The sequence below is a fragment of the Ascaphus truei genome (genome assembly GCF_040206685.1).
Source record: "Ascaphus truei isolate aAscTru1 chromosome 12 unlocalized genomic scaffold, aAscTru1.hap1 SUPER_12_unloc_4, whole genome shotgun sequence".
Taxonomy (NCBI): domain Eukaryota; kingdom Metazoa; phylum Chordata; class Amphibia; order Anura; family Ascaphidae; genus Ascaphus; species Ascaphus truei.
The window spans coordinates 193,876-338,054 of NW_027453840.1; the positions used below are offsets into that span (position 1 = coordinate 193,876).

Here is a 144,179-nt window from a genome sequence, read left to right on the forward strand (position 1 = left end):
TGTTATCCCCCACTAGAAGGATTATCAGGATTAGACATTGACTCTTTCCCTCAAGCTCCCATTCCTTTATCGTTAGCGTTATAGATGTTCCCCCATTTTGATTTTGATTCAGGGCCCCATGAAAAAGTTCTGTTGTTGCTGCTGCGATCGTTACTGTTATTGCTCCGAATGGAGCTCATGTTATTATGCTCGCTTCACCTACAGGCTGAGACAAATTGTTGCTTATGCGGATATATGTATCCCCCCCCGTTCCCCTACCCCCCCCCTGTTCCCCTACCCCCCCCCCCTTTCCTACCCCCCTCCTTCGCCCCCCCCACTCTCCCCTTCCCCCCCCCTCTCCCCTTCCCCCCTCCCCACCCCCCTCCTCCCTCCACCACCCCCACCCCCCTCTCCCCCCTCCCTCTCCCACACCCCCCCTCCCCACCCCCCCCTTCCCCTCTCCCTCCCCCCACCCTACCCCTACCACCAACCCCCTCCCGCCTTCACCAACTAACTACCCTCTCACTCTGCTAAAACTGTTCCCAACAACACACAGGTGAGAGAGACACTGCCCGGACTAAAAGCAGGAGGCAACGACCCCCCCGACACACTGATAACTTCTAACACCTGGTCACTTGAATGCTTTGTTAGTACTGGTTGAATGTGATCTGATGTTATATCTATGTCTCTAATCTACACCATCTCAACAGGTACCAGGCGACTATAGCAGTCTTTATGAAAGATGTCAAGGCCTAACTTTCCTGCCATGGCCCATGTAATGCATATTCTCAATGTTACCCGATGTTCAGTCTGGTTGTTAAAGAAATAATCCATAATTACGTCAGCCAAACATGTCACAGGAGCCTATTGCCCTTTCTCAAGGGCTAACCGGCCCCACCTGGGGATGCATGCTACATACTCCTTGATGCTCAAAATGACGTTATCCAATAACGGGCTCCTCCCGAGCCCCTTTTTGATCCCCCCGCTCCCCCCCATCCTGTCGCGGTCCTCTCCCACTCCTCTCCCCTCTCCCCTCCTCTCCCCTCTCCCCCCCCCACACTCCCCTCGTCTCTTGCCCCCCCCCCATACCTGGTACTCCCCTACCCTTGCCCCCTTCTCCCCTCTCCCTCCCTCCCCCCCCTCCATCACACCCCCCCCCCCTTCTCCCTCAACCCCACTCCCTCTGCCTATCCCCCCTCCCTCTCTCCCCCTCCTCCCCCCACCCCCCAAGCATCCTACCTTCCTGGAAAGGACGCCTCATAACAGTATCCCACCAGACATCGGGAGTGTGTAGCCTATCCCAAAAGGTTGGCACTACTTACCCTGGTGGTAAAGGATTGTGTAATGCAATATGTACTTTGAGTGTTTCATGCTATCTAAAATGAAAAACAACAGAGAACATGTGATTGAACTGCCCTTTCACCCTCCCACCTCTACCCCCCTACCTACACCCCCCCTCTCTCTCCCCCCCCTACCCTCTCCCCCCTCCTTATTTTATCTTTCCTTCTCCCTTTTGGCTCTCCCTTCCTCCCCCCCCCTCCTCTCGCCCCCCTCTATCTCTAGGCACCCATCCTCATGCGCGCAGCTCATTCCCCCACTCCCACCAGCCCTAAACCACTCCCCCCCCAATCTCACCCGCACCTCAATACATGGGAAATCAAAAGATGTTATCCCCCTTTAGCCCCCCCCGCACGAAGGAAAATAGGGCGATGGTAGTATAGACCCGATCTGCCCTGTTGGCAGTAAGTTCCCTAGAAGCCTCTCCAATTCGGACACTCTAGAGAAAATATGCTCGGGTGTAACCGAAGATTGTTAAGGGTCTCTGCCCAGCCCGCCTCTGCTGGAGGCCATTACCGGCCCGGCCCCCAAGGGTCTTATACCACTCCAGCCGGTCCTTAGATTAGACCGGTTTTCAACCTTTAAGACCCCATTAGGGTCGACTTTCTTCTCCTCTTCTCTTACCCGCTGTTACTGTCCCAGCGGTTCCTCACCCAATCCTCCCTCTCTTCCCCCCCCAACCCACCCTCTCTCTCCCCCCCGCTTCCCCCCCATTTTGGCTGCTTGTCTCTCAGCTCTACGCAAATGAAAACACACACGCCGATTCCCCGTCAGAGCAGGCAACCCCAGTCACTAAGACCCCCTCTCAAGCCTCCCCCCCCCAAACCGGAAGGGACCCCACCCTTGGCCCAGCGAAAACTTAAGACAAAATGTCTCAACAAAAAGCACTAAAAATTGTTTCCCTAAATGTTAAGGGCCTGCACAACAATAGGAAGAGACGCCTGGCACTCCAGGAATTAAGAAGTCGGGGGGTGATATGGTTTTCCTCCAGGAGACCAACTTCACATCTCAGGAGCCGCCTAAAACATTTCAGCAAGCGTATCCGTTGAGCTACTTCTCTTCGTTTAGTAGCAAACGCAGAGGGGTTGCCATTCTGATTCGTCAGGGCACCTGGCTGGTCAAGAGAGAGGACTGAAATGCTGAAGTAGATTACTGCTATAAAGTCTTTCTTTTTGTATGCTGTCTGAAGCAGAGAGATACCCTGAAACTCTGGAGAGAGAACAGCTTGATTTAAGTATTCTAGGTGTGTCAAAGGGAACATTTGCATGTGATTAAATGAAGACCTTTGTGTCATCAAATGTATGAGCCCATCATTTGCGTCTTGGTTAACATTGTTCTTGTTATTAAAGTTTGTTCCAAGTTTTTTTGCATATGTTAACCTTAGTTAGTGACGTATGTCTTTCAGGACTCTAATCCCGCCCCCGTTGGTTCCCTATTGGACAATAGGATTAAGGGATTAACCAATGAGACACGATTGCGGGATATATAGCTTTTACCCGAAATCCACTTAATATTAGTCCCTGAAGAAGAAACGTTCCGTTTCGAAACGCGTAGGACAAGCTTGTACTAGTGCTCTAGCCCCATACTGGCACCCTACTGCGCGATTTTGACTGTTGCTGAGCGGCGCCGAATCCCTGCGGTGACGTCACGATCCAGGAAGTGATCCACACGGAGGAGAGTGTTGGCGCACAGCTGATGTCTAAAACTGCCCTGCTGAAACACTGCAGGAATCAGCAGCTCCCAGCCTGCCTGTGCTCAGGGGAGCAAGATCAAGCAGAGGTTGTGCATACATTTCAAACGGACCCTGCACCATCGAGGACAGCAGTATCACCCCTGCAAAGACATATATCCTGGTCTCCGAAGGCATTGGGTAAAATATCCCGAAACTGCTTGTTATTAATTTATTTGATGTACGCACATTACTCACCATTTATTATTCATGTCAATAATATTTTGTAATGCACTATGAGTGTTGTGCGCTGTGTCTCTTTTTTGTATCCATTTGACAGAATTGACTGGCTATTTCTAGAACACGCACTGACAAAATTTGGGTTCAAAGATTCGTTCATGAAGGGGGTTCAGGGACTATACCGAAACCCGTCAGCCTCAAAAAGACTTTCAGGTGGAGGCCCCGAACGATTCCAAATCCGCAATGGAACCCGGCAAGGATGCCCCCTCTCCCCTCTTCTTTTCGCCCTCACGATCGAATCACTGGCGACTAGAATAAGACAAAACCCAAATATTCAGGGTCTCTCCCTCGATCAGGAACAATACAAAATTTCCCTTTTCGCTGATGATATCATCCTAACTCTGACTAACCCCCTAACTTCCCTCCCTAACCTTCAGATGGAACTGACGGAGTTTGGGAAGGTATCAGGATATAAAATAAACAGCGACAAATCTGAGGCCCTAAATCGTAGCCTCCCAGATCCCGTGGTCAAACTCCTTAAACTAAATTTTAGCTATAGATGGTGCCCTTCGCACATTAAGTATCTGGGAATTAATGTGTCAAGGCACTACCGGGATCTATACCGGGTTAACTACCCGAAGTTATGGGTCAAGATCAAAAAGGATCTAGATCATTGGGAAGGTTACCAGATCTCGTGGTTCGGGAGGATGATCTCCGCAAAAATAAATATACTCCCAAGAATGTTATACTTTTTTCAGACACTCCCGATCCACGTTCCGGCCACTGATCTAAAATACATACAGAACAGATTGCTCCACTTCATTTGGCAGGGCAAGAGGCCCAAAGTAGCCAGATCGGTCCTGATGGCCGCGAGATCCAGGGGGGGACTGGGGGTACCAGATTTATATAAATACTACCTAGCTGCCCAGCTCAAGCAGGTAGTAATGTGGAACTCAGACCCGACCCGTTGTTGCTGGGTAAAAATAGAGAATCAATATGCCAAGATGCCTTCCTTGCAAGCCTACCTCTGGAGCCTGGACAGAGGAGAGGGGCAAAAATATAATCTTGCACTGCAGGCCTCACGACTCACGTGGGATGTCTGGAATAGATGCAAAATCAAATATGATCTCTCCTCAACTAGTTCTCAACTGACCCCTATCTTTAATAACCCGAGATTCCCTCCGGGATGCGGATCTAAACTGTTCGTCCAATTCAACACAAGGGGTATAGAGGCGATTGCTGATCTTTTGAGCCTAGGGAAGCTCCTGACCTATCAAGAACTGAGGACTAAATATAAAATTCGAGAATTGGACATATTCAAATATCTACAAATCAGAAATTTTGTACGGACCACCTGTCCTCTTCCAGAATACCCCACTCTCACTAAGTTCGAGCACCTCTGTGAGGTTAAGACTCACCAGAAGGGTCTAATATCAGATATATACAATGTACTAGAGCACTCAACGACTCCCAAACAGCATGATTACATGCTTAGATGGTCAGCAGATCTGAGTATGAATATAGAAAGAGAGACTTGGGAAGAAATCTGGCAGGCAGCCTCAGAAACTTCCCTATGTACTACAATCAAGGAAAATATTTACAAGATTATGTTTGGCTGGTATCTTACCCCAGCACGATTAAACCAGATCTACCCTCTGGCATCAGACCAATGTTGGAGAGGCTGTGGTAATAGAGGGGACATGGTCCACATCTGGTGGTCCTGTCCAGAAATTGTGAAATACTGGACCAAGGTCCACATTTTGATAAAAGAGGTCACCGACCTAGAAATTCCTATTGAACCACTGACCTACCTGTTGGCTGCGCCAATGCCGGACATTGTCCGGCCCACCAGGAAATTAATCTCCTTCATCCTTACCGCGGCTAGATGCTGCATTGCGGCCTCCTGGAGGAAAACGACCACGCCAGCACTGAGCACAATCAAAAACAGAATCGGTGATGTGATGTCCATGGAACGGCTGACCGCCATCGTTAGGCAAAAAGTCCCCGCCTATGAGGAAATTTGGGAACCCTGGATCCTTCTCACTAGAGTTGCCCAACCAACCTTAACGAGTCGGAGGCCCTCCTCCTCCCCGTAAGGACTAAAAAACAGTTCGAAACAGAGAACCTACAACAGCCAAATGGGTTTCCCACCCCTCCCACCTAACTCTCCACCCTCCCCCTCTCTCTCCCCTTCATTCCCCACACCCCTCCCTCTCTTCGCCTTCCTTCCCCGAAGGCATCCCCCCCTTCCTCTTTTTTTCTTCTTCTCTGGCAGCTCCGGTTGCCACTTTACTTCTCCCCCAAAAAAGTTGTTCAAAAAATTATTTTTAGGCTATGTTATTTGTAATGACTGATGTACTGTATAAGTGCCTAATAAAAACATTGGAAAAAAAAAAAAGGAACAAGGCATACTTGTGGAGTGCACGAGCACTCATCACCCTATACTTCTCCCTGAGTGCCGGTGGCAGACCGCGCAGGATGATGTCGGGCACCGTATCGATACAAGCAAATGTAGGTTGGGTTCTGGAATCGGGTGCTCTTCCGTGAGCAGGTGTGCTTGTGGCGGCGGGCGAGGGTAGGTGGTCTGGGAGGAAGCTTTCCTCCTGTCTTGGTCGCCGTGTTGTCTCCTGGTGTGGTCTTGACGGGGTTATCATGTTATCCTCCTCCTCAACGGCATACATGTACACTCCTGCTCTGACATCGGGGATACAGGGGCATGAACACCGAGCAAATTATGTATCCCTGCTATGTCAGCCTCTATCTTCTCCATCCGTCGATCCATCCATTGATCCATATTTAGCATCCGTTGTTCCATATTTAGCATGGTCTCCAGAAGCAGATCTATCTTTGCCAGCACAATAGAGTTCTCGGGAATATCCACACTTATCCCATTCAGCATCCGGTCTAACGAGCTGCTTCTTGTGCATGGTGTTCTGTGGACATCTGTGTGGATGGGTGCTACGGAGAATGAGATGGGGGTTCCATGGAGAGAAGCGCAGCGTCATCAAAGAAGGGTGGAGGAGGTGACCTGTGGATATCCTGGAGAGGAGAAGTGGCAGCGTCGTCAAAGAGGAATGGAGAAAGTGACATCTGGATTTTCGGGCGAGAAGCGGCAGAGTCGTCTAAGCGCAAAGGAGAAAGTGACCCGTGGATTTCAGAGGCACCAGCGGCAGCGTCGTCAAAGAGCACTGGCGAAGATGGCCTGTGGGTTTCCGGGAGGGCGGTGGCAGCGTCAAGGACGAGTAGTGGAGAAGACGGGCTGAAGATTTTCAGGAGAGCGGCGGCAGAGTCGTCGAAGTGAATGGGAGGAAGTGGTCTGCGGGTTCGATGGGTTGGCTGCCATTTGTTTTGCGTTGAGTGTACATTGCCGTATTTCTTCTTGACATAATAAGGCTGACGTCTATTAAAACAATTAGCCTTTGGAGTCAGCAGAAGGTTTTCTTTATTGGCCTTAGCCTGTCGCTTTGGCCTTGGCGTGGAAACGGCTGCCACCTTTCGCTTTTTCTGCATAACAGGCACGGCAGAGGCGAGTGGGTTCCTGCTTCCGTAGAATCGGGGTTGATCCATGGAAGCAGATGGCACAATGCAGTATCTGCACAAGGGCAAGTTCAGATAAAGATCATTGAGTGGTTGGCTATGCAAAGTTTGTAACCTTTTATGCATGGTGACGAGGTACAGGTGTTAAAATATAATGAAGAAATAAGTGCGGAACCCAAAAAACACCTTAATAATGTGAATCACTATATAAATATAATAGTGTACCATATAAATCACCTTGTATAATTAAATAAAACACAATACAGGTGTTACTCTACTCTGAAAGTATAATTCAAACCATACAGTCCGTTGGTTGTGGCGTGTGCTGCTAAATCAGAGAGTGGCTCAGCACTCACACAAACTAGAAGAAAAAAACACAGGAAAAGCGCAAAACGCAAATGGTGAAGTATGTCATATACAAATGTATTCGTGATAAGGAGGTAAGTATTAAGCGTACATCAATATAGAACAAAATGAGCATTCATGTGCAAAATTGCACGATGTTACCACATTGCAGTCATCTGGGTAGAAGGTAAGGTCCAATGGTACAGCAGCTGGCGTTAGTGCAACGTCATCAGAGTCTCTCACCACCCGGATGTCCTCGCGATCAACAGCCTCAGTCCTTGAGCTGCTGGAATCACCCCACCGACTGGAGCATCTGTGTAGATCAAGGCACTGCGTGTAGACCGCACATGCGGAAGTCTTTATAACCAGCAGTGCACGTCCATGTTGAAGCACTTTCTCTGTTACCAGATCCCCCGGTGTGCAGCAGTAGTATACAGTCCCGGCGCTCGCGCACCTCAGTGACGTCACGGGTAGCATGCAGAGTGAGAACGGAACGAACTAGGCCAATAGTTCATACCACAAAGGCATAAAAATGCTAATATAGCAATGAGTAGTGGCAAAATTAAAAGGTACCAAGCTATAAAATAATTCAACGCGTTTCGAAGCTAAAAATGCTTCTTCTCCAGGGATAAAATTCACCGTCACATTCTCCAGTATTAAATACACACGTCACTGCCATCATTGGTCAGCCTATTAGGGCAATAAGCCAATCACATGTATATACTCAAAACTGGGGGCGTGACAATGGATCGGATCAGAAATATACAAAAGCAGTTAACACACTTTATTACATATATAACTCTGCAAAAAAACGGCTCTGCAAAAAAAGGGGGAAATAAAACACAATCATTAAACAAATACACATCGTTATTACATATTTATTTATCTAAAAGTTGATAAAAATGATTATAAAAAATATAAGAAATTTCCCACATAGAGAAGATTATACTGTTCAATGGAGTCAATGGACCTGATGCTATCCTAAGAGATAACAAATATAAACGTGATGAAGTATATTAGATACATACGGTGGCATCCATATAGTGCTAATAAAATGCCCATACATCTAACTCTTCGTTCAACCCCTTAGGTACCATACAATCTAATTTATGTATCCAAAAGGATTCCTGAGCAGAAAGGGCCTTAAGTCTATCACCCCCTCTCCTGTCTATTGCAACATGTTTGATGCCCAGAAATGTCAAACTTGAAGGGTCTTTCTGATGGTGGGTCAGGAAATGTCTGGAAACACTGTGTTTTTCAAATCCATTCCTGATATTCCGGATGTGTTCCTGTATTCTTATCTTTAAATTACATTTCGTTCTCCCTACGTAATGTAATCCACAGGAACATTCTAGTAAATACACTACGTACATTGAATCACAGGTTATGAAATCCTCTATAGTGAACACTTCTTTTGTTTTTTTAGACAAAAAGGTCTTCCTATTTACATGCATGTATTTACATACAGAACACTTTGTGCAGTTGAAGTTACCCATGGGTTTATTACCCAGCCAAATCTTTTTAGAGACTGGACATGTGATTAGTCCAATGTCACTAGGAGTTAAGACATTCTTTAGATTTGAAGCTTTTCTATAAATGAATCTAGGTTTTTTAGCCAGATGGCCACCCAACACTGGATCATTACTTAAAATAGACCAGTGTTTCGAAACCACCTTCTCGATTTGTTTGTGTACAGAACTATAGTTAGTCACAAATGCCACATCTACTGTTTGCGTGGTTGTAACCCTTGGTTTCTTTTCCTTTTGAGTCAACAGATTTTCACGGTCCATACACTGTACTCTTTGAGTTCTTTTGCTAAGTACTCAGAATTGTATCCTCTTTCAATAAACCGTCAAAACATTAAATCTGCTTGTTTCAAATAGGTGTTGTTGTCACTGCAATTTCTTTTCAACCTCATGAACTGGCCCCAAGGGATATTTCTAATCCAAGTGTCTTTATGATTACTGGATGCCATCAGTAGGTTATTTGTGTCAACCTCCTTAAGGAAGGTCTCAGTTTGCACCCTTCCTTCTTGATTAGATGTTAGTTTGAGGTCCACATAATTAATGGTATTCATATCTGTTTGGTGTGTGAACTCCAAATTGAAGTCATTGTTATTAATAAATGACACAAAGTTGTCTACTGATGCATTATCCCTGTCCCAAAAACCAGGACATCATCTATATAACGCCGCCAAACAATGATCTATTGGCAAAGGGATTGTTGGCCCATATACATTGATCCTCCCAGTGTCCCACATACAGGTTTGCGAAACTACAGAACCCATATAAGATCATATTGAACCCCCCAAAAAAATAAATCCGATTTTAATATAAAATGTTCTGTCTCTGAATTTAATATCATAGTACAAAGTACATTTGTTCTTAATGCGAATCATTCTGTTTCACAAAAGATTCCATAAAGTTTACATTTGATTAATTTCTTAATTTTCTGTAAACTTCAGGAAGTTACAGTACAATTATTACAGTACATTAATGACCATTTTTCAGTAAAATTCAAGCTAAGTTGTTTATTTCTTCAACAGGTTTAGAAAGCCCTGCTTATCTTTTGTGAATGATAACAATAAAACATTACAAATGCTTTTTCATAACAAATAGATATTTGTGCTGAAGTGTGATAAGCAGTTGAACTATAACATTGATTATTCCCATTATATGTAAACAATATAGTTTTAGCAGACTGTAAAGAATGTACACATCTCAATACATGCAGTACTTAGCACAGTCCTTAAGAAGAATTCAAATATTATCTGTAATTATAAAGTGGAAGAATTCCCTCACTCTCACACTAAAGTGCTCATTATCCGTTGTCACCTTAAGTTATTTCTGTAGGGGTAAGCCGTTTCTCCTCTATTTTATGTTGTGCAAAGTATTGCACACAAATGACCTCTTAGCACTATGTTGCAGCATAGAGATACTTATCAATAGAAGACAATGCATTTATTGAAATGGAGTTCTATATTAAATGTTTTACAGCTAGCAGCACCCTAAAATGTATAACTTGGAAAATGTTTGAAGAATTCAGAGTGTTTTCTTCTTTAGTGTGCCACATATTCCAGTAAGTAAAGATTGCTTTGCCAAGCAGATACAAACAAAATGCAAAGTGCAGTGAAGTTTTTAATAACACGTTACCACTGAAAAAGTCAACGTAGTCAGCAGGATTTCAACCTGCGTGGGGAAACCCCAATGGATTTCTAGTCCTTCGCCTTAACCACTCGGCCATGACTACATAGCTGGTATTACTGAATACAGTCACACAGATGGCTCTTGAGCGGATATGGGTAACACTCACTAATGAATGATGACCAATATGAACTAAATAACCATGAGAACATTTTCATAAAGAGAAATACATGACTTGTTTGTACACATTGTTTAAACAACATTATCTTTGTAAAATGTTGCTTCTATTGGGTTTTTGAAAAATGACGAGAAATACTTTGTGTTAACCACATTCAATGTACAGTATGAAACAGATCTGAGGCAGAAAAAAAGAAAAGGGGTTAAAAGGAGTAATGGGAAAATGATCTAACTTGGATGTCAGAGATTAAAAGAGCAGAGTTGGAGGGCAATTGGGGCAAGAAGAAGATGGATCATTACAGGGACATGCTCCAGTGGCGTAATCGGTTAGCGCACGGTACTTATATGTCAGTATATGCTAAGCTATGCCGAGGTTGTGAGTTCAAGCCTCACCTGAAGCAAACCCTTTTTTTGTTTCATCAACCAATAGCATTGTTTGAATGTATACAATGTTAAATAAAAGGCCTATGGGTGTAAATTGTAAAATGTAATCTTTTACATTAAAAACAACATTTCCGCATTTTGCTATTTGGCTTACATTGGAGCGCATGTAAATCAGTCAAATTCAATAGGTGTCTCAATGTGGGCAAGAAGATATTGGTAATTGATGATGTATGATTTAAAAAAATAAAAAATGAGAGCTGTCCAAGCAAATTGTTCCTTTTTTCAAACCAAAATACACCAGTGGAGCCAATGCTACCTATTATTTGGATCTAGAGGATACATATATTTCCAGATGTATATATCCTAAAAAGGCAATCTTTAATGAGCATCCTGTCTATCTGTACTAAGTAGGGATCAGCCTATCCCCCCTTCTTAACCCAACTATTCACCTCTCACATTCGTATCTTGCTCACCATATGTAAACCACTTCTCACCTCTCTCATAATCTGTTGTTATTACATTTCCTCCACCTACCCCCTGAGAATGATTAATAAACAAATCTAAACTCAATACAAAACCTCATTAAGAGTTAAAATTCACCCTAGCAAAGTCACATTCTGCCTTTCAATCAAGCCTGAAATATTTTTTCAAACACAATTTGCACCTGAATGGCGGTGGTGGAACAAAAGCTTTCTACGTTTTGTTTTTAAATCCAAACAAGTATAAATACCTCTTAAGAGTTAATCCTCACTGTAGCACAACCCCATGCTATTTCACCAGAGTCTTCAATTGAATAAATTCTCTTATTGCTATAGGCGAGTGGATTTTGTATGTGGTAGAAACCAAGAGTGCTGAAAGAAGTTTTGCATGTACGACCACCTTTTCTTTCAGTTTTACTTGCTTTATGCTTTATGCTTTATCAGAGTGGGCAATCATAAATGACAACATAGAAGAGGATTAAAGAATCTTCTTTTTTTTGCCATTTACATAGCAAGCTAAAGGAAAACATGCTAAAACCACAATGAAGATTTGAGTAACACAGTTAAAGTAAATATGAAGGAACAAGGCTTGATGTTAATATTAAAGATATTTTAAATGCCTTAAGCATAGAATAAAATATTCCAACACATTTGAACTTTGCAACTCACTCAAAAAATCATGTCTTTTGATCAATTTTAAACAGAGGGTTCAGGGCTCTACGGATTTAAAGAATTTATTATATCAAATACACAACATTTCAACCATCAAAAAGTGGTCTTTCTCAAGTGAGAAAGACCACTTTTTGATGGTTGAAACGTTGTGTATTTGATTTAATAAATTCTTTAAATCCGTAGAGCCCTGAACCCTCTGGTTTTTTTTTGCTGACTTTGGAGTCTGTCATTCACAGGGACTCCCCTGGATCAAGAGCACCAGTAACAACAAGTATCAGTTAGAGTTTTCAGTTTTTGGTGTGCAGCATTTATCTTGTTTTTTTCTGCTTTTGATCAATTTTGACATACAAAGGGTGGAGGGATACCAACATTGATCTCTTGGGTATCTAGAGGGAACTATCAATATGCAGACTATGGCAAAAGTATCAACAAAATAAACATGTCCAAGAATTAGGTATTCAATATTGTTAATCTGCAAGACAAAAACATACAGAACCCCTATAAGATCATATTGAACCCCCCAAAAAATTAAATCTTATTTTAATATAAAATGTTCTGTCTCTGAATTTAATATCAAAGTACAAAGTACATTTGTTCTTAATGCGAATCATTCTGTTTCACAAAAGATTCCATAAAGTTTACATTTGATTAATTTCTTAATTTTCTGTAAACTTCAGGAAGTTACAGTACAATTATTACAGTATATTAATGACCATTTTTCAGTAAAATTCAAGCTAAGTTGTTTATTTCTTCAACAGGTTTATAAAGCCCTGCTTATCTTTGTGAATGATAACAATAAAACATTACAAATGCTTTTTCATAACAAAAAGCTATTTGTGCTGAAGTGTGATAAGCAGTTGAACTATAACATTGATTATTCCCATTATATTTAAACAATATAGTTTTGGCATACTGTAAATAATGTACACATCTTAATACATGCAGTACTTAGCACAGTCCTTAAGAAGAATTCAAATATTATCTGTAATTATAAAGTGGAAGAATTCCCTCACTCTCACACTAAAGTGCTCATTATCCTTTGTCACCTTAAGTTATTTCTGTAGGGGTAAGCCGTTTCTCCTCTATTTTATGTTGTGCAAAGTATTGCACACAAATGACCTCTTAGCACTATGTTGCAGCATAGAGATACTTATCAATAGAAGACAATGCATTTATTGAAATGGAGTTCTTTATTAAATGTTTTACAGCCAGCAGCACCCTAAAATGTATAACTTGGATAATGTTTGAAGAATTCAGAGTGTTTTCTTCTTTAGTGTGCCACATATTCCAGTAAGTAAAGATTGCTTTGCCAAGCAGATACAAACAAAATGCAAAGTGCAGTGAAGTCTTTAATAACACGTTACCACTGAAAAAGTCAACGTAGTCAGCAGGATTTGAACCTGCGCGGGGAAACCCCAATGGATTTCTAGTCCATCGCCTTAACCACTCGGCCATGACTACATAGCTGGTAGTACTGAATACAGTCACACAGATGGCTCTTGAGCGGATCTGGGTAACACTCACTAATGAATGATGACCAATATGAACTAAATAACCATGAGAACATTTTCATAAAGAGAAATACATGACTTGTTTGTACACATTGTTTAAACAACATTATCTTTGTAAAATGTTGCTTCTATTGGGTTTTTGAAAAATGACGAGAAATACTTTGTGTTAACCACATTCAATGTACAGTATGAAACAGATCTGAGGCAGAAAAAAAGAAAAGGGGTTAAAATGAGTAATGGGAAAATGATCTAACTTGGATGTCAGAGATTAAAAGAGCAGAGTTGGAGGGCAATTGGGGCAAGAAGAAGATGGATCATTACAGGAACATGCTCCAGTGGCGTAATCGGTTAGCGCACGGTACTTATATGTCAGTATATGCTAAGCTATACCGAGGTTGTGAGTTCAAGCCTCACCTGAAGCAAACCCTTTTTTTGTTTCATCAACCAATAGCATTGTTTGAATGTATACAATGTTAAATAAAAGGCCTATGGATGTAAATTGTAAAATGTAATCTTTTACATTAAAAACAACATTTCCGCATTTTGCTATTTGGCTTACATTGGAGCGCATGTAAAGCAGTCAAATTCAATAGGTGTCTCAATGTGGGCAAGAAGATATTGGTAATTGATGATGTATGATTTAAAAAAATAAAAAAATGAGAGCTGTCCAAGCAAATTGTTCCTTTTTTCAAACCAAAATACACCAGTGGAGCCAATGCTACCCATTATTTGGATCTAGAGGATACATATATTTCCAGATGTACAGTATATATCCTAAAAAGGCAATCTTTAATGAGCATCCTGTCTATCTGTACTAAGTAGGGATCAGCCTATCCCCCCTTCTTAACCCAACTATTCACCTCTCACATTCGTATCTTGCTCACCATATGTAAACCACTTCTCACCTCTCTCATAATCTGTTGTTATTACATTTCCTCCACCTACCCCCTGAGAATGATTAATAAACAAATCTAAACTCAATACAAAACCTCATTAAGAGTTAAAATTCACCCTAGCAAAGTCACATTCTGCCTTTCAATCAAGCCTGAAATATTTTTTCAAACACAATTTGCACCTGAATGGCGGTGGTGGAACAAAAGCTTTCTACGTTTTGTTTTTAAATCCAAACAAGTATAAATCCCTCTTAAGAGTTAATCCTCACTGTAGCACAACCCCATGCTATTTCACCAGAGTCTTCAATTGAATAAATTCTCTTATTGCTATAGGCGAGTGGATCTTGTATGTGGTAGAAACCAAGAGTGCTGAAAGAAGTTTTGCATGTACGACCACCTTTTCTTTCAGTTTTACTTGCTTTATGCTTTATGCTTTATCAGAGTGGGCAATCATAAATGACAACATAGAAGAGGAATAAAGAATCTTCTTTTTTTGCCAATTACATAGCAAGCTAAAGGAAAACATGCTAAAACCACATTGAAGATTTGAGTAACACAGTTAAAGTTAATATGAAGGAACAAGGCTTGATGTTAATATTAAAGATATTTTAAATGCCTTAAGCATAGAATAAAATATTCCAACACATTTGAACTTTGCAACTCACTCAAAAAATCATGTCTTTTGATCAATTTTAAACAGAGGGTTCAGGGCTCTACGGATTTAAAGAATTTATTATATCAAATACACAACGTTTCAACCATCAAAAAGTGGTCTTTCTCAAGTGAGAAAGACCACTTTTTGATGGTTGAAACGTTGTGTATTTGATTTAATAAATTCTTTAAATCCATAGAGCTCTGAACCCTCTGGGTTTTTTTTGCTGACTTTGGAGTCTGTCATTCACAGGGACTCCCCTGGATCAAGAGCACCAGTAACAACAAGTATCAGTTAGAGTTTTCAGTTTTTGGTGTGCAGCATTTATCTTGTTTTTTTCTGCTTTTGATCAATTTTGACATACAAAGGTTGGAGGGATACCAACATTGATCTCTTGGGTATCTAGAGGGAACTATCAATATGCAGACTATGGCAAAAGTATCAACAAAATAAACATGTCCAAGAATTAGGTATTCAATATTGTTAATCTGCAAGACAAAAACATACAGAACCCCTATAAGATCATATTGAACCCCCCAAAAAATTAAATCTGATTTTAATATAAAATGTTCTGTCTCTGAATTTAATATCAAAGTACAAAGTACATTTGTTCTTAATGCGAATCATTCTGTTTCACAAAAGATTCCATAAAGTTTACATTTGATTAATTTCTTAATTTTCTGTAAACTTCAGGAAGTTACAGTACAATTATTACAGTATATTAATGACCATTTTTCAGTAAAATTCAAGCTAAGTTGTTTATTTCTTCAACAGGTTTATAAAGCCCTGCTTATCTTTGTGAGTGATAACAATAAAACATTACAAATGCTTTTTCATAACAAAAAGCTATTTGTGCTGAAGTGTGATAAGCAGTTGAACTATAACATTGATTATTCCCATTATATTTAAACAATATAGTTTTGGCATACTGTAAATAATGTACACATCTTAATACATGCAGTACTTAGCACAGTCCTTGAGAAGAATTCAAATATTATCTGTAATTATAAAGTGGAAGAATTCCCTCACTCTCACACTAAAGTGCTCATTATCCTTTGTCACCTTAAATTATTTCTGTAGGGGTAAGCCGTTTCTCCTCTATTTTATGTTGTGCAAAGTATTGCACACAAATGACCTCTTAGCACTATGTTGCAGCATAGAGATACTTATCAATAGAAGACAATGCATTTATTGAAATGGAGTTCTTTATTAAATGTTTTACAGCCAGCAGCACCCTAAAATGTATAACTTGGATAATGTTTGAAGAATTCAGAGTGTTTTCTTCTTTAGTGTGCCACATATTCCAGTAAGTAAAGATTGCTTTGCCAAGCAGATACAAACAAAATGCAAAGTGCAGTGAAGTCTTTAATAACACGTTACCACTGAAAAAGTCAACGTAGTCAGCAGGATTTGAACCTGCGCGGGGAAACCCCAATGGATTTCTAGTCCATCGCCTTAACCACTCGGCCATGACTACATAGCTGGTAGTACTGAATACAGTCACACAGATGGCTCTTGAGCGGATCTGGGTAACACTCACTAATGAATGATGACCAATATGAACTAAATAACCATGAGAACATTTTCATAAAGAGAAATACATGACTTGTTTGTACACATTGTTTAAACAACATTATCTTTGTAAAATGTTGCTTCTATTGGGTATTTGAAAAATGACGAGAAATACTTTGTGTTAACCACATTCAATGTACAGTATGAAACAGATCTGAGGCAGAAAAAAAGAAAAGGGGTTAAAAGGAGTAATGGGAAAATGATCTAACTTGGATGTCAGAGATTAAAAGAGCAGAGTTGGAGGGCAATTGGAGCAAGAAGAAGATGGATCATTACAGGAACATGCTCCAGTGGCGTAATCGGTTAGCGCACGGTACTTATATGTCAGTATATGCTAAGCTATACCGAGGTTGTGAGTTCAAGCCTCACCTGAAGCAAACCCTTTTTTTGTTTCATCAACCAATAGCATTGTTTGAATGTATACAATGTTAAATAAAAGGCCTATGGATGTAAATTGTAAAATGTAATCTTTTACATTAAAAACAACATTTCCGCATTTTGCTATTTGGCTTACATTGGAGCGCATGTAAAGCAGTCAAATTCAATAGGTGTCTCAATGTGGGCAAGAAGATATTGGTAATTGATGATGTATGATTTAAAAAAATAAAAAAATGAGAGCTGTCCAAGCAAATTGTTCCTTTTTTCAAACCAAAATACACCAGTGGAGCCAATGCTACCCATTATTTGGATCTAGAGGATACATATATTTCCAGATGTACAGTATATATCCTAAAAAGGCAATCTTTAATGAGCATCCTGTCTATCTGTACTAAGTAGGGATCAGCCTATCCCCCCTTCTTAACCCAACTATTCACCTCTCACATTCGTATCTTGCTCACCATATGTAAACCACTTCTCACCTCTCTCATAATCTGTTGTTATTACATTTCCTCCACCTACCCCCTGAGAATGATTAATAAACAAATCTAAACTCAATACAAAACCTCATTAAGAGTTAAAATTCACCCTAGCAAAGTCACATTCTGCCTTTCAATCAAGCCTGAAATATTTTTTCAAACACAATTTGCACCTGAATGGCGGTGGTGGAACAAAAGCTTTCTACGTTTTGTTTTTAAATCCAAACAAGTATAAATCCCTCTTAAGAGTTAATCCTCACTGTAGCACAACCCCATGCTATTTCACCAGAGTCTTCAATTGAATAAATTCTCTTATTGCTATAGGCGAGTGGATCTTGTATGTGGTAGAAACCAAGAGTGCTGAAAGAAGTTTTGCATGTACGACCACCTTTTCTTTCAGTTTTACTTGCTTTATGCTTTATGCTTTATCAGAGTGGGCAATCATAAATGACAACATAGAAGAGGAATAAAGAATCTTCTTTTTTTGCCAATTACATAGCAAGCTAAAGGAAAACATGCTAAAACCACATTGAAGATTTGAGTAACACAGTTAAAGTAAATATGAAGGAACAAGGCTTGATGTTAATATTAAAGATATTTTAAATGCCTTAAGCATAGAATAAAATATTCCAACACATTTGAACTTTGCAACTCACTCAAAAAATCATGTCTTTTGATCAATTTTAAACAGAGGGTTCAGGGCTCTACGGATTTAAAGAATTTATTATATCAAATACACAACGTTTCAACCATCAAAAAGTGGTCTTTCTCAAGTGAGAAAGACCACTTTTTGATGGTTGAAACGTTGTGTATTTGATTTAATAAATTCTTTAAATCCATAGAGCTCTGAACCCTCTGGGTTTTTTTTGCTGACTTTGGAGTCTGTCATTCACAGGGACTCCCCTGGATCAAGAGCACCAGTAACAACAAGTATCAGTTAGAGTTTTCAGTTTTTGGTGTGCAGCATTTATCTTGTTTTTTTCTGCTTTTGATCAATTTTGACATACAAAGGTTGGAGGGATACCAACATTGATCTCTTGGGTATCTAGAGGGAACTATCAATATGCAGACTATGGCAAAAGTATCAACAAAATAAACATGTCCAAGAATTAGGTATTCAATATTGTTAATCTGCAAGACAAAAACATACAGAACCCCTATAAGATCATATTGAACCCCCCAAAAAATTAAATCTGATTTTAATATAAAATGTTCTGTCTCTGAATTTAATATCAAAGTACAAAGTACATTTGTTCTTAATGCGAATCATTCTGTTTCACAAAAGATTCCATAAAGTTTACATTTGATTAATTTCTTAATTTTCTGTAAACTTCAGGAAGTTACAGTACAATTATTACAGTATATTAATGACCATTTTTCAGTAAAATTCAAGCTAAGTTGTTTATTTCTTCAACAGGTTTATAAAGCCCTGCTTATCTTTGTGAGTGATAACAATAAAACATTACAAATGCTTTTTCATAACAAAAAGCTATTTGTGCTGAAGTGTGATAAGCAGTTGAACTATAACATTGATTATTCCCATTATATTTAAACAATATAGTTTTGGCATACTGTAAATAATGTACACATCTTAATACATGCAGTACTTAGCACAGTCCTTGAGAAGAATTCAAATATTATCTGTAATTATAAAGTGGAAGAATTCCCTCACTCTCACACTAAAGTGCTCATTATCCTTTGTCACCTTAAATTATTTCTGTAGGGGTAAGCCGTTTCTCCTCTATTTTATGTTGTGCAAAGTATTGCACACAAATGACCTCTTAGCACTATGTTGCAGCATAGAGATACTTATCAATAGAAGACAATGCATTTATTGAAATGGAGTTCTTTATTAAATGTTTTACAGCCAGCAGCACCCTAAAATGTATAACTTGGATAATGTTTGAAGAATTCAGAGTGTTTTCTTCTTTAGTGTGCCACATATTCCAGTAAGTAAAGATTGCTTTGCCAAGCAGATACAAACAAAATGCAAAGTGCAGTGAAGTCTTTAATAACACGTTACCACTGAAAAAGTCAACGTAGTCAGCAGGATTTGAACCTGCGTGGGGAAACCCCAATGGATTTCTAGTCCATCGCCTTAACCACTCGGCCATGACTACATAGCTGGTAGTACTGAATACAGTCACACAGATGGCTCTTGAGCGGATCTGGGTAACACTCACTAATGAATGATGACCAATATGAACTAAATAACCATGAGAACATTTTCATAAAGAGAAATACATGACTTGTTTGTACACATTGTTTAAACAACATTATCTTTGTAAAATGTTGCTTCTATTGGGTATTTGAAAAATGACGAGAAATACTTTGTGTTAACCACATTCAATGTACAGTATGAAACAGATCTGAGGCAGAAAAAAAGAAAAGGGGTTAAAAGGAGTAATGGGAAAATGATCTAACTTGGATGTCAGAGATTAAAAGAGCAGAGTTGGAGGGCAATTGGAGCAAGAAGAAGATGGATCATTACAGGAACATGCTCCAGTGGCGTAATCGGTTAGCGCACGGTACTTATATGTCAGTATATGCTAAGCTATACCGAGGTTGTGAGTTCAAGCCTCACCTGAAGCAAACCCTTTTTTTGTTTCATCAACCAATAGCATTGTTTGAATGTATACAATGTTAAATAAAAGGCCTATGGATGTAAATTGTAAAATGTAATCTTTTACATTAAAAACAACATTTCCGCATTTTGCTATTTGGCTTACATTGGAGCGCATGTAAAGCAGTCAAATTCAATAGGTGTCTCAATGTGGGCAAGAAGATATTGGTAATTGATGATGTATGATTTAAAAAAATAAAAAAATGAGAGCTGTCCAAGCAAATTGTTCCTTTTTTCAAACCAAAATACACCAGTGGAGCCAATGCTACCCATTATTTGGATCTAGAGGATACATATATTTCCAGATGTACAGTATATATCCTAAAAAGGCAATCTTTAATGAGCATCCTGTCTATCTGTACTAAGTAGGGATCAGCCTATCCCCCCTTCTTAACCCAACTATTCACCTCTCACATTCGTATCTTGCTCACCATATGTAAACCACTTCTCACCTCTCTCATAATCTGTTGTTATTACATTTCCTCCACCTACCCCCTGAGAATGATTAATAAACAAATCTAAACTCAATACAAAACCTCATTAAGAGTTAAAATTCACCCTAGCAAAGTCACATTCTGCCTTTCAATCAAGCCTGAAATATTTTTTCAAACACAATTTGCACCTGAATGGCGGTGGTGGAACAAAAGCTTTCTACGTTTTGTTTTTAAATCCAAACAAGTATAAATCCCTCTTAAGAGTTAATCCTCACTGTAGCACAACCCCATGCTATTTCACCAGAGTCTTCAATTGAATAAATTCTCTTATTGCTATAGGCGAGTGGATCTTGTATGTGGTAGAAACCAAGAGTGCTGAAAGAAGTTTTGCATGTACGACCACCTTTTCTTTCAGTTTTACTTGCTTTATGCTTTATGCTTTATCAGAGTGGGCAATCATAAATGACAACATAGAAGAGGAATAAAGAATCTTCTTTTTTTGCCAATTACATAGCAAGCTAAAGGAAAACATGCTAAAACCACATTGAAGATTTGAGTAACACAGTTAAAGTAAATATGAAGGAACAAGGCTTGATGTTAATATTAAAGATATTTTAAATGCCTTAAGCATAGAATAAAATATTCCAACACATTTGAACTTTGCAACTCACTCAAAAAATCATGTCTTTTGATCAATTTTAAACAGAGGGTTCAGGGCTCTACGGATTTAAAGAATTTATTATATCAAATACACAACGTTTCAACCATCAAAAAGTGGTCTTTCTCAAGTGAGAAAGACCACTTTTTGATGGTTGAAACGTTGTGTATTTGATTTAATAAATTCTTTAAATCCATAGAGCTCTGAACCCTCTGGGTTTTTTTTGCTGACTTTGGAGTCTGTCATTCACAGGGACTCCCCTGGATCAAGAGCACCAGTAACAACAAGTATCAGTTAGAGTTTTCAGTTTTTGGTGTGCAGCATTTATCTTGTTTTTTTCTGCTTTTGATCAATTTTGACATACAAAGGGTGGAGGGATACCAACATTGATCTCTTGGGTATCTAGAGGGAACTATCAATATGCAGACTATGGCAAAAGTATCAACAAAATAAACATGTCCAAGAATTAGGTATTCAATATTGTTAATCTGCAAGACAAAAACATACAGAACCCCTATAAGATCATATTGAACCCCCCAAAAAATTAAATCTTATTTTAATATAAAATGTTCTGTCTCTGAATTTAATATCAAAGTACAAAGTACATTTGTTCTTAATGCGAATCATTCTGTTTCACAAAAGATTCCATAAAGTTTACATTTGATTAATTTCTTAATTTTCTGTAAACTTCAGGAAGTTACAGTACAATTATTACAGTATATTAATGACCATTTTTCAGTAAAATTCAAGCTAAGTTGTTTATTTCTTCAACAGGTTTAGAAAGCCCTGCTTATCTTTGTGAGTGATAACAATAAAACATTACAAATGCTTTTTCATAACAAAAAGCTATTTGTGCTGAAGTGTGATAAGCAGTTGAACTATAACATTGATTATTCCCATTATATTTAAACAATATAGTTTTGGCATACTGTAAATAATGTACACATCTTAATACATGCAGTACTTAGCACAGTCCTTAAGAAGAATTCAAATATTATCTGTAATTATAAAGTGGAAGAATTCCCTCACTCTCACACTAAAGTGCTCATTATCCTTTGTCACCTTAAATTATTTCTGTAGGGGTAAGCCGTTTCTCCTCTATTTTATGTTGTGCAAAGTATTGCACACAAATGACCTCTTAGCACTATGTTGCAGCATAGAGATACTTATCAATAGAAGACAATGCATTTATTGAAATGGAGTTCTTTATTAAATGTTTTACAGCCAGCAGCACCCTAAAATGTATAACTTGGAAAATGTTTGAAGAATTCAGAGTGTTTTCTTCTTTAGTGTGCCACATATTCCAGTAAGTAAAGATTGCTTTGCCAAGCAGATACAAACAAAATGCAAAGTGCAGTGAAGTCTTTAATAACACGTTACCACTGAAAAAGTCAACGTAGTCAGCAGGATTTGAACCTGCGCGGGGAAACCCCAATGGATTTCTAGTCCATCGCCTTAACCACTCGGCCATGACTACATAGCTGGTAGTACTGAATACAGTCACACAGATGGCTCTTGAGCGGATCTGGGTAACACTCACTAATGAATGATGACCAATATGAACTAAATAACCATGAGAACATTTTCATAAAGAGAAATACATGACTTGTTTGTACACATTGTTTAAACAACATTATCTTTGTAAAATGTTGCTTCTATTGGGTTTTTGAAAAATGACGAGAAATACTTTGTGTTAACCACATTCAATGTACAGTATGAAACAGATCTGAGGCAGAAAAAAAGAAAAGGGGTTAAAAGGAGTAATGGGAAAATGATCTAACTTGGATGTCAGAGATTAAAAGAGCAGAGTTGGAGGGCAATTGGGGCAAGAAGAAGATGGATCATTACAGGAACATGCTCCAGTGGCGTAATCGGTTAGCGCACGGTACTTATATGTCAGTATATGCTAAGCTGTACCGAGGTTGTGAGTTCAAGCCTCACCTGAAGCAAACCCTTTTTTTGTTTCATCAACCAATAGCATTGTTTGAATGTATACAATGTTAAATAAAAGGCCTATGGATGTAAAGTGTAAAATGTAATCTTTTACATTAAAAACAACATTTCCGCATTTTGCTATTTGGCTTACATTGGAGCGCATGTAAAGCAGTCAAATTCAATAGGTGTCTCAATGTGGGCAAGAAGATATTGGTAATTGATGATGTATGATTTAAAAAAATAAAAAAATGAGAGCTGTCCAAGCAAATTGTTCCTTTTTTCAAACCAAAATACACCAGTGGAGCCAATGCTACCCATTATTTGGATCTAGAGGATACATATATTTCCAGATGAACAGTATATATCCTTAAAAGGCAATCTTTAATGAGCATCCTGTCTATCTGTACTAAGTAGGGATCAGCCTATCCCCCCTTCTTAACCCAACTATTCACCTCTCACATTCGTATCTTGCTCACCATATGTAAACCACTTCTCACCTCTCTCATAATCTGTTGTTATTACATTTCCTCCACCTACCCCCTGAGAATGATTAATAAACAAATCTAAACTCAATACAAAACCTCATTAAGAGTTAAAATTCACCCTAGCAAAGTCACATTCTGCCTTTCAATCAAGCCTGAAATATTTTTTCAAACACAATTTGCACCTGAATGGCGGTGGTGGAACAAAAGCTTTCTACGTTTTGTTTTTAAATCCAAACAAGTATAAATCCCTCTTAAGAGTTAATCCTCACTGTAGCACAACCCCATGCTATTTCACCAGAGTCTTCAATTGAATAAATTCTCTTATTGCTATAGGCGAGTGGATCTTGTATGTGGTAGAAACCAAGAGTGCTGAAAGAAGTTTTGCATGTACGACCACCTTTTCTTTCAGTTTTACTTGCTTTATGCTTTATCAGAGTGGGCAATCATAAATGACAACATAGAAGAGGAATAAAGAATCTTCTTTTTTTGCCAATTACATAGCAAGCTAAAGGAAAACATGCTAAAACCACATTGAAGATTTGAGTAACACAGTTAAAGTAAATATGAAGGAACAAGGCTTGATGTTAATATTAAAGATATTTTAAATGCCTTAAGCATAGAATAAAATATTCCAACACATTTGAACTTTGCAACTCACTCAAAAAATCATGTCTTTTGATCAATTTTAAACAGAGGGTTCAGGGCTCTACGGATTTAAAGAATTTATTATATCAAATACACAACGTTTCAACCATCAAAAAGTGGTCTTTCTCAAGTGAGAAAGACCACTTTTTGATGGTTGAAACGTTGTGTATTTGATTTAATAAATTCTTTAAATCCATAGAGCCCTGAACCCTCTGGTTTTTTTTTGCTGACTTTGGAGTCTGTCATTCACAGGGACTCCCCTGGATCAAGAGCACCAGTAACAACAAGTATCAGTTAGAGTTTTCAGTTTTTGGTGTGCAGCATTTATCTTGTTTTTTTCTGCTTTTGATCAATTTTGACATACAAAGGGTGGAGGGATACCAACATTGATCTCTTGGGTATCTAGAGGGAACTATCAATATGCAGACTATGGCAAAAGTATCAACAAAATAAACATGTCCAAGAATTAGGTATTCAATATTGTTAATCTGCAAGACAAAAACATACAGAACCCCTATAAGATCATATTGAACCCCCCAAAAAATTAAATCTGATTTTAATATAAAATGTTCTGTCTCTGAATTTAATATCAAAGTACAAAGTACATTTGTTCTTAATGCGAATCATTCTGTTTCACAAAAGATTCCATAAAGTTTACATTTGATTAATTTCTTAATTTTCTGTAAACTTCAGGAAGTTACAGTACAATTATTACAGTATATTAATGACCATTTTTCAGTAAAATTCAAGCTAAGTTGTTTATTTCTTCAACAGGTTTATAAAGCCCTGCTTATCTTTGTGAGTGATAACAATAAAACATTACAAATGCTTTTTCATAACAAAAAGCTATTTGTGCTGAAGTGTGATAAGCAGTTGAACTATAACATTGATTATTCCCATTATATTTAAACAATATAGTTTTGGCATACTGTAAATAATGTACACATCTTAATACATGCAGTACTTAGCACAGTCCTTAAGAAGAATTCAAATATTATCTGTAATTATAAAGTGGAAGAATTCCCTCACTCTCACACTAAAGTGCTCATTATCCTTTGTCACCTTAAATTATTTCTGTAGGGGTAAGCCGTTTCTCCTCTATTTTATGTTGTGCAAAGTATTGCACACAAATGACCTCTTAGCACTATGTTGCAGCATAGAGATACTTATCAATAGAAGACAATGCATTTATTGAAATGGAGTTCTTTATTAAATGTTTTACAGCCAGCAGCACCCTAAAATGTATAACTTGGATAATGTTTGAAGAATTCAGAGTGTTTTCTTCTTTAGTGTGCCACATATTCCAGTAAGTAAAGATTGCTTTGCCAAGCAGATACAAACAAAATGCAAAGTGCAGTGAAGTCTTTAATAACACGTTACCACTGAAAAAGTCAACGTAGTCAGCAGGATTTGAACCTGCGCGGGGAAACCCCAATGGATTTCTAGTCCATCGCCTTAACCACTCGGCCATGACTACATAGCTGGTAGTACTGAATACAGTCACACAGATGGCTCTTGAGCGGATCTGGGTAACACTCACTAATGAATGATGACCAATATGAACTAAATAACCATGAGAACATTTTCATAAAGAGAAATACATGACTTGTTTGTACACATTGTTTAAACAACATTATCTTTGTAAAATGTTGCTTCTATTGGGTATTTGAAAAATGACGAGAAATACTTTGTGTTAACCACATTCAATGTACAGTATGAAACAGATCTGAGGCAGAAAAAAAGAAAAGGGGTTAAAAGGAGTAATGGGAAAATGATCTAACTTGGATGTCAGAGATTAAAAGAGCAGAGTTGGAGGGCAATTGGGGCAAGAAGAAGATGGATCATTACAGGAACATGCTCCAGTGGCGTAATCGGTTAGCGCACGGTACTTATATGTCAGTATATGCTAAGCTATACCGAGGTTGTGAGTTCAAGCCTCACCTGAAGCAAACCCTTTTTTTGTTTCATCAACCAATAGCATTGTTTGAATGTATACAATGTTAAATAAAAGGCCTATGGATGTAAAGTGTAAAATGTAATCTTTTACATTAAAAACAACATTTCCGCATTTTGCTATTTGGCTTACATTGGAGCGCATGTAAAGCAGTCAAATTCAATAGGTGTCTCAATGTGGGCAAGAAGATATTGGTAATTGATGATGTATGATTTAAAAAAATAAAAAAATGAGAGCTGTCCAAGCAAATTGTTCCTTTTTTCAAACCAAAATACACCAGTGGAGCCAATGCTACCCATTATTTGGATCTAGAGGATACATATATTTCCAGATGTACAGTATATATCCTAAAAAGGCAATCTTTAATGAGCATCCTGTCTATCTGTACTAAGTAGGGATCAGCCTATCCCCCCTTCTTAACCCAACTATTCACCTCTCACATTCGTATCTTGCTCACCATATGTAAACCACTTCTCACCTCTCTCATAATCTGTTGTTATTACATTTCCTCCACCTACCCCCTGAGAATGATTAATAAACAAATCTAAACTCAATACAAAACCTCATTAAGAGTTAAAATTCACCCTAGCAAAGTCACATTCTGCCTTTCAATCAAGCCTGAAATATTTTTTCAAACACAATTTGCACCTGAATGGCGGTGGTGGAACAAAAGCTTTCTACGTTTTGTTTTTAAATCCAAACAAGTATAAATCCATCTTAAGAGTTAATCCTCACTGTAGCACAACCCCATGCTATTTCACCAGAGTCTTCAATTGAATAAATTCTCTTATTGCTATAGGCGAGTGGATCTTGTATGTGGTAGAAACCAAGAGTGCTGAAAGAAGTTTTGCATGTACGACCACCTTTTCTTTCAGTTTTACTTGCTTTATGCTTTATCAGAGTGGGCAATCATAAATGACAACATAGAAGAGGAATAAAGAATCTTCTTTTTTTGCCAATTACATAGCAAGCTAAAGGAAAACATGCTAAAACCACATTGAAGATTTGAGTAACACAGTTAAAGTAAATATGAAGGAACAAGGCTTGATGTTAATATTAAAGATATTTTAAATGCCTTAAGCATAGAATAAAATATTCCAACACATTTGAACTTTGCAACTCACTCAAAAAATCATGTCTTTTGATCAATTTTAAACAGAGGGTTCAGGGCTCTACGGATTTAAAGAATTTATTATATCAAATACACAACGTTTCAACCATCAAAAAGTGGTCTTTCTCAAGTGAGAAAGACCACTTTTTGATGGTTGAAACGTTGTGTATTTGATTTAATAAATTCTTTAAATCCATAGAGCCCTGAACCCTCTGGGTTTTTTTTGCTGACTTTGGAGTCTGTCATTCACAGGGACTCCCCTGGATCAAGAGCACCAGTAACAACAAGTATCAGTTAGAGTTTTCAGTTTTTGGTGTGCAGCATTTATCTTGTTTTTTTCTGCTTTTGATCAATTTTGACATACAAAGGGTGGAGGGATACCAACATTGATCTCTTGGGTATCTAGAGGGAACTATCAATATGCAGACTATGGCAAAAGTATCAACAAAATAAACATGTCCAAGAATTAGGTATTCAATATTGTTAATCTGCAAGACAAAAACATACAGAACCCCTATAAGATCATATTGAACCCCCCAAAAAATTAAATCTGATTTTAATATAAAATGTTCTGTCTCTGAATTTAATATCAAAGTACAAAGTACATTTGTTCTTAATGCGAATCATTCTGTTTCACAAAAGATTCCATAAAGTTTACATTTGATTAATTTCTTAATTTTCTGTAAACTTCAGGAAGTTACAGTACAATTATTACAGTATATTAATGACCATTTTTCAGTAAAATTCAAGCTAAGTTGTTTATTTCTTCAACAGGTTTATAAAGCCCTGCTTATCTTTGTGAGTGATAACAATAAAACATTACAAATGCTTTTTCATAACAAAAAGCTATTTGTGCTGAAGTGTGATAAGCAGTTGAACTATAACATTGATTATTCCCATTATATTTAAACAATATAGTTTTGGCATACTGTAAATAATGTACACATCTTAATACATGCAGTACTTAGCACAGTCCTTAAGAAGAATTCAAATATTATCTGTAATTATAAAGTGGAAGAATTCCCTCACTCTCACACTAAAGTGCTCATTATCCTTTGTCACCTTAAATTATTTCTGTAGGGGTAAGCCGTTTCTCCTCTATTTTATGTTGTGCAAAGTATTGCACACAAATGACCTCTTAGCACTATGTTGCAGCATAGAGATACTTATCAATAGAAGACAATGCATTTATTGAAATGGAGTTCTTTATTAAATGTTTTACAGCCAGCAGCACCCTAAAATGTATAACTTGGATAATGTTTGAAGAATTCAGAGTGTTTTCTTCTTTAGTGTGCCACATATTCCAGTAAGTAAAGATTGCTTTGCCAAGCAGATACAAACAAAATGCAAAGTGCAGTGAAGTCTTTAATAACACGTTACCACTGAAAAAGTCAACGTAGTCTGCAGGACTTCTAGTCCATCGCCTTAACCACTCGGCCATGACTACATAGCTGGTAGTACTGAATACAGTCACACAGATGGCTCTTGAGCGGATCTGGGTAACACTCACTAATGAATGATGACCAATATGAACTAAATAACCATGAGAACATTTTCATAAAGAGAAATACATGACTTGTTTGTACACATTGTTTAAACAACATTATCTTTGTAAAATGTTGCTTCTATTGGGTATTTGAAAAATGACGAGAAATACTTTGTGTTAACCACATTCAATGTACAGTATGAAACAGATCTGAGGCAGAAAAAAAGAAAAGGGGTTAAAAGGAGTAATGGGAAAATGATCTAACTTGGATGTCAGAGATTAAAAGAGCAGAGTTGGAGGGCAATTGGGGCAAGAAGAAGATGGATCATTACAGGAACATGCTCCAGTGGCGTAATCGGTTAGCGCACGGTACTTATATGTCAGTATATGCTAAGCTATACCGAGGTTGTGAGTTCAAGCCTCACCTGAAGCAAACCCTTTTTTTGTTTCATCAACCAATAGCATTGTTTGAATGTATACAATGTTAAATAAAAGGCCTATGGATGTAAATTGTAAAATGTAATCTTTTACATTAAAAACAACATTTCCGCATTTTGCTATTTGGCTTACATTGGAGCGCATGTAAAGCAGTCAAATTCAATAGGTGTCTCAATGTGGGCAAGAAGATATTGGTAATTGATGATGTATGATTTAAAAAAATAAAAAAATGAGAGCTGTCCAAGCAAATTGTTCCTTTTTTCAAACCAAAATACACCAGTGGAGCCAATGCTACCCATTATTTGGATCTAGAGGATACATATATTTCCAGATGTACAGTATATATCCTAAAAAGGCAATCTTTAATGAGCATCCTGTCTATCTGTACTAAGTAGGGATCAGCCTATCCCCCCTTCTTAACCCAACTATTCACCTCTCACATTCGTATCTTGCTCACCATATGTAAACCACTTCTCACCTCTCTCATAATCTGTTGTTATTACATTTCCTCCACCTACCCCCTGAGAATGATTAATAAACAAATCTAAACTCAATACAAAACCTCATTAAGAGTTAAAATTCACCCTAGCAAAGTCACATTCTGCCTTTCAATCAAGCCTGAAATATTTTTTCAAACACAATTTGCACCTGAATGGCGGTGGTGGAACAAAAGCTTTCTACGTTTTGTTTTTAAATCCAAACAAGTATAAATCCCTCTTAAGAGTTAATCCTCACTGTAGCACAACCCCATGCTATTTCACCAGAGTCTTCAATTGAATAAATTCTCTTATTGCTATAGGCGAGTGGATCTTGTATGTGGTAGAAACCAAGAGTGCTGAAAGAAGTTTTGCATGTACGACCACCTTTTCTTTCAGTTTTACTTGCTTTATGCTTTATGCTTTATCAGAGTGGGCAATCATAAATGACAACATAGAAGAGGAATAAAGAATCTTCTTTTTTTGCCAATTACATAGCAAGCTAAAGGAAAACATGCTAAAACCACATTGAAGATTTGAGTAACACAGTTAAAGTAAATATGAAGGAACAAGGCTTGATGTTAATATTAAAGATATTTTAAATGCCTTAAGCATAGAATAAAATATTCCAACACATTTGAACTTTGCAACTCACTCAAAAAATCATGTCTTTTGATCAATTTTAAACAGAGGGTTCAGGGCTCTACGGATTTAAAGAATTTATTATATCAAATACACAACGTTTCAACCATCAAAAAGTGGTCTTTCTCAAGTGAGAAAGACCACTTTTTGATGGTTGAAACGTTGTGTATTTGATTTAATAAATTCTTTAAATCCATAGAGCTCTGAACCCTCTGGGTTTTTTTTGCTGACTTTGGAGTCTGTCATTCACAGGGACTCCCCTGGATCAAGAGCACCAGTAACAACAAGTATCAGTTAGAGTTTTCAGTTTTTGGTGTGCAGCATTTATCTTGTTTTTTTCTGCTTTTGATCAATTTTGACATACAAAGGTTGGAGGGATACCAACATTGATCTCTTGGGTATCTAGAGGGAACTATCAATATGCAGACTATGGCAAAAGTATCAACAAAATAAACATGTCCAAGAATTAGGTATTCAATATTGTTAATCTGCAAGACAAAAACATACAGAACCCCTATAAGATCATATTGAACCCCCCAAAAAATTAAATCTGATTTTAATATAAAATGTTCTGTCTCTGAATTTAATATCAAAGTACAAAGTACATTTGTTCTTAATGCGAATCATTCTGTTTCACAAAAGATTCCATAAAGTTTACATTTGATTAATTTCTTAATTTTCTGTAAACTTCAGGAAGTTACAGTACAATTATTACAGTATATTAATGACCATTTTTCAGTAAAATTCAAGCTAAGTTGTTTATTTCTTCAACAGGTTTATAAAGCCCTGCTTATCTTTGTGAGTGATAACAATAAAACATTACAAATGCTTTTTCATAACAAAAAGCTATTTGTGCTGAAGTGTGATAAGCAGTTGAACTATAACATTGATTATTCCCATTATATTTAAACAATATAGTTTTGGCATACTGTAAATAATGTACACATCTTAATACATGCAGTACTTAGCACAGTCCTTAAGAAGAATTCAAATATTATCTGTAATTATAAAGTGGAAGAATTCCCTCACTCTCACACTAAAGTGCTCATTATCCTTTGTCACCTTAAATTATTTCTGTAGGGGTAAGCCGTTTCTCCTCTATTTTATGTTGTGCAAAGTATTGCACACAAATGACCTCTTAGCACTATGTTGCAGCATAGAGATACTTATCAATAGAAGACAATGCATTTATTGAAATGGAGTTCTTTATTAAATGTTTTACAGCCAGCAGCACCCTAAAATGTATAACTTGGATAATGTTTGAAGAATTCAGAGTGTTTTCTTCTTTAGTGTGCCACATATTCCAGTAAGTAAAGATTGCTTTGCCAAGCAGATACAAACAAAATGCAAAGTGCAGTGAAGTCTTTAATAACACGTTACCACTGAAAAAGTCAACGTAGTCAGCAGGATTTGAACCTGCGGGGGGAAACCCCAATGGATTTCAAGTCCATCGCCTTAACCACTCGGCCATGACTACATAGCTGGTAGTACTGAATACAGTCACACAGATGGCTCTTGAGCGGATCTGGGTAACACTCACAAATGAATGATGACCAATATGAACTAAATAACCATGAGAACATTTTCATAAAGAGAAATACATGACTTGTTTGTACACATTGTTTAAACAACATTATCTTTGTAAAATGTTGCTTCTATTGGGTATTTGAAAAATGACGAGAAATACTTTGTGTTAACCACATTCAATGTACAGTATGAAACAGATCTGAGGCAGAAAAAAAGAAAAGGGGTTAAAAGGAGTAATGGGAAAATGATCTAACTTGGATGTCAGAGATTAAAAAAGCAGAGTTGGAGGGCAATTGGGGCAAGAAGAAGATGGATCATTACAGGAACATGCTCCAGTGGCGTAATCGGTTAGCGCACGGTACTTATATGTCAGTATATGCTAAGCTACACCGAGGTTGTGAGTTCAAGCCTCACCTGAAGCAAACCCTTTTTTTGTTTCATCAACCAATAGCATTGTTTGAATGTATACAATGTTAAATAAAAGGCCTATGGATGTAAATTGTAAAATGTAATCTTTTACATTAAAAACAACATTTCCGCATTTTGCTATTTGGCTTACATTGGAGCGCATGTAAAGCAGTCAAATTCAATAGGTGTCTCAATGTGGGCAAGAAGATATTGGTAATTGATGATGTATGATTTAAAAAAATAAAAAAATGAGAGCTGTCCAAGCAAATTGTTCCTTTTTTCAAACCAAAATACACCAGTGGAGCCAATGCTACCCATTATTTGGATCTAGAGGATACATATATTTCCAGATGAACAGTATATATCCTAAAAAGGCAATCTTTAATGAGCATCCTGTCTATCTGTACTAAGTAGGGATCAGCCTATCCCCCCTTCTTAACCCAACTATTCACCTCTCACATTCGTATCTTGCTCACCATATGTAAACCACTTCTCACCTCTCTCATAATCTGTTGTTATTACATTTCCTCCACCTACCCCCTGAGAATGATTAATAAACAAATCTAAACTCAATACAAAACCTCATTAAGAGTTAAAATTCACCCTAGCAAAGTCACATTCTGCCTTTCAATCAAGCCTGAAATATTTTTTCAAACACAATTTGCACCTGAATGGCGGTGGTGGAACAAAAGCTTTCTACGTTTTGTTTTTAAATCCAAACAAGTATAAATCCATCTTAAGAGTTAATCCTCACTGTAGCACAACCCCATGCTATTTCACCAGAGTCTTCAATTGAATAAATTCTCTTATTGCTATAGGCGAGTGGATCTTGTATGTGGTAGAAACCAAGAGTGCTGAAAGAAGTTTTGCATGTACGACCACCTTTTCTTTCAGTTTTACTTGCTTTATGCTTTATCAGAGTGGGCAATCATAAATGACAACATAGAAGAGGAATAAAGAATCTTCTTTTTTTGCCAATTACATAGCAAGCTAAAGGAAAACATGCTAAAACCACATTGAAGATTTGAGTAACACAGTTAAAGTAAATATGAAGGAACAAGGCTTGATGTTAATATTAAAGATATTTTAAATGCCTTAAGCATAGAATAAAATATTCCAACACATTTGAACTTTGCAACTCACTCAAAAAATCATGTCTTTTGATCAATTTTAAACAGAGGGTTCAGGGCTCTACGGATTTAAAGAATTTATTATATCAAATACACAACGTTTCAACCATCAAAAAGTGGTCTTTCTCAAGTGAGAAAGACCACTTTTTGATGGTTGAAACGTTGTGTATTTGATTTAATAAATTCTTTAAATCCATAGAGCTCTGAACCCTCTGGGTTTTTTTTTGCTGACTTTGGAGTCTGTCATTCACAGGGACTCCCCTGGATCAAGAGCACCAGTAACAACAAGTATCAGTTAGAGTTTTCAGTTTTTGGTGTGCAGCATTTATCTTGGTTTTTTCTGCTTTTGATCAATTTTGACATACAAAGGTTGGAGGGATACCAACATTGATCTCTTGGGTATCTAGAGGGAACTATCAATATGCAGACTATGGCAAAAGTATCAACAAAATAAACATGTCCAAGAATTAGGTATTCAATATTGTTAATCTGCAAGACAAAAACATACAGAACCCCTATAAGATCATATTGAACCCCCCAAAAAATTAAATCTGATTTTAATATAAAATGTTCTGTCTCTGAATTTAATATCAAAGTACAAAGTACATTTGTTCTTAATGCGAATCATTCTGTTTCACAAAAGATTCCATAAAGTTTACATTTGATTAATTTCTTAATTTTCTGTAAACTTCAGGAAGTTACAGTACAATTATTACAGTATATTAATGACCATTTTTCAGTAAAATTCAAGCTAAGTTGTTTATTTCTTCAACAGGTTTATAAAGCCCTGCTTATCTTTGTGAGTGATAACAATAAAACATTACAAATGCTTTTTCATAACAAAAAGCTATTTGTGCTGAAGTGTGATAAGCAGTTGAACTATAACATTGATTATTCCCATTATATTTAAACAATATAGTTTTGGCATACTGTAAATAATGTACACATCTTAATACATGCAGTACTTAGCACAGTCCTTAAGAAGAATTCAAATATTATCTGTAATTATAAAGTGGAAGAATTCCCTCACTCTCACACTAAAGTGCTCATTATCCTTTGTCACCTTAAATTATTTCTGTAGGGGTAAGCCGTTTCTCCTCTATTTTATGTTGTGCAAAGTATTGCACACAAATGACCTCTTAGCACTATGTTGCAGCATAGAGATACTTATCAATAGAAGACAATGCATTTATTGAAATGGAGTTCTTTATTAAATGTTTTACAGCCAGCAGCACCCTAAAATGTATAACTTGGATAATGTTTGAAGAATTCAGAGTGTTTTCTTCTTTAGTGTGCCACATATTCCAGTAAGTAAAGATTGCTTTGCCAAGCAGATACAAACAAAATGCAAAGTGCAGTGAAGTCTTTAATAACACGTTACCACTGAAAAAGTCAACGTAGTCAGCAGGATTTGAACCTGCGCGGGGAAACCCCAATGGATTTCTAGTCCATCGCCTTAACCACTCGGCCATGACTACATAGCTGGTAGTACTGAATACAGTCACACAGATGGCTCTTGAGCGGATCTGGGTAACACTCACTAATGAATGATGACCAATATGAACTAAATAACCATGAGAACATTTTCATAAAGAGAAATACATGACTTGTTTGTACACATTGTTTAAACAACATTATCTTTGTAAAATGTTGCTTCTATTGGGTTTTTGAAAAATGACGAGAAATACTTTTTGTTAACCACATTCAATGTACAGTATGAAACAGATCTGAGGCAGAAAAAAAGAAAAGGGGTTAAAAGGAGTAATGGGAAAATGATCTAACTTGGATGTCAGAGATTAAAAGAGCAGAGTTGGAGGGCAATTGGGGCAAGAAGAAGATGGATCATTACAGGAACATGCTCCAGTGGCGTAATCGGTTAGCGCACGGTACTTATATGTCAGTATATGCTAAGCTATACCGAGGTTGTGAGTTCAAGCCTCACCTGAAGCAAACCCTTTTTTTGTTTCATCAACCAATAGCATTGTTTGAATGTATACAATGTTAAATAAAAGGCCTATGGATGTAAATTGTAAAATGTAATCTTTTACATTAAAAACAACATTTCCGCATTTTGCTATTTGGCTTACATTGGAGCGCATGTAAAGCAGTCAAATTCAATAGGTGTCTCAATGTGGGCAAGAAGATATTGGTAATTGATGATGTATGATTTAAAAAAATAAAAAAATGAGAGCTGTCCAAGCAAATTGTTCCTTTTTTCAAACCAAAATACACCAGTGGAGCCAATGCTACCCATTATTTGGATCTAGAGGATACATATATTTCCAGATGTATATATCCTAAAAAGGCAATCTTTAATGAGCATCCTGTCTATCTGTACTAAGTAGGGGTCAGCCTATCCCCCCTTCTTAACCCAACTATTCACCTCTCACATTCGTATCTTGCTCACCATATGTAAACCACTTCTCACCTATCTCATAATCTGTTGTTATTACATTTCCTCCACCTACCCCCTGAGAATGATTAATAAACAAATCTAAACTCAATACAAAACCTCATTAAGAGTTAAAATTCACCCTAGCAAAGTCACATTCTACCTTTCAATCAAGCCTGAAATATTTTTTCAAACACAATTTGCACCTGAATGGCGGTGGTGGAACAAAAGCTTTCTACATTTTGTTTTTAAATCCAAACAAGTATAAATCCCTCTTAAGAGTTAATCCTCACTGTAGCACAACCCCATGCTATTTCACCAGAGTCTTCAATTGAATAAATTCTCTTATTGCTATAGGCGAGTGGATCTTGTATGTGGTAGAAACCAAGAGTGCTGAAAGAAGTTTTGCATGTACGACCACCTTTTCTTTCAGTTTTACTTGCTTTATGCTTTATGCTTTATCAGAGTGGGCAATCATAAATGACAACATAGAAGAGGAATAAAGAATCTTCTTTTTTTGCCAATTACATAGCAAGCTAAAGGAAAACATGCTAAAACCACATTGAAGATTTGAGTAACACAGTTAAAGTAAATATGAAGGAACAAGGCTTGATGTTAATATTAAAGATATTTTAAATGCCTTAAGCATAGAATAAAATATTCCAACACATTTGAACTTTGCAACTCACTCAAAAAATCATGTCTTTTGATCAATTTTAAACAGAGGGTTCAGGGCTCTACGGATTTAAAGAATTTATTATATCAAATACACAACGTTTCAACCATCAAAAAGTGGTCTTTCTCAAGTGAGAAAGACCACTTTTTGATGGTTGAAACGTTGTGTATTTGATTTAATAAATTCTTTAAATCCGTAGAGCCCTGAACCCTCTGTTTTTTTTTTGCTGACTTTGGAGTCTGTCATTCACAGGGACTCCCCTGGATCAAGAGCACCAGTAACAACAAGTATCAGTTAGAGTTTTCAGTTTTTGGTGTGCAGCATTTATCTTGTTTTTTTCTGCTTTTGATCAATTTTGACATACAAAGGGTGGAGGGATACCAACATTGATCTCTTGGGTATCTAGAAGGAACTATCAATATGCAGACTATGGCAAAAGTATCAACAAAATAAACATGTCCAAGAATTAGGTATTCAATATTGTTAATCTGCAAGACAAAAACATACAGAACCCCTATAAGATCATATTGAACCCCCCAAAAAATTAAATCTTATTTTAATATAAAATGTTCTGTCTCTGAATTTAATATCAAAGTACAAAGTACATTTGTTCTTAATGCGAATCATTCTGTTTCACAAATTATTCCATAAAGTTTACATTTGATTAATTTCTTAATTTTCTGTAAACTTCAGGAAGTTACAGTACAATTATTACAGTATATTAATGACCATTTTTCAGTAAAATTCAAGCTAAGTTGTTTATTTCTTCAACAGGTTTAGAAAGCCCTGCTTATCTTTTGTGAATGATAACAATAAAACATTACAAATGCTTTTTCATAACAAAAAGCTATTTGTGCTGAAGTGTGATAAGCAGTTGAACTATAACATTGATTATTTCCATTATATTTAAACAATATAGTTTTGGCAGACTGTAAAGAATGTACACATCTCAATACATGCAGTACTTAGCACAGTCCTTAAGAAGAATTCAAATATTATCTGTAATTATAAAGTGGAAGAATTCCCTCACTCTCACACTAAAGTGCTCATTATCCGTTGTCACCTTAAGTTATTTCTGTAGGGGTAAGCCGTTTCTCCTCTATTTTATGTTGTGCAAAGTATTGCACACAAATGACCTCTTAGCACTATGTTGCAGCATAGAGATACTTATCAATAGAAGACAATGCATTTATTGAAATGGAGTTCTTTATTAAATGTTTTACAGCCAGCAGCACCCTAAAATGTATAACTTGGAAAATGTTTGAAGAATTCAGAGTGTTTTCTTCTTTAGTGTGCCACTTATGCCAGTAAGTAAAGATTGCTTTGCCAAGCAGATACAAACAAAATGCAAAGTGCAGTGAAGTTTTTAATAACACGTTACCACTGAAAAAGTCAACGTAGTCAGCATGATTTGAACCTGCACGGGGAAACCACAATAGATTTCTAGTCCATCGCCTTAACCACTCGGCCATGACTACATAGCTGATAGTACTGAATACAGTCACACAGATGGCTCTTGTGCGGATATGGGTAACACTCACAAATGAATGATGACCAATATGAACTAAATAACCATGAGAACATTTTCATAAAGAGAAATACATGACTTGTTTGTACACATTGTTTAAACAACATTATCTTTGTAAAATGTTGCTTCTATTGGGTTTTTGAAAAATGACGAGAAATACTTTTTGTTAACCACATTCAATGTACAGTATGAAACAGATCTGAGGCAGAAAAAAAGAAAAGGGGTTAAAAGGAGTAATGGGAAAATGATCTAACTTGGATGTCAGAGATTAAAAGAGCAGAGTTGGAGGGCAATTGGGGCAAGAAGAAGATGGATCATTACAGGAACATGCTCCAGTGGCGTAATCGGTTAGCGCACGGTACTTATATGTCAGTATATGCTAAGCTATACCGAGGTTGTGAGTTCAAGCCTCACCTGAAACAAACCCTTTTTTTGTTTCATCAACCAATAGCATTGTTTGAATGTATACAATGTTAAATAAAAGGCCTATGGATGTAAATTGTAAAATGTAATCTTTTACATTAAAAACAAAATTTCCGCATTTTGCTATTTGGCTTACATTGGAGCGCATGTAAAGCAGTCAAATTCAATAGGTGTCTCAATGTGGGCAAGAAGATATTGGTAATTGATGATGTATGATTTAAAAAAATAAAAAAATGAGAGCTGTCCAAGCAAATTGTTCCTTTTTTCAAACTAAAATACACCAGTGGAACCAATGCTACCCATTATTTGGATCTAGAGGATACATATATTTCCAGATGTACAGTATATATCCTAAAAAGGCAATCTTTAATGAGCATCCTGTCTATCTGTACTAAGTAGGGATCAGCCTATCCCCCCTTCTTAACCCAACTATTCACCTCTCACATTCGTATCTTGCTCACCATATGTAAACCACTTCTCACCTATCTCATAATCTGTTGTTATTACATTTCCTCCACCTACCCCCTGAGAATGATTAATAAACAAATCTAAACTCAATACAAAACCTCATTAAGAGTTAAAATTCACCCTAGCAAAGTCACATTCTACCTTTCAATCAAGCCTGAAATATTTTTTCAAACACAATTTGCACCTGAATAGCGGTGCTGGAACAAAAGCTTTCTACGTTTTGTTTTTAAATCCAAACAAGTATAAATCCCTCTTAAGAGTTAATTCTCAATGTAGCAGAACCCCATGCTATTTCACCAGAGTCTTCAATTGAATAAATTCTCTTATTGTTATAGGCGAGTGGATCTTGTATGTGGTAGAAACCAAGAGTGCTGAAAGAAGTTTTGCATGTACGACCACCTTTTCTTTCAGTTTTACTTGCTTTATGCTTTATGCTTTATCAGAGTGGGCAATCATAAATGACAACATAGAAGAGGAATAAAGAATCTTCTTTTTTTTGCCAATTACATAGCAAGCTAAAGGAAAACATGCTAAAACCACATTGAAGATTTGAGTAACACAGTTAAAGTAAATATGAAGGAACAAGGCTTGATGTTAATATTAAAGATATTTTAAATGCCTTAAGCATAGAATAAAATATTCCAACACATTTGAACTTTGCAACTCACTCAAAAAATCATGTCTTTTGATCAATTTTAAACAGAGGGTTCAGGGCTCTACGGATTTAAAGAATTTATTATATCAAATACACAACGTTTCAACCATCAAAAAGTGGCCTTTCTCAAGTGAGAAAGACCACTTTTTGATGGTTGAAACGTTGTGTATTTGATTTAATAAATTCTTTAAATCCGTAGAGCCCTGAACCCTCTGTTTTTTTTTTTGCTGACTTTGGAGTCTGTCATTCACAGGGACTCCCCTGGATCAAGAGCACCAGTAACAACAAGTATCAGTTACAGTTTTCAGTTTTTGGTGTGCAGCATTTAGCTTGTTTTTTTCTGCTTTTGATCAATTTTGACATACAAAGGGTGGAGGGATACCAACATTGATCTCTTGGGTATCTAGAAGGAACTATCAATATGCAGACTATGGCAAAAGTATCAACAAAATAAACATGTCCAAGAATTAGGTATTCAATTTTGTTAATCTGCAAGACAAAAACATACAGAACCCCTATAAGATCATATTGAACCCCCCAAAACATTAAATCTGATTTTAATATAAAATGTTCTGTCTCTGAATTTAATATCAAAGTACAAAGTACATTTGTTCTTAATGCGAATCATTCTATTTCACAAAAGATTCCATAAAGTTTACATTTGATTAATTTCTTAATTTTCTGTAAACTTCAGGAAGTTACAGTACAATTATTACAGTATATTAATGACCATTTTTCAGTAAAATTCAAGCTAAGTTGTTTATTTCTTCAACAGGTTTAGAAAGCCCTGCTTATCTTTTGTGAATGATAACAATAAAACATTACAAATGCTTTTTCATAACAAAAAGCTATTTGTGCTGAAGTGTGATAAGCAGTTGAACTATAACATTGATTATTTCCATTATATTTAAACAATATAGTTTTGGCAGACTGTAAAGAATGTACACATCTCAATACATGCAGTACTTAGCACAGTCCTTAAGAAGAATTCAAATATTATCTGTAATTATAAAGTGGAAGAATTCCCTCACTCTCACACTAAAGTGCTCATTATCCTTTGTCACCTTAAGTTATTTCTGTAGGGGTAAGCCGTTTCTCCTCTATTTTATGTTGTGCAAAGTATTGCACACAAATGACCTCTTTGCACTATGTTGCAGCATAGAGATACTTATCAATAGAAGACAATGCATTTATTGAAATGTAGTTCTTTATTAAATGTTTTACAGCCAGCAGCACCCTAAAATGTATAACTTGGAAAATGTTTGAAGAATTCAGAGTGTTTTCTTCTTTAGTGTGCCACTTATTCCAGTAAGTAAAGATTGCTTTGCCAAGCAGATACAAACAAAATGCAAAGTGCAGTGAAGTTTTTAATAACACGTTACCACTGAAAAAGTCAACGTAGTCAGCAGGATTTGAACCTGCACGGGGAAACCCCAATGGATTTCTAGTCCATCGCCTTAATCACTCGGCCATGACTACATAGCTGGTAGTACTGAATACAGTCACACAGATGGCTCTTCAGCGGATATGGGTAACACTCACTAATGAATGATGACCAATATGAACTAAATAACCATGAGAACATTTTCATAAAGAGAAATACATGACTTGTTTGTACACATTGTTTAAACAACATTATCTTTGTAAAATGTTGCTTCTATTGGGTTTTTGAAAAATGATCAGAAATTCTTTTTGTTAACCACATTCAATGTACAGTATGAAACAGATCTGAGGCAGAAAAAAAGAAAAGGGGTTAAAAGGAGTAATGGGAACATGATCTAACTTGGATGTCAGAGATTAAAAGAGCAGAGTTGGAGGGCATTTGGGGCAAGAAGAACATGGATCATTACAGGAACAAGCTCCAGTGGCGTAATCGGTTAGCTCACGGTACTTATATGTCAGTATATGCTAAGCTATGCCGAGGTTGTGAGTTCAAGCCTGACCTGAAACAAACCCTCTTTTTGTTTCATCAACCAATAGCATTGTTTGAATGTATACAATGTTAAATAAAAGGCCTATGGATGTAAAATGTAATCTTTTACATTAAAAACAACATTTCCGCATTTTGCTATTTGGCTTACATTGGAGCGCATGTAAAGCAGTCAAATTCAATAGGTGTCTCAATGTGGGCAAGAAGATATTGGTAATTGATGATGTATGATTTAAAAAAATAAAAAAATGAGAGCTGTCCAAGCAAATTCTTCCTTTTTTCAAACCAAAATACACCAGTGGAGCCAATGCTACCCATTATTTGGGTCTAGGGGATACATATATTTCCAGATGTATATATCCTAAAAAGGCAATCTTTAATGAGCATCCTGTCTATCTGTACTAAGTAGGGGTCAGCCTATCCCCCCTTCTTAACCCAACTATTCACCTCTCACATTCGTATCTTGCTCACCATATGTAAACCACTTCTCACCTCTCTCATAATCTGTTGTTATTACATTTCCTCCACCTACCCCCTGAGAATGATTAATAAACAAATCTAAACTCAATACAAAACTTCATTAAGAGTTAAAATTCACCCTAGCAAAGTCACATTCTACCTTTCAATCAAGCCTGAAATATTTTTTCAAACACAATTTGCACCTGAATGGCGGTGCTGGAACAAAAGCTTTCTACGTTTTGTTTTTAAATCCAAACAAGTATAAATCCCTCTTAAGAGTTAATCCTCAATGTAGCAGAACCCCATGCTATTTCACCAAAGTCTTCAATTGAATAAATTCTCTTATTGCTATAGGCAAGTGGATCTTGTATGTGGTAGAAACCAAGAGTGCTGAAAGAAGTTTTGCATGTACGACCACCTTTTCTTTCAGTTTTACTTGCTTTATGCTTTATGCTTTATCAGAGTGGGCAATCATAAATGACAACATAGAAGAGGAATCTTGAGCGGATATGGGTAACACTCACTAATGAATGATGACCAATATGAACTAAATAACCATGAGAACATTTTCATAAAGAGAAATACATGACTTGTTTGTATACATTGTTTAAACAACATTATCTTTGTAAAATGTTGCTTCTTTTGGGTTTTTGAAAAATGACGAGAAATACTTTTTGTTAACCACATTCAATGTACAGTATGAAACAGATCTGAGGCAGAAAAAAAGAAAAGGGGTTAAAAGGAGTAATGGGAAAATGATCTAACTTGGATGTCAGAGATTAAAAGAGCAGAGTTGGAGGGCAATTGGGGCAAGAAGAAGATGGATCATTACAGGAACATGCTCCAGTGGCGTAATCGGTTAGCGCACGGTACTAATATGTCAGTATATGCTAAGCTATGCCGAGGTTGTGAGTTCAAGCCTCACCTGAAGCAAATCCTTTTTTTGGTTCATCAACCAATAGCATTGTTTGAATGTATACAATCTTAAATAAAAGGCCTATGGATGTAAATTGTAAAATGTAATCTTTTACATTAAAAACAACATTTCCGCATTTTCCTATTTGGCTTACATTGGAGCACATGTAAAGCAGTCAAATTCAATAGGTGTCTCAATGTGGGCAAGAAGATATAGGTAATTGATGATGTATGATTTTGAAAAAATAAAAAAATGAGAGCTGTCCAAGCAAATTCTTCCTTTTTTCAAACCAAAATACACCAGTGGAGCCAATGCTACCCATTATTTGGGTCTAGAGGATACATATATTTCCAGATGTATATATCCTAAAAAGGCAATCTTTAATGAGCATCCTGTCTATCTGTACTAAGTAGGGGTCAGCCTAACCCCCCTTCTTAACCCAACTATTCACCTCTCACATTCGTATCTTGCTCACCATATGTAAACCAGTTCTCACCTCTCTCATAATCTGTTGTTATTACATTTCCTCCACCTACCCCCTGAGAATGATTAATAAACAAATCTAAACTCAATACAAAACCTCATTAAGAGTTAAAATTCACCATAGCAAAGTCACATTCTACCTTTCAATCAAGCCTGAAATATTTTTTCAAACACAATTTGCACCTGAATGGCGGTGCTGGAACAAAAGCTTTCTACATTTTGTTTTTAAATCCAAACAAGTATAAATCCCTCTTAAGAGTTAATCCTCACTGTAGCACAACCCCATGCTATTTCACCAGAGTCTTCAATTGAATAAATTCTCTTATTGCTATAGGCGAGTGGATCTTGTATGTGGTAGAAACCAAGAGTGCTGAAAGAAGTTTTGTATGTACGACCACCTTTTCTTTCAGTTTTACTTGCTTTATGCTTTATGCTTTATCAGAGTGGGCAATCATAAATGACAACATAGAAGAGGAATAAAGAATCTTCTTTTTTTTGCCAATTACATAGCAAGCTAAAGGAAAACATGCTATAAACACATTGAAGATTTGAGTAACACAGTTAAAGTAAATATGAAGGAACAAGGCTTGATGTTAATATTAAAGATATTTTAAATGCCTTAAGCATAGAATAAAATATTCCAACACATTTGAACTTTGCAACTCACTCAAAAAATCATGTCTTTTGATCAATTTTAAACAGAGGGTTCAGGGCTCTACGGATTTAAAGAATTTATTATATCAAATACACAACGTTTCAACCATCAAAAAGTGGTCTTTCTCAAGTGAGAAAGACCACTTTTTGATGGTTGAAACGTTGTGTATTTGATTTAATAAATTCTTTAAATCCGTAGAGCCCTGAACCCTCTGTTTTTTTTTGCTGACTTTGGAGTCTGTCATTCACAGGGACTCCCCTGGATCAAGAGCACCAGTAACAACAAGTATCAGTTAAAGTTTTCAGTTTTTGGTGTGCAGCATTTATCTTGTTTTTTTTCTGCTTTTGATCAATTTTGACATACAAAGGGTGGAGGGATACCAACATTGATCTCTTGGGTATCTAGAGGGAACTATTAATATGCAGACTATGGCAAAAGTATCAACAAAATAAACATGTCCAAGAATTAGGTATTCAATATTGTTAATCTGCAAGACAAAAACATACAGAACCCCTATAAGATCATATTGAACCCCCCAAAAAATTAAATCTGTTTTAATATAAAATGTTCTGTCTCTGAATTTAATATCAAAGTACAAAGTACATTTGTTCTTAATGCGAATCATTCTGTTTCACAAAATATTCCATAAAGTTTACATTTGATTAATTTCTTAATTTTCTGTAAACTTCAGGAAGTTACAGTACAATTATTACAGTATATTAATGACCATTTTTCAGTAAAATTCAAGCTAAATTGTTTATTTCTTCAACAGGTTTAGAAAGCCCTGCTTATCTTTTGTGAATGATAACAATAAAACATTACAAATGCTTTTTCATAACAAAAAGCTATTTGTGCTGAAGTGTGATAAGCAGTTGAACTATAACATTGATTATTCCCATTATATTTAAACAATATAGTTTTGGCAGACTGTAAAGAATGTACACATCTCAATACATGCAGTACTTAGCACAGTCCTTAAGGAGAATTCAAATATTATCTGTAATTATAAAGTGGAAGAATTCCCTCACTCTCACACTAAAGTGCTCATTATCCTTTGTCACCTTAAGTTATTTCTGTAGGGGTAAGCCGTTTCTCCTCTATTTTATGTTGTGCAAAGTATTGCACACAAATGACCTCTTAGCACTATGTTGCAGCATAGAGATACTTATCAATAGAAGACAATGCATTTATTGAAATGGAGTTCTTTATTAAATGTTTTACAGCCAGCAGCACCCTAAAATGTATAACTTGGAAAATGTTTGAAGAATTCAGAGTGTTTTCTTCTTTAGTGTGCCACATATTCCAGTAAGTAAAGATTGCTTTGGTAAGCAGATACAAACAAAATAAAAAGTCCAGTGAAGTTTTTAATAACACGTTACCACTGAAAAAGTCAACATAGTCAGCAGGATTTGAACCTGCGCGGGGAAACCCCAATGGATTTCAAGTCCATCGCCTTAACCACTCGGCCATGACTACATAGCTGGTAGTACAGAATACAGTCACACAGATGGCTCTTGAGCGGATCTGGGTAACACTCACTAATGAATGATGACCAATATGAACTAAATAACCATGAGAACATTTTCATAAAGAGAAATACATGACTTGTTTGTACACATTGTTTAAACAACATTATCTTTGTAAAATGTTGCTTCTATTGGGTTTTTGAAAAATGACGAGAAATACTTTTTGTTAACCACATTCAATGTACAGTATGAAACAGATCTGAGGCAGAAAAAAAGAAAAGGGGTTAAAAGGAGTAATGGGAAAATGATCTAACTTGGATGTCAGAGATTAAAAGAGCAGAGTTGGAGGGCAATTGGGGCAAGAAGAAGATGGATTATTACAGGAACATGCTCCAGTGGCGTAATCGGTGAACGCACGGTACTTATATGTCAGTATATGCTAAGCTATGCCGAGGTTGTGAGTTCAAGCCTCACCTGAAGCAAACCGTTTTTTTGTTTCATCAACCAATAGCATTGTTTGAATGTATACAATGTTAAATAAAAGGCCTATGGATGTAAATTGTAAAATGTAATCTTTTACATTAAAAACAACATTTCCGCATTTTGCTATTTGGCTTACATTGGAGCGCATGTAAAGCAGTCAAATTCAATAGGTGTCTCAATGTGGGCAAGAAGATATTGGTAATTGATGATGTATGATTTAAAAAAATAAAAAAATGAGAGCTGTCCAAGCAAATTCTTCCTTTTTTCAAACCAAAATACACCAGTGGAGCCAATGCTACCCATTATTTGGGTCTAGAGGATACATATATTTCCAGATGTATATATCCTAAAAAGGCAATCTTTAATGAGCATCCTGTCTATCTGTACTAAGTAGGGATCAGCCTATCCCCCCTTCTTAACCCAACTATTCACCTCTCACATTCGTATCTTGCTCACCATATGTAAACCACTTCTCACCTCTCTCATAATCTGTTGTTATTACATTTCCTCCACCTACCCCCTGAGAATGATTAATAAACAAATCTAAACTCAATACAAAACCTCATTAAGAGTTAAAATTCACCCTAGCAAAGTCACATTCTGCCTTTCAATCAAGCCTGAAATATTTTTTCAAACACAATTTGCACCTGAATGGCGGTGGTGGAACAAAAGCTTTCTACGTTTTGTTTTTAAATCCAAACAAGTATAAATCCCTCTTAAGAGTTAATCCTCACTGTAGCACAACCCCATGCTATTTCACCAGAGTCTTCAATTGAATAAATTCTCTTATTGCTATAAGCGAGTGGATCTTGTATGTGGTAGAAACCAAGAGTGCTGAAAGAAGTTTTGCATGTACGACCACCTTTTCTTTCAGTTTTACTTGCTTTATGCTTTATGCTTTATCAGAGTGGGCAATCATAAATGACAACATAGAAGAGGAATAAAGAATCTTCTTTTTTTGCCAATTACATAGCAAGCTAAAGGAAAACATGCTAAAACCACATTGAAGATTTGAGTAACACAGTTAAAGTAAATATGAAGGAACAAGGCTTGATGTTAATATTAAAGATATTTTAAATGCCTTAAGCATAGAATAAAATATTCCAACACATTTGAACTTTGCAACTCACTCAAAAAATCATGTCTTTTGATCAATTTTAAACAGAGGGTTCAGGGCTCTACGGATTTAAAGAATTTATTATATCAAATACACAACGTTTCAACCATCAAAAAGTGGTCTTTCTCAAGTGAGAAAAACCACTTTTTGATGGTTGAAACGTTGTGTATTTGATTTAATAAATTCTTTAAATCCATAGAGCTCTGAACCCTCTGGGTTTTTTTTGCTGACTTTGGAGTCTGTCATTCACAGGGACTCCCCTGGATCAAGAGCACCAGTAACAACAAGTATCAGTTAGAGTTTTCAGTTTTTGGTGTGCAGCATTTATCTTGTTTTTTTCTGCTTTTGATCAATTTTGACATACAAAGGTTGGAGGGATACCAACATTGATCTCTTGGGTATCTAGAGGGAACTATCAATATGCAGACTATGGCAAAAGTATCAACAAAATAAACATGTCCAAGAATTAGGTATTCAATATTGTAAATCTGCAAGACAAAAACATACAGAACCCCTATAAGATCATATTGAACCCCCCAAAAAATTAAATCTGATTTTAATATAAAATGTTCTGTCTCTGAATTTAATATCAAAGTACAAAGTACATTTGTTCTTAATGCGAATCATTCTGTTTCACAAAAGATTCCATAAAGTTTACATTTGATTAATTTCTTAATTTTCTGTAAACTTCAGGAAGTTACAGTACAATTATTACAGTATATTAATGACCATTTTTCAGTAAAATTCAAGCTAAGTTGTTTATTTCTTCAACAGGTTTATAAAGCCCTGCTTATCTTTGTGAGTGATAACAATAAAACATTACAAATGCTTTTTCATAACAAAAAGCTATTTGTGCTGAAGTGTGATAAGCAGTTGAACTATAACATTGATTATTCCCATTATATTTAAACAATATAGTTTTGGCATACTGTAAATAATGTACACATCTTAATACATGCAGTACTTGGCACAGTCCTTAAGAAGAATTCAAATATTATCTGTAATTATAAAGTGGAAGAATTCCCTCACTCTCACACTAAAGTGCTCATTATCCTTTGTCACCTTAAATTATTTCTGTAGGGGTAAGCCGTTTCTCCTCTATTTTATGTTGTGCAAAGTATTGCACACAAATGACCTCTTAGCACTATGTTGCAGCATAGAGATATTTATCAATAGAAGACAATGCATTTATTGAAATGGAGTTCTTTATTAAATGTTTTACAGCCAGCAGCACCCTAAAATGTATAACTTGGATAATGTTTGAAGAATTCAGAGTGTTTTCTTCTTTAGTGTGCCACATATTCCAGTAAGTAAAGATTGCTTTGCCAAGCAGATACAAACAAAATGCAAAGTGCAGTGAAGTCTTTAATAACACGTTACCACTGAAAAAGTCAACGTAGTCAGCAGGATTTGAACCTGCGCGGGGAAACCCCAATGGATTTCTAGTCCATTGCCTTAACCACTCCGCCATGACTACATAGCTGGTAGTACTGAATACAGTCACACAGATGGCTCTTGAGCGGATCTGGGTAACACTCACTAATGAATGATGACCAATATGAACTAAATAACCATGAGAACATTTTCATAAAGAGAAATACATGACTTGTTTGTACACATTGTTTAAACAACATTATCTTTGTAAAATGTTGCTTCTATTGGGTTTTTGAAAAATGACGAGAAATACTTTGTGTTAACCACATTCAATGTACAGTATGAAACAGATCTGAGGCAGAAAAAAAGAAAAGGGGTTAAAAGGAGTAATGGGAAAATGATCTAACTTGGATGTCAGAGATTAAAAGAGCAGAGTTGGAGGGCAATTGGGGCAAGAAGAAGATGGATCATTACAGGAACATGCTCCAGTGGCGTAATCGGTTAGCGCACGGTACTTATATGTCAGTATATGCTAAGATATACCGAGGTTGTGAGTTCAAGCCTCACCTGAAGCAAACCCTTTTTTTGTTTCATCAACCAATAGCATTGTTTGAATGTATACAATGTTAAATAAAAGGCCTATGGATGTAAATTGTAAAATGTAATCTTTTACATTAAAAACAACATTTCCGCATTTTGCTATTTGGCTTACATTGGAGCGCATGTAAAGCAGTCAAATTCAATAGGTGTCTCAATGTGGGCAAGAAGATATTGGTAATTGATGATGTATGATTTAAAAAAATAAAAAAATGAGAGCTGTCCAAGCAAATTGTTCCTTTTTTCAAACCAAAATACACCAGTGGAGCCAATGCTACCCATTATTTGGATCTAGAGGATACATATATTTCCAGATGAACAGTATATATCCTAAAAAGGCAATCTTTAATGAGCATCCTGTCTATCTGTACTAAGTAGGGATCAGCCTATCCCCCCTTCTTAACCCAACTATTCACCTCTCACATTCGTATCTTGCTCACCATATGTAAACCACTTCTCACCTCTCTCATAATCTGTTGTTATTACATTTCCTCCACCTACCCCCTGAGAATGATTAATAAACAAATCTAAACTCAATACAAAACCTCATTAAGAGTTAAAATTCACCCTAGCAAAGTCACATTCTGCCTTTCAATCAAGCCTGAAATATTTTTTCAAACACAATTTGCACCTGAATGGCGGTGGTGGAACAAAAGCTTTCTACGTTTTGTTTTTAAATCCAAACAAGTATAAATCCATCTTAAGAGTTAATCCTCACTGTAGCACAACCCCATGCTATTTCACCAGAGTCTTCAATTGAATAAATTCTCTTATTGCTATAGGCGAGTGGATCTTGTATGTGGTAGAAACCAAGAGTGCTGAAAGAAGTTTTGCATGTACGACCACCTTTTCTTTCAGTTTTACTTGCTTTATGCTTTATCAGAGTGGGCAATCATAAATGACAACATAGAAGAGGAATAAAGAATCTTCTTTTTTTGCCAATTACATAGCAAGCTAAAGGAAAACATGCTAAAACCACATTGAAGATTTGAGTAACACAGTTAAAGTAAATATGAAGGAACAAGGCTTGATGTTAATATTAAAGATATTTTAAATGCCTTAAGCATAGAATAAAATATTCCAACACATTTGAACTTTGCAACTCACTCAAAAAATCATGTCTTTTGATCAATTTTAAACAGAGGGTTCAGGGCTCTACGGATTTAAAGAATTTATTATATCAAATACACAACGTTTCAACCATCAAAAAGTGGTCTTTCTCAAGTGAGAAAGACCACTTTTTGATGGTTGAAACGTTGTGTATTTGATTTAATAAATTCTCACTTGAGAAAGACCACTTTTTGATGGTTGAAACGTTGTGTATTTGATTTAATAAATTCTTTAAATCCGTAGAGCCCTGAACCCTCTGTTTTTTTTTGCTGACTTTGGAGTCTGTCATTCACAGGGACTCCCCTGGATCAAGAGCACCAGTAACAACAAGTATCAGTTAGAGTTTTCAGTTTTTGGTGTGCAGCATTTATCTTGTTTTTTTCTGCTTTTGATCAATTTTGACATACAAAGGTTGGAGGGATACCAACATTGATCTCTTGGGTATCTAGAGGGAACTATCAATATGCAGACTATGGCAAAAGTATCAACAAAATAAACATGTCCAAGTATTAGGTATTCAATTTTGTTAATCTGCAAGACAAAAACATACAGAACCCTTAAAAGATCATATTGAACCCCCCAAAAAATTAAATCTGATTTTAATATTAAATGTTCTGTCTCTGAATTTAATATCAAAGTACAAAGTACATTTGTTCTTAATGCGAATCATTCTGTTTCACAAAAGATTCCATAAAGTTTACATTTGATTAATTTCTTAATTTTCTGTAAACTTCAGGAAGTTACAGTACAATTATTACAGTATATTAATGACCATTTTTCAGTAAAATTCAAGCTAAGTTGTTTATTTCTTCAACAGGTTTAGAAAGCCCTGCTTATCTTTTGTGAATGATAACAATAAAACATTACAAATGCTTTTTCATAACAAAAAGCTATTTGTGCTGAAGTGTGATAAGCAGTTGAACTATAACATTGATTATTCCCATTATATTTAAACAATATAGTTTTGGCAGACTGTAAAGAATGTACACATCTCAATACATGCAGTACTTAGCACAGTCCTTAAGAAGAATTCAAATATTATCTGTAATTATAAAGTGGAAGAATTCCCTCACTCTCACACTAAAGTGCTCATTATCCTTTGTCACCTTAAGTTATTTCTGTAGGGGTAAGCCTTTCTCCTCTATTTTATGTTGTGCAAAGTATTGCACACAAATGACATCTTAGCACTATGTTGCAGCATAGAGATACTTATCAATAGAAGACAATGCATTTATTGAAATGGAGTTCTTTATTAAATGTTTTACAGCCAGCAGCACCCTAAAATGTATAACTTGGATAATGTTTGAAGAATTCAGAGTGTTTTCTTCTTTAGTGTGCCACATATTCCAGTAAGTAAAGATTGCTTTGCCAAGCAGATACAAACAAAATGCAAAGTGCAGTGAAGTCTTTAATAACACGTTACCACTGAAAAAGTCAACGTAGTCAGCAGGATTTGAACCTGCGCGGGGAAACCCCAAGGGATTTCTAGTCCATCGCCTTAACCACTCAGCCATGACTACATAGCTGGTAGTACTGAATACAGTCACACAGATGGCTCTTGAGCGGATCTGGGTAACACTCACTAATGAATGATGACCAATATGAACTAAATAACCATGAGAACATTTTCATAAAGAGAAATACATGACTTGTTTGTACACATTGTTTAAACAACATTATCTTTGTAAAATGTTGCTTCTATTGGGTTTTTGAAAAATGACGAGAAATACTTTTTGTTAACCACATTCAATGTACAGTATGAAACAGATCTGAGGCAGAAAAAAAGAAAAGGGGTTAAAAGGAGTAATGGGAAAATGATCTAACTTGGATGTCAGAGATTAAAAGAGCAGAGTTGGAGGGCAATTGGGGCAAGAAGAAGATGGATCATTACAGGAACATGCTCCAGTGGCGTAATCGGATAGCGCACGGTACTTATATGTCAGTATATGCTAAGCTATGCCGAGGTTGTGAGTTCAAGCCTCACCTGAAGCAAACCCTTTTTTTGTTTCATCAACCAATAGCATTGTTTGAATGTATACAATGTTAAATAAAAGGCCTATGGATGTAAATTGTAAAATGTAATCTTTTACATTAAAAACAACATTTCCGCATTTTGCTATTTGGCTTACATTGGAGCGCATGTAAAGCAGTCAAATTCAATAGGTGTCTCAATGTGGGCAAGAAGATATTGGTAATTGATGATGTATGATTTAAAAAAATAAAAAAAATGAGAGCTGTCCAAGCAAATTCTTCCTTTTTTCAAACTAAAATACACCAGTGGAGCCAATGCTACCCATTATTTGGGTCTAGAGGATACATATATTTCCAGATGTATATATCCTAAAAAGGCAATCTTTAATGAGCATCCTGTCTATCTGTACTAAGTAGGGGTCAGCCTATCCCCCCTTCTTAACCCAACTATTCACCTCTCACATTCGTATCTTGCTCACCATATGTAAACCACTTCTCACCTCTCTCATAATCTATTGTTATTACATTTCCTCCACCTACCCCCTGAGAATGATTAATAAACAAATCTAAACTCAATACAAAACCTCATTAAGAGTTAAAATTCACCCTAGCAAAGTCACATTCTACCTTTCAATCAAGCCTGAAATATTTTTTCAAACACAATTTGCACCTGAATGGCGGTGGTGGAACAAAAGCTTTCTACGTTTTGTTTTTAAATCCAAACAAGTATAAATCCCTCTTAAGAGTTAATCCTCATTGTAGCACAAACCCCATGCTATTTCACCAGAGTCTTCAATTGAATAAATTCTCTTATTGCTATAGGCGAGTGGATCTTGTATGTGGTAGAAACCAAGAGTGCTGAAAGAAGTTTTGCATGTACGACCACCTTTTCTTTCAGTTTTACTTGCTTTATGCTTTATGCTTTATCATAGAGGGCAATCATAAATGACAACATAGAAGAGGAATAAAGAATCTTCTTTTTTTTGCCAATTACATAGCAAGCTAAAGGAAAACATGCTAAAACCACATTGAAGATTTGAGTAACACAATTAAAGTAAATATGAAGGAACAAGGCTTGATGTTAATATTAAAGATATTTTAAATGCCTTAAGCATAGAATAAAATATTCCAACACATTTGAACTTTGCAACTCACTCAAAAAATCATGTCTTTTGATCAATTTTAAACAGAGGGTTCAGGGCTCTACGGATTTAAAGAATTTATTATATCAAATACACAACGTTTCAACCATCAAAAAGTGGTCTTTCTCAAGTGAGAAAGACCACTTTTTGATGGTTGAAACGTTGTGTATTTGATTTAATAAATTCTTTAAATCCGTAGAGCCCTGAACCCTCTGTTTTTTTTGCTGACTTTGGAGTCTGTCATTCACAGGGACTCCCCTGGATCAAGAGCACCAGTAACAACAAGTATCAGTTAGAGTTTTCAGTTTTTCGTGTGCAGCATTTATCTTGTTTTTTTCTGCTTTTGATCAATTTTGATATACAAAGGTTGGAGGGATACCAACATTGATCTCTTGGGTATCTAGAGGGAACTATCAATATGCAGACTATGGCAAAAGTATCAACAAAATAAACATGTCCAAGAATTAGGTATTCAATTTTGTTAATCTGCAAGACAAAAACATACAGAACCCCTATAAGATCATATTGAACCTCCCCAAAAAATAAATCTGATTTTAATATAACATGTTCTGTCTCTGAATTTAATATCAAAGTACAAAGTACATTTGTTCTTAATGAGAATCATTCTGTTTCACAAAAGATTCCATAAAGTTTACATTTGATTAATTTCTTAATTTTCTGTAAACTTCAGGAAGTTACAGTACAATTATTACAGTACATTAATGACCATTTTTCAGTAAAATTCATGCTAAGTTGGTTATTTCTTCAACAGGTTTAGAAAGCCCTGCTTAGCTTTTGTGAATGATAACAATAAAACATTACAAATGCTTTTTCATAACAAAAAGCTATTTGTGCTGAAGTGTGATAAGCAGTTGAACTATAACATTGATTATTCCCATTATATTTAAACAATATAGTTTTGTCAGACTGTAAAGAATGTACACATCTCAATACATGCAGTACTTAGCACAGTCCTTAAGAAGAATTCAAATATTATCTGTAATTATAAAGTGGAAGAATTCCCTCACTCTCACACTAAAGTGCTCATTATCCTTTGTCACCTTAAGTTATTTCTGTAAGGGTAAGCCGTTTCTCCTCTATTTTATGTTGTGCAAAGTATTGCACACAAATGACCTCTTAGCACTATGTTGCAGCATAGAGATACTTATCAATAGAAGACAATGCATTTATTGAAATGGAGTTCTTTATTAAATGTTTTACAGCCAGCAGCACCCTAAAATGTATAACTTGGAAAATGTTTGAAGAATTCAGAGTGTTTTCTTCTTTAGTGTGCCACATATTCCAGTAAGTAAAGATTGCTTTGCCAAGCAGATACAAACAAAATGCAAAGTGCAGTGAAGTTTTTAATAACACGTTACCACTGAAAAAGTCAACGTTGTCAGCAGGATTTGAACCTGCGCAGGGAAACCCCAATGGATTTCAAGTCCATCGCCTTAACCACTCGGCCATGACTACATAGCAGTAGTACTGAATACAGTCACACAGATAGCTCTTGAGCGGATATGGGTAACACTCACTAATGAATGATGACCAATATGAACTAAATAACCATGAGAACATTTTCATAAAGAGAAATACATGACTTGTTTGTACACATTGTTTAAACAACATTATCTTTGTAAAATGTTGCTTCTATTGGGTTTTTGAACAATGATGAGAAATACTTTTTGTTAACCACAATCAATGTACAGTATGAAACAGATCTGAGGCAGAAAACAAGAAAAGGGGTTAAAAGGAGTAATGGGACAATGATCTAACTTGGATGTCAGAGATTAAAAGAGCAGAGTTGGAGGGTAATTGGGGCAAGAAGAACATGGATCATTACAGGAACATGCTCCAGTGGCGTAATCGGTTAGCGCTCGGTATTTATATGTCAGTATATGCTAAGCTATGCCGAGGTTGTGAGTTCAAGCCTCACCTGAAGCAAACCCTTTTTGTGTTTCATCAACCAATAGCATTGTTTGAATGTATACAATGTTAAATAAAAGGCCTATGGATGTAAATTGCAAAATATAATCTTTTACATTAAAAACAACATTTCTGCCTTTTGCTATTTGGCTTACATTGGAGTGCATGTAAAGCAGTCAAATTCAATAGGTGTCTCAATGTGGGCAAGAAGATATTGGTAATTGATGATGTATGATTTAAAAAAATAAAAAAATGAGAGCTGTCCAAGCACATTCTTCCTTTTTTCAAATCAAAATACACCAGTGGAGCCAATGCTACTCATTATTTGGGTCTAGAGGATACATATATTTCCAGATTTATATATCCTAAAAAGGCCATCTTTAATGAGCATCCTGTCTATCTGTACTAAGTAAGGGTCAGCCTATCCCCCCTTCTTAACCCAATTATTCACCTCTCACATTCGTATCTTGTTCATCATATGTAAACCACTTCTCACCTCTCTCATAATCTGTTGTTATTACATTTCCTCCACCTACCCCCTGAGAATGATTAATAAACAAATCTAAACTCAATACAAAACCCCATTAAGAGTTAAAATTCACCCTAGCAAAGTCACATTCCACCTTTCAATCAAGCCTGAAATATTTTTTCAAACACAATTTGCACCTGAATGGCGGTGGTGGAACAAAAGCGTTCTACGTTTTGTTTTTAAATCCAAACAAGTATAAATCCCTCTTAAGAGTTAATCCTCACTGTAGCACAACCCCATGCTATTTCACCAGAGTCTTCAATTTAATAAATTATCTTATTGCTATAGGCGAGTGGATCTTGTATGTGGTAGAAACCAAGAGTGCTGAAAGAAGTTTTGCATGTACGACCACCTTTTCTTTCAGTTTTACTTGCTTTATGCTTTATCAGAGTGGGCAATCATAAATGACAACATAGAAGAGGAATAAAGAATCTTCTTTTTTTGCCAATTACATAGCAAGCTAAAGGAAAACATGCTAAAACCACATTGAAGATTTGAGTAACACAGTTAAAGTAAATATGAAGGAACAAAGCTTGATGTTAATATTAAAGAGATTTTAAACGCCTTAAGCATAGAATAAAATATTCCAACACATTTGGACTTTGCAACTCACTCAAAAAATCATGTCTTTTGATCAATTTTAAACAGAGGGTTCTCACTTGAGAAAGACCACTTTTTGATGGTTGAAACGTTGTGCATTTGATATAATAAATTCTTTAAATCCGTAGAGCCCTGAATCCTCCGTTTCTTTTGCTGACTTTGGAGTCTGTCATTCACAGGGACTCCCCTGGATCAGGAGCACCAGTAACAGCAAGTATCAGTTAGAGTTTTCAGTTTTTGCTGTGCAGCATTTATCTTGTTTTTTTCTGCTTTTGATCAATATTGACATACAAAGGGTGGAGGGATACCAACATTGATCTCTTGGGTATCTAGAGGGAACTATCAATATGCAGACTATGGCAAAAGTATCAACAAAATTAACATGTCCAAGTATTAGGTATTCAATATTGTTAATCTGCAAGACAAAAACATACAGAACCCCTATAAGATCATATTGAACCTCCCCAAAAAATAAATCTGATTTTAATATAACATGTTCTGTCTCTGAATGTAATATCAAAGTACAAAGTACATTTGTTCTTAATGAGAATCATTCTGTTTCACAAAAGATTCCATAAAGTTTAAATTTGATTAATTTCTTAATTTTCTGTAAACTTCAGGAAGTTACAGTACAATTATTACAGTACATTAATGACCACTTTTCAGTAAAATTCATGCTAAGTTGGTTATTTCTTCAACAGGTTTAGAAAGCCCTGCTTATCTTTTGTGAATGATAACAATAAAACATTACAAATGCTTTTTCATAACAAAAAGCTATTTGTGCTGTAGTGTGATAAGCAGTTGAACTATAACATTGATTATTCCCATTATATTTAAACAATATAGTTTTGGCAGACTGTAAAGAATGTACACATCTCAATACATGCAGTACTTAGCAAAGTCCTTAAGAAGAATTCAAATATTATCTGTAATTATAAAGTGGAAGAATTCCCTCACTCTCACACTAAAGTGCTCATTATCCTTTGTCACCTTAAGTTATTTCTGTAGGGGTAAGCCGTTTCTCCTCTATTTTATGTTGTGCAAAGTATTGCACACAAATGACCTCTTTGCACTATGTTGCAGCATAGAGATACTTATCAATAGAAGACAATGCATTTATTGAAATGGAGTTCTTTATTAAATGTTTTACAGCCAGCAGCACCCTAAAATGTATAACTTGGAAAATGTTTGAAGAATTCAGAGTGTTTTCTTCTTTAGTGTGCCACATATTCCAGTAAGTAAAGATTGCTTTGCCAAGCAGATACAAACAAAATGCAAAGTGCAGTGAAGTTTTTAATAACACGTTACCACTGAAAAGGTCAACGTAGTCTGCAGGATTTGAACCTGCGCGGGGAAACCCCAATGGATTTCAAGTCCATCGCCTTAACCACTAGGCCATGACTACATAGCTGGTAGTACTGAATACAGTCACACAGATGGCTCTTCAGCGGATATGGGTAACACTCACTAATGAATGATGACCAATATGAACTAAATAACCATGAGAACATTTTCATAAAGAGAAATACATGACTTGTTTGTACACATTGTTTAAACAACATTATCTTTGCAAAATGTTGCTTCTATTGGGTTTTTGAACAATGACGAGAAATACTTTTTGTTAACCACAATCAATGTACAGTATGAAACAGATCTGAGGCAGAAAACAAGAAAAGGGGTTAAAAGGAGTAATGGGACAATGATCTAACTTGGATGTCAGAGATTAAAAGAGCAGAGTTGGAGGGTAATTGGGGCAAGAAGAAGATGGATCATTACAGGAACATGCTTCAGTGGCGTAATCGGTTAGCGCACGGTACTTATATGTCAGTATATGCTAAGCTATACCGAGGTTGTGAGTTCAAGCCTCACCTGAAGCAAACCCTTTTTTTGTTTCTTCAACCAATAGCATTGTTTGAATGTATACAATGTTAAATAAAAGGCCTATGGATGTAAATTGCAAAATGTAATCATTTACATTAAAAACAACATTTCCGCATTTTGCTATTTGGCTTACATTGGAGTGCATGTAAAGCAGTCAAATACAATAGGTGTCTCAATGTGGGCAAGACGATATTGGTAATTGATGATGTATGATTTAAAAAAATAAAAAAATGAGAGCTGTCCAAGCACATTCTTCCTTTTTTCAAATCAAAATACACCAGTGGAGCCAATGCTACTCATTATTTGGGTCTAGAGGATACATATATTTCCAGATTTATATATCCTAAAAAGGCAATCTTTAATGAGCATCCTGTCTATCTGTACTAAGTAAGGGTCAGCCTATCCCCCCTTCTTAACCCAATTATTCACCTCTCACATTCGTATCTTGTTCAGCATATGTAAACCACTTCTCACCTCTCTCATAATCTGTTGTTATTACATTTCCTCCACCTACCCTCTGAGAATGATTAATAAACAAATCTAAACTCAATACAAAACCCCATTAAGAGTTAAAATTCACCCTAGCAAAGTCACATTCCACCTTTCAATCAAGCCTGAAATATTTTTTCAAACACAATTTGCACCTGAATGGCGGTGGTGGAACAAAAGCTTTCTACGTTTTGTTTTTAAATCCAAACAAGTATAAATCCCTCTTAAGAGTTAATCCTCACTGTAGCACAACCCCATGCTATTTCACCAGAGTCTTCAATTGAATAAATTCTCTTATTGCTATAGGCGAGTGGATCTTGTATGTGGTAGAAACCAAGAGTGCTGAAAGAAGTTTTGCATGTACGACCACCTTTTCTTTCAGTTTTACTTGCTTTATGCTTTATGCTTTATCAGAGTGGGCAATCATAAATGACAACATAGAAGAGGAATAAAGAATCTTCTTTTTTTGCCAATTACATAGCAAGCTAAAGGAAAACATGCTAAAACCACATTGAAGATTTGAGTAACACAGTTAAAGTAAATATGAAGGAACAAAGCTTGATGTTAATATTAAAGAGATTTTAAATGCCTTAAGCATAGAATAAAATATTCCAACACATTTGAACTTTGCAACTCACTCAAAAAATCATGTCTTTTGATCAATTTTAAACAGAGGGTTCAGGGCTCTACGGATTTAAAGAATTTATTATATCAAATACACAACGTTTCAACCATCAAAAAGTGGTCTTTCTCAAGTGAGAAAGACCACTTTTTGATGGTTGAAACGTTGTGTATTTGATTTAATATATTCTTTAAATCCATAGAGCCCTGAACCCTCTGTTTTTTTTGCTGACTTTGGAGTCTGTCATTCACAGGGACTCCCCTGGATCAAGAGCACCAGTAACAACAAGTATCAGTTAGAGTTTTCAGTTTTTGGTGTGCAGCATTTATCTTGTTTTTTTCTGCTTTTGATCAATTTTGACATACAAAGGGTGGAGGGATACCAACATTTATCTCTTGGGTATCTAGAGGGAACTATCAATATGCAGACTATGGCAAAAGTATCAACAAAATAAACATGTCCAAGAATTAGGTATTCAATATTGTTAATCTGCAAGACAAAAATATACAGAACCCCTATAAGATCATAATGAACCCCCCCCCCCCCAAAAAAAAAAATCTGATTTAATATAAAATTTTCTGTCTCTGAATTTAATATCAAAGTACAAAGTACATTTGTTCTTAATGAGAATCATTCTGTTTCACAAAAGATTCCATAAAGTTTACATTTGATTAATTTCTTAATTTTCAGTAAACTTCAGGAAATTACAGTACAATTATTCCTGTACATTAATGACCATTTTTCAGTAAAATTCATGCTAAGTTGGTTATTTCTTCAACAGGTTTATAAAGCCCTGCTTAGCTTTTGTGAATGATAACAATAAAACATTACAAATGCTTTTTCATAACAAAAAGCTATTTGTGCTGAAGTGTGATAAGCAGTTGAACTATAACATTGATTATTCCCATTATATTTAAAAAAATATAGTTTTGGCAAACTGTAAAGAATGTACACATCTCAATACATGCAGTACTTAGCACAGTCCTTAAGAAGAATTCAAATATTATCTGTAATTATAAAGTGGAAGAATTCCCTCACTCTCACACTAAAGTGCTCATTATACTTTGTCACCTTAAGTTATTTCTGTAGGGGTAAGCCGTTTCTCCTCTATTTTATGTTGTGCAAAGTATTGCACACAAATGACCTCTTTGCACTATGTTGCAGCATAGAGATACTTATCAATAGAAGACAATGTATTTATTGAAATGGAGTTCTTTATTAAATGTTTTACAGCCAGCAGCACCCTAAAATGTATAACTTGGAAAATGTTTGAAGAATTCAGAGTGTTTTCTTCTTTAGTGTGCCACATATTCCAGTAAGTAAAGATTGCTTTGACAAGCAGATACAAACAAAATGCAAAGTGCAGTGAAGTTTTTAATAACATGTTACCACTGAAAAAGTCAACGTAGTCAGCAGGATTTGAACCTGTGTGGGGAAACCCCAATGGATTTCAAGTCCATCGCCTTAACCACTCGGCCATGACTACATAGCAGGTAGTACTGAATACAGTCACACATATGGCGCTTGAGCGGATATGGGTAACACTCACTAATGAATGATGACCAATATGAACTAAATAACCATGAGAACATTTTCATAAAGAGAAATACATGACTTGTTTGTACACATAGTTTAAACAACATTATCTTTGTAAAATGTTGCTTCTATTGGGTTTTTGAACAGTGACGAGAAACTCTTTTTGTTAACCACATTCAATGTACAGTATGAAACAGATCTCAGGCAGAAAAAAGAAAAGGGTTAAAAGGAGTAATTGGAAAATGATCTAACTTGGATGTCAGAGATTAAAAGAGCAGAGTTGTAGGGCAATTGGGGCAAGAAGAAGATGGATCATTACAGGAACATGCTCCAGTGGCGTAATCGGTTAGCGCACAGTACTTATATGTCAGTATATGCTAAGCTATGCCGAGGTTGTGAGTTCAAGCCTCACCTGAAGCAAACCCTTTTTTGGTTTCATCAACCAATAGCATTGTTTGAATTTATACAATGTTAAATAAAAGGCCTATGGATGAAAATTGTAAAATGTAATCTTTTACATAAAAAACAACGTTTCCTCATTTTCCTATTTTGCTTACATTGGAGCGCATGTAAAGCAGTCAAATTCAATAGGTGTCTCAATGTGGGCAAGAAGATATTGGTAATTGATGATGTAGATTTAAAAAAATAAAAAAATGAGAGCTGTCCAAGCACATTCTTTATTTTTTCAAACCAAAATACACCAGTGGAGCCAATGCTATTCATTATTAGGGTCAAGAGGATACATATATTTCCAGATTCCTGTATCCTAAAAAGGCAATCTTTAATGAGCATCCCGTCTATCTGTACTAAGTAAGGGTCAGCCTATCCCCCCTTCTTAACCCAACTATTCACCTCTCACATTCGTATCTTGCTCACCATATTTAAACCACTTCTCACCTCTCTCATAATCTGTTGTTATTACATTTCCTCCACCTACCTCCTGAGAATGATTAATAAACAAATCTAAACTCAATACAAAACCCCATTAAGAGTTAAAATTCACCCTAGCAAAGCCACATTCTACCTTTCAATCAAGCCTGAAATATTTTTTCAAACACAATTTGCACCTGAATGGCGGTGGTGGAACAAAAGCTTTCTACGTTTTGTTTTTAAATCCAAACAAGTATAAATCCCTCTTAAGAGTTAATCCTCACTGTAGCACAACCCCATGCTATTTCACCAGAGTCTTCAATTGAATAAATTCTCTTATTGCTATAGGCGATTGGATCTTGTATGTGGTAGAAACCAAGAGTGCTGAAAGAAGTTTTGCATGTACGACCACCTTTTCTTTCAGTTTTACTTGCTTTATGCTTTATGCTTTATCAGAGTGGGCAATCATAAATGACAACATAGAAGAGGAATAAAAAATCTTCTTATTTTGCCAATTGCATAGCAAGCTAAAGGAAAACATGCTAAAATAATATTGAAGATTTGAGTAACACAGTTAAAGTAAATATGAAGCAACAAGGCTTGATGTTAATATTAAAGATATTTTAAATGCCTTAAGCATAGAATAAAATATTCCAACACATTTGAACTTTGCAACTCACTCAAAAAATCATGTCTTTTGATCAATTTTAAACAGAGGTGTTAGATCTCTACAGATCAGGTCCTTCTAGGGCAAGCAAAACCTTTTCTCCCGGGAGCTACTGAAACGCAACAGATATATAATTATTTCAAATAGTATGACATATACGAGCTCGGAGCTGTAAGAATTCACGGAGGCACCTTGGCTGAGTTCTTACAACTAAATTTTAATGGTTCACAAGCAGGTTTATATACACAAGGCAGGGACAAAAATACAGTTGTCATCTGTTACAAATATGGGTACACATCTAAATTTACATGTATCCTTCACATAATGCCTTTTCTGTAGAGCTTAAAACATTTAACTGCTGAGCAAGAGACATATACAATGGTGACTTATAAGGCAGCCCTATCCTCTGTAGTCTTATTTTAACAATATTTTGACAGGCATTGAACAGTTGGTCTGAAGCTATTTACAATAGCCTCCCATGAAAATAGCAAGGCCAGTGTATTCTTTTTAACCTTATCAATTCCAGAAGACAGAAGACAGTTTTAACCTTACCAAACCTCCTTTTGTTCTGAAAGAACAAACCAATTGACCAATCCCATTTATTCTTCTGCAAACCACTCAGGAGAGGAAAAACTCCAAGGAAGAAACCTCCAAGAGACCATGTGCCTGCAGAAACCTATCTCTTTTAGGTATCTCGTTTGATAATCAGAGATGAACATATGGGTGGTTGACGAGTACCAAGACTATTGGTATTTCTCGCTCTCTTTGTGGGAGGTATATACATAATGGTCGAGCTAGAAGCAGAAACATCTTTCTTTGGCAAAAAATAGAGCTGATTACACTTTTACCCATCTAAATTAATTCATACACACAGAGTAATAAACCTGCGATTATCCTAATTCCGTAAAGAATTTAATTCCCAATACACCGAGCCAATTTTCAAGGCCAAATGTAAAATCAAACTCTTTTGTTTCCTCTCTCATTCTAGATTACATTTCTGCTAGTGTATCCATATCATGGTGTATACTTTTTGATTGGGTGTCAATATAAGAACGGCATTCTTTACCCACTAATTTACAAACCCCTCCTTGTGCTGCCATCAGATAACCCAATGCCATACAATTTTGCAAAACTACTGTCCTTATCTATTGCTGAACCTTAAAAATAGCGTCTTTTAGTATCGTGAAAAACAACATTTATATTGACTACTGAAAAATCCCCTTTTGCATATAAATCATACATTCCTAAAAGGGGATTAGACCTCCCACTACTCTCTTAACTGAGCTATTTTTAATAATTAATGCCTTTCAATTTCGTATTCTTTGCTTAGGTATGATGAACATTATTTAAATTCTATTTCTGAGCATAAGTGGGGGTTGGTGTGGGTTAATATTTCCTAGGAGCAACTGCCCAACACATACATCTTACATACTACATTTATTCAGAATATCGGAACAGACAAAATGGCTGCCATAGGCAAAATGGTTAACTTGTGATCCTTTCCTTGTGGTTGACACATGCCCTTGGGTGACCTCCCCACCTTCCTCTTTTCCAATCTTCTCAGCCCCCTCTTCCTTTAGAGACAGTCTTTTTAAAGAACAATTAACCATATCATAGTCCTGCCGGACCAAAAAAATAGTCCCATAGTACATAACTTGATTCCTTTCTGGCCATTGTATTGGCCCAGTTAATTTCTTTTTTCGGTCTCTTCTTCTGGGGGACTGCTGACATCTTCATCACCAAAAAGAGACATAGCATCGGTGGGGGGGTTGCAACGCACTTCAGGACCAAAGTTTTGCTGTTCATAACACAGAGAGTAATGAGTAGGACAGACACACATACAAAAACATCCACTAGCTTCGCTCCCAGCGAAATAATCTAACCACCAAGTCCCAACAAATCCCAACCCTCATCTCTACCTTCAAACACTGGAACCACTTTCCCAAATAACATAACCTGGTCTAGTTGCAGGATAATACTTTATCTATCCTTCTATCACAGAGTCAATAATTTCCCTAGGGTAAACTTGTATTTCTACTCCCTTCATAACCAATTTCTTATATATATAGTTCTACAAATATCTTATAGCATCTTGTCTTTTTCCAAGGGGTTAAATATAACTCTCGTGTTCCTGGGGTGCAATTTATTGGGTATGTATAGTACATTGGTATAGATTGCACCTAAGATGTGGGCTTTGTTTACCAGGATTCCATTATATAACAAAATATTTTTGTTACTACCCTATCGTCTTTATGTGGACACCACTTACAGTATATAAACCTAATAGAATAAACATTGTAATTAAAATAATAAAACCTGTAAAAAGAAAGGTTATTAAAAAGTTCAAAGTTCATATGTTGAGGTCTGAATTTTCTTCCTATGAACTTTTCTCCTTTTTTTTTTTGGTTAGTGCCGGGTTTTCTTATGAACCAAAACACCAACTGAGAACGGCTGTGTCTTTAGGCCATCCCTCCTTTGTTGAGGTTTAATTTTGAAGTGACTGTGGGTGCACTTGTGTAACATGGATCCAAGAAAAATACTCTGATTGGGTAGAATCTGGAATGGGCCTCTCCACTTTAGATGAAAAGCGCTTTTGCGTCACCTTTATCGTCATCTAATTGGAAGTACTGCACCTGGACATGAGACACTGAGACAATTGCATTAGTTTCACACAATAGATGCTGATTAAAATCGTCTGTTTAGAGCATAATCATACAACATTAAATCTACAAGGTACCTAGGGTGACCATTGGTCTTCCCATGAGAGAAAATTATATCTGATTGTCACATTAGGCTAGGCCAAATACACCTTTATATTTAAGGGATCAATCACAAGGCAAAACAGGCAGAATAACAAATGGTGGTTTATTCGGATAAGACCTTGAAAACACAAACACAAGAAACAGAGAATATACTTTGGGGGACCTTATACTTATTAGGAAAATAACTTGGGGAGATTTGGACTCGAAATCCAGGAGTCTGGGGGGCACAGGGAGGCCCTGGTGTAATTCACACTGCGTTACGTCAAATCATGCCTGCTTTCTGGGGTAAATTAAGTGACTAACAGCACTTTGGCCCCACAACTCCTGCAACCAAAATAATTATATTTCCACCCAAATATCCTCCTAAAACTGACACACAAGAAATTTCACAGTTCCGCTAAGGGAATATGACATCGAAAATAACAGGGTCAGTTCACTTTCAGGTACTCCACATCTGAGCTGGGTCATTGGAATGCTTCTTCACATGTCATTCACCAACCTGGGTTTAAATCACAGGACAAACACAATGCATTGCAGGCTTAGAACTCATAAAACAAACATGTAGACACAAGAGCTTGCACTCCACTATTTGCACCTATCATGTGGGGTTCTAAAACCTTCTCTTCTCTAAGATACCAGCTAAGAATACTTTGCTGGCAGACAAGACAGGCCAAAATATCACCTCCCTTTCCCCTCATGTGCCAGGAGACTCTGTTCTCATAAGCATATTCTGTGCAGCTATTTCTCATAAGGGGCCACCCATACAAGGCAATCCACTTATAAGCCTGCACAGACAGCTGCAGGCCCATGAGGCAAAGGGAATACACAGAGAATGCATTAACTAGCCCACTGGGCTTACACAGTTAACCCTACATACACAGTTTCTAGTTTATACCCATATGGGGTATAAAAAGGAAAAATTACAGGCAACATAGTAAGGTACAATATTATGTAACCATGCTGTAAAATGGCTACAGTCATCTCTCCTGCTGACAGTAAGGCCTGGTAAGTTATGGGCATGCCAGCAGTAATTATGGAGGTTTGCCCTCACACCCTGGTGAGGTGCCCTATGTATGGATGGGAGTGATTGCACCGAGGGGTGCACCACAGAGGAGTTCCTCACCAGGACCATCCACAAGCGGACACTGGGATCCTGATGAGATGGAGGCGCTGCACTGGATATAGGTACGACTCAAGTACAGTACCTCAGCTGCCTGTCTGGGTTGGCAATCCCCACACACCATCATGCGGGAGACTCAGGAGTCCTGTTGCCAACAGGTGCACCACCAGACACTACACTAATGGGGGCTGCTTAGACCACAGGGGCCAATATGAGATTGGGTGGGTCAGGCCAGAAAATCCGTTACAATTATACCCAAGAGCCAAGAGCTGACAATCTCAGCCCTTGCCATATGGTTTCAGGGGCAGCCAGCAATAATAACAGCAATAACACCCTCCTTTTGTTCACTTGTATTACATGTGAACAATATCACATAAAGGATAACAGCATTTAAAGCATAACCTTAATGGAATTGCTTGATGTATAGCAAGACTAACCTAAAACCTTTGGGTATAACATTTTCATAAAAAAATCTCAAAAGAACCCTACTGAATATAAATATAATCTGCTATAGTCTTCTGACAGAAATTTTTAGAACACAAAATAGCATCTGATTTGCTGAAAGAACAACCTGTAGCATAAAAACCTATAGACACAGATTTAAAGGTGGGACACATTTGAGAGAAAAAGATGGTTAAAAATGATAAAATATTAAATATTTGATCAACTTTGCAGAAAAATAATTCCATAGAGAACCCTCTAGTATATGAGACAGAGTGGCTCAGTGAGCAACGACACTGACCGGCACTGAGAGCTTCAAGCAGGGGAGCCTGGTTCAATTCCCAGTGTCGGCTCCCCGAGATTCCGGGCAAGTCACTCTATCTCCCTGTGCCTCAGGCACCAAAAACGTAGACCACAAGCTCCACGGGGCAGGGACCTGTGCCTGCAAAAATGTCTCTGCAAAGCGCTGCGCACAACCAGCAGCACTATAGAAGAACATGCTATTATTATTATTATTAGTAGTATACTGGCAGACCTGGTCAGGGGCCGTTTTCCTTGTACGTTGCTTTACTGCTATTTCGGGGTCTGCACACTTATACATGGCTCAGCACTAGAGTTTCTGTGCTGATTACATTGGACTAGTGGTTACTTTATCCACCTGTTCACACTGCAATACACTAGTGATTCTATGCAGTTCATCAGCGATCCAGAACATTACATTGTGTTCATACTATAGGATCTGAGCGTTTAATATTTGTTTTAATCCCCATTATTTTACACGGATATTAAAGATTTAAGTTTTAACCACTTCGTTACCCACCCACCAGGTGTTTAGAGTGCTCATTCTGGGTTACTGTCCTCTGTTTATTGGAACTCTATATTAATCAATTTACACCTGTTTCCATTTCAAGCCATATAACAAGCTCAAATAACTCTCTGGGCTTCCTGCCAAAACCTTGTAACAGAAAAAAATGGTTAATTACTGGTTACTGCAATACAATTTGGGACAGCTCTTCACACAGCCCGACAATGTTTCTGGTATTCAAAAATTAAAACTGGATCTTTGTTAAACAGAAAATTGTAGGCTTTAACATATACTTTTAGATAGTTTAGTTACTGGTTATACACAAAAAGAGCACAGAGCGCAGATACAAAACAAACAGAATTTTACGCTTCTTTCACAGATTCAACCAGTTTTTACAAAAAATAACAGACACATATTTTCTCACCTATTTTAATAAATAGGAAAACAAAACAGTTTGATCCTGCAGAATAAATTAATAAAGATATCCCTTTTTTTTTCTTCATATCATAATTAACTTCTTTTTTTTTTTTTTTAAACTAATTTTTAAAATGCTGAGCTTCTAGTTAGCTTTGTGTCTAGAATATATTTCCCCTGTTATTCTATATAAGATATTCACCTGATTTTATCTGTGGAGATTTAGAGGAAAAGAATTATAATTCTGGTTAAGGAAATAAATCGCCTGGCCAGTACGATAAACATCCTTATTATTCCAGTGACTGGACTGTTTACAAAAATAATTCATCCTTTCTTTATTCTTTTTCTCCACAGATACCCAAAACTTTCCCCTGCCCAGTGTAAATTAGTTTATATTATTGTGGTGGTGTACACCTTTTAAAAATTAAATTTCAATCATGAGCAATTAATTATATTCTTATTTTAGAATCATTTGCAAGTCCTGAATAGTCATTTTGTATACATACAATAAACCAGTATTCTTATTATTCAATGCAAATAACACTTTCACATAGATAGAATTCACCCAGATTCTTACAAGCACACACACACAGGGATTACTCAATCAATCAACCTTTTTTTTTTTTTTTTATCATATCCATACTTAAAAATAAAACATTCTGAGGGAAAAAGAAACCTATACCTGTTATACTCTTGTTTTCCACTTTTCAATTCAGACGGGAAAATATTATTAATTTAAACTTAATATATACTCATACTCAGTTAATGTTGCACAAATAATTTGAGTTTGCATGTTCGTTTTTCCTAAGAGGCATGCTGTCATTCACGATTTTTAGTACATTCCTATGCCTGTGTAAAAATAGCTGGAGGAAAAAAAGGTGGGGGCTACTTGCAGCTGCTTATTACAATACATACAGGCGAGAGAGAGAGACAGCTGATTTTGCCAGTGACAGTGAGGGAGAGGTTTGTGCGAGGGCTGACAGGTTAGTGTAAGTTCATTAGATGACAAAATGTTAGTGCCCATAATGAGTTTATACAGGAAAGAAATCTTAACACTTTATGCGCACGTATTAATAAACAATTATTAACTTAAATTTAAACAATTTTAACTTAACTTAACTTAAATTGCCATGCTATTTGAAATCATATACTGTCCGTTTTACTTATCAGGGACTTACTGTACACTTGATTAAACAATAGGGACTCACCCTTTGTTACATAAATCACAGACTTACCCTCGATAAAACCAAAGGGACTCTCACCCTTTGTTACATAAATCGGGGACTTACTCTTGATTAAAGAGACTTACCCACGATTAAACAATAAGTACTCTCACCTTATGTTCTTTTGCCCTTATAAATTTAGGTTGTTTAGTTTCGCAGAGGAAAAGGTGAGAAACAAATAAAAAGAATCTTTACTCACCCTTTTTCCTGTGCGAAATCCCACTTCTGACACCAAAACTGTTAGATCTCTACAGATCAGGTCCTTCTAGGGCAAGCAAAACCTTTTCTCCCGGGAGCTACTGAAACGAAACAGATATATAATTATTTCAAATAGTATGACATATACGAGCTCGGAGCTGTAAGAATTCACGGAGGCACCTTGGCTGAGTTCTTACAACTAAATTTTAATGGTTCACAAGCAGGTTTATATACACAAGGCAGGGACAAAAATACAGTTGTCATCTGTTACAAATATGGGTACACATCTAAATTTACATGTATCCTTCACATAATGCCTTTTCTGTAGAGCTTAAAACATTTAACTGCTGAGCAAGAGACATATACAATGGTGACTTATAAGGCAGCCCTATCCTCTGTAGTCTTATTTTAACAATATTTTGACAGGCATTGAACAGTTGGTCTGAAGCTATTTACAATAGTCTCCCATGAAAATAGCAAGGCCAGCGTATTCTTTTTAACCTTATCAATTCCAGAAGACAGAAGACAGTTTTAACCTTACAAGAGGGTTCAGGGCTCTACGGATTTAAAGAATTTATTATATCAAATACACACTGTTTCAACCATCAAAAAGTGGTCTTTCTCAAGTGAGAAAGACCACTTTTTGATGGTTGAAACGTTGTGTATTTGATTTAATAAATTCTTTAAATCCGTAGAGCCCTGAACCCTCTGTTTTTTTTTGCTGACTTTGGAGTCTGTCATTCACAGGGACTCCCCTGGATCAAGAGCACCAGTAACAACAAGTATCAGTTACAGTTTTCAGTTTTTGGTGTGCAGCATTTATCTTGTTTTTTTCTGCTTTTGATCAATTTTGACATACAAAGGGTGGAGGGATACCAACATTGATCTCTTGGGTATCTAGAGGGAACTATCAATATGCAGACTATGGCAAAAGTATCAACAAAATAAACATGTGCAAGAATTAGTTATTCAATATTGTTAATCTGCAAGACAAAAACATATAGAACCCCTATAAGATCATATTGAACCCCCCCAAAAAATAAATCTGATTTTAATATAAAATGTTCTGTCTCTGAATTTAATATCAAAGTACAAAGTACATTTGTTCTTAATGAGAATCATTCTGTTTCACAAAAGATTCCATAAAGTTTACATTTGATTAATTTCTTAATTTTCTGTAAACTTCAGGAAGTTACAGTACAATTATTACAGTACATTAATGACCATTGTTCAGTAAAATTAAAGCTAAGTTGTTTATTTCTTCAAAAGGTTTAGAAAGCCCTGCTTAGATTTTGTGAATGATAACAATAAAACATTACAAATGCTTTTTCATAACAAAAAGCTATTTGTGCTGAAGTGTGATAAGAAGTTGAACTATAACATTGATTATTCCCATTATATTTAAACAATATAGTTTTGGCAGACTGTAAAGAATGTACACATCTCAATACATGCAGTACTTAGCACAGTCCTTAAGAAGAATTCAAATATTATCTGTAATTATAAAGTGGAAGAATTCCCTCATTCTCACACTAAAGTGCTCATTATCCTTTGTCACCTTAAGTTATTTCTGTAGGGGTAAGCCGTTTCTCTTCTATTTTATGTTGTGCAAAGTATTGCACACAAATGACATCTTAGCACTATGTTGCAGCATAGAGATACTTATCAATAGAAGACAATGCATTTATTGAAATGGAGTTCCAATGTGATGGGCTGTTCATGGATTGTTCCAGTGAGAATGAGATAGCGACCTTCTGCGTCTTTCTTAATTGTCTGGAGTACAAAGGGTATGGTATTATGGAATAAAATGGCCACTCCTCTTTTCTTGACAGATGCTGAAGCCATGTAAAATTGAGTGAAGCCTTTGTCTAAAAACCCAGGTGAGTTACTCTTGCTGAAGTGCGTCTCCTGCAAGAATAACACTTCCGTCTTTTTTCTCTTATAATCTGTGAAAGCCAGCTTTCTTTTGATCGGGCTATTAAAGCCCTTTACATTATGTGAAATACATGTAAGCGCCATTTTTCATGTGTAAGAGAAAATATGTAAAGAGAGCATTGTACTTACTCTTGATGTTTTTCCTGGGGTTTCTTATAGTAATATTCATACCTGCTATGTCGGCTTGATGTGGTGGCTGGATATCATACATCCTAGGAAGGGAGGGGTGAGGGAAAGTGTGGGGATAGGTAGACAATACATGGGAAACAACGATGGGATTGCGGCAGGGAAGGGTGGGGAGGGAAAATAAAAGGTGGGAGAAAAATAAATAATAATAAAGAAAAACACAGGACACAAGAGCTTAAGAGTAGCTCCTGCGCCCAGAGGGTGGGGTGTCTGGCTCCAATTTCATGATGGGCCAGTCTCCTAAAGTGGAGATCAACCACCCTGGGTCTTGGTAACGGTCCTTCCAAACAGAGGACCGAGAAAAGCGGTACATGCACGAAGGAGAGTAGCTCCCCCGGCATCATATTTGTATTGTACAACTTGTATAACTTGTAAACTGGTATCACATATATATAACACATATAAAACGTATCTGTCATAATTAACTTAACAAACTAACTAATCAACTTTGTCAAACCCGTCAGAATTCCGCACTCATCCAACCTGTCATTTTTATTTTTTGTCTACATCGTCCGCTTTCAGATTTGTCTAGGCCGTCAATTGTCATATAGTATGTAATTTATATAATTTGAACTAACTGTTCCTATATAACTAAAATATACCTATGCTTAACTATATACACTATGTATTTGCTACTGTGGGCATATAACCTATATGTGCATATATAAATACATATACATCCACATATATATATATATATATATATATATATATATATATATATATATATATATATATATATATATATATATATATATATATATATATATATATATATATATCTATATACGTATCCGAATAAACTTTTCCTTGTACCTATATATATACATATATACATATACACATGTCCATATACACGCACACACATATACAAATACATACATATCTGTGCGTAAACACCTATACATACATATACACATAACCATATTCCTAAAAATACATATAACCATCTATGTGAAATAAATGTTAACATATACAGTTTATGTATCAATAATATGCCCTTACTTGTGTATACTTCATTATATATCTACAACTATTACATAGCTAATATATATCAAATCTATATTATGGCGTCTGCGCTTAATATTCTGGAACCCTACTATGGATATAGAAAGTATATAAAGTATATAGAATATATCAGAATTAATTAATTATATTATATTATAAACCATTAATTAATTAATTAACTATATATACTATATCCTAATCATTTATATTATTAACCATGTTAACCATGTTAATTGGTGATTTATATACATTTATACACTGGCGACACACTTTATTCGAGCACGGCTAGTCCCGCGAATTCCGGTATACTCGGGTGTATTCAGGTTTCGGATAGTTTTCTGCCAGAGTGCATTGCGTTCTTTTCCGGCAGGGATGTAAGCTTTTTATTCCGGCTTGCTGAAATACTGCAATGCCGTGAAAATACACATGGTGGCGCTTGCGAGCTGTTCTCTGTGAAGCCGTCCCCTATAATGAATTGTAATGCAGTATATATACTGTATATATATATATACTGTATAACAACAACCCCTATAAGCCCTAACATACAGTACTGTACACATACAGTACTATATACTGTATGCATATACATAAATTATACTACTGTATGGGCGGCGGGGGCGTGATGTGTTTGCAGCAGAGAGGGATCCGCTGCTCTCTCTCTGCGCAAACATCGGCACAATAAAAATTATTTGAAATACATTTTTATTGATAGTGTAGATGTGCAGGGGGTCTCCGGAGCTGAATCGCGTTGGTTTTAGGTCTGGGGACCCCGTGCCCCCCGAGATACAGGCCCCTTTAGGGGGTGCCGGTATCCCTCTGCGTTTAAAGGCCCCGATCACGTGACCGCGGCCTGTAAACCAAGCAGAGCAGAGGGATACCGGCACCCCCTAAAGGGGCCTGTATCTCGGGGGGCACGGGGTCCCCAGACCTGAAACCTGTGCGCTTCTGCTCTGGAGACCCTCTGCACATGTACAGTATCAATAAAACACATACAATATACAGTATAAATAAACACTCGTTCTTTACCTTAGCGTCTATGCGCTATGGTAAAGAAGCATCATTTGTGTATTTTAATAATATTGTACAGTGAGCAGGGGGTTCCCTGAGCCAGAAATTAATGCTCAGGGCCCCCCCCCTGCTCCTGATCAATATTATTAAAAATATGGAAAATGCTGCGTCATTACCATAGCGGATAGCCGCTAAGGCAATGAAGGGGTTAACCCACCGTGCCCGCTTTATTGTGTGTAGTGGGGATGGGTGAGGGGGGGTATTTGGCCCTTGGTGTGAGTTTAGGACTTGCGGGAGGGGGGGGGGGTTGCGGGTGCACTTAACCCCTTCACGACCGTAGCAGTTAATACTGCTACGGTCATGAAGGGGTTAAGCCCTCCCGCTACCCCCCCCCGCAAGCCCTCCCCAACCATCGTTGGGGCTAATACCCCATTCACCCACCCTCCCGCTACCCACAATAAAAAAATACACACACACACAGCAGCCGCCAAAAAATAAATAAATAAATATAAATAAATAAATGACAATAAATACATTTGAAATACATTTTTATTGATAGTGTAGATGTGCAGGGGGTCTCTGGAGCTGAATCGCGTTGGTTTTAGGTCTGGGGACCCCGTGCCCCCCGAGATACAGGCCCCTTTAGGGGGTGCCGGTATCCCTCTGCGTTTAAAGGCCCCGATCACGTGACCGCGGCCTGTAAACCAAGCAGAGCAGAGGGATACCGGCACCCCCTAAAGGGGCCTGTATCTCGGGGGGGGGGGCACGGGGTCCCCAGACCTGAAACCTGTGCGCTTCTGCTCTGGAGACCCTCTGCACATGTACAGTATCAATAAAACACATACAATATACAGTATTAATAAACACTCGTTCTTTACCTTAGCGTCTATGCGCTATGGTAAAGAAGCATCATTTGTGTATTTTAATAATATTGTACAGTGAGCAGGGGGTTCCCTGAGCCAGAAATTAATGCTCATGGACCCCCCCTGCTCCTGATCAATATTATTAAAAATACAGAAAATGCTGCGTCATTACCATAGCGGATAGCCGCTAAGGCAATGAAGGGGTTAAGGCATAATAAACAATTAATACATTCAATACATATTTTTCACGTCTGTGTTAAAACTCCCTGCCTTCTCTCTAATCTATGTAAAACTCCCTCCCCCTATTCTCGCTTTTAAAACGCCCTGCCTTCTCTCTAATCTATGTAAAACCCCCTCCCCCTATCCCCCTATTGTGTGTGTGCGTTAAGCTTCACTGCAATCTATGTAAAAAAACCTCCCCCTATTGTGTGTGTGTGTTAAATCTGCCTGGCCTGTGTTTCTGAGTGCTGAGTGCTCTGCGTTAAAGGCCCCGATCACGTGATCGCGGCCTGTAAACCAAGCAGAGCAGAGGGATACCGACACCCCCTAAAGGGGCCTGTATCTCGGGGGGCACGGGATCCCCAGACCTGAAACCTGTGCGCTTCAGCTCTGGAAACCCCCTGCACATCTACATTGTGAATAAAACACACACATCATTAAAGAATCATTCTTTAGCTTAGCGGCTATGCGCTATGGTAAAGAAGCAGCATTTCTGTATTTTTAATAATATTGTACAGTGAGCAGGGGGTTCCCTGAGACAGAAATCTAATCTCAGGGGACCCCCTGCTCCTGCACAATATTATTAAAAGTTCAGAAATGATGCTTCATTAGCATAGCGTATAGCCGCTAAGGTAATGAAGGGGTTAAGGCATAATAACCAATAAATACATTCAATACACTACCCACTACCCATGGCAACCTCCGCTGCTGTACAGTAAAACAGAGAAAAAAATTAACACTTTCAAAGTAATGTCCCCTAACCCCTTAATCACCATAGCGGTTATTAACCGCTACAGTCATGAAGGGGTTAACCCACCCTCACCCACCACTTGGGACGCCTACTGTACATACCCTCCCACTCTAACCCCCCACCCCATGAGGCCTAACCACCCTCAACCCTCACCCACTAACTACCCACAAGGGAGGCCTACCCACATACCGTTGGGGAACCCCCCACCCCCCACCCCCAGTCCCCGCAATAAAAACAATGCACAGCCCCACAATAAACAGCATTCTATTTATTAAATACATTACCCACCCCCTGTGCCCCCCCCCCATAAATACAAGATTTATTCTTTTACATTCAGGGTCCATAACGCAGCCCCACGCTAGTCCCCGGTGGGCTGGCAGGGCACCTGGACAGACCTACAGTTTACCAGCAGCATTCCACAGGTTCTGGAGGCCTGCTGGTGGATCCTGCCAGCACCATAGCCCTCAGGTGGTCTTGGGTCACTGTGGAACACAATTGGGTCCCCACGGTAGGCCCAAGGATGTCTGGGAGCCCCGGGTCAAACCCACAGGTGTCTGCGGGGCCTCGGGTGGTTCCCATGGGGGTCTGGGGAACTCACAGGTGCTCACTACGGGTCCGCGGTGCCCCCACAGATGTGGGACCACACATCATCATCCCCGCACCTACGGGTCGGAGGTGCCCCCACAGAAGTGGGACCACACATCGTCATGCCCGCAGACTACGGGTCCGCGGTGCCCCCACAGAAGTGGGACCACACATCATCATCCCCGCATGTGTCACCCGTGGAACCACCAGCCTGATACCCTTTAGGATACCCAAGGATTCCCCGCGGGTGGTCTCCAGAGGTCCCACGCAAAACCACGGAATTAACCCTGAATGTAAAAAAAATAAACCTGGCCTATACATTCAATACATACACCCTCCCCCCCCCAACACCTACAGTACAATAATGTGCAAAATAACTATTATCCAGATATGGATAATAGATTAATTGCCCATTATTAAAAACATTAACTAGCATATACAAATAAATAAAGTACTACTGACCTCATCAATACGAAGTGTCCGACGCCAGCGCCTTCCTTCTCTTGCCCACACAAAACATAGCCAAAACCAAGCCAATACATTGCAATTACATTCAGATATCAATTAACCCCTTAAACACCTTATCGGATAATAACCGCAAAGGTAATTAAGGGGTTAAGCCACACAGGCACGATACCCACCCTTCACCCATGAATTTGTACTGTGGCTTCATCATGCAACTATATATATATACTGTATATATATATATATATATAGAGAGACAGAGAGAAAGAGAGAGAGAGAGATATATATACAGTATATATATATATATATATATATATATATATATATATATATATATATATATATATATATATATATATATATATATATATATATACACACACGTTATATACACACCCATGATAAACCAATATACAGTACAAATAAATGTAGAAGGGTTATCAAAAGCATACTGCCCTACAACCAAACACTTCTCCATACAGACACTACATTAAAATCAATTTCCTTTAAAAATCCTAACTGATCTCACAATCTACTGTACTGTATATGATCACAAACCAATGAAAAAACTCACATTCCAATATGCATAAAATCTATGCACCATATACATTCTGCAAATTAATCAAACGTAAACAAAAATCAATTAGCAATCATTATTTACATCCCTAAACATTTCACACTCAATCACGAACAATGAAACCATTAACAGATTCACGCCTAGAGCAGAACAATTAAGCCTTTGAAAAAATATAAGTACCGACAAAAATACAACCTTTACAACCAAGGCTATCTACAGTATCCCTGACCTTCCTCAAACACACAATACAATACCAAGGAATACATCTATCTAATTTTAAAATACTTTAAACTCACAAAATAATTAAAAACACATCTAATCCAGCTTTTAAAACATCATCATTTCTTACCCTGAATGTATACTGTACAGTATATCTCTCTAGACATATATATTGTACATACATACTGTACATACATACAGTGGCAAGAAATGATATACCACAAAAAAAAAAATACACATGTTAAAAAACCTTTTGAAAAAATTAACAAGTTAAATAAAATACATTTCTTTACTGTAGTTCACTTACCATTACTTGCCCCCACCGACTCCCGTTGCGCAGCTTACTCACGAACCAATCCACGATCAGGAACCCATAAAATAATAAACCATTCAAAATAATAAACATTAATCTAAAAATCCAAATCAATCCACGGGTCTTCTACTTGTAATCCATCTTCATCTGTATTCTTCTTTCTTCTATCTCCTTCCGGGCGGGGCAGGGCGTGGTCTTCTTTCCATCATCGGCCACGCCCTTGTCTTTTTTCTTCTCCGGAGGTCCTTCCTCCGCGGCGTCTGGCTGCAAAATGAGACGACATAGGCTTTTAAAGGCCTATGACGTCACATTTTGCGTCATGGTTCCCACGGTCCTGATTGGACCGTGAAAACCATGTGTTTTGGCCGATAAAAAAAAATGATGACGTCACTTAAAGGGAATGAAAGCACAGCCAATCAGAATGGCTTTGCTTCAATTGCCTTTAAGATGACGTCATGAAAAGGCACATGGCTGCCCTCACATGGTATAGTAGCCAATCAGAGCGTGGGAACTTTATCCCTACTCTGATTGGCTCTGGTATACCATGTGTCAGGGGCTTGGGGGAGAAAGGATGTGACGTCAATAAGGATAAAGTTCCCACGCTCTGATTGGCTACCGTACCACGTGACAGGTTTTCATTGACGTCACATCCTTTTGATCCTGGATTGATTTGGATTTTTAGTTTAATGTTTATTATTTTGAATGGTTTATTATTTTATGGGTTCCTGATCGTGGATTGGTTCATGAGTAAGCTGTGCAACGGGAATCGGTGGGGGCAAGTAATGGTAAGTGAACTACAGTAAAGAAATGTATTTTATTTAACTTGTTAATTTTTTCAAAAGGTTTTTTAACATGTGTATTTTTTTTTTTTGTGGTATATCATTTCTTGCCACTGTATGTATGTACAGTATGTACAATATATATGTCTAGAGAGATATACTGTACAGTATACATTCAGGGTAAGAAATGATGATGTTTTAAAAGCTGGATTAGATGTGTTTTTAATTATTTTGTGAGTTTAAAGTATTTTAAAATTAGATAGATGTATTCCTTGGTATTGTATTGTGTGTTTGAGGAAGGTCAGGGATAGATAGCCTTGGTTGTAAAGGTTGTATTTTTGTCGGTACTTATATTTTTTCAAAGGCTTAATTGTTCTGCTCTAGGCGTGAATCTGTTAATGGTTTCATTGTTCGTGATTGAGTGTGAAATGTTTAGGGATGTAAATAATGATTGCTAATTGATTTTTGTTTACGTTTGATTAATTTGCAGAATGTATATGGTGCATAGATTTTATGCATATTGGAATGTGAGTTTTTTCATTGGTTTGTGATCATATACAGTACAGTAGATTGTGAGATCAGTTAGGATTTTTAAAGGAAATTGATTTTAATGTAGTGTCTGTATGGAGAAGTGTTTGGTTGTAGGGCAGTATGCTTTTGATAAACCTTCTACATTTATTTGTACTGTATATTGGTTTATCATGGGTGTGTATATAACGTGTGTGTATATATATATATATATATATATATATATATATATATATATATATATATATATATATATATATATATATATATAAATATATACTATATATATATATATATATATATATACTGTATATATATCTCTCTCTCTCTCTTTCTCTCTGTCTCTCTGTATATATATATACAGTATATATATATAGTTGCATGATGAAGCCACAGTACAAATTCATGGGTGAAGGGTGGGTATCGGGCCTGTGTGGCTTAACCCCTTAATTACCTTTGCGGTTATTATCCGATAAGGTGTTTAAGGGGTTAATTGATATCTGAATGTAATTGCAATGTATTGGCTTTGTTTTGGCTATGTTTTGTGTGGGCAAGAGAAGGAAGGCGCTGGCGTCGGACACTCCGTATTGATGAGGTCAGTAGTACTTTATTTATTTGTATATGCTAGTTAATGTTTTTAATAATGGGCAATTAATCTATTATCCATATCTGGATAATAGTTATTTTGCACATTATTGTACTGTAGGTGTTGGGGGGGAGGGTGTATGTATTGAATGTATAGGCCAGGTTTATTTTTTTTACATTGAGGGTTACTTCCGTGGTTTTGCGTGGGACCTCTGGAAACCACCTGCGGGGAATCCTAAAGGGTAGCAGGCTGGTGGTTCCACGGGTGACACATGCGGGCATGACGATGTGTGGTCCCACTTCTGTGGGGGCACCTCCGACCCGTAGTCTGCGTGTATGACGATGTGTGGTCCCACTTCTGTGGGGGCACCTCCGACCCGTAGGTGAGGGGATGATGATGTGTGGTCCCACTTCTGTGGGGGCACCGCGGACCCGTAGTGAGCACCCGTGAGTTCCCCAGACCCTCATGGGAACCACCCAAGGCCCCGCAGACACCTGTGGGTTTGACCCGGGGCTCCCAGACATCCTTGGGCCTACCGTGGGGACCCAATTGTGTTCCACAGTGACCCAAGGAGACCACCTGAGGGCTATGGTGCTGGCAGGATCCACCAGCAGGCCTCCAGAACCTGTGGAATGCTGCTGGTAAACTGTAGGTCTGTCCAGGTGCCCTGCCAGCCCACCGGGGACTAGCGTTAGGCCTCACGGGGTGGGGGGTTAGAGTGGGAGGGTATGTACAGTAGGCGTCCCGAGTGGTGGGTGAGGGTGGGTTAACCCCTTCATGACTGTAGCGGTTAATAACCGCTATGGTGATTAAGGTGTTAGGGGACATTACTTTGAAAGTGTTCATTTTTTTCTCTGTTTTACTGTACAGCAGCGGAGGTTGCCATGGTTAGTGGGTAGTGTATTGAATGTATTTATTGGTTATTATGCCTTAACCCCTTCATTACCTTAGCGGCTATACGCTATGCTAATGAAGCATCATTTCTGAACTTTTAATAATATTGTGCAGGAGCAGGGGGTCCCCTGAGATTAGATTTCTGTCTCAGGGAACCCCCTGCTCACTGTACAATATTATTAAAAATACAGAAATGCTGCTTCTTTACCATAGCGCATAGCCGCTAAGCTAAAGAATGATTCTTTAATGATGTATGTGTTTTATTCACAGTGTAGATGTGTAGAGGGTCTCCAGAGCAGAAGCGCACAGGTTTCAGGTCTGGGGACCCCGTGCCCCCCGAGATACAGGCCCCTTTAGGGGGTGCCGGTATCCCTCTGCTCTGCTTGGTTTAACAGGCCGCGGTCACGTGATCGGGGCCTTTTAACGCAGAGGGATACCGGCACCCCCTAAAGGGGCCTGTATCTCGGGGGGCAGGAGGTCCCCCGACCTGAAACCAGTGCGGTTCAGCTCCCGAGACCCCCTGCACATCTACACTATAAATAAAAATGTATTTCAAATGTATTTATTTGTATTTATTTATTTATTTATTGCGGGGATGCTGTGTGTGATTATTTTTTATTGTGTGTAGCGGGGGTGGGTGACGGGGTTTATAAATGTGAGTTTATAAATAAAATAAAGAATATTATTTCTAGGGGCCTTAGAACAGAAGTTCCCACGCCAATTGTGCGCTCATTGCTCTTTTGTTACAATGTTGCTGGTCTTGCGGGTTTGCAGTCTGGCAGCAAAAAGCAGTTTGTAGTACTGAGTGTGAGATAAATTAAGCAGTTCTTTTATTGCTGAAGTCGCCACAATAAACTTTTATTTACAAATACAGTACAAAAACCGTGCAACACACAACAACATACAGTATCCTTTGTTTAAGTACAGCAGGTACTATAGGGTAAAACATGTACTGTACAGTACAGCACAATATTACAGTATGGTCTCACTGAAAGTCCTCCCCATTTTCCATCCATGGCCGATTCCTTGCATGGTGCAAAACGCCATTAATGCAGTCTCTAACGCCTCTCATTACAGGATCTGTAACAGGGTAATAGCGCTGCATTTCTTCCACAATCTTTTTCCTTAAATTAGAAGGAAGGGCCTTTTTTTGGCGATTCCCATCATAGTTCACTTTGAACACCCACTCGCAGTACAATGTGTAGGGAACATGGTGTTTAAATATGATCAAGGCATACTTGTGTGGTATACCAGCACTCCTCACCCTATACTTCTCCCTCAGCGCCGGTGGCAGATCGCACAGGGAGATGTCGGGCTCTGTTTGTATGCGAGCGGGTGTAGGAGGTCTTTTGGGAGCGGGTGTACTTGAGGCGATGGGCAATGGTAGGGTGTCTGGGAGGAAGCTTTCCTCCGGTAGTGGTCGCCGGGTTGTCTCCTGGCGTGGTCTTGACGGGGTTGTCATGTCCTCCTCAATGCATAGTACACTGCATCTTCTGGTGGAGAGGGTGTGCTTGGTGATGGAAGGGGGTCGAAGGTACCATGCATCACATCCATGTCACCCCCCTGCTCCAGCGTCGGGGAAACAGGGGCATTAACACCGAGCAAATAATGTATGCCCGCTATGTCTGCCTCTATCTTGTCCATCCGTTGATCCATCTGTTGCTCCATATGTAGCATCCGTTGATCCAGCCGTTGCTCCATTTGTAGCATCCGTTGCTCCATATGTAGCACCGACTCCAGAAGCAGATCTAGCTTTGCCAGCACACTAGAATTCCCGGGGAGATCCACACTTAGCCCATTCAGGATCCGGTCTAACGAGCTGCTTGTGCATGGCATCTGGAGATCTGGGGGGATGGGTGTTCTCTGGAGAGAAGCGGCATCGATGGAGAGTGGAAGAGGTGACCTGGGGATGCCCGGTACAGGAGAAGCTGCAGCGTCGTCGAAGAGGGATGGAGAAGGTGACCGCTGGATTTCCGGGAGAGAAGCAGAGTCGTCCAAGAGCAAAGGAGACAGTGACCCGTGGATTTCAGAGGCAGCAGCATCTTCAGATGGAACCGGAGAAGATGGGGGTGGAGAAGCCGGGCTGAAGATTTCCGGGACAGCTACAGCAGAGTCGTCGAAGCTTATGGGAGCAAGTGGTCTGCGGATTCGGTGAGTTGGCTGCCATTCGTCTTGCGTACCGAGCACAGTACCGTATTTCTTCTTCACATAATAAGGCTGACGTGTTTTAAAACCCTTAGCCTTTGGGGTCAGCAGAAGGTTTTCTTTGTTGGCCTTAGCCTGTCGCTTTGCCTTTGGCTTGGAAACGGTAACTGCCTTTCTCTTTTTCAGTGTGGCAGGCACAGCAGAGGTGAGATGGTTCTTTCGTCCATAGAACCGGGGATGCTCCATGTAAGCGGGAGGCACAATGCAGTATCTGGACAATGGCTCAGATAAAGATCAGCAAGTGGTGGGCTATGCAACGTGTACAACCTTTTATGCATGGCGGCCAGGTACAGGTGTTGAAAGTGGGTGGTCTGTAATGTGAGTCATTAACATATAAATACACCATCCATTTTGTGGATTCACTGCACATTGAATACACATCGACTAAACATCGAATACACATTCTTGTGTTTGTATTTCTTTCTACAGTACTCGCAGCAATGCCTGTTAAGAAGATTTCAAAGGATCTCAGCATGAGAATGAAGGAGATGTACACGAGCGGAAAACGAATTGCAGATATCCAGCGCTGGTTAACTGCTTCTGGCCTCGTTGTGCCATCAAGCACCGTGTGCTATCATGCACAAGGAAAAAACAGAGACCGCAAAAAGGCACCAAAGATAACAAATGCGTAAGTATACTGTATTTATAAAACTTAACCAAAAAAAATATAGAAAACTGTAGTGTACATCTACAGTATACCGTATTTATATAGTATATTTATATTACAACAGTATATACTGTAGTGTACTGTATGTGTGGTCAATTTATATTTTTTGTGCAGCAGTATACACTTTTGGTATATTGCAATTCATCTTACAACGGAATATACAGTATATGATGTGTATTTATTATGATATAACAACAGTATACCGTATTTATATAGTATATTTATTATATTACAACAGTATATAGTGTATGTGTGGTCAATTTATATTTTTTGTGCAGCAGTATACACTTTTGGTATATTGCAATTCATCTTACAACGGAATATACAGTATATGATGTGTATTTATTATGATATAACAACAGTAAACCGTATTTATATAGTATATTTATTATATTACAACAGTATATAGTGTATGTGTGGTCAATTTATATTTTTTGTGCAGCAGTATACACTTTTGGTATATTGCAATTCATCTTACAACGGAATATACAGTATATGATGTGTATTTATTATGATATAACAACAGTATACCGTATTTATATAGTATATTTATTATATTACAACAGTATATAGTGTATGTGTGGTCAATTTATATTTTTTGTGCAGCAGTATACACTTTTGGTATATTGCAATTCATCTTACAACGGAATATACAGTATATGATGTGTATTTATTATGATATAACAACAGTATATTTATATAGTATATTTATATTACAACAGTACTGTATACTGTATATTTTGTCTATTTATATTTATAGTACAGCAGTATACATTTTTTGTATATTTATATTTACTGTATATTACAACATTACATGTACAGTATACAGTATACATTTTATATTGCTGCATATTAATAACACAATATAATTTCTTTACATTGTAGGGAGACTACTCTTCTGGTGGACAGAATAAGTGAGGAGAATGATGAGAGGAGCGCATTAAGGGTTAAAAACACTCTTCAGGAAAACCACAATCTGACTGTATCCGAGAGCAGCATAAAGAAGATGAGACGCAGAATTGGATGGAAATATGGACGTGTGAGGTTAGTACTGGACAGTACAGGAGGTACTGTAAAGTAAAAGTGTTGTTTTGCAAACTGTACTGCGCTGTGACGCTAACATTTTTTATTCATTGTCATTACAGAGCGTACCCCATGATACGGGACGCAAACAAAATCAAAAGAGTGCTCCAGGCCCAGGCATGGATCGACAGCGGTGAGACTTTCCAGGATTGCATCTTCACTGATGAGTCTACTGTGTCGCTGGAGAGATTTGCAAGATTTCCGTTCCACAAAAAAGGCCGCATAACTTTGAAGCCGCGGCCAAAACACCCTGTGAAGCTGCATGTGTGGGGTGCCATCTCTAGGCGTGGACCGGGATGCATTGTCGTCTTTGAAGGTACAATTTCTCAAATATAATGCCGCCTAATGCACTGTACTTGACTAGTGTTGCCTTACCGTATGCACTGTACTGTACTATTGAGCACTTTTCTTTTCTTGCTATAGGAATCATGAATAAAGATTTCTTCCAAGACAACATTGTGCCCGTGATAGTGCGATACATCACACAAGACTTTCCCAATGGTCATCGCTTTTACCAGGACAATGATCCCAAGCACACCGCGTCGACGGCGCATATCCTTGAGCGCGGCATCAACTGGGTGAAGACGCCAGCGGAGTAAGTGCAGTAGACCGTGTCCCATTTATGTTCCCCACTGTTTTTACTGTGTACTGTATCTCTTAAACTAATTGTCCTTTCTTTCCAATCACAGATCGCCAGACTTCAATCCGATCGAAATGGTCTGGCATCAGCTGAAGGACCACATCCGTAAAGTGGCGAAACCCTCCAAGAAGGACGAGTTGTATAAAGCCATAATGAGTTTTTGGAACGATGTACTCACCGTGGAACGATGCAATAAATATATAGACCATATTGCCACTGTGTTGCCCATTGTCATCGCGCGCAATGGGCAAGCATCAGGAAAGTAGTACAGTGCTGTAGTATTGTACAGTAAGTACAGTATGATACAGGTAAGTATGGCACAGATTTTTTCTTTCCCAATAGTCAGAGTATACAGTAGTTCCAGTATACAGTTCAGTAGACTAGTTTGACAGTACTACAGTAACTGCCTACTAACTGCTCCATTTTTTTCTTTCCAGAGAAAGCTGCACCAGCCACCTACTGTACAGTAGTTCTACCATAATACAGTACGCACATACAGTACAGTACAGTAACTGAACAAAGTTTTTGTTTTCTTGTCGTTCCAGGAAAAAGGGTGCCCAAGGGGAAGGGGGGCCTTGTGTTCTGTCAAATCTGCTTGTGCAGTCAAATGTACAGTATATAAACAGCAGTAATGATGTACACAAAACCTCTCCTCTCTCAATGAACTACTGTACCGCAGACACAATGAGGATACTGTTACAGTATGAAGGGAAAAAGAACAGGATGGGTTATTTAACATTACAGTATACTGTGCTATATTTATACTGTATATTTATATATACTGTATTTTTATTCTAAAGGTATTCGAGAATGTACTGTACTGTATGAGGACCTGGTGACTTTCAACCCTCTCAGACCCACAGAACGGATTATTTCACATTACTGTATATTTATCCTGTATATTTTCAGTAATTTAGAAGCAGTGGCTGTTCTGAACAGAACAGTTACTGTAAGCAAACGGATGCACATCAGATTTACATTTCAAATTCGAGAGGGGATTTTTCCAAAGCAGGCAGGCCTCCCTCTAAGGAAGGTGGATGGTGGGATGATACAGTACTCTGGCTGGCCTCCTGCTGAATCTTGTTACCGTAGCCAGCCCAGGGCCAGATTAACAAAACAATGGCTTGGATTGGATTAGCCAGACGATTGATGCTTGGCCAGGGAGGGATTAAAAACTCTAAGGGAGGGGGTGGGTTGGTGTAGCTGTAGGATTGTACTGTGTCAGTATTTCCAACGGCAGGTCACCCTAATAATTGCATGAATAAACCCCCAAAGACAAGGCCCAAATATAGTACAGTATACTGTATACTGCATATACAGTACAGAGCTGTATACTGTATTATAAATAAATAATCATACAGTACTGTACAGTATGTATTATTGTGTGTTGAGGTTTTGAATTGCTGTTAACTTGAAATGTTTCACCATTGTATTGTACTGTATTTGTAAATAAAAGTTTTTTGTGGCGACTTCAGCAATAAAATAACTGGTTAATTTATCTCACATAAAGTACGTGAATACGACCGCAATCACCATTGTAAATGGGTGCATAGGATGGAACGACAGGTGCTAAAGGGGTATAAATATGATATTTATCAGTGTTGATCAAAGAGAGTTGATCAGAAGAATTCCCCTTATAAAGTATACAGCACTCTATTGTCATTCATACAGTATACTGTAGTAAAGGGTAGACAACACATGGTCTTGCAGTATACTGTATTACTACAAATCTGTCAGGTTGACCAGAATCACTGAGGATATCGGAAAATAATAAAATTTTATTAATTCTACATAGAATTAATAAAATTGAATTATTTTCCGATATCCGCAGTGATTCTGGTCAATTCTACGTAGGTGTATTAGTATTACACATAGTCACGCTGGGGCCTGAGCTGCGTTACTGACGGGAGGAGCTGGGTGTATTAGTGTGTTGAGGTTTTGAATTGCTGTTAACTTGAAATGTTTCACCATTGTATTGTATTGTATTTGTAAATAAAAGTTTTTTGTGGCGACTTCAGCAATAAAAGAACTGGTTAATTTATCTCACATAAAGTACGTGAATACGACCGCAATCACCATTGTACAGTAAATGGGTGCATAGGATGGAACGACAAGTGCTAAAGGGGTATAAATATGATACTGTATTTATCAGTATTGATCAAAGAGAGTTGATCAGAAGGATTCCCCTTATAAAGTATACAGTACAGCACTCTATTGTCATTCATACAGTACTGTATACTGTAGTAAAGGGTAGACAAAACATGGTCTTGCAGTATACTGTATTACTAAAAATCTGTCAGGTTGACCAGAATCACTGCGGATATCGGAAAATAATACAATTTTATTAATTCTACGTAGAATTAGACTGAGAGCAGAGAGGAGCTAGATAAAGCAGGAAGGTCCAATTAGGAACGGAGGCGGGACAGGAAGAGCTAACGGGAGACACTGCAGATTTGTGCAGGCATAACAGGCCAGGTGAGTCTTGTTGGTAACCTGAGTATGCCGTGCAGTGTGCAGGGGCGGAGCCTGAGGTCCGGGGGACGGGAAGAAGAGTGTGCAGACTGAGCGTGCTCCGTAACTCGTGTGCGCATGTGTACCGAGCAAGTGGATGGTGTAGGTGTGCGTGCAGGTGTACGTGCAGGGGGGCGTGCAGGGGGGCGTGGGCGCCCCAGGCACTGAGCAGAGGAATCGCCGAGGGGAGTGATCCCGCGACGGCGGCAGGGGCGAGGAGCCGTGGAGGCCGGTAAGGCAGGTTTGTTTTGTGTGTCCAGGGACTCCCTGCGGGAAGGGGGTGATTTGTGGGTAGAGCGTGGAGAACGCCGATTCCTGACAGTTCTGTCTCTGAATTTAATATCAAAGTACAAAGCACATTTGTTCTTAAAGAGAATCAATCTGTTTCACAAAAGAGTCCTTAAAGTTTACATTTGATTAATTTCTTAATTTTCTGTAAACTTCAGGAAGTTACAGTACAATTATTAGAGTACATTAATGACCATTTTTCAGTAAAATTCAAGCTAAGTTGTTTATTTCTTCAACAGGTATAGAAAACCCTGCTTAGCTTTTGTGAATGATAACAATAAAACATTACAAATGCTTTTTCATAACAAAAAGCTATTTGTGCTGAAGTGTGATAAGCAGTTGAACTATAACATTGATTATTCCCATTATATTTAAACAATATAGTTTTGGCAGACTGTAAAGAATGTACACATCTCAATACATGCAGTACTTAGCACAGTCCTTAAGAAGAATTCAAAAATTATCTGTAATTATAAAGTGGAAGATTTCCCTCACTCTCACACTAAAGTGCTCATTATCCTTTGTCACCTTAAGTTATTTCTGTAGGGGTAAGCCGTTTCTCCTCTATTTTATGTTGTGCAAAGTATTGTACACAAATGACCTCTTAGCACTATGTTGCAGCATAGAGATACTTATCAATAGAAGACAATGCATTTATTGAAATGGAGTTCTTTATTAAATGTTTTACAGCCAGCAGCACCATAAAATGTATAACTTGGAAAATGTTTGAAGAATTCAGAGTGTTTTCTTCTTTAGTGTTCCTCATATTCCAGTAAGTAAAGATTGCTTTGCCAAGCAGATACAAACAAAGTGCAGTGCAGTGCAGTTTATAATAACACGTTACCACTGAAAAAGTCAACGTAGTCAGCAGGATTTGAACCTGCACGGGGAAACCCCAATAGATTTCAAGTCCATCGCCTTAACCACTCGGCCATGACTACATAGCTGGTAGTACTGAATACAGTCACACAGATAGCTCTTGAGCGGATATGGGTAACACTCACTAATGAATGATGACCAATATGAATTAAATAACCATGAGAACATTTTCATAAAGAGAAATACATGACTTGTTTGTACACATTGTTTAAACAACATTATCTTTATAAAATGTTGCTTCTATTGGGTTTTTGAACAATGACGAGAAATACTTTTTGTTAACCACAATCAATGTACAGTATGAAACAGATCTCAGGCAGAAAAAAAGAAAAGGGGTTAAAAGGAGTAATGGGAAAATGATCTAACTTGGATGTCAGAGATTAAAAGAGCAGAGTTGGAGGGCAATTGGGGCAAGAAGAAGATGGATCATTATAGGAACATGCTCCAGTGGCGTAATCGGTTAGCGCACGGTACTTATATGTCAGTATATGCTAAGCTATGCCAAGGTAGTGAGTTCAAGCCTCACCTGAAGCAAACCCTTTTTTTGTTCCATCAACCAATAGCATTGATTGAATGTATACAATGTTAAATAAAAGGCCTATGGATGTAAATTGTAAAATGTAATCTTTTACATTAAAAACAACATTTCCTCATATTCCTATTTGGCTTACATTGGAGCGCATGTAAAGCAGTCAAATTCAATAGGTGTCTCAATGTGGGCAAGAAGATATTGGTAATTGATGATGTATGATTTAAAAAAATAAAAAAATGAGAGCTGTCCAAGCACATTCTTCCTTTTTTCAAACCAAAATACACCAGTGGAGCCAATGCTACTCATTACTTGGGTCTAGAGGATACATATATTTCCAGATTTATATATCCTAAAAAGGCAATCTTTAATGAGCATCCTGTCAATCTGTACTAAGTAAGGGTCAGCCTATCGCCCCTTCTTAACCCAACTATTCACCTCTCACATTCGTATCTTGCTCATCATATGTAAACCACATGTCACCTCTCTCATAATCGGTTGTTATTACATTTCCTCCACCTACCTCCTGAGAATGATTAATAAACAAATCTAAACTCAATACAAAACCCCATTAAGAGTTAAAATTCACCCTAGCAAAGCCACATTCTACCTTTCAATCAAGCCTGAAATATTTTTTCAAACACAATTTGCACCTGAATGGCGGTGGTGGAACAAAAGCTTTCTATGTTTTGTTTTTAAATCCAAACCAGTATAAATCCCTCTTAAGTGTTAATCCTCACTGTAGCACAACCCCATGCTATTTCACCAGTCTTCAATTTAATATATTATCTTATTGCTATAGGCGAGTGGATCTTTTTTTTATAACTTAAATTTTATTGAATCAAAACAGCATAAAATACATTACAGAATACTTTTGTCTTGTATGCAAACAATATTTTAACAACTGTGTGAGTAACAACGAGGTCCTGCTGTGCTTCGGGACCCGGTCTTCCGGGTATTTTGGTGTGGACCATATAGTCCAAGCCGACTCTACTTAAATGGACAAACAGACACTTATAACTCAACTTAAAAGGGGAGACAATACATACTCACAAAAAAAAAATATATATAAGGAAAAGGGAGGTCGAGGCGGGGTGGGAAGGGGAAAGGGGTAGGTTGGGGGTGAGGTAGGGGGAGTGTGTTAGCAGTATATGCGACACGTGGTCCCGTGCCAAGCATCACAGATGTTTGCAAGCTGAGTCGTCTCTCACATTACTTATATTATAATGCTGCTATAAGAGGTCTTGGGTGTATAGAATACCTCTTGTAAGTCCCTCCCAAGGAGAACGCATCTACTGTTATCAGAGCCATATTGAGGACCTCTCAATCCCCGGGATATCTGTCTGTGCCAGCCAAGGCGTCCAGACTTTTAGAAAATTGTCACCAGTATCGTTAACTAAACTCGTTAATTTTTCCATCTGGCAAATGAACCAAATTCGATTCCGAATCTTTGGGATGGTTGGGATATCAGATTGTTTCCATAATGCTGCGATCTCGCACCGCGTTGCAATTGCAAAATGGGCAATTAGTTTGTTATTTGCTTTGGAAAGGCCCGTCAATGGCCTGTTCAGGAGGAACAACCACAGGTCTGGGGGAATGGTGAGATCAAACAGTCTCTGTATCCAATGTCTAATCGCCTCCCACAGTGGAGAGATCCGTGGGCAAGACCACAGCATATGTAACAGGTCGGCTGTTCCTCCGCACTGGCGGGGGCACAGGGGAGAGGAACCCGGCACAAACCTTGATAATTTCAGTGGGGTGAGGTACCATCGCATTAGAACTTTATATGTGTTCTCCTTGAGCGTGGTGCATATGGAGCTCTTTGCTGTAGCCATATATATGGCGCTCCATTCTTCATCTTCTAAGTTTTCTCCCAGATCTGTTTCCCATTGAGATCGGAATGAGGGTATCTGCTGCTCATGTTCACCCGAACTGATCACTTCTCCGTATAGCTGAGATGTAAGTCCCTTCGTGTCGGTCTCAGCCAGACAGAGCTTTTCGAAAGATGTTAGTAGGGGGTATGGGGCAAATTTGTTATAAAATGCCCTGATCTGGAGGTATCTAAAGAATTCTGAGTGAGGGATCTCTTTTTCTTCCCTGATATGGTCGAATGTTTTGATTTTTCTGTCATAACCCTCCAGATCTCTAATCCGATTGTAGCCCCTCTGTCTCCAGATTGAGATATTACTGACTGATAGACCTGGAGCGAAATCAGGGTTATTCCAAATGGGTGTTGCCATGGAATTTTTTGTAGTGAGGGAATGTTGAAATTTTGTAGAGTCCCAGATTGACACTGAGTTGGTCACCGAGGAGAGCGGCATGGCGGTAAATTTTCGCGCCGTTTTAGGTAACCAAATTAAGCTGCTCAGTTCTAGAGGTGCACACGCAGCATTTTCTATTTCCACCCATCTCTTTAACTTTGGGTTAGATTGCCATTGTACAATCTGACTTAATTGTGCCGCCTTGTAGTATGATACCAGGCAGGGTACCGCCGGCCACCACAGATCTTTTCATATTTAATTTACTTACTCTCGGTTTTTTTACCTCCCCAGATAAATTTGGAGATTTCAGATTGAAGTGAGAGCAAGTCCCTCCAACTGAGTGGCACTGGAAGAGTTTGGAAGAGGTATAATATACGGGGGAGTAGGTTCATTTTGACACTATAGATACGTCCAATCCAGGATATCCTTTTGGATGTCCACTTCCGTAAATCAGATTTTAAGGTCCGAATCAGGATGGGGTAATTTGCATTGTACACGTCTTTTACAGTTTTGGTGATGTGGACACCCAGGTATTTTATGTGGTTTTGTTGCCAGTTAAATTTGAAATTCAATTTTAGTAATTTCTCCGTGTGTCTAGGGAGGTTGATGTTGAGGGCTTCCGATTTGGATTGATTGATTTTGAAGCCGGAGACCTTAGAGAATCGATCTAGTAGGTCGAAGAGGTTTGGTAGGGACGTAAAGGGTTTTGTGATAATCAAGAGGATGTCATCCGCATACAGGGCCGCTTTATGGGTCTGGGAGTATGCGTTTAACCCTGAGATGTCTGGGTTTCCTCTGATTTGTGCCGCCAGTGGTTCGATACATAGGGCGAATAAAAGCGGGGATAATGGGCAGCCCTGTCTCGTGCCGCTCTTTATTTGGAATGGCAGAGAGGGGTAGCCTTGGTGTATGACCCTGGCGGTGGGGTTAGAGTACAGCGATAAAATCGCCTCACTCACCCGATCTCCAAAGCTAAATGTCGCAAGCGTCTCTTTTAAATATGGCCAGTCTATCCTATCGAAAGCTTTTTCTGCATCCAGATTTAACAACAAGCTTTGAGTTGCCTTACTATTTGCCAAATCCAACAGATCAATAAATCGTCGTGTATTATCCGCTGCTTGCCGGCCCTTGATAAATCCGACTTGATCTGGGTGTATAAGTCTGGGTAGGATGAGACTAAGTCTATTGGCCAATAATTTAGCGTATAATTTAACATCAGTGTTAATTAATGATATAGGCCGGTAACTTTTGCAGTCTAGCGGGTCTTTCCCAGTTTTATGAATTAGTGATATTGACGCCTTTAACATCTCCTTGGGGATGGGGGCTCCCGCTAAAATAGCGTTAAACATGTGGAGCAACCTTGGGGCGAGCAGCTTTATAAATTTCTTATAGTAAAGCCCTGAGAATCCATCAGGCCCAGGGGCCTTTGATGGCTTCAGTTCTTTAATGGCCTGAGATAGTTCTTCCATAGTGAAGTCAGCATTTAAAGCTGCTCTATCAGTGTCCGTCAATCTCCCTAGTTCCGAGCTGGCTAAGAAATCTCTTAGGGCACCGCTCGTTGTACAGTTATGTGCCACTTTTTCACCGTTATACAGTGTTTCATAGAAGGAGCCGAATTCGTTTACAATTTTCTGAGGATTAGACGTGGGGGTACCAGATTTTAAGCGAATAGCTTGAATGTTATACTTAGCTTGCCTGTCCTTTAGCATGCAGGCCAGCATTGTATCCGGCCTGTTCGCTTTCTCGTAAAATTTTCTCTTTGACCAACTCAGTGAATTGTCAGCTCTGGAAGCTAGTAGCATGTTAAGTTCAATGTTGACATCTTATACCTCCATTAATGTTATGTTTTGGGGTCTAAATTCTTTTTATGGTCAGAGGAGAAAGTCTGTAATTTGTTTTGGAGATTAATAATTTTGGACTCTCTTTCTCTCTTTCGTCTGGCTGTGATATTTATTAACATGCCACGTAACGTTGCTTTATGGGCTTCCCATAGGACAGTATGAACAGGAAAAACCAGGGGAGCGATTGTACCTTAAAATAAGAACAAAATCTGCATAGTGTGATAATGTTACGCACAATAAAGTGGTTTCTAAGAAACTTAGAAATCTATATGGGAAGGCTATAACACATATAACCACCCAAGAATGGTATAAACACCAAGAGGAGTTAAGACCTTAAGCAGAGACAAACACAGGGATAAACAAAACACTTTTATCCATAAATGAATGAATTGGAGGCTTACAGAATCCAAAAGGATTAACAGCATAGGGAGTAGGTAATCATCCGATCATCCGGTCACTGCTACTGCTGTACTGCTGCACGCCACCCGACTGTGTCTCGAACAGCCGTCACGTCACTTCCGGAATCCCGGCCGGTTGGAGATGACGTCACAGGCTCAGTGTTCTCTCTCGCTCAGTCTCAGGGTCACACTCAACGCGTTTCGACGCACTAGAATGACGTCTTCATCAGGAGTGTTTGTGACCTGTTCTAAGGGTCTTTATATACCCACTCAAACATATGTTAACCCCTCCTCCAAAAGGTTAATCATTTAAACATCCTAGCATCTGTGCAGCAATAATATCTATCCCATTTATCTAGGTACACATTAGGAACAAATTTTATACAATACATAAAATATCCATAACAGAAAGATTCTCTCTTTGGCTATTTAAGAGAAGAATCATATTAAAATTATACATACAATTTTATTATACATAAAAATCAATAAAATATTATAGCATTAGAACTCACTATAACTAGTTCCTAACACTAAGGGACGACGATAGATGTATCTTAAAAGACATGAAACAAAAGAATGTTAAGGAATTAAAAGTTAAGGAAACAGGAATTTCATATCTCATACATCAAAAGAAACTATGCACATATACAGAGCAGATGTTATAAAATCTATAAAAGTTTTAATAAAAACATTTTAATAAAAAAGAGGGGCTTTAATTGAAGGTTAAAATTGAATTATCTTATAAAAAGGCACCCAATTCAAAATCCACATTTAGGCCCTGAGGAACTAAAGTTTTCAACATAAAAATCCAAAAGCTTTCTCTTTTTTTAAGTGCTGTGCTTCTATCCCCACCTCTCCAATGGGGCAGTACATGCTCAAGGACAGTAAACCTCAGGCCTGATGCGTCGCCATTATGTTTTAAAATGAAGTGATGGGATAATAGATGGGTCGTTACCCCCCTTCTAATGTTACCCACATGTTCTAAAACACGTGTCCTTATGGGCCGTGTGGTTTGACCCACATATTGTAGCCCACAAGGACATTGTATCAGATATATAACATGATCAGATTTACATGTGGTATGTTGCTTAATCTGAAACTGTTGTTTCGAAATATTTGACTTAAAACCAAATTTATCGTCTGCTCTGTATTTACATGCAGTGCACATTGTGCATCCAAAAAAAACCTTAATTTGGGGCAACCACCTATTACGGTTATTCTTAACCTTAGGTAATGCACTTGGTGCGAGTCTATCCTTTAAGTTATTAGCTTTCTTAAAGATTACCATAGGCTGGTCTGGGACAATGTCACCCAATATTGAGTCATTTTTGATAATGTACCAATATTTTCGAATTATTATAGTAATTCTATCTGACTGTCTGTTATAGTTTGTTATAAACGTGAAATCAAAGTTCTTTTTAGGCCTTATTTTAACATTTTCAAGCAGGAGGTTTTCTCTTTCCAAAACTTCCAAAACGCAAACCTTCTCATGGGTGCATGGGAGGAGGACTATATTTGGTCCATTTCAGAGCTGGGTGCGGACCTGTGCCTGTGGCGACGCTACATCGACGATATTTTCTTCATATGGAGAGGAGATGAGGAGAGTCTGATTAGATTTATCCACTATCTAAATGATAATACCCTGAACTTAAAATTCACCTGCGAATATAGTCAGGAAAGGGTTAATTTCCTCGACATAACAGTCATCATTGATGGTGGATTGATCAGTACTCAGACTTTCTTCAAAGAGGTGGATATAAATAATTATATATCTCCCCTTAGTTGTCACCATCCCAAATGGTTAAAAAATGTACCATATGGACAACTGAGGCGTATCAGAAGAAACTGTTCAGACGATAACACCTTCCGTGAACAGTCTCTTTTCCTGCAGGATAGAGTTAAAGAAAAAAACTATGATAATAAAACTATCAAAGATGCAGTAGAAAAGGTGGAAGTTTTGGAAAGAGAAAACCTCCTGCTTGAAAATGTTAAAATAAGGCCTAAAAAGAACTTTGATTTCACATTTATAACAAACTATAACAGACAGTCAGATAGAATTACTAAAATAATTCGAAAATATTGGTACATTATCAAAAATGACTCAATATTGGGTGACATTGTCCCAGACCAGCCTATGGTAATCTTTAAGAAAGCTAATAACTTAAAGGATAGACTCGCACCAAGTGCATTACCTAAGGTTAAGAATAACCGTAATAGGTGGTTGCCCCAAATTAAGGGTTTTTTTGGATGCACAATGTGCACTGCATGTAAATACAGAGCAGACGATAAATTTGGTTTTAAGTCAAATATTTCGAAACAACAGTTTCAGATTAAGCAACATACCACATGTAAATCTGATCATGTTATATATCTGATACAATGTCCTTGTGGGCTACAATATGTGGGTCAAACCACACGGCCCATAAGGACACGTGTTTTAGAACATGTGGGTAACATTAGAAGGGGGGTAACGACCCATCTATTATCCCATCACTTCATTTTAAAACATAATGGCGACGCATCAGGCCTGAGGTTTACTGTCCTTGAGCATGTACTGCCCCATTGGAGAGGTGGGGATAGAAGCACAGCACTTAAAAAAAGAGAAAGCTTTTGGATTTTTATGTTGAAAACTTTAGTTCCTCAGGGCCTAAATGTGGATTTTGAATTGGGTGCCTTTTTATAAGATAATTCAATTTTAACCTTCAATTAAAGCCCCTCTTTTTTATTAAAATGTTTTTATTAAAACTTTTATAGATTTTATAACATCTGCTCTGTATATGTGCATAGTTTCTTTTGATGTATGAGATATGAAATTCCTGTTTCCTTAACTTTTAATTCCTTAACATTCTTTTGTTTCATGTCTTTTAAGATACATCTATCGTCGTCCCTTAGTGTTAGGAACTAGTTATAGTGAGTTCTAATGCTATAATATTTTATTGATTTTTATGTATAATAAAATTGTATGTATAATTTTAATATGATTCTTCTCTTAAATAGCCAAAGAGAGAATCTTTCTGTTATGGATATTTTATGTATTGTATAAAATTTGTTCCTAATGTGTACCTAGATAAATGGGATAGATATTATTGCTGCCCAGATGCTAGGATGTTTAAATGATTAACCTTTTGGAGGAGGGGTTAACATATGTTTGAGTGGGTATATAAAGACCCTTAGAACAGGTCACAAACACTCCTGATGAAGACGTCATTCTAGTGCGTCGAAACGCGTTGAGTGTGATCCTGAGACTGAGCGAGAGAGAACACTGAGCCTGTGACGTCATCTCCAACCGGCCGGGATTCCGGAAGTGACGTGACGGCTGTTCGAGACACAGTCGGGTGGCGTGCAGCAGTACAGCAGTAGCAGTGACCGGATGATCGGATGATTACCTACTCCCTATGCTGTTAATCCTTTTGGATTCTGTAAGCCTCCAATTCATTCATTTATGGATAAAAGTGTTTTGTTTATCCCTGTGTTTGTCTCTGCTTAAGGTCTTAACTCCTCTTGGTGTTTATACCATTCTTGGGTGGTTATATGTGTTATAGCCTTCCCATATAGATTTCTAAGTGTCTTAGAAACCACTTTATTGTGCGTAACATTATCACACTATGCAGATTTTGTTCTTATTTTAAGGTACAATCGCTCCCCTGGTTTTTCCTGTTCATACTGTTTCCTGGACCCTGAAACAGTCCATCTAAGGGTTTGAGTGAATTATTGTATCCATATTTGCACTTGTTTTATTTTTATTTAATATCACATTGCATTTTTGTATATCACATTTATACACTTTATTTATTTATAGTATTAGAGCGCCATCTACTGTTTGTTTGCTATATTATTCTGTGTTTTTTAGATAGGCAGCACTACTTAAATTATATTGTCACTATGGAAGAGATTGAGATAGATAATATTTCTTCCACTATTTTTTCACGGAGGCACACTAAAGGGGTGGACTTCAATAGCCTTCTAAAATTAGATCTCGACAATGTACCTATTGTTGGAGAGGCTAATATTCTGGAAGCAGAATTTGAGAAATTAGAAAAATTACTTATTAAGGATATCAAAAAATTTTGGGACTTTACTTTCTTAGAGCAATATGTTCTGAGCAATAGAGTCCCGAGAGGTCTAAGACTTAACAAAGATCCGTCTATAGACCTGGAGGATGAGATTTTCCTTGATAAATGGTACAACCTCTTAGAAAAATGTTCAATGGATTTAATGCATTTAATCATAGAACAACAAAAAAATCATGTGTTACAAATTGACATTGAGGTAAAAGAGGTTGAAGAGAGGATCGGCAGTTTGGATCAAACTACTCTCTTTAAGGAGAAAGATTCCAAATTGCAAATCAAATTAGATAAAATTTGGAAAGAGACGATCACAAAAAAAGTAAAAAAATACTTACGAGATGAGGAGGACTACAAAAATGGTCCCCCTAGAAAACCTGAACCTATTGTAAAAATAGATAATGATAATAAAAAACCCCCTATAAAAACACCAGTTAAAAAAGTTTTACCTCAATTTGAAAAACCAAAAGGTAAAAGGAAAACACCTAGAAAATATCTCCCCAAAAAATCTAGGAAAAGCCCTGAAAGGGAAAACTGGAGAACTAAACAGCCTAAAAAACAAGCTAAGGTACAGATAAATACAGAGAGAACTCCAAAAAGACATATGAGTTCAGACTGTGAATCTGAGGGGGAGAATATTATCAACAATAGGAGAGATCAGAGAGAAACCCAAAGGGATAAATTGTTCATAAAAGGGGGCCTCAAACTAGGAAACAATAAGGATTTTTTAGGGGAGGGCAGTTCCACTGCCTTTCGGGGAGCAAATTATGCTCCAATGAAGGACAGGGACCCCTCCTCAGAGAGAAAAAAGAGAGGAAGAAACGAAGAAAACGGGGAAGAGGTACCAAAAAAACACCTCAAAAAGAGCAAAAGGTAAATAATATTTTTAACCTAAGCTCTAAGGTATTATCCCAATCTGAAGAATCAGTGATCTCAAGGGGCTTAAAATTCGCACCTACTGCTGGACCAAGCAGTTTTGGCCTCTTCATAGACGCCCAAAGATTTTTAAGGAAACTAACGATCAAAAGATTTTTTAGACACAAGGATGTAGAATTAAGAACTATGGAAAATTCTAAAATGAAACAGACTGAATTACAATCTGAGGAAATACCCAAATTGGTGCACTCAGGGTTAAAATTACCATCCACCTTTTACCCTAAACACATGAAAGGGAAAAATTTAGATGTATTTACCCAACTTGTACAGAGAGACTTTGAGAAATTAGTATTATCAGAGGATAAATTTGCTAATAATCTCAACAAAAGCGAGAGAGAAGCTCTTAAAAGTCTCCAAGATGATGCAAGTGTGGTAATAAAACAGGCTGATAAGGGGGGAGGAGTTGCCATTCTAAATAGAGAGGACTACATTAGGGAATCCAATAGGATTTTAGGAGATGTAAACACATACACTCCCCTAAAAAAAGATCCCACAGTGGAATTCCAAAAAGAAATAAAAGCACTGTTGGATAAAGGCAAAGCTGAAGAAATAATCAATGATAGTGAATATAAGTTCCTATATAAAGAGCACCCTATCAGACCAATTTTTTTCTACCTCCCCAAACTACATAAAAACCTGACTAACCCCCCTGGGAGACCCATCATAGCTGGGATTGATTCTCTGACCTCTAACCTATCTGCTTACATAGATACTTACCTGCAGACATATGTAAAGAAACTCCCGTCGTATCTGAAAGACACGACGGATATCTTGCGTATTCTGGGAGGTCAAATATGGGAAGAGGGATGGTTTCTGGCTACATGTGATGTAACCTCTCTATATACGTGCATTAATCATAGAGATGGGCATGAGGCTGTTGACAGAGTTCTGTCGAGAGATTTAAATATGCCTCATGAACAGGCCAACTTTATCTTAGATGGCATCAAGTATATTCTTGAACACAACTATTTTTCATTTGAGGGAGTTTACTATCTTCAGAAGTGTGGCACCACCATGGGCACGAAATTTGCACCCAGCTACGCAAACCTTCACATGGGTGCATGGGAGGAGGACTATATTTGGTCCATTGCAGAGCTGGGTGCGGACCTGTGCCTGTGGCGGCGCTACATCGACGATATTTTCTTCATATGGAGAGGAGATGAGGAGAGTCTGATTAGATTTATCCACTATCTAAATGATAATACCCTGAACTTAAAATTCACCTGCGAATATAGTCAGGAAAGGGTTAATTTCCTCGACATAACAGTCATCATTGATGGTGGATTGATCAGTACTCAGACTTTCTTCAAAGAGGTGGATATAAATAATTATATATCTCCCCTTAGTTGTCACCATCCCAAATGGTTAAAAAATGTACCATATGGACAACTGAGGCGTATCAGAAGAAACTGTTCAGACGATAACACCTTCCGTGAACAGTCTCTTTTCCTGCAGGATAGAGTTAAAGAAAAAAACTATGATAATAAAACTATCAAAGATGCAGTAGAAAAGGTGGAAGTTTTGGAAAGAGAAAACCTCCTGCTTGAAAATGTTAAAATAAGGCCTAAAAAGAACTTTGATTTCACATTTATAACAAACTATAACAGACAGTCAGATAGAATTACTAAAATAATTCGAAAATATTGGTACATTATCAAAAATGACTCAATATTGGGTGACATTGTCCCAGACCAGCCTATGGTAATCTTTAAGAAAGCTAATAACTTAAAGGATAGACTCGCACCAAGTGCATTACCTAAGGTTAAGAATAACCGTAATAGGTGGTTGCCCCAAATTAAGGGTTTTTTTGGATGCACAATGTGCACTGCATGTAAATACAGAGCAGACGATAAATTTGGTTTTAAGTCAAATATTTCGAAACAACAGTTTCAGATTAAGCAACATACCACATGTAAATCTGATCATGTTATATATCTGATACAATGTCCTTGTGGGCTACAATATGTGGGTCAAACCACACGGCCCATAAGGACACGTGTTTTAGAACATGTGGGTAACATTAGAAGGGGGGTAACGACCCATCTATTATCCCATCACTTCATTTTAAAACATAATGGCGACGCATCAGGCCTGAGGTTTACTGTCCTTGAGCATGTACTGCCCCATTGGAGAGGTGGGGATAGAAGCACAGCACTTAAAAAAAGAGAAAGCTTTTGGATTTTTATGTTGAAAACTTTAGTTCCTCAGGGCCTAAATGTGGATTTTGAATTGGGTGCCTTTTTATAAGATAATTCAATTTTAACCTTCAATTAAAGCCCCTCTTTTTTATTAAAATGTTTTTATTAAAACTTTTATAGATTTTATAACATCTGCTCTGTATATGTGCATAGTTTCTTTTGATGTATGAGATATGAAATTCCTGTTTCCTTAACTTTTAATTCCTTAACATTCTTTTGTTTCATGTCTTTTAAGATACATCTATCGTCGTCCCTTAGTGTTAGGAACTAGTTATAGTGAGTTCTAATGCTATAATATTTTATTGATTTTTATGTATAATAAAATTGTATGTATAATTTTAATATGATTCTTCTCTTAAATAGCCAAAGAGAGAATCTTTCTGTTATGGATATTTTATGTATTGTATAAAATTTGTTCCTAATGTGTACCTAGATAAATGGGATAGATATTATTGCTGCCCAGATGCTAGGATGTTTAAATGATTAACCTTTTGGAGGAGGGGTTAACATATGTTTGAGTGGGTATATAAAGACCCTTAGAACAGGTCACAAACACTCCTGATGAAGACGTCATTCTAGTGCGTCGAAACGCGTTGAGTGTGATCCTGAGACTGAGCGAGAGAGAACACTGAGCCTGTGACGTCATCTCCAACCGGCCGGGATTCCGGAAGTGACGTGACGGCTGTTCGAGACACAGTCGGGTGGCGTGCAGCAGTACAGCAGTAGCAGTAACCGGATGATCGGATGATTACCTACTCCCTATGCTGTTAATCCTTTTGGATTCTGTAAGCCTCCAATTCATTCATTTATGGATAAAAGTGTTTTGTTTATCCCTGTGTTTGTCTCTGCTTAAGGTCTTAACTCCTCTTGGTGTTTATACCATTCTTGGGTGGTTATATGTGTTATAGCCTTCCCATATAGATTTCTAAGTGTCTTAGAAACCACTTTATTGTGCGTAACATTATCACACTATGCAGATTTTGTTCTTATTTTAAGGTACAATCGCTCCCCTGGTTTTTCCTGTTCATACTGTTTCCTGGACCCTGAAACAGTCCATCTAAGGGTTTGAGTGAATTATTGTATCCATATTTGCACTTGTTTTATTTTTATTTAATATCACATTGCATTTTTGTATATCACATTTATACACTTTATTTATTTATAGTATTAGAGCGCCATCTACTGTTTGTTTGCTATATTATTCTGTGTTTTTTAGATAGGCAGCACTACTTAAATTATATTGTCACTATGGAAGAGATTGAGATAGATAATATTTCTTCCACTATTTTTTCACGGAGGCACACTAAAGGGGTGGACTTCAATAGCCTTCTAAAATTAGATCTCGACAATGTACCTATTGTTGGAGAGGCTAATATTCTGGAAGCAGAATTTGAGAAATTAGAAAAATTACTTATTAAGGATATCAAAAAATTTTGGGACTTTACTTTCTTAGAGCAATATGTTCTGAGCAATAGAGTCCCGAGAGGTCTAAGACTTAACAAAGATCCGTCTATAGACCTGGAGGATGAGATTTTCCTTGATAAATGGTACAACCTCTTAGAAAAATGTTCAATGGATTTAATGCATTTAATCATAGAACAACAAAAAAATCATGTGTTACAAATTGACATTGAGGTAAAAGAGGTTGAAGAGAGGATCGGCAGTTTGGATCAAACTACTCTCTTTAAGGAGAAAGATTCCAAATTGCAAATCAAATTAGATAAAATTTGGAAAGAGACGATCACAAAAAAAGTAAAAAAATACTTACGAGATGAGGAGGACTACAAAAATGGTCCCCCTAGAAAACCTGAACCTATTGTAAAAATAGATAATGATAATAAAAAACCCCCTATAAAAACACCAGTTAAAAAAGTTTTACCTCAATTTGAAAAACCAAAAGGTAAAAGGAAAACACCTAGAAAATATCTCCCCAAAAAATCTAGGAAAAGCCCTGAAAGGGAAAACTGGAGAACTAAACAGCCTAAAAAACAAGCTAAGGTACAGATAAATACAGAGAGAACTCCAAAAAGACATATGAGTTCAGACTGTGAATCTGAGGGGGAGAATATTATCAACAATAGGAGAGATCAGAGAGAAACCCAAAGGGATAAATTGTTCATAAAAGGGGGCCTCAAACTAGGAAACAATAAGGATTTTTTAGGGGAGGGCAGTTCCACTGCCTTTCGGGGAGCAAATTATGCTCCAATGAAGGACAGGGACCCCTCCTCAGAGAGAAAAAAGAGAGGAAGAAACGAAGAAAACGGGGAAGAGGTACCAAAAAAACACCTCAAAAAGAGCAAAAGGTAAATAATATTTTTAACCTAAGCTCTAAGGTATTATCCCAATCTGAAGAATCAGTGATCTCAAGGGGCTTAAAATTCGCACCTACTGCTGGACCAAGCAGTTTTGGCCTCTTCATAGACGCCCAAAGATTTTTAAGGAAACTAACGATCAAAAGATTTTTTAGACACAAGGATGTAGAATTAAGAACTATGGAAAATTCTAAAATGAAACAGACTGAATTACAATCTGAGGAAATACCCAAATTGGTGCACTCAGGGTTAAAATTACCATCCACCTTTTACCCTAAACACATGAAAGGGAAAAATTTAGATGTATTTACCCAACTTGTACAGAGAGACTTTGAGAAATTAGTATTATCAGAGGATAAATTTGCTAATAATCTCAACAAAAGCGAGAGAGAAGCTCTTAAAAGTCTCCAAGATGATGCAAGTGTGGTAATAAAACAGGCTGATAAGGGGGGAGGAGTTGCCATTCTAAATAGAGAGGACTACATTAGGGAATCCAATAGGATTTTAGGAGATGTAAACACATACACTCCCCTAAAAAAAGATCCCACAGTGGAATTCCAAAAAGAAATAAAAGCACTGTTGGATAAAGGCAAAGCTGAAGAAATAATCAATGATAGTGAATATAAGTTCCTATATAAAGAGCACCCTATCAGACCAATTTTTTTCTACCTCCCCAAACTACATAAAAACCTGACTAACCCCCCTGGGAGACCCATCATAGCTGGGATTGATTCTCTGACCTCTAACCTATCTGCTTACATAGATACTTACCTGCAGACATATGTAAAGAAACTCCCGTCGTATCTGAAAGACACGACGGATATCTTGCGTATTCTGGGAGGTCAAATATGGGAAGAGGGATGGTTTCTGGCTACATGTGATGTAACCTCTCTATATACGTGCATTAATCATAGAGATGGGCATGAGGCTGTTGACAGAGTTCTGTCGAGAGATTTAAATATGCCTCATGAACAGGCCAACTTTATCTTAGATGGCATCAAGTATATTCTTGAACACAACTATTTTTCATTTGAGGGAGTTTACTATCTTCAGAAGTGTGGCACCACCATGGGCACGAAATTTGCACCCAGCTACGCAAACCTTCACATGGGTGCATGGGAGGAGGACTATATTTGGTCCATTGCAGAGCTGGGTGCGGACCTGTGCCTGTGGCGGCGCTACATCGACGATATTTTCTTCATATGGAGAGGAGATGAGGAGAGTCTGATTAGATTTATCCACTATCTAAATGATAATACCCTGAACTTAAAATTCACCTGCGAATATAGTCAGGAAAGGGTTAATTTCCTCGACATAACAGTCATCATTGATGGTGGATTGATCAGTACTCAGACTTTCTTCAAAGAGGTGGATATAAATAATTATATATCTCCCCTTAGTTGTCACCATCCCAAATGGTTAAAAAATGTACCATATGGACAACTGAGGCGTATCAGAAGAAACTGTTCAGACGATAACACCTTCCGTGAACAGTCTCTTTTCCTGCAGGATAGAGTTAAAGAAAAAAACTATGATAATAAAACTATCAAAGATGCAGTAGAAAAGGTGGAAGTTTTGGAAAGAGAAAACCTCCTGCTTGAAAATGTTAAAATAAGGCCTAAAAAGAACTTTGATTTCACATTTATAACAAACTATAACAGACAGTCAGATAGAATTACTAAAATAATTCGAAAATATTGGTACATTATCAAAAATGACTCAATATTGGGTGACATTGTCCCAGACCAGCCTATGGTAATCTTTAAGAAAGCTAATAACTTAAAGGATAGACTCGCACCAAGTGCATTACCTAAGGTTAAGAATAACCGTAATAGGTGGTTGCCCCAAATTAAGGGTTTTTTTGGATGCACAATGTGCACTGCATGTAAATACAGAGCAGACGATAAATTTGGTTTTAAGTCAAATATTTCGAAACAACAGTTTCAGATTAAGCAACATACCACATGTAAATCTGATCATGTTATATATCTGATACAATGTCCTTGTGGGCTACAATATGTGGGTCAAACCACACGGCCCATAAGGACACGTGTTTTAGAACATGTGGGTAACATTAGAAGGGGGGTAACGACCCATCTATTATCCCATCACTTCATTTTAAAACATAATGGCGATGCATCAGGCCTGAGGTTTACTGTCCTTGAGCATGTACTGCCCCATTGGAGAGGTGGGGATAGAAGCACAGCACTTAAAAAAAGAGAAAGCTTTTGGATTTTTATGTTGAAAACTTTAGTTCCTCAGGGCCTAAATGTGGATTTTGAATTGGGTGCCTTTTTATAAGATAATTCAATTTTAACCTTCAATTAAAGCCCCTCTTTTTTATTAAAATGTTTTTATTAAAACTTTTATAGATTTTATAACATCTGCTCTGTATATGTGCATAGTTTCTTTTGATGTATGAGATATGAAATTCCTGTTTCCTTAACTTTTAATTCCTTAACATTCTTTTGTTTCATGTCTTTTAAGATACATCTATCGTCGTCCCTTAGTGTTAGGAACTAGTTATAGTGAGTTCTAATGCTATAATATTTTATTGATTTTTATGTATAATAAAATTGTATGTATAATTTTAATATGATTCTTCTCTTAAATAGCCAAAGAGAGAATCTTTCTGTTATGGATATTTTATGTATTGTATAAAATTTGTTCCTAATGTGTACCTAGATAAATGGGATAGATATTATTGCTGCACAGATGCTAGGATGTTTAAATGATTAACCTTTTGGAGGAGGGGTTAACATATGTTTGAGTGGGTATATAAAGACCCTTAGAACAGGTCACAAACACTCCTGATGAAGACGTCATTCTAGTGCGTCGAAACGCGTTGAGTGTGACCCTGAGACTGAGCGAGAGAGAACACTGAGCCTGTGACGTCATCTCCAACCGGCCGGGATTCCGGAAGTGACGTGATGGCTGTTCGAGACACAGTCGGGTGGCGTGCAGCAGTACAGCAGTAGCAGTGACCGGATGATCGGATGATAACCTACTCCCTATGCTGTTAATCCTTTTGGATTCTGTAAGCCTCCAATTCATTCATTTATGGATAAAAGTGTTTTGTTTATCCCTGTGTTTGTCTCTGCTTAAGGTCTTAACTCCTCTTGGTGTTTATACCATTCTTGGGTGGTTATATGTGTTATAGCCTTCCCATATAGATTTCTAAGTTTCTTAGAAACCACTTTATTGTGCGTAACATTATCACACTATGCAGATTTTGTTCTTATTTTAAGGTACAATCGCTCCCCTGGTTTTTCCTGTTCATACTGTTTCCTGGACCCTGAAACAGTCCATCTAAGGGTTTGAGTGAATTATTGTATCCATATTTGCACTTGTTTTATTTTTATTTAATATCACATTGCATTTTTGTATATCACATTTATACACTTTATTTATTTATAGTATTAGAGCGCCATCTACTGTTTGTTTGCTATATTATTCTGTGTTTTTTAGATAGGCAGCACTACTTAAATTATATTGTCACTATGGAAGAGATTGAGATAGATAATATTTCTTCCACTATTTTTTCACGGAGGCACACTAAAGGGGTGGACTTCAATAGCCTTCTAAAATTAGATCTCGACAATGTACCTATTGTTGGAGAGGCTAATATTCTGGAAGCAGAATTTGAGAAATTGGAAAAATTACTTATTAAGGATATCAAAAAATTTTGGGACTTTACTTTCTTAGAGCAATATGTTCTGAGCAATAGAGTCCCGAGAGGTCTAAGACTTAACAAAGATCCGTCTATAGACCTGGAGGATGAGATTTTCCTTGATAAATGGTACAACCTCTTAGAAAAATGTTCAATGGATTTAATGCATTTAATCATAGAACAACAAAAAAATCATGTGTTACAAATTGACATTGAGGTAAAAGAGGTTGAAGAGAGGATCGGCAGTTTGGATCAAACTACTCTCTTTAAGGAGAAAGATTCCAAATTGCAAATCAAATTAGATAAAATTTGGAAAGAGACGATCACAAAAAAAGTAAAAAAATACTTACGAGATGAGGAGGACTACAAAAATGGTCCCCCTAGAAAACCTGAACCTATTGTAAAAATAGATAATGATAATAAAAAACCCCCTATAAAAACACCAGTTAAAAAAGTTTTACCTCAATTTGAAAAACCAAAAGGTAAAGGGAAAACACCTAGAAAATATCTCCCCAAAAAATCTAGGAAAAGCCCTGAAAGGGAAAACTGGAGAACTAAACAGCCTAAAAAACAAGCTAAGGTACAGATAAATACAGAGAGAACTCCAAAAAGACATATGAGTTCAGACTGTGAATCTGAGGGGGAGAATATTATCAACAATAGGAGAGATCAGAGAGAAACCCAAAGGGATAAATTGTTCATAAAAGGGGGCCTCAAACTAGGAAACAATAAGGATTTTTTAGGGGAGGGCAGTTCCACTGCCTTTCGGGGAGCAAATTATGCTCCAATGAAGGACAGGGACCCCTCCTCAGAGAGAAAAAAGAGAGGAAGAAACGAAGAAAACGGGGAAGAGGTACCAAAAAAACACCTCAAAAAGAGCAAAAGGTAAATAATATTTTTAACCTAAGCTCTAAGGTATTATCCCAATCTGAAGAATCAGTGATCTCAAGGGGCTTAAAATTCGCACCTACTGCTGGACCAAGCAGTTTTGGCCTCTTCATAGACGCCCAAAGATTTTTAAGGAAACTAACGATCAAAAGATTTTTTAGACACAAGGATGTAGAATTAAGAACTATGGAAAATTCTAAAATGAAACAGACTGAATTACAATCTGAGGAAATACCCAAATTGGTGCACTCAGGGTTAAAATTACCATCCACCTTTTACCCTAAACACATGAAAGGGAAAAATTTAGATGTATTTACCCAACTTGTACAGAGAGACTTTGAGAAATTAGTATTATCAGATGATAAATTTGCTAATAATCTCAACAAAAGCGAGAGAGAAGCTCTTAAAAGTCTCCAAGATGATACAAGTGTGGTAATAAAACAGGCTGATAAGGGGGGAGGAGTTGCCATTCTAAATAGAGAGGACTACATTAGGGAATCCAATAGGATTTTAGGAGATGTAAACACATACACTCCCCTAAAAAAAGATCCCACAGTGGAATTCCAAAAAGAAATAAAAGCACTGTTGGATAAAGGCAAAGCTGAAGAAATAATCAATGATAGTGAATATAAGTTCCTATATAAAGAGCACCCTATCAGACCAATTTTTTACTACCTCCCCAAACTACATAAAAACCTGACTAACCCCCCTGGGAGACCCATCATAGCTGGGATTGATTCTCTGACCTCTAACCTATCTGCTTACATAGATACTTACCTGCAGACATATGTAAAGAAACTCCCGTCGTATCTGAAAGACACGACGGATATCTTGCGTATTCTGGGAGGTCAAATATGGGAAGAGGGATGGTTTCTGGCTACATGTGATGTAACCTCTCTATATACGTGCATTAATCATAGAGATGGGCATGAGGCTGTTGACAGAGTTCTGTCGAGAGATTTAAATATGCCTCATGAACAGGCCAACTTTATCTTAGATGGCATCAAGTATATTCTTGAACACAACTATTTTTCATTTGAGGGAGTTTACTATCTTCAGAAGTGTGGCACCACCATGGGCACGAAATTTGCACCCAGCTACGCAAACCTTCACATGGGTGCATGGGAGGAGGACTATATTTGGTCCATTGCAGAGCTGGGTGCGGACCTGTGCCTGTGGCGGCGCTACATCGACGATATTTTCTTCATATGGAGAGGAGATGAGGAGAGTCTGATTAGATTTATCCACTATCTAAATGATAATACCCTGAACTTAAAATTCACCTGCGAATATAGTCAGGAAAGGGTTAATTTCCTCGACATAACAGTCATCATTGATGGTGGATTGATCAGTACTCAGACTTTCTTCAAAGAGGTGGATATAAATAATTATATATCTCCCCTTAGTTGTCACCATCCCAAATGGTTAAAAAATGTACCATATGGACAACTGAGGCGTATCAGAAGAAACTGTTCAGACGATAACACCTTCCGTGAACAGTCTCTTTTCCTGCAGGATAGAGTTAAAGAAAAAAACTATGATAATAAAACTATCAAAGATGCAGTAGAAAAGGTGGAAGTTTTGGAAAGAGAAAACCTCCTGCTTGAAAATGTTAAAATAAGGCCTAAAAAGAACTTTGATTTCACATTTATAACAAACTATAACAGACAGTCAGATAGAATTACTAAAATAATTCGAAAATATTGGTACATTATCAAAAATGACTCAATATTGGGTGACATTGTCCCAGACCAGCCTATGGTAATCTTTAAGAAAGCTAATAACTTAAAGGATAGACTCGCACCAAGTGCATTACCTAAGGTTAAGAATAACCGTAATAGGTGGTTGCCCCAAATTAAGGGTTTTTTTGGATGCACAATGTGCACTGCATGTAAATACAGAGCAGACGATAAATTTGGTTTTAAGTCAAATATTTCGAAACAACAGTTTCAGATTAAGCAACATACCACATGTAAATCTGATCATGTTATATATCTGATACAATGTCCTTGTGGGCTACAATATGTGGGTCAAACCACACGGCCCATAAGGACACGTGTTTTAGAACATGTGGGTAACATTAGAAGGGGGGTAACGACCCATCTATTATCCCATCACTTCATTTTAAAACATAATGGCGATGCATCAGGCCTGAGGTTTACTGTCCTTGAGCATGTACTGCCCCATTGGAGAGGTGGGGATAGAAGCACAGCACTTAAAAAAAGAGAAAGCTTTTGGATTTTTATGTTGAAAACTTTAGTTCCTCAGGGCCTAAATGTGGATTTTGAATTGGGTGCCTTTTTATAAGATAATTCAATTTTAACCTTCAATTAAAGCCCCTCTTTTTTATTAAAATGTTTTTATTAAAACTTTTATAGATTTTATAACATCTGCTCTGTATATGTGCATAGTTTCTTTTGATGTATGAGATATGAAATTCCTGTTTCCTTAACTTTTAATTCCTTAACATTCTTTTGTTTCATGTCTTTTAAGATACATCTATCGTCGTCCCTTAGTGTTAGGAACTAGTTATAGTGAGTTCTAATGCTATAATATTTTATTGATTTTTATGTATAATAAAATTGTATGTATAATTTTAATATGATTCTTCTCTTAAATAGCCAAAGAGAGAATCTTTCTGTTATGGATATTTTATGTATTGTATAACATTTGTTCCTAATGTGTACCTAGATAAATGGGATAGATATTATTGCTGCACAGATGCTAGGATGTTTAAATGATTAACCTTTTGGAGGAGGGGTTAACATATGTTTGAGTGGGTATATAAAGACCCTTAGAACAGGTCACAAACACTCCTGATGAAGACGTCATTCTAGTGCGTCGAAACGCGTTGAGTGTGACCCTGAGACTGAGCGAGAGAGAACACTGAGCCTGTGACGTCATCTCCAACCGGCCGGGATTCCGGAAGTGACGTGACGGCTGTTCGAGACACAGTCGGGTGGCGTGCAGCAGTACAGCAGTAGCAGTGACCGGATGATCGGATGATTACCTACTCCCTATGCTGTTAATCCTTTTGGATTCTGTAAGCCTCCAATTCATTCATTTATGGATAAAAGTGTTTTGTTTATCCCTGTGTTTGTCTCTGCTTAAGGTCTTAACTCCTCTTGGTGTTTATACCATTCTTGGGTGGTTATATGTGTTATAGCCTTCCCATATAGATTTCTAAGTTTCTTAGAAACCACTTTATTGTGCGTAACATTATCACACTATGCAGATTTTGTTCTTATTTTAAGGTACAATCGCTCCCCTGGTTTTTCCTGTTCATACTGTTTCCTGGACCCTGAAACAGTCCATCTAAGGGTTTGAGTGAATTATTGTATCCATATTTGCACTTGTTTTATTTTTATTTAATATCACATTGCATTTTTGTATATCACATTTATACACTTTATTTATTTATAGTATTAGAGCGCCATCTACTGTTTGTTTGCTATATTATTCTGTGTTTTTTAGATAGGCAGCACTACTTAAATTATATTGTCACTATGGAAGAGATTGAGATAGATAATATTTCTTCCACTATTTTTTCACGGAGGCACACTAAAGGGGTGGACTTCAATAGCCTTCTAAAATTAGATCTCGACAATGTACCTATTGTTGGAGAGGCTAATATTCTGGAAGCAGAATTTGAGAAATTAGAAAAATTACTTATTAAGGATATCAAAAAATTTTGGGACTTTACTTTCTTAGAGCAATATGTTCTGAGCAATAGAGTCCCGAGAGGTCTAAGACTTAACAAAGATCCGTCTATAGACCTGGAGGATGAGATTTTCCTTGATAAATGGTACAACCTCTTAGAAAAATGTTCAATGGATTTAATGCATTTAATCATAGAACAACAAAAAAATCATGTGTTACAAATTGACATTGAGGTAAAAGAGGTTGAAGAGAGGATCGGCAGTTTGGATCAAACTACTCTCTTTAAGGAGAAAGATTCCAAATTGCAAATCAAATTAGATAAAATTTGGAAAGAGACGATCACAAAAAAAGTAAAAAAATACTTACGAGATGAGGAGGACTACAAAAATGGTCCCCCTAGAAAACCTGAACCTATTGTAAAAATAGATAATGATAATAAAAAACCCCCTATAAAAACACCAGTTAAAAAAGTTTTACCTCAATTTGAAAAACCAAAAGGTAAAGGGAAAACACCTAGAAAATATCTCCCCAAAAAATCTAGGAAAAGCCCTGAAAGGGAAAACTGGAGAACTAAACAGCCTAAAAAACAAGCTAAGGTACAGATAAATACAGAGAGAACTCCAAAAAGACATATGAGTTCAGACTGTGAATCTGAGGGGGAGAATATTATCAACAATAGGAGAGATCAGAGAGAAACCCAAAGGGATAAATTGTTCATAAAAGGGGGCCTCAAACTAGGAAACAATAAGGATTTTTTAGGGGAGGGCAGTTCCACTGCCTTTCGGGGAGCAAATTATGCTCCAATGAAGGACAGGGACCCCTCCTCAGAGAGAAAAAAGAGAGGAAGAAACGAAGAAAACGGGGAAGAGGTACCAAAAAAACACCTCAAAAAGAGCAAAAGGTAAATAATATTTTTAACCTAAGCTCTAAGGTATTATCCCAATCTGAAGAATCAGTGATCTCAAGGGGCTTAAAATTCGCACCTACTGCTGGACCAAGCAGTTTTGGCCTCTTCATAGACGCCCAAAGATTTTTAAGGAAACTAACGATCAAAAGATTTTTTAGACACAAGGATGTAGAATTAAGAACTATGGAAAATTCTAAAATGAAACAGACTGAATTACAATCTGAGGAAATACCCAAATTGGTGCACTCAGGGTTAAAATTACCATCCACCTTTTACCCTAAACACATGAAAGGGAAAAATTTAGATGTATTTACCCAACTTGTACAGAGAGACTTTGAGAAATTAGTATTATCAGATGATAAATTTGCTAATAATCTCAACAAAAGCGAGAGAGAAGCTCTTAAAAGTCTCCAAGATGATACAAGTGTGGTAATAAAACAGGCTGATAAGGGGGGAGGAGTTGCCATTCTAAATAGAGAGGACTACATTAGGGAATCCAATAGGATTTTAGGAGATGTAAACACATACACTCCCCTAAAAAAAGATCCCACAGTGGAATTCCAAAAAGAAATAAAAGCACTGTTGGATAAAGGCAAAGCTGAAGAAATAATCAATGATAGTGAATATAAGTTCCTATATAAAGAGCACCCTATCAGACCAATTTTTTACTACCTCCCCAAACTACATAAAAACCTGACTAACCCCCCTGGGAGACCCATCATAGCTGGGATTGATTCTCTGACCTCTAACCTATCTGCTTACATAGATACTTACCTGCAGACATATGTAAAGAAACTCCCGTCGTATCTGAAAGACACGACGGATATCTTGCGTATTCTGGGAGGTCAAATATGGGAAGAGGGATGGTTTCTGGCTACATGTGATGTAACCTCTCTATATACGTGCATTAATCATAGAGATGGGCATGAGGCTGTTGACAGAGTTCTGTCGAGAGATTTAAATATGCCTCATGAACAGGCCAACTTTATCTTAGATGGCATCAAGTATATTCTTGAACACAACTATTTTTCATTTGAGGGAGTTTACTATCTTCAGAAGTGTGGCACCACCATGGGCACGAAATTTGCACCCAGCTACGCAAACCTTCACATGGGTGCATGGGAGGAGGACTATATTTGGTCCATTGCAGAGCTGGGTGCGGACCTGTGCCTGTGGCGGCGCTACATCGACGATATTTTCTTCATATGGAGAGGAGATGAGGAGAGTCTGATTAGATTTATCCACTATCTAAATGATAATACCCTGAACTTAAAATTCACCTGCGAATATAGTCAGGAAAGGGTTAATTTCCTCGACATAACAGTCATCATTGATGGTGGATTGATCAGTACTCAGACTTTCTTCAAAGAGGTGGATATAAATAATTATATATCTCCCCTTAGTTGTCACCATCCCAAATGGTTAAAAAATGTACCATATGGACAACTGAGGCGTATCAGAAGAAACTGTTCAGACGATAACACCTTCCGTGAACAGTCTCTTTTCCTGCAGGATAGAGTTAAAGAAAAAAACTATGATAATAAAACTATCAAAGATGCAGTAGAAAAGGTGGAAGTTTTGGAAAGAGAAAACCTCCTGCTTGAAAATGTTAAAATAAGGCCTAAAAAGAACTTTGATTTCACATTTATAACAAACTATAACAGACAGTCAGATAGAATTACTAAAATAATTCGAAAATATTGGTACATTATCAAAAATGACTCAATATTGGGTGACATTGTCCCAGACCAGCCTATGGTAATCTTTAAGAAAGCTAATAACTTAAAGGATAGACTCGCACCAAGTGCATTACCTAAGGTTAAGAATAACCGTAATAGGTGGTTGCCCCAAATTAAGGGTTTTTTTGGATGCACAATGTGCACTGCATGTAAATACAGAGCAGACGATAAATTTGGTTTTAAGTCAAATATTTCGAAACAACAGTTTCAGATTAAGCAACATACCACATGTAAATCTGATCATGTTATATATCTGATACAATGTCCTTGTGGGCTACAATATGTGGGTCAAACCACACGGCCCATAAGGACACGTGTTTTAGAACATGTGGGTAACATTAGAAGGGGGGTAACGACCCATCTATTATCCCATCACTTCATTTTAAAACATAATGGCGATGCATCAGGCCTGAGGTTTACTGTCCTTGAGCATGTACTGCCCCATTGGAGAGGTGGGGATAGAAGCACAGCACTTAAAAAAAGAGAAAGCTTTTGGATTTTTATGTTGAAAACTTTAGTTCCTCAGGGCCTAAATGTGGATTTTGAATTGGGTGCCTTTTTATAAGATAATTCAATTTTAACCTTCAATTAAAGCCCCTCTTTTTTATTAAAATGTTTTTATTAAAACTTTTATAGATTTTATAACATCTGCTCTGTATATGTGCATAGTTTCTTTTGATGTATGAGATATGAAATTCCTGTTTCCTTAACTTTTAATTCCTTAACATTCTTTTGTTTCATGTCTTTTAAGATACATCTATCGTCGTCCCTTAGTGTTAGGAACTAGTTATAGTGAGTTCTAATGCTATAATATTTTATTGATTTTTATGTATAATAAAATTGTATGTATAATTTTAATATGATTCTTCTCTTAAATAGCCAAAGAGAGAATCTTTCTGTTATGGATATTTTATGTATTGTATAACATTTGTTCCTAATGTGTACCTAGATAAATGGGATAGATATTATTGCTGCACAGATGCTAGGATGTTTAAATGATTAACCTTTTGGAGGAGGGGTTAACATATGTTTGAGTGGGTATATAAAGACCCTTAGAACAGGTCACAAACACTCCTGATGAAGACGTCATTCTAGTGCGTCGAAACGCGTTGAGTGTGACCCTGAGACTGAGCGAGAGAGAACACTGAGCCTGTGACGTCATCTCCAACCGGCCGGGATTCCGGAAGTGACGTGACGGCTGTTCGAGACACAGTCGGGTGGCGTGCAGCAGTACAGCAGTAGCAGTGACCGGATGATCGGATGATTACCTACTCCCTATGCTGTTAATCCTTTTGGATTCTGTAAGCCTCCAATTCATTCATTTATGGATAAAAGTGTTTTGTTTATCCCTGTGTTTGTCTCTGCTTAAGGTCTTAACTCCTCTTGGTGTTTATACCATTCTTGGGTGGTTATATGTGTTATAGCCTTCCCATATAGATTTCTAAGTTTCTTAGAAACCACTTTATTGTGCGTAACATTATCACACTATGCAGATTTTGTTCTTATTTTAAGGTACAATCGCTCCCCTGGTTTTTCCTGTTCATACTGTTTCCTGGACCCTGAAACAGTCCATCTAAGGGTTTGAGTGAATTATTGTATCCATATTTGCACTTGTTTTATTTTTATTTAATATCACATTGCATTTTTGTATATCACATTTATACACTTTATTTATTTATAGTATTAGAGCGCCATCTACTGTTTGTTTGCTATATTATTCTGTGTTTTTTATATAGGCAGCACTACTTAAATTATATTGTCACTATGGAAGAGATTGAGATAGATAATATTTCTTCCACTATTTTTTCACGGAGGCACACTAAAGGGGTGGACTTCAATAGCCTTCTAAAATTAGATCTCGACAATGTACCTATTGTTGGAGAGGCTAATATTCTGGAAGCAGAATTTGAGAAATTAGAAAAATTACTTATTAAGGATATCAAAAAATTTTGGGACTTTACTTTCTTAGAGCAATATGTTCTGAGCAATAGAGTCCCGAGAGGTCTAAGACTTAACAAAGATCCGTCTATAGACCTGGAGGATGAGATTTTCCTTGATAAATGGTACAACCTCTTAGAAAAATGTTCAATGGATTTAATGCATTTAATCATAGAACAACAAAAAAATCATGTGTTACAAATTGACATTGAGGTAAAAGAGGTTGAAGAGAGGATCGGCAGTTTGGATCAAACTACTCTCTTTAAGGAGAAAGATTCCAAATTGCAAATCAAATTAGATAAAATTTGGAAAGAGACGATCACAAAAAAAGTAAAAAAATACTTACGAGATGAGGAGGACTACAAAAATGGTCCCCCTAGAAAACCTGAACCTATTGTAAAAATAGATAATGATAATAAAAAACCCCCTATAAAAACACCAGTTAAAAAAGTTTTACCTCAATTTGAAAAACCAAAAGGTAAAGGGAAAACACCTAGAAAATATCTCCCCAAAAAATCTAGGAAAAGCCCTGAAAGGGAAAACTGGAGAACTAAACAGCCTAAAAAACAAGCTAAGGTACAGATAAATACAGAGAGAACTCCAAAAAGACATATGAGTTCAGACTGTGAATCTGAGGGGGAGAATATTATCAACAATAGGAGAGATCAGAGAGAAACCCAAAGGGATAAATTGTTCATAAAAGGGGGCCTCAAACTAGGAAACAATAAGGATTTTTTAGGGGAGGGCAGTTCCACTGCCTTTCGGGGAGCAAATTATGCTCCAATGAAGGACAGGGACCCCTCCTCAGAGAGAAAAAAGAGAGGAAGAAACGAAGAAAACGGGGAAGAGGTACCAAAAAAACACCTCAAAAAGAGCAAAAGGTAAATAATATTTTTAACCTAAGCTCTAAGGTATTATCCCAATCTGAAGAATCAGTGATCTCAAGGGGCTTAAAATTCGCACCTACTGCTGGACCAAGCAGTTTTGGCCTCTTCATAGACGCCCAAAGATTTTTAAGGAAACTAACGATCAAAAGATTTTTTAGACACAAGGATGTAGAATTAAGAACTATGGAAAATTCTAAAATGAAACAGACTGAATTACAATCTGAGGAAATACCCAAATTGGTGCACTCAGGGTTAAAATTACCATCCACCTTTTACCCTAAACACATGAAAGGGAAAAATTTAGATGTATTTACCCAACTTGTACAGAGAGACTTTGAGAAATTAGTATTATCAGATGATAAATTTGCTAATAATCTCAACAAAAGCGAGAGAGAAGCTCTTAAAAGTCTCCAAGATGATACAAGTGTGGTAATAAAACAGGCTGATAAGGGGGGAGGAGTTGCCATTCTAAATAGAGAGGACTACATTAGGGAATCCAATAGGATTTTAGGAGATGTAAACACATACACTCCCCTAAAAAAAGATCCCACAGTGGAATTCCAAAAAGAAATAAAAGCACTGTTGGATAAAGGCAAAGCTGAAGAAATAATCAATGATAGTGAATATAAGTTCCTATATAAAGAGCACCCTATCAGACCAATTTTTTACTACCTCCCCAAACTACATAAAAACCTGACTAACCCCCCTGGGAGACCCATCATAGCTGGGATTGATTCTCTGACCTCTAACCTATCTGCTTACATAGATACTTACCTGCAGACATATGTAAAGAAACTCCCGTCGTATCTGAAAGACACGACGGATATCTTGCGTATTCTGGGAGGTCAAATATGGGAAGAGGGATGGTTTCTGGCTACATGTGATGTAACCTCTCTATATACGTGCATTAATCATAGAGATGGGCATGAGGCTGTTGACAGAGTTCTGTCGAGAGATTTAAATATGCCTCATGAACAGGCCAACTTTATCTTAGATGGCATCAAGTATATTCTTGAACACAACTATTTTTCATTTGAGGGAGTTTACTATCTTCAGAAGTGTGGCACCACCATGGGCACGAAATTTGCACCCAGCTACGCAAACCTTCACATGGGTGCATGGGAGGAGGACTATATTTGGTCCATTGCAGAGCTGGGTGCGGACCTGTGCCTGTGGCGGCGCTACATCGACGATATTTTCTTCATATGGAGAGGAGATGAGGAGAGTCTGATTAGATTTATCCACTATCTAAATGATAATACCCTGAACTTAAAATTCACCTGCGAATATAGTCAGGAAAGGGTTAATTTCCTCGACATAACAGTCATCATTGATGGTGGATTGATCAGTACTCAGACTTTCTTCAAAGAGGTGGATATAAATAATTATATATCTCCCCTTAGTTGTCACCATCCCAAATGGTTAAAAAATGTACCATATGGACAACTGAGGCGTATCAGAAGAAACTGTTCAGACGATAACACCTTCCGTGAACAGTCTCTTTTCCTGCAGGATAGAGTTAAAGAAAAAAACTATGATAATAAAACTATCAAAGATGCAGTAGAAAAGGTGGAAGTTTTGGAAAGAGAAAACCTCCTGCTTGAAAATGTTAAAATAAGGCCTAAAAAGAACTTTGATTTCACATTTATAACAAACTATAACAGACAGTCAGATAGAATTACTAAAATAATTCGAAAATATTGGTACATTATCAAAAATGACTCAATATTGGGTGACATTGTCCCAGACCAGCCTATGGTAATCTTTAAGAAAGCTAATAACTTAAAGGATAGACTCGCACCAAGTGCATTACCTAAGGTTAAGAATAACCGTAATAGGTGGTTGCCCCAAATTAAGGGTTTTTTTGGATGCACAATGTGCACTGCATGTAAATACAGAGCAGACGATAAATTTGGTTTTAAGTCAAATATTTCGAAACAACAGTTTCAGATTAAGCAACATACCACATGTAAATCTGATCATGTTATATATCTGATACAATGTCCTTGTGGGCTACAATATGTGGGTCAAACCACACGGCCCATAAGGACACGTGTTTTAGAACATGTGGGTAACATTAGAAGGGGGGTAACGACCCATCTATTATCCCATCACTTCATTTTAAAACATAATGGCGATGCATCAGGCCTGAGGTTTACTGTCCTTGAGCATGTACTGCCCCATTGGAGAGGTGGGGATAGAAGCACAGCACTTAAAAAAAGAGAAAGCTTTTGGATTTTTATGTTGAAAACTTTAGTTCCTCAGGGCCTAAATGTGGATTTTGAATTGGGTGCCTTTTTATAAGATAATTCAATTTTAACCTTCAATTAAAGCCCCTCTTTTTTATTAAAATGTTTTTATTAAAACTTTTATAGATTTTATAACATCTGCTCTGTATATGTGCATAGTTTCTTTTGATGTATGAGATATGAAATTCCTGTTTCCTTAACTTTTAATTCCTTAACATTCTTTTGTTTCATGTCTTTTAAGATACATCTATCGTCGTCCCTTAGTGTTAGGAACTAGTTATAGTGAGTTCTAATGCTATAATATTTTATTGATTTTTATGTATAATAAAATTGTATGTATAATTTTAATATGATTCTTCTCTTAAATAGCCAAAGAGAGAATCTTTCTGTTATGGATATTTTATGTATTGTATAAAATTTGTTCCTAATGTGTACCTAGATAAATGGGATAGATATTATTGCTGCACAGATGCTAGGATGTTTAAATGATTAACCTTTTGGAGGAGGGGTTAACATATGTTTGAGTGGGTATATAAAGACCCTTAGAACAGGTCACAAACACTCCTGATGAAGACGTCATTCTAGTGCGTCGAAACGCGTTGAGTGTGACCCTGAGACTGAGCGAGAGAGAACACTGAGCCTGTGACGTCATCTCCAACCGGCCGGGATTCCGGAAGTGACGTGACGGCTGTTCGAGACACAGTCGGGTGGCGTGCAGCAGTACAGCAGTAGCAGTGACCGGATGATCGGATGATTACCTACTCCCTATGCTGTTAATCCTTTTGGATTCTGTAAGCCTCCAATTCATTCATTTATGGATAAAAGTGTTTTGTTTATCCCTGTGTTTGTCTCTGCTTAAGGTCTTAACTCCTCTTGGTGTTTATACCATTCTTGGGTGGTTATATGTGTTATAGCCTTCCCATATAGATTTCTAAGTTTCTTAGAAACCACTTTATTGTGCGTAACATTATCACACTATGCAGATTTTGTTCTTATTTTAAGGTACAATCGCTCCCCTGGTTTTTCCTGTTCATACTGTTTCCTGGACCCTGAAACAGTCCATCTAAGGGTTTGAGTGAATTATTGTATCCATATTTGCACTTGTTTTATTTTTATTTAATATCACATTGCATTTTTGTATATCACATTTATACACTTTATTTATTTATAGTATTAGAGCGCCATCTACTGTTTGTTTGCTATATTATTCTGTGTTTTTTATATAGGCAGCACTACTTAAATTATATTGTCACTATGGAAGAGATTGAGATAGATAATATTTCTTCCACTATTTTTTCACGGAGGCACACTAAAGGGGTGGACTTCAATAGCCTTCTAAAATTAGATCTCGACAATGTACCTATTGTTGGAGAGGCTAATATTCTGGAAGCAGAATTTGAGAAATTAGAAAAATTACTTATTAAGGATATCAAAAAATTTTGGGACTTTACTTTCTTAGAGCAATATGTTCTGAGCAATAGAGTCCCGAGAGGTCTAAGACTTAACAAAGATCCGTCTATAGACCTGGAGGATGAGATTTTCCTTGATAAATGGTACAACCTCTTAGAAAAATGTTCAATGGATTTAATGCATTTAATCATAGAACAACAAAAAAATCATGTGTTACAAATTGACATTGAGGTAAAAGAGGTTGAAGAGAGGATCGGCAGTTTGGATCAAACTACTCTCTTTAAGGAGAAAGATTCCAAATTGCAAATCAAATTAGATAAAATTTGGAAAGAGACGATCACAAAAAAAGTAAAAAAATACTTACGAGATGAGGAGGACTACAAAAATGGTCCCCCTAGAAAACCTGAACCTATTGTAAAAATAGATAATGATAATAAAAAACCCCCTATAAAAACACCAGTTAAAAAAGTTTTACCTCAATTTGAAAAACCAAAAGGTAAAGGGAAAACACCTAGAAAATATCTCCCCAAAAAATCTAGGAAAAGCCCTGAAAGGGAAAACTGGAGAACTAAACAGCCTAAAAAACAAGCTAAGGTACAGATAAATACAGAGAGAACTCCAAAAAGACATATGAGTTCAGACTGTGAATCTGAGGGGGAGAATATTATCAACAATAGGAGAGATCAGAGAGAAACCCAAAGGGATAAATTGTTCATAAAAGGGGGCCTCAAACTAGGAAACAATAAGGATTTTTTAGGGGAGGGCAGTTCCACTGCCTTTCGGGGAGCAAATTATGCTCCAATGAAGGACAGGGACCCCTCCTCAGAGAGAAAAAAGAGAGGAAGAAACGAAGAAAACGGGGAAGAGGTACCAAAAAAACACCTCAAAAAGAGCAAAAGGTAAATAATATTTTTAACCTAAGCTCTAAGGTATTATCCCAATCTGAAGAATCAGTGATCTCAAGGGGCTTAAAATTCGCACCTACTGCTGGACCAAGCAGTTTTGGCCTCTTCATAGACGCCCAAAGATTTTTAAGGAAACTAACGATCAAAAGATTTTTTAGACACAAGGATGTAGAATTAAGAACTATGGAAAATTCTAAAATGAAACAGACTGAATTACAATCTGAGGAAATACCCAAATTGGTGCACTCAGGGTTAAAATTACCATCCACCTTTTACCCTAAACACATGAAAGGGAAAAATTTAGATGTATTTACCCAACTTGTACAGAGAGACTTTGAGAAATTAGTATTATCAGATGATAAATTTGCTAATAATCTCAACAAAAGCGAGAGAGAAGCTCTTAAAAGTCTCCAAGATGATACAAGTGTGGTAATAAAACAGGCTGATAAGGGGGGAGGAGTTGCCATTCTAAATAGAGAGGACTACATTAGGGAATCCAATAGGATTTTAGGAGATGTAAACACATACACTCCCCTAAAAAAAGATCCCACAGTGGAATTCCAAAAAGAAATAAAAGCACTGTTGGATAAAGGCAAAGCTGAAGAAATAATCAATGATAGTGAATATAAGTTCCTATATAAAGAGCACCCTATCAGACCAATTTTTTACTACCTCCCCAAACTACATAAAAACCTGACTAACCCCCCTGGGAGACCCATCATAGCTGGGATTGATTCTCTGACCTCTAACCTATCTGCTTACATAGATACTTACCTGCAGACATATGTAAAGAAACTCCCGTCGTATCTGAAAGACACGACGGATATCTTGCGTATTCTGGGAGGTCAAATATGGGAAGAGGGATGGTTTCTGGCTACATGTGATGTAACCTCTCTATATACGTGCATTAATCATAGAGATGGGCATGAGGCTGTTGACAGAGTTCTGTCGAGAGATTTAAATATGCCTCATGAACAGGCCAACTTTATCTTAGATGGCATCAAGTATATTCTTGAACACAACTATTTTTCATTTGAGGGAGTTTACTATCTTCAGAAGTGTGGCACCACCATGGGCACGAAATTTGCACCCAGCTACGCAAACCTTCACATGGGTGCATGGGAGGAGGACTATATTTGGTCCATTGCAGAGCTGGGTGCGGACCTGTGCCTGTGGCGGCGCTACATCGACGATATTTTCTTCATATGGAGAGGAGATGAGGAGAGTCTGATTAGATTTATCCACTATCTAAATGATAATACCCTGAACTTAAAATTCACCTGCGAATATAGTCAGGAAAGGGTTAATTTCCTCGACATAACAGTCATCATTGATGGTGGATTGATCAGTACTCAGACTTTCTTCAAAGAGGTGGATATAAATAATTATATATCTCCCCTTAGTTGTCACCATCCCAAATGGTTAAAAAATGTACCATATGGACAACTGAGGCGTATCAGAAGAAACTGTTCAGACGATAACACCTTCCGTGAACAGTCTCTTTTCCTGCAGGATAGAGTTAAAGAAAAAAACTATGATAATAAAACTATCAAAGATGCAGTAGAAAAGGTGGAAGTTTTGGAAAGAGAAAACCTCCTGCTTGAAAATGTTAAAATAAGGCCTAAAAAGAACTTTGATTTCACATTTATAACAAACTATAACAGACAGTCAGATAGAATTACTAAAATAATTCGAAAATATTGGTACATTATCAAAAATGACTCAATATTGGGTGACATTGTCCCAGACCAGCCTATGGTAATCTTTAAGAAAGCTAATAACTTAAAGGATAGACTCGCACCAAGTGCATTACCTAAGGTTAAGAATAACCGTAATAGGTGGTTGCCCCAAATTAAGGGTTTTTTTGGATGCACAATGTGCACTGCATGTAAATACAGAGCAGACGATAAATTTGGTTTTAAGTCAAATATTTCGAAACAACAGTTTCAGATTAAGCAACATACCACATGTAAATCTGATCATGTTATATATCTGATACAATGTCCTTGTGGGCTACAATATGTGGGTCAAACCACACGGCCCATAAGGACACGTGTTTTAGAACATGTGGGTAACATTAGAAGGGGGGTAACGACCCATCTATTATCCCATCACTTCATTTTAAAACATAATGGCGATGCATCAGGCCTGAGGTTTACTGTCCTTGAGCATGTACTGCCCCATTGGAGAGGTGGGGATAGAAGCACAGCACTTAAAAAAAGAGAAAGCTTTTGGATTTTTATGTTGAAAACTTTAGTTCCTCAGGGCCTAAATGTGGATTTTGAATTGGGTGCCTTTTTATAAGATAATTCAATTTTAACCTTCAATTAAAGCCCCTCTTTTTTATTAAAATGTTTTTATTAAAACTTTTATAGATTTTATAACATCTGCTCTGTATATGTGCATAGTTTCTTTTGATGTATGAGATATGAAATTCCTGTTTCCTTAACTTTTAATTCCTTAACATTCTTTTGTTTCATGTCTTTTAAGATACATCTATCGTCGTCCCTTAGTGTTAGGAACTAGTTATAGTGAGTTCTAATGCTATAATATTTTATTGATTTTTATGTATAATAAAATTGTATGTATAATTTTAATATGATTCTTCTCTTAAATAGCCAAAGAGAGAATCTTTCTGTTATGGATATTTTATGTATTGTATAAAATTTGTTCCTAATGTGTACCTAGATAAATGGGATAGATATTATTGCTGCACAGATGCTAGGATGTTTAAATGATTAACCTTTTGGAGGAGGGGTTAACATATGTTTGAGTGGGTATATAAAGACCCTTAGAACAGGTCACAAACACTCCTGATGAAGACGTCATTCTAGTGCGTCGAAACGCGTTGAGTGTGACCCTGAGACTGAGCGAGAGAGAACACTGAGCCTGTGACGTCATCTCCAACCGGCCGGGATTCCGGAAGTGACGTGACGGCTGTTCGAGACACAGTCGGGTGGCGTGCAGCAGTACAGCAGTAGCAGTGACCGGATGATCGGATGATTACCTACTCCCTATGCTGTTAATCCTTTTGGATTCTGTAAGCCTCCAATTCATTCATTTATGGATAAAAGTGTTTTGTTTATCCCTGTGTTTGTCTCTGCTTAAGGTCTTAACTCCTCTTGGTGTTTATACCATTCTTGGGTGGTTATATGTGTTATAGCCTTCCCATATAGATTTCTAAGTTTCTTAGAAACCACTTTATTGTGCGTAACATTATCACACTATGCAGATTTTGTTCTTATTTTAAGGTACAATCGCTCCCCTGGTTTTTCCTTTTCATACTGTTTCCTGGACCCTGAAACAGTCCATCTAAGGGTTTGAGTGAATTATTGTATCCATATTTGCACTTGTTTTATTTTTATTTAATATCACATTGCATTTTTGTATATCACATTTATACACTTTATTTATTTATAGTATTAGAGCGCCATCTACTGTTTGTTTGCTATATTATTCTGTGTTTTTTATATAGGCAGCACTACTTAAATTATATTGTCACTATGGAAGAGATTGAGATAGATAATATTTCTTCCACTATTTTTTCACGGAGGCACACTAAAGGGGTGGACTTCAATAGCCTTCTAAAATTAGATCTCGACAATGTACCTATTGTTGGAGAGGCTAATATTCTGGAAGCAGAATTTGAGAAATTAGAAAAATTACTTATTAAGGATATCAAAAAAATTTGGGACTTTACTTTCTTAGAGCAATATGTTCTGAGCAATAGAGTCCCGAGAGGTCTAAGACTTAACAAAGATCCGTCTATAGACCTGGAGGATGAGATTTTCCTTGATAAATGGTACAACCTCTTAGAAAAATGTTCAATGGATTTAATGCATTTAATCATAGAACAACAAAAAAATCATGTGTTACAAATTGACATTGAGGTAAAAGAGGTTGAAGAGAGGATCGGCAGTTTGGATCAAACTACTCTCTTTAAGGAGAAAGATTCCAAATTGCAAATCAAATTAGATAAAATTTGGAAAGAGACGATCACAAAAAAAGTAAAAAAATACTTACGAGATGAGGAGGACTACAAAAATGGTCCCCCTAGAAAACCTGAACCTATTGTAAAAATAGATAATGATAATAAAAAAACCCCTATAAAAACACCAGTTAAAAAAGTTTTACCTCAATTTGAAAAACCAAAAGGTAAAGGGAAAACACCTAGAAAATATCTCCCCAAAAAATCTAGGAAAAGCCCTGAAAGGGAAAACTGGAGAACTAAACAGCCTAAAAAACAAGCTAAGGTACAGATAAATACAGAGAGAACTCCAAAAAGACATATGAGTTCAGACTGTGAATCTGAGGGGGAGAATATTATCAACAATAGGAGAGATCAGAGAGAAACCCAAAGGGATAAATTGTTCATAAAAGGGGGCCTCAAACTAGGAAACAATAAGGATTTTTTAGGGGAGGGCAGTTCCACTGCCTTTCGGGGAGCAAATTATGCTCCAATGAAGGACAGGGACCCCTCCTCAGAGAGAAAAAAGAGAGGAAGAAATGAAGAAAACGGGGAAGAGGTACCAAAAAAACACCTCAAAAAGAGCAAAAGGTAAATAATATTTTTAACCTAAGCTCTAAGGTATTATCCCAATCTGAAGAATCAGTGATCTCAAGGGGCTTAAAATTCGCACCTACTGCTGGACCAAGCAGTTTTGGCCTCTTCATAGACGCCCAAAGATTTTTAAGGAAACTAACGATCAAAAGATTTTTTAGACACAAGGATGTAGAATTAAGAACTATGGAAAATTCTAAAATGAAACAGACTGAATTACAATCTGAGGAAATACCCAAATTGGTGCACTCAGGGTTAAAATTACCATCCACCTTTTACCCTAAACACATGAAAGGGAAAAATTTAGATGTATTTACCCAACTTGTACAGAGAGACTTTGAGAAATTAGTATTATCAGATGATAAATTTGCTAATAATCTCAACAAAAGCGAGAGAGAAGCTCTTAAAAGTCTCCAAGATGATACAAGTGTGGTAATAAAACAGGCTGATAAGGGGGGAGGAGTTGCCATTCTAAATAGAGAGGACTACATTAGGGAATCCAATAGGATTTTAGGAGATGTAAACACATACACTCCCCTAAAAAAAGATCCCACAGTGGAATTCCAAAAAGAAATAAAAGCACTGTTGGATAAAGGCAAAGCTGAAGAAATAATCAATGATAGTGAATATAAGTTCCTATATAAAGAGCACCCTATCAGACCAATTTTTTACTACCTCCCCAAACTACATAAAAACCTGACTAACCCCCCTGGGAGACCCATCATAGCTGGGATTGATTCTCTGACCTCTAACCTATCTGCTTACATAGATACTTACCTGCAGACATATGTAAAGAAACTCCCGTCGTATCTGAAAGACACGACGGATATCTTGCGTATTCTGGGAGGTCAAATATGGGAAGAGGGATGGTTTCTGGCTACATGTGATGTAACCTCTCTATATACGTGCATTAATCATAGAGATGGGCATGAGGCTGTTGACAGAGTTCTGTCGAGAGATTTAAATATGCCTCATGAACAGGCCAACTTTATCTTAGATGGCATCAAGTATATTCTTGAACACAACTATTTTTCATTTGAGGGAGTTTACTATCTTCAGAAGTGTGGCACCACCATGGGCACGAAATTTGCACCCAGCTACGCAAACCTTCACATGGGTGCATGGGAGGAGGACTATATTTGGTCCATTGCAGAGCTGGGTGCGGACCTGTGCCTGTGGCGGCGCTACATCGACGATATTTTCTTCATATGGAGAGGAGATGAGGAGAGTCTGATTAGATTTATCCACTATCTAAATGATAATACCCTGAACTTAAAATTCACCTGCGAATATAGTCAGGAAAGGGTTAATTTCCTCGACATAACAGTCATCATTGATGGTGGATTGATCAGTACTCAGACTTTCTTCAAAGAGGTGGATATAAATAATTATATATCTCCCCTTAGTTGTCACCATCCCAAATGGTTAAAAAATGTACCATATGGACAACTGAGGCGTATCAGAAGAAACTGTTCAGACGATAACACCTTCCGTGAACAGTCTCTTTTCCTGCAGGATAGAGTTAAAGAAAAAAACTATGATAATAAAACTATCAAAGATGCAGTAGAAAAGGTGGAAGTTTTGGAAAGAGAAAACCTCCTGCTTGAAAATGTTAAAATAAGGCCTAAAAAGAACTTTGATTTCACATTTATAACAAACTATAACAGACAGTCAGATAGAATTACTAAAATAATTCGAAAATATTGGTACATTATCAAAAATGACTCAATATTGGGTGACATTGTCCCAGACCAGCCTATGGTAATCTTTAAGAAAGCTAATAACTTAAAGGATAGACTCGCACCAAGTGCATTACCTAAGGTTAAGAATAACCGTAATAGGTGGTTGCCCCAAATTAAGGGTTTTTTTGGATGCACAATGTGCACTGCATGTAAATACAGAGCAGACGATAAATTTGGTTTTAAGTCAAATATTTCGAAACAACAGTTTCAGATTAAGCAACATACCACATGTAAATCTGATCATGTTATATATCTGATACAATGTCCTTGTGGGCTACAATATGTGGGTCAAACCACACGGCCCATAAGGACACGTGTTTTAGAACATGTGGGTAACATTAGAAGGGGGGTAACGACCCATCTATTATCCCATCACTTCATTTTAAAACATAATGGCGATGCATCAGGCCTGAGGTTTACTGTCCTTGAGCATGTACTGCCCCATTGGAGAGGTGGGGATAGAAGCACAGCACTTAAAAAAAGAGAAAGCTTTTGGATTTTTATGTTGAAAACTTTAGTTCCTCAGGGCCTAAATGTGGATTTTGAATTGGGTGCCTTTTTATAAGATAATTCAATTTTAACCTTCAATTAAAGCCCCTCTTTTTTATTAAAATGTTTTTATTAAAACTTTTATAGATTTTATAACATCTGCTCTGTATATGTGCATAGTTTCTTTTGATGTATGAGATATGAAATTCCTGTTTCCTTAACTTTTAATTCCTTAACATTCTTTTGTTTCATGTCTTTTAAGATACATCTATCGTCGTCCCTTAGTGTTAGGAACTAGTTATAGTGAGTTCTAATGCTATAATATTTTATTGATTTTTATGTATAATAAAATTGTATGTATAATTTTAATATGATTCTTCTCTTAAATAGCCAAAGAGAGAATCTTTCTGTTATGGATATTTTATGTATTGTATAAAATTTGTTCCTAATGTGTACCTAGATAAATGGGATAGATATTATTGCTGCACAGATGCTAGGATGTTTAAATGATTAACCTTTTGGAGGAGGGGTTAACATATGTTTGAGTGGGTATATAAAGACCCTTAGAACAGGTCACAAACACTCCTGATGAAGACGTCATTCTAGTGCGTCGAAACACGTTGAGTGTGACCCTGAGACTGAGCGAGAGAGAACACTGAGCCTGTGACGTCATCTCCAACCGGCCGGGATTCCGGAAGTGACGTGACGGCTGTTCGAGACACAGTCGGGTGGCGTGCAGCAGTACAGCAGTAGCAGTGACCGGATGATCGGATGATTACCTACTCCCTATGCTGTTAATCCTTTTGGATTCTGTAAGCCTCCAATTCATTCATTTATGGATAAAAGTGTTTTGTTTATCCCTGTGTTTGTCTCTGCTTAAGGTCTTAACTCCTCTTGGTGTTTATACCATTCTTGGGTGGTTATATGTGTTATAGCCTTCCCATATAGATTTCTAAGTTTCTTAGAAACCACTTTATTGTGCGTAACATTATCACACTATGCAGATTTTGTTCTTATTTTAAGGTACAATCGCTCCCCTGGTTTTTCCTGTTCATACTGTTTCCTGGACCCTGAAACAGTCCATCTAAGGGTTTGAGTGAATTATTGTATCCATATTTGCACTTGTTTTATTTTTATTTAATATCACATTGCATTTTTGTATATCACATTTATACACTTTATTTATTTATAGTATTAGAGCGCCATCTACTGTTTGTTTGCTATATTATTCTGTGTTTTTTATATAGGCAGCACTACTTAAATTATATTGTCACTATGGAAGAGATTGAGATAGATAATATTTCTTCCACTATTTTTTCACGGAGGCACACTAAAGGGGTGGACTTCAATAGCCTTCTAAAATTAGATCTCGACAATGTACCTATTGTTGGAGAGGCTAATATTCTGGAAGCAGAATTTGAGAAATTAGAAAAATTACTTATTAAGGATATCAAAAAAATTTGGGACTTTACTTTCTTAGAGCAATATGTTCTGAGCAATAGAGTCCCGAGAGGTCTAAGACTTAACAAAGATCCGTCTATAGACCTGGAGGATGAGATTTTCCTTGATAAATGGTACAACCTCTTAGAAAAATGTTCAATGGATTTAATGCATTTAATCATAGAACAACAAAAAAATCATGTGTTACAAATTGACATTGAGGTAAAAGAGGTTGAAGAGAGGATCGGCAGTTTGGATCAAACTACTCTCTTTAAGGAGAAAGATTCCAAATTGCAAATCAAATTAGATAAAATTTGGAAAGAGACGATCACAAAAAAAGTAAAAAAATACTTACGAGATGAGGAGGACTACAAAAATGGTCCCCCTAGAAAACCTGAACCTATTGTAAAAATAGATAATGATAATAAAAAACCCCCTATAAAAACACCAGTTAAAAAAGTTTTACCTCAATTTGAAAAACCAAAAGGTAAAGGGAAAACACCTAGAAAATATCTCCCCAAAAAATCTAGGAAAAGCCCTGAAAGGGAAAACTGGAGAACTAAACAGCCTAAAAAACAAGCTAAGGTACAGATAAATACAGAGAGAACTCCAAAAAGACATATGAGTTCAGACTGTGAATCTGAGGGGGAGAATATTATCAACAATAGGAGAGATCAGAGAGAAACCCAAAGGGATAAATTGTTCATAAAAGGGGGCCTCAAACTAGGAAACAATAAGGATTTTTTAGGGGAGGGCAGTTCCACTGCCTTTCGGGGAGCAAATTATGCTCCAATGAAGGACAGGGACCCCTCCTCAGAGAGAAAAAAGAGAGGAAGAAACGAAGAAAACGGGGAAGAGGTACCAAAAAAACACCTCAAAAAGAGCAAAAGGTAAATAATATTTTTAACCTAAGCTCTAAGGTATTATCCCAATCTGAAGAATCAGTGATCTCAAGGGGCTTAAAATTCGCACCTACTGCTGGACCAAGCAGTTTTGGCCTCTTCATAGACGCCCAAAGATTTTTAAGGAAACTAACGATCAAAAGATTTTTTAGACACAAGGATGTAGAATTAAGAACTATGGAAAATTCTAAAATGAAACAGACTGAATTACAATCTGAGGAAATACCCAAATTGGTGCACTCAGGGTTAAAATTACCATCCACCTTTTACCCTAAACACATGAAAGGGAAAAAATTAGATGTATTTACCCAACTTGTACAGAGAGACTTTGAGAAATTAGTATTATCAGATGATAAATTTGCTAATAATCTCAACAAAAGCGAGAGAGAAGCTCTTAAAAGTCTCCAAGATGATACAAGTGTGGTAATAAAACAGGCTGATAAGGGGGGAGGAGTTGCCATTCTAAATAGAGAGGACTACATTAGGGAATCCAATAGGATTGTAGGAGATGTAAACACATACACTCCCCTAAAAAAAGATCCCACAGTGGAATTCCAAAAAGAAATAAAAGCACTGTTGGATAAAGGCAAAGCTGAAGAAATAATCAATGATAGTGAATATAAGTTCCTATATAAAGAGCACCCTATCAGACCAATTTTTTACTACCTCCCCAAACTACATAAAAACCTGACTAACCCCCCTGGGAGACCCATCATAGCTGGGATTGATTCTCTGACCTCTAACCTATCTGCTTACATAGATACTTACCTGCAGACATATGTAAAGAAACTCCCGTCGTATCTGAAAGACACGACGGATATCTTGCGTATTCTGGGAGGTCAAATATGGGAAGAGGGATGGTTTCTGGCTACATGTGATGTAACCTCTCTATATACGTGCATTAATCATAGAGATGGGCATGAGGCTGTTGACAGAGTTCTGTCGAGAGATTTAAATATGCCTCATGAACAGGCCAACTTTATCTTAGATGGCATCAAGTATATTCTTGAACACAACTATTTTTCATTTGAGGGAGTTTACTATCTTCAGAAGTGTGGCACCACCATGGGCACGAAATTTGCACCCAGCTACGCAAACCTTCACATGGGTGCATGGGAGGAGGACTATATTTGGTCCATTGCAGAGCTGGGTGCGGACCTGTGCCTGTGGCGGCGCTACATCGACGATATTTTCTTCATATGGAGAGGAGATGAGGAGAGTCTGATTAGATTTATCCACTATCTAAATGATAATACCCTGAACTTAAAATTCACCTGCGAATATAGTCAGGAAAGGGTTAATTTCCTCGACATAACAGTCATCATTGATGGTGGATTGATCAGTACTCAGACTTTCTTCAAAGAGGTGGATATAAATAATTATATATCTCCCCTTAGTTGTCACCATCCCAAATGGTTAAAAAATGTACCATATGGACAACTGAGGCGTATCAGAAGAAACTGTTCAGACGATAACACCTTCCGTGAACAGTCTCTTTTCCTGCAGGATAGAGTTAAAGAAAAAAACTATGATAATAAAACTATCAAAGATGCAGTAGAAAAGGTGGAAGTTTTGGAAAGAGAAAACCTCCTGCTTGAAAATGTTAAAATAAGGCCTAAAAAGAACTTTGATTTCACATTTATAACAAACTATAACAGACAGTCAGATAGAATTACTAAAATAATTCGAAAATATTGGTACATTATCAAAAATGACTCAATATTGGGTGACATTGTCCCAGACCAGCCTATGGTAATCTTTAAGAAAGCTAATAACTTAAAGGATAGACTCGCACCAAGTGCATTACCTAAGGTTAAGAATAACCGTAATAGGTGGTTGCCCCAAATTAAGGGTTTTTTTGGATGCACAATGTGCACTGCATGTAAATACAGAGCAGACGATAAATTTGGTTTTAAGTCAAATATTTCGAAACAACAGTTTCAGATTAAGCAACATACCATGTAAATCTGATCATGTTATATATCTGATACAATGTCCTTGTGGGCTACAATATGTGGGTCAAACCACACGGCCCATAAGGACACGTGTTTTAGAACATGTGGGTAACATTAGAAGGGGGGTAACGACCCATCTATTATCCCATCACTTCATTTTAAAACATAATGGCGATGCATCAGGCCTGAGGTTTACTGTCCTTGAGCATGTACTGCCCCATTGGAGAGGTGGGGATAGAAGCACAGCACTTAAAAAAAGAGAAAGCTTTTGGATTTTTATGTTGAAAACTTTAGTTCCTCAGGGCCTAAATGTGGATTTTGAATTGGGTGCCTTTTTATAAGATAATTCAATTTTAACCTTCAATTAAAGCCCCTCTTTTTTATTAAAATGTTTTTATTAAAACTTTTATAGATTTTATAACATCTGCTCTGTATATGTGCATAGTTTCTTTTGATGTATGAGATATGAAATTCCTGTTTCCTTAACTTTTAATTCCTTAACATTCTTTTGTTTCATGTCTTTTAAGATACATCTATCGTCGTCCCTTAGTGTTAGGAACTAGTTATAGTGAGTTCTAATGCTATAATATTTTATTGATTTTTATGTATAATAAAATTGTATGTATAATTTTAATATGATTCTTCTCTTAAATAGCCAAAGAGAGAATCTTTCTGTTATGGATATTTTATGTATTGTATAAAATTTGTTCCTAATGTGTACCTAGATAAATGGGATAGATATTATTGCTGCACAGATGCTAGGATGTTTAAATGATTAACCTTTTGGAGGAGGGGTTAACATATGTTTGAGTGGGTATATAAAGACCCTTAGAACAGGTCACAAACACTCCTGATGAAGACGTCATTCTAGTGCGTCGAAACGCGTTGAGTGTGACCCTGAGACTGAGCGAGAGAGAACACTGAGCCTGTGACGTCATCTCCAACCGGCCGGGATTCCGGAAGTGACGTGACGGCTGTTCGAGACACAGTCGGGTGGCGTGCAGCAGTACAGCAGTAGCAGTGACCGGATGATCGGATGATTACCTACTCCCTATGCTGTTAATCCTTTTGGATTCTGTAAGCCTCCAATTCATTCATTTATGGATAAAAGTGTTTTGTTTATCCCTGTGTTTGTCTCTGCTTAAGGTCTTAACTCCTCTTGGTGTTTATACCATTCTTGGGTGGTTATATGTGTTATAGCCTTCCCATATAGATTTCTAAGTTTCTTAGAAACCACTTTATTGTGCGTAACATTATCACACTATGCAGATTTTGTTCTTATTTTAAGGTACAATCGCTCCCCTGGTTTTTCCTGTTCATACTGTTTCCTGGACCCTGAAACAGTCCATCTAAGGGTTTGAGTGAATTATTGTATCCATATTTGCACTTGTTTTATTTTTATTTAATATCACATTGCATTTTTGTATATCACATTTATACACTTTATTTATTTATAGTATTAGAGCGCCATCTACTGTTTGTTTGCTATATTATTCTGTGTTTTTTATATAGGCAGCACTACTTAAATTATATTGTCACTATGGAAGAGATTGAGATAGATAATATTTCTTCCACTATTTTTTCACGGAGGCACACTAAAGGGGTGGACTTCAATAGCCTTCTAAAATTAGATCTCGACAATGTACCTATTGTTGGAGAGGCTAATATTCTGGAAGCAGAATTTGAGAAATTAGAAAAATTACTTATTAAGGATATCAAAAAAATTTGGGACTTTACTTTCTTAGAGCAATATGTTCTGAGCAATAGAGTCCCGAGAGGTCTAAGACTTAACAAAGATCCGTCTATAGACATGGAGGATGAGATTTTCCTTGATAAATGGTACAACCTCTTAGAAAAATGTTCAATGGATTTAATGCATTTAATCATAGAACAACAAAAAAATCATGTGTTACAAATTGACATTGAGGTAAAAGAGGTTGAAGAGAGGATCGGCAGTTTGGATCAAACTACTCTCTTTAAGGAGAAAGATTCCAAATTGCAAATCAAATTAGATAAAATTTGGAAAGAGACGATCACAAAAAAAGTAAAAAAATACTTACGAGATGAGGAGGACTACAAAAATGGTCCCCCTAGAAAACCTGAACCTATTGTAAAAATAGATAATGATAATAAAAAACCCCCTATAAAAACACCAGTTAAAAAAGTTTTACCTCAATTTGAAAAACCAAAAGGTAAAGGGAAAACACCTAGAAAATATCTCCCCAAAAAATCTAGGAAAAGCCCTGAAAGGGAAAACTGGAGAACTAAACAGCCTAAAAAACAAGCTAAGGTACAGATAAATACAGAGAGAACTCCAAAAAGACATATGAGTTCAGACTGTGAATCTGAGGGGGAGAATATTATCAACAATAGGAGAGATCAGAGAGAAACCCAAAGGGATAAATTGTTCATAAAAGGGGGCCTCAAACTAGGAAACAATAAGGATTTTTTAGGGGAGGGCAGTTCCACTGCCTTTCGGGGAGCAAATTATGCTCCAATGAAGGACAGGGACCCCTCCTCAGAGAGAAAAAAGAGAGGAAGAAACGAAGAAAACGGGGAAGAGGTACCAAAAAAACACCTCAAAAAGAGCAAAAGGTAAATAATATTTTTAACCTAAGCTCTAAGGTATTATCCCAATCTGAAGAATCAGTGATCTCAAGGGGCTTAAAATTCGCACCTACTGCTGGACCAAGCAGTTTTGGCCTCTTCATAGACGCCCAAAGATTTTTAAGGAAACTAACGATCAAAAGATTTTTTAGACACAAGGATGTAGAATTAAGAACTATGGAAAATTCTAAAATGAAACAGACTGAATTACAATCTGAGGAAATACCCAAATTGGTGCACTCAGGGTTAAAATTACCATCCACCTTTTACCCTAAACACATGAAAGGGAAAAAATTAGATGTATTTACCCAACTTGTACAGAGAGACTTTGAGAAATTAGTATTATCAGATGATAAATTTGCTAATAATCTCAACAAAAGCGAGAGAGAAGCTCTTAAAAGTCTCCAAGATGATACAAGTGTGGTAATAAAACAGGCTGATAAGGGGGGAGGAGTTGCCATTCTAAATAGAGAGGACTACATTAGGGAATCCAATAGGATTGTAGGAGATGTAAACACATACACTCCCCTAAAAAAAGATCCCACAGTGGAATTCCAAAAAGAAATAAAAGCACTGTTGGATAAAGGCAAAGCTGAAGAAATAATCAATGATAGTGAATATAAGTTCCTATATAAAGAGCACCCTATCAGACCAATTTTTTACTACCTCCCCAAACTACATAAAAACCTGACTAACCCCCCTGGGAGACCCATCATAGCTGGGATTGATTCTCTGACCTCTAACCTATCTGCTTACATAGATACTTACCTGCAGACATATGTAAAGAAACTCCCGTCGTATCTGAAAGACACGACGGATATCTTGCGTATTCTGGGAGGTCAAATATGGGAAGAGGGATGGTTTCTGGCTACATGTGATGTAACCTCTCTATATACGTGCATTAATCATAGAGATGGGCATGAGGCTGTTGACAGAGTTCTGTCGAGAGATTTAAATATGCCTCATGAACAGGCCAACTTTATCTTAGATGGCATCAAGTATATTCTTGAACACAACTATTTTTCATTTGAGGGAGTTTACTATCTTCAGAAGTGTGGCACCACCATGGGCACGAAATTTGCACCCAGCTACGCAAACCTTCACATGGGTGCATGGGAGGAGGACTATATTTGGTCCATTGCAGAGCTGGGTGCGGACCTGTGCCTGTGGCGGCGCTACATCGACGATATTTTCTTCATATGGAGAGGAGATGAGGAGAGTCTGATTAGATTTATCCACTATCTAAATGATAATACCCTGAACTTAAAATTCACCTGCGAATATAGTCAGGAAAGGGTTAATTTCCTCGACATAACAGTCATCATTGATGGTGGATTGATCAGTACTCAGACTTTCTTCAAAGAGGTGGATATAAATAATTATATATCTCCCCTTAGTTGTCACCATCCCAAATGGTTAAAAAATGTACCATATGGACAACTGAGGCGTATCAGAAGAAACTGTTCAGACGATAACACCTTCCGTGAACAGTCTCTTTTCCTGCAGGATAGAGTTAAAGAAAAAAACTATGATAATAAAACTATCAAAGATGCAGTAGAAAAGGTGGAAGTTTTGGAAAGAGAAAACCTCCTGCTTGAAAATGTTAAAATAAGGCCTAAAAAGAACTTTGATTTCACATTTATAACAAACTATAACAGACAGTCAGATAGAATTACTAAAATAATTCGAAAATATTGGTACATTATCAAAAATGACTCAATATTGGGTGACATTGTCCCAGACCAGCCTATGGTAATCTTTAAGAAAGCTAATAACTTAAAGGATAGACTCGCACCAAGTGCATTACCTAAGGTTAAGAATAACCGTAATAGGTGGTTGCCCCAAATTAAGGGTTTTTTTGGATGCACAATGTGCACTGCATGTAAATACAGAGCAGACGATAAATTTGGTTTTAAGTCAAATATTTCGAAACAACAGTTTCAGATTAAGCAACATACCACATGTAAATCTGATCATGTTATATATCTGATACAATGTCCTTGTGGGCTACAATATGTGGGTCAAACCACACGGCCCATAAGGACACGTGTTTTAGAACATGTGGGTAACATTAGAAGGGGGGTAACGACCCATCTATTATCCCATCACTTCATTTTAAAACATAATGGCGATGCATCAGGCCTGAGGTTTACTGTCCTTGAGCATGTACTGCCCCATTGGAGAGGTGGGGATAGAAGCACAGCACTTAAAAAAAGAGAAAGCTTTTGGATTTTTATGTTGAAAACTTTAGTTCCTCAGGGCCTAAATGTGGATTTTGAATTGGGTGCCTTTTTATAAGATAATTCAATTTTAACCTTCAATTAAAGCCCCTCTTTTTTATTAAAATGTTTTTATTAAAACTTTTATAGATTTTATAACATCTGCTCTGTATATGTGCATAGTTTCTTTTGATGTATGAGATATGAAATTCCTGTTTCCTTAACTTTTAATTCCTTAACATTCTTTTGTTTCATGTCTTTTAAGATACATCTATCGTCGTCCCTTAGTGTTAGGAACTAGTTATAGTGAGTTCTAATGCTATAATATTTTATTGATTTTTATGTATAATAAAATTGTATGTATAATTTTAATATGATTCTTCTCTTAAATAGCCAAAGAGAGAATCTTTCTGTTATGGATATTTTATGTATTGTATAAAATTTGTTCCTAATGTGTACCTAGATAAATGGGATAGATATTATTGCTGCACAGATGCTAGGATGTTTAAATGATTAACCTTTTGGAGGAGGGGTTAACATATGTTTGAGTGGGTATATAAAGACCCTTAGAACAGGTCACAAACACTCCTGATGAAGACGTCATTCTAGTGCGTCGAAACGCGTTGAGTGTGACCCTGAGACTGAGCGAGAGAGAACACTGAGCCTGTGACGTCATCTCCAACCGGCCGGGATTCCGGAAGTGACGTGACGGCTGTTCGAGACACAGTCGGGTGGCGTGCAGCAGTACAGCAGTAGCAGTGACCGGATGATCGGATGATTACCTACTCCCTATGCTGTTAATCCTTTTGGATTCTGTAAGCCTCCAATTCATTCATTTATGGATAAAAGTGTTTTGTTTATCCCTGTGTTTGTCTCTGCTTAAGGTCTTAACTCCTCTTGGTGTTTATACCATTCTTGGGTGGTTATATGTGTTATAGCCTTCCCATATAGATTTCTAAGTTTCTTAGAAACCACTTTATTGTGCGTAACATTATCACACTATGCAGATTTTGTTCTTATTTTAAGGTACAATCGCTCCCCTGGTTTTTCCTGTTCATACTGTTTCCTGGACCCTGAAACAGTCCATCTAAGGGTTTGAGTGAATTATTGTATCCATATTTGCACTTGTTTTATTTTTATTTAATATCACATTGCATTTTTGTATATCACATTTATACACTTTATTTATTTATAGTATTAGAGCGCCATCTACTGTTTGTTTGCTTCCCATAGGACAAGCTGTGAGTCGACAGAGCCCGTATTGATATTGAAGAATTGGTCAATCTCGTTGCCAATAACATCACATATTTCGGGTATTTTTAAGATTGATTCATTAAGTTTCCAGTTCGTCCCAGGTCTATCAGTTCGGATATTATTGCACCTTAGCTCTATTGGCGCATGGTCTGACCATGAAATATCATGGATCCCTGCTCAGGTAACCTTAGGAACCAGTTGACAGGACACAAAAAAGTAATCAATTCTGCTGTACGAGCCATGGGGGTGAGAGAAGAAAGTGTAATCCCTGTCTGCCGGATGTAATTCCCTCCATATATCTGATAACTGGTTGGTTTTGAGGCCCCGGCGCAAAGATACACCCGCTCCCTTGTTGTACTGACCTATAACCCCTGACCTATCCAGCTGCGGTTGCATAACTATGTTAAAGTCACCCGCGAGCACGACGCTCCCTTGGGCCACTGAGTTCAGGGTTCTGAAAAACTTATCGAAAAAGATCTTGCTCTTCTCGCTGGGAGCGTATAAGCAAGCCAACGTGATTCTCTGCCCCCTAATTGTACCTACAACAATAATGTATCTACCATCCGTATCACGTTTACTTAACTGCACCTCGAACGGAATGCTGTTCCGGAATAATATAGCTACCCCCCGGTTTTTTACTGCTGCTGATGATGTGAAAACCTGAGTGAAATCTTTGTCAAGATATTTAGGGGCACTTGATTTACTAAAGTGTGTCTCCTGTAGAAAAAGGATTTCAGCGTGTTTCCTTTTATAGTCTGTAAAGGCTAACTTCCGTTTAGTTGGGTTGTTAAAGCCCTGTACGTTATGGGAAATAAGTATCAACGCCATTTATTAATGTGTGTGAGGGATAGCTTCGTGAAATCTTTGGACTCACCCAAGATTCCATCCTTGGAGCATGCCCGGTCCGTAGTGCTGAGACGCATCTGTACCATCTGTTGTGTGTTTTGACGGTGTGGCTGATGTTTCCCTGAGAGGGGAAGGGAGGGAGAGGTGGGAGGGGGAGGGGGGAGGAGAGGGGAGGAGAGGGGGGGTGGAGGGGGGATGGGAGGAGAGGGAGGGAAGGGAGGGTGGGAAGGCGGGGGATGGGGGACCATTAGGTAAAAACAGTAGGGAGGGAACAAAAAATAACATGCATATATAACATCAACATGGTAGAGACATCAAATAATAAAAAAACAAGAATCCACCTCGGGAGCCCCCGAGTGTGTCTCTTGCGCCCATGGGGTTGGTCTCCTGGTCCAGTCTTATAGAGGGATCTCTCCGTCTTGCTGGGACCCGACCTCCCTGGGACTTGTGTGCGATCCCTCTTTCTCAGGGATCGTAAGTGGAAACGCATGCACGCCAATACGGGGGATCCCGCCGGCGTGTTTTTCATAATCAGCTACTATATGTAACTCCGTTAAACTCTTCAACGATGGAAACTGGAACAGAAACTGCATATCAATAAACACCTCCCAAACATAAAGAAAAACTTTGCCCTGTGTCTAACCTTCTGTCTCCCTCCCTGAACCACGTCACCTATTTGTAGCCCATCTACTTAGCTCCTTGGAGAATGTTAACCCACCCCCCCCCTCTTCTCCTCCTCCTCCATCCCCTCTCCTCTTCCCCCTCCACCCCCCTGTCCTCTTCCCCCTCCACCCCCCTCTCCTCCTACCTCCTCCACCCCCCTTTCCCTTAGATCCTTTTTATTGAGTGTGTACATATGCATCCCCACTCCTCCTTCCTCCCCTACTCCCCTCTCTTCATCCCCCTCCCCTTCTCCTCCCCCCTCTCCTTCTCCCCCCCTTCTCCTTCTCCCCCCCATCCTTCTCCCCCCCCTCTCCTTCTCCCCCCCCTCTCCTCCTCCCCCCCCTCTCCTCCCGCCCCCTCTCCTCCTTCCCCCCCTCTCCTCCTCTTCCTACCCCCCTCGCCCCCTTTCCTCCTCCTCCCACCCCCCTCCCTTTCCCTTAGATCCTTTTTATTGTGTGTATTTATGTATATGGGGGACCACAGTTCTGGGGCATGGGCACGAGCGGAGGCTGCTATGCACACTCCCTTGTAGCATGTCTAGAGCTTCTCCGCATCTGTGCCCCTGCCAGCTTCCTTGTTCTGTGTGGCAGCGCTCCTCGGCGCCCATCTTGGTGAGGGCAGCAAGCGTCTCCGCCTCTCCCCTCTTCTGCGCAGGCGCCGGGATCCCGCGCGTGGCAGCGCTCCTCGGCGGCCATCTTGGTAAGGGCAGTAAGCGCCCTCGCTTCCTCCCTCTTCTGCGCAGGCGCCGGAGGTCCCGCGCGTGGCAGCACTCCTCGGCGGCCATCTTGGTGAGGGCAGCAGGTGCCTCCGCTTCCTCACTCTACTGCGCAGGCGCCAGGGATCCAGCTCTCGCGGGAAGATGGCACGGGGTGATGACGTCACTGGACAAGCCCGCGAAGATCAGTGAAGTTCCCGCACGCCTCGCGGAAGGAGCAAGGGAAGGAGCAAGGGAAGATGGCTGCCGGCCAAAAAACGGGAGTAGGACCTGCTGCGATGTAGGGCGCTGATTCTACTCTCTAGGGACTGGTGAGGGCTGCGGAAGGGGTCACAAGCGGTCCCGAGGGCATGAGGGGCAGTATTGGGGTTGGTCCAAATAGTAGATTCCGGTGGTTGTGGCTAGTGGATGGTCTTTCATGCAGGGCTCAGTGCATCAGTCCTGGGTTAGCTCATGGCTGCGCGGGGGCGCCATATTTAGCCGCCGCATGGCGAGGGGGGCTCTGTGTTGAACCCAGGACCCTCCTAAGGAATCCCTCAGTGTCCTCCACATTTTTGAGGATATGTGCCACTCCGTTTTTAAAGACCATGAGGGCACATGGGAACAGCCAGCGATATCTAATCTCTTTATCTCGTAGCGTTCTGGTAACTGGGGCCATTGCTCTCCTTTTTGCTAGCATGGCAGGTGACAGATCCTGATACACTTGGAATTTTATTTTCTCAAACTCCACTACCTTCAGTTCCCTTGCTATCCGGCATGTTTCTTCTTTGGTGCGGTAACAGTGGAATCTAATTACTACATCCCTCGGGGGGTCTCCTTGCTGAGGTCTTCCCCTCAGCGCCCGGTGGCATCTGTCCAGAACCAGGTCTCTGGCAGCCATGTCTGGGAATATATGTTCCAGCCACCTCGAGGTGAATTCCTCTGGGTCAGTTATAGCTTCTGGGACCCCTCTCAGCCGTATGTTACAGCGTCGGTCGTGGTTCTCTGCGTCCTAAATTTTATCCTCTAGGGAAGTGACCTGTGCTTTTAAGGCGGATATTTGAGTCTGTGTTAGTGCTGTGGATGTAGCTGTCTCATCTGCCCTGGATTCCAAAGCGGCCGTACGCTCCCCTATTGCGTCCATATCCTTCCGAAGTGCCCAAAGTTCAGACTTAAAGAATTGTTGCATATTACTGCAAAACTCCTTCATGTCTTTACGTCTCATTATATCCATATCGTCTGGTTCCTCAGGTGAGGGGTCCAATTCTGGGTCTGCTGAAGCTGTCTGCAGTGGAGACTCAGGTATGTCAGCCCTGGCATCCTCTTTGATCTTAAAATAAGTAGACACCGGCTGTGTTTTTTTTCTTAAAGTCTTAGTTGATGCCATGTCTGTATATTTAGACACGTTCTGCAGATACTGGATTATGCAGATGCTGTGTTTTTGCTGGAGTTAGATCGATTTGAAACGCCGGAGGGGATGGAGCTCACACTCTAAGCTGCCATTCACCTCCTTGTCGTGCACGCCTCTCCATCATCAGATTTCGGGCGAGTGGATCTTGTATGTGGTAGAAACCAAGAGTGCTGAAAGAAGTTTTGCATGTACGACCACCTTTTCTTTCAGTTTTACTTGCTTTATGCTTTATGCTTTATCAGAGTGGGCAATCATAAATGACAACATAGAAGAGGAATAAAGAATCTTCTTTTTTTGCCAATTACATAGCAAGCTAAAGGAAAACATGCTAAAACCACATTGAAGATTTGAGTAACACAGTTAAATTAAATATGAAGGAACAAAGCTTGATGTTAATATTAAAGAGATTTTAAATGCCTTAAGCATAGAATAAAATATTCCAAAACATTTGAACTTTGCAACTCACTCAAAAAATCATGTCTTTTGATCAATTTTAAACAGAGGGTTCTCACTTGAGAAAGACCACTTTTTGATGGTTGAAACGTTGTGCATTTGATATAATAAATTCTTTAAATCCGTAGAGCCCTGAATCCTCCGTTTCTTTTGCTGACTTTGGAGTCTGTCATTCACAGGGACTCCCCTGGATCAGGAGCACCAGTAACAGCAAGTATCAGTTAGAGTTTTCAGTTTTTGGTGTGCAGCATTTATCTTGTTTTTTTCTGCTTTTGATCAATTTTGACATACAAAGGGTGGAGGGATACCAACATTGATCTCTTGGGTATCTAGAGGGAACTATCAATATGCAGACTATGGCAAAAGTATCAACAAAATAAACATGTCCAAGAATTAGGTATTCAATATTGTTAATCTGCAAGACAAAAACATACAGAACCCCTATAAGATCATATTGAACCTCCCCAAAAAATAAATCTGATTTTAATATAACATGTTCTGTCTCTGAATTTAATATCAAAGTACAAAGTACATTTGTTCTTAATGAGAATCATTCTGTTTCACAAAAGATTCCATAAAGTTTACATTTGATTAATTTCTTAATTGTCTGTAAACTTCAGGAAGTTACAGTACAATTATTACAGTACATTAATGACCATTTTTCAGTAAAATTCATGCTAAGTTGGTTATTTCTTCAACAGGTTTAGAAAGCCCTGCTTAGCTTTTGTGAATGATAACAATAAAACATTACAAATGCTTTTTCATAACAAAACATTTGTGCTGAAGTGTGATAAGCAGTTGAACTATAACATTGATTATTCCCATTATATTTAAACAATATAGTTTTGGTAGACTGTAAAGAATGTACACATCTCAATACATGCAGTACTTAGCACAGTCATTAAGAAGAATTCAAATATTATCTGTAATTATAAAGTGGAAGAATTCCCTCACTCTCACACTAAAGTGCTCATTATCCTTTGTCACCTTAAGTTATTTCTATAGGGGTAAGCCGTTTCTCCTCTATTTTATGTTGTGCAAAGTATTGCACACAAATGACCTCTTAGCACTATGTTGCAGCATAGAGATACTTATCAATAAAAGACAATGCATTTATTGAAATGGAGTTCTTTATTAAATGTTTTACAGCCAGCAGCACCCTAAAATATATAACTTGGAAAATGTTTGAAGAATTCAGAGTGTTTTCTTCTTTAGTGTTCCTCATATTCCAGTAAGTAAAGATTGCTTTGCCAAGCAGATACAAACAAAATGCAAAGTGCAGTGAAGTTTTTAATAACACGTTACCACTGAAAAAGTCAATGTAGTCAGCAGGATTTGAACCTGCGCGGGGAAACCCCAATGGATTTCAAGTCCATCACCTTAACCTCTCGGCCATGACTACATAGCTGGTAGTACTGAATACAGTTACACAGATGGCTCTTGAGCGGATATGGGTAACGCTCACTAATGAATGATGACCAATATGAACTAAATAACCATGAGAACATTTTCAGAAAGAGAAATACATGACTTGTTTGTACACATTGTTTAAACAACATTATGTTTGCAAAATGTTGCTTCTATTGGGTTTTTGAACAATGACGAAAAATACTTTTTGTTAACCACATTCA

At 37.5% G+C, this 144,179-nt stretch overlaps 28 non-coding genes across 28 annotated transcripts; 12 read left to right on the top strand and 16 right to left on the bottom strand.

Moving 5' to 3' along the window:
* The first annotated feature begins 10,736 nt into the window (after positions 1-10,736).
* TRNAI-UAU (transfer RNA isoleucine (anticodon UAU)) lies at positions 10,737-10,829 on the top strand. The gene is given in 2 exon segments: positions 10,737-10,774; positions 10,794-10,829. It is a non-coding gene; the product is annotated as a tRNA-Ile (tRNA).
* A 2,513-nt stretch (positions 10,830-13,342) lies between these two features.
* On the bottom strand, positions 13,343-13,424 carry TRNAS-AGA (transfer RNA serine (anticodon AGA)). The gene has a single exon. It is a non-coding gene; the product is annotated as a tRNA-Ser (tRNA).
* Positions 13,425-13,803: 379 nt separating this feature from the next.
* On the top strand, positions 13,804-13,896 carry TRNAI-UAU (transfer RNA isoleucine (anticodon UAU)). Its single transcript is given in 2 exon segments — positions 13,804-13,841; positions 13,861-13,896. It is a non-coding gene; the product is annotated as a tRNA-Ile (tRNA).
* Positions 13,897-16,414: 2,518 nt separating this feature from the next.
* Positions 16,415-16,496, bottom strand: TRNAS-AGA (transfer RNA serine (anticodon AGA)). Its single transcript has one exon. It is a non-coding gene; the product is annotated as a tRNA-Ser (tRNA).
* Positions 16,497-16,875: 379 nt separating this feature from the next.
* TRNAI-UAU (transfer RNA isoleucine (anticodon UAU)) lies at positions 16,876-16,968 on the top strand. Its single transcript is given in 2 exon segments — positions 16,876-16,913; positions 16,933-16,968. It is a non-coding gene; the product is annotated as a tRNA-Ile (tRNA).
* A 2,518-nt stretch (positions 16,969-19,486) lies between these two features.
* Positions 19,487-19,568, bottom strand: TRNAS-AGA (transfer RNA serine (anticodon AGA)). The gene has a single exon. It is a non-coding gene; the product is annotated as a tRNA-Ser (tRNA).
* Positions 19,569-19,947: 379 nt separating this feature from the next.
* Positions 19,948-20,040, top strand: TRNAI-UAU (transfer RNA isoleucine (anticodon UAU)). Its single transcript is given in 2 exon segments — positions 19,948-19,985; positions 20,005-20,040. It is a non-coding gene; the product is annotated as a tRNA-Ile (tRNA).
* A 2,518-nt stretch (positions 20,041-22,558) lies between these two features.
* TRNAS-AGA (transfer RNA serine (anticodon AGA)) lies at positions 22,559-22,640 on the bottom strand. Its single transcript has one exon. It is a non-coding gene; the product is annotated as a tRNA-Ser (tRNA).
* A 2,983-nt stretch (positions 22,641-25,623) lies between these two features.
* Positions 25,624-25,705, bottom strand: TRNAS-AGA (transfer RNA serine (anticodon AGA)). Its single transcript has one exon. It is a non-coding gene; the product is annotated as a tRNA-Ser (tRNA).
* Positions 25,706-26,084: 379 nt separating this feature from the next.
* On the top strand, positions 26,085-26,177 carry TRNAI-UAU (transfer RNA isoleucine (anticodon UAU)). Its single transcript is given in 2 exon segments — positions 26,085-26,122; positions 26,142-26,177. It is a non-coding gene; the product is annotated as a tRNA-Ile (tRNA).
* A 2,942-nt stretch (positions 26,178-29,119) lies between these two features.
* TRNAI-UAU (transfer RNA isoleucine (anticodon UAU)) lies at positions 29,120-29,212 on the top strand. Its single transcript is given in 2 exon segments — positions 29,120-29,157; positions 29,177-29,212. It is a non-coding gene; the product is annotated as a tRNA-Ile (tRNA).
* A 2,518-nt stretch (positions 29,213-31,730) lies between these two features.
* Positions 31,731-31,812, bottom strand: TRNAS-UGA (transfer RNA serine (anticodon UGA)). The gene has a single exon. It is a non-coding gene; the product is annotated as a tRNA-Ser (tRNA).
* A 2,984-nt stretch (positions 31,813-34,796) lies between these two features.
* Positions 34,797-34,878, bottom strand: TRNAS-AGA (transfer RNA serine (anticodon AGA)). The gene has a single exon. It is a non-coding gene; the product is annotated as a tRNA-Ser (tRNA).
* A 379-nt stretch (positions 34,879-35,257) lies between these two features.
* TRNAI-UAU (transfer RNA isoleucine (anticodon UAU)) lies at positions 35,258-35,350 on the top strand. Its single transcript is given in 2 exon segments — positions 35,258-35,295; positions 35,315-35,350. It is a non-coding gene; the product is annotated as a tRNA-Ile (tRNA).
* Positions 35,351-40,939: 5,589 nt separating this feature from the next.
* TRNAS-AGA (transfer RNA serine (anticodon AGA)) lies at positions 40,940-41,021 on the bottom strand. The gene has a single exon. It is a non-coding gene; the product is annotated as a tRNA-Ser (tRNA).
* Positions 41,022-45,379: 4,358 nt separating this feature from the next.
* TRNAS-UGA (transfer RNA serine (anticodon UGA)) lies at positions 45,380-45,461 on the bottom strand. The gene has a single exon. It is a non-coding gene; the product is annotated as a tRNA-Ser (tRNA).
* Positions 45,462-45,840: 379 nt separating this feature from the next.
* TRNAI-UAU (transfer RNA isoleucine (anticodon UAU)) lies at positions 45,841-45,933 on the top strand. The gene is given in 2 exon segments: positions 45,841-45,878; positions 45,898-45,933. It is a non-coding gene; the product is annotated as a tRNA-Ile (tRNA).
* Positions 45,934-48,446: 2,513 nt separating this feature from the next.
* TRNAS-AGA (transfer RNA serine (anticodon AGA)) lies at positions 48,447-48,528 on the bottom strand. Its single transcript has one exon. It is a non-coding gene; the product is annotated as a tRNA-Ser (tRNA).
* A 379-nt stretch (positions 48,529-48,907) lies between these two features.
* Positions 48,908-49,000, top strand: TRNAI-UAU (transfer RNA isoleucine (anticodon UAU)). Its single transcript is given in 2 exon segments — positions 48,908-48,945; positions 48,965-49,000. It is a non-coding gene; the product is annotated as a tRNA-Ile (tRNA).
* A 2,570-nt stretch (positions 49,001-51,570) lies between these two features.
* On the bottom strand, positions 51,571-51,652 carry TRNAS-AGA (transfer RNA serine (anticodon AGA)). The gene has a single exon. It is a non-coding gene; the product is annotated as a tRNA-Ser (tRNA).
* A 379-nt stretch (positions 51,653-52,031) lies between these two features.
* TRNAI-UAU (transfer RNA isoleucine (anticodon UAU)) lies at positions 52,032-52,124 on the top strand. The gene is given in 2 exon segments: positions 52,032-52,069; positions 52,089-52,124. It is a non-coding gene; the product is annotated as a tRNA-Ile (tRNA).
* Positions 52,125-54,639: 2,515 nt separating this feature from the next.
* TRNAS-UGA (transfer RNA serine (anticodon UGA)) lies at positions 54,640-54,721 on the bottom strand. Its single transcript has one exon. It is a non-coding gene; the product is annotated as a tRNA-Ser (tRNA).
* A 378-nt stretch (positions 54,722-55,099) lies between these two features.
* On the top strand, positions 55,100-55,192 carry TRNAI-UAU (transfer RNA isoleucine (anticodon UAU)). Its single transcript is given in 2 exon segments — positions 55,100-55,137; positions 55,157-55,192. It is a non-coding gene; the product is annotated as a tRNA-Ile (tRNA).
* A 2,434-nt stretch (positions 55,193-57,626) lies between these two features.
* TRNAS-UGA (transfer RNA serine (anticodon UGA)) lies at positions 57,627-57,708 on the bottom strand. Its single transcript has one exon. It is a non-coding gene; the product is annotated as a tRNA-Ser (tRNA).
* A 379-nt stretch (positions 57,709-58,087) lies between these two features.
* On the top strand, positions 58,088-58,180 carry TRNAI-UAU (transfer RNA isoleucine (anticodon UAU)). The gene is given in 2 exon segments: positions 58,088-58,125; positions 58,145-58,180. It is a non-coding gene; the product is annotated as a tRNA-Ile (tRNA).
* A 2,519-nt stretch (positions 58,181-60,699) lies between these two features.
* On the bottom strand, positions 60,700-60,781 carry TRNAS-UGA (transfer RNA serine (anticodon UGA)). Its single transcript has one exon. It is a non-coding gene; the product is annotated as a tRNA-Ser (tRNA).
* Positions 60,782-88,500: 27,719 nt separating this feature from the next.
* TRNAS-UGA (transfer RNA serine (anticodon UGA)) lies at positions 88,501-88,582 on the bottom strand. Its single transcript has one exon. It is a non-coding gene; the product is annotated as a tRNA-Ser (tRNA).
* Positions 88,583-143,868: 55,286 nt separating this feature from the next.
* TRNAS-UGA (transfer RNA serine (anticodon UGA)) lies at positions 143,869-143,950 on the bottom strand. Its single transcript has one exon. It is a non-coding gene; the product is annotated as a tRNA-Ser (tRNA).
* Positions 143,951-144,179: the final 229 nt, after the last annotated feature.